The 144,179-nt window shown below is 46.4% G+C and overlaps 2 protein-coding genes across 4 annotated transcripts; one reads left to right on the top strand and one right to left on the bottom strand.

Moving 5' to 3' along the window:
• The first annotated feature begins 77,492 nt into the window (after nucleotides 1–77,492).
• On the top strand, nucleotides 77,493–118,126 carry PLAT (plasminogen activator, tissue type). 3 transcript variants are annotated; one of them, XM_083184882.1, is made up of 15 exons: nucleotides 77,493–77,587; nucleotides 89,570–89,642; nucleotides 95,539–95,622; nucleotides 95,861–95,903; nucleotides 97,891–98,022; nucleotides 98,144–98,254; nucleotides 99,398–99,572; nucleotides 100,400–100,491; nucleotides 102,378–102,549; nucleotides 107,214–107,299; nucleotides 107,388–107,604; nucleotides 107,684–107,820; nucleotides 109,244–109,384; nucleotides 114,662–114,810; nucleotides 115,407–118,126. In XM_083184882.1, the coding sequence occupies exons 2-15, from the start codon at nucleotides 89,634–89,636 to the stop codon at nucleotides 115,572–115,574; spliced, it is 1,716 nt and encodes a 571-aa protein (XP_083041008.1). In that variant the 5' UTR covers nucleotides 77,493–77,587; nucleotides 89,570–89,633; the 3' UTR covers nucleotides 115,575–118,126. The 3 variants fall into 3 exon arrangements, with proteins under 3 accessions (XP_083041008.1, XP_083041010.1, XP_083041009.1); XM_083184884.1 differs by having other exon boundaries at nucleotides 77,566–77,694; XM_083184883.1 differs by lacking the exon at nucleotides 77,493–77,587 and adding an exon at nucleotides 84,904–85,023.
• A 2,216-nt stretch (nucleotides 118,127–120,342) lies between these two features.
• AP3M2 (adaptor related protein complex 3 subunit mu 2) lies at nucleotides 120,343–140,533 on the bottom strand. Its single transcript, XM_083184885.1, has 9 exons — nucleotides 140,360–140,533; nucleotides 136,383–136,703; nucleotides 135,899–136,070; nucleotides 132,677–132,814; nucleotides 130,048–130,133; nucleotides 129,085–129,218; nucleotides 126,829–127,036; nucleotides 126,593–126,737; nucleotides 120,343–121,204 (listed from the first exon to the last, which is right to left on the bottom strand). Exons 2-9 carry the CDS (start codon nucleotides 136,653–136,655, stop codon nucleotides 121,104–121,106), a joined length of 1,257 nt encoding a protein of 418 aa, XP_083041011.1. The 5' UTR covers nucleotides 136,656–136,703; nucleotides 140,360–140,533; the 3' UTR covers nucleotides 120,343–121,103.
• Nucleotides 140,534–144,179: the final 3,646 nt, after the last annotated feature.

Genomic DNA, 144,179 nt, shown 5'->3' with positions numbered 1-144,179 from the left:
TTATTTCGGCCGCTCCCCTCTTCACGCCCCTATGCCGCCCCCAATACCCGTACACTCGCGTACAGGTTTTTTCGCACGTAGAGACCCGTCCGTAAGCGTTGGTGAGTGGTCGCGCCTGCGCATTAGCGAATGTACGCATGCGCAGATCATAAAAAAACCTGGGACGTACGCGTACGGCCCGGCCGCTCCAATCAGAATAAGGCCCAAGGTCTCTCCCAGGAAACCTTGTCAACATCTATATCAACATAGGTCTACATTGACAAAAGGTCAACACAAGCAAAATGTTGAAATGCCAACGGTTGACGCAAGTTTTAAAAAAATGGCTTCTTGTTACTTCACAATCCATGTCGGCATAGAGTGAGATTATTAGAGTGTGTCAAGCACAGCGAGGCACCGTGCCCGAAGCATGGCTCGCGAGCCACGCAACATAGCCACCAAGAAAAAAAAATTGTGTCGAGCAAAGCGAGCCATGCAACACAGACACCAAAAGAGCGCATTTCGACCTTTTTCATGTGTCAACCTACTGCCTATTGACCAATAGTGATCGGCCTATTGACTGTAAACCTAGACACTGTCAACCTTTTCATCCACACTGATTGGAAGTGCCTGTACAAATACTCTTACATTCATAAATGTAGTAAATCTGGCTGTCATGGCCATCCACGGACCAAGTCACTTTGCAACAGGCCCTGTGTGGGTGAGAAGTGGCATCCCATAGGATAAACCTTTATGTTCAAGAACCTGATACTCTAAAGGTGCCCACACACTTAAATTATTTTTTTGCAGATCGGCCAATTTCCGATCGATCGGCCGATATTTACCGGAAAATCGGCCGCACATCGGCCTCGATCGGATTCGCACTCCCACGGATCTTTTGCTAAATCTTCTGATCTTACATGCTGCATGAAAGATCAGAAGATTTAGAAAAATATCCATATGAATGTGTGAAATCCCAGGGGTGGTAGGTTCTTTTGGTCCAGGGGATTGGATGGCGGTAAAGGAATGCAACTTTGGGAGAACAAATTCAGTTAGACAAACATGGCTTTATTTTCTTCACTGTTTAGCAATAGGCATTATTAAAGCTTTAGACGAGCACATTACGGATATCTGAAGATCAGTGAGATAAGCTACAGGAAATAAACAGATGACGTTCAACTTATCATAAAATGCTTCTCACAATACTTTCTACAATACTAGTAACCCTAGCTCAGAATCTGAATATAAAACTTTACAGTTACTGCGCTATCAATAATATATCAATACTGATCCTAACGGATTTCACTTATACTCTAACGTGAGGCTAACTCTTACCGGTACCCCATTGTTGTCCAGAACCTGAGTTTACAATGCAGGACAAATGTACCACTTTCCAGGGCATGTGCCTACAATGGACAACTCGGCCTTCCTACGGATTAATAGGCGCAATTAGCAGGCATTAGGCCTTCCTACGGATCAATAGCCTGAGTTAGCATAAATTAGGCCTTCCTACGGATCAATAGCCTGAGTTATATGGGATGGGTCTCAACCTGGCTTGAGATTTCCCTTAAAGAGCTTTGGGCGGTGCGTCCTGATCTCCCTCAGAACTAGTAGCGCCAGTACTAGGAGGGTAGATGAGGTCTCCTCTCCACAGGGTTGCCTGCCCTGGTCTGTGGCGATCCAAGTGCCTTCTCTAGTGGCTACTCTACTGCTGTCTCCCTGAGTGTCACTTTAGCCTGCACCTGCTGTCTCTCACCCCTGGTGCTAACCCTCAGGGATCAAAGGGGTACTGAACTATAGGGTGTACCTCACCCCACACTATGGTCACTAGGACCAGACTCACGGTTTCTTCCGGGTGTCCGCAGGGCATGAGGAGGCTGCCCTCTGAAGGGTATTCAGCCTGGGGCCTTATGCTGTGCAGCCACTCTGTCCCTGTGCTGCTGGGGCTGTAGGTCCATGCCTCCCCTCCGTCCCTGTGCTGCTGGGGCTGCAGGTCCGTGCCTCCGCTCCGTTCCTGTGCTGCTGGGGATGTAGGTCCTTGGCTCCCCTCCGTCCCTGTGCTGCTGGGGCTGTAGGGCCGTGCCGCCGCTCTGTTCCTTGCATGCAGGGCAGGGAGCAGAGAGAGAGAGCGAGGCGCACTGCCTCCGGAGCCGCTGATGTCACTCCCGGCTGCCGGCTGTAGCCAGCGGCTCTATACACTGCCGCTCCTGCTGGATGAGACCGCGGGGCTCTACATACCCCTTCTCCGGTCTCAGCACGTCCCCATTCTCGCGTCGCACCGGATCTCCTCCTCCTCCTCACCCTGCCACCATTTCGCGCCACGCCGTGCCGGCCAATCCCCACCCGGCTTCCTCTGCGCTCCTCCCCTGGGTAAGAGGTCTTCCCGCCCGTCGGCGCCGTGAGAGGTATTAACCCCTTCTCTGCTGGAGGGTTAACCCTCACGGTTCTCCTTAGTGGAGTCCGCTGCAGGGTGCCACATTCATCCCCACTTTTCATGGCCATGTCCTCGCGCCCCAACACTGGGCTTAAGTACTCCTGGCTCCTACTTACGCCCTTTTCGCCAAATTCTGCAGCATCCTCTCCCTTTGGCCAGTAAAAGCGCCTGCGGACCCGACGTCTGTTGGGAGCAAACCAACTTCCTTTAAATGACACCCCCGGGGCCAGTCTCGTTTGCTGCCTCCGCACCCTTCTTTCCTTCTACCACATCAAATTCCACCGGCTCGCCATCTTCAATACCACACAAAATCTTCCGGGGGCTGTTTCTCTTTATGGTTGTCTGATGGACAAAGACATCATCTTTCGTGTCATTCCTGTTGATGAAGCCATACCTACTTCGGACATTAAACCACTTGACGGTTCCTTGCACCTGCGTAGCCAGCACTTTCTTCCCCGTCTGGCCCCTCAGGACGCAGATGGTGTGTTGCAGGGTTCGTTTCTCAGTCTAATTTTGGGTAGACAGTTCTTGTTTCAGTGTCGAGATTAGTTCTTCAGGACAATTCCTTAGGATGTTCATGCCTAGGATGATAGGGGACACCTTCCCTTCTCCACCGGTAGTCACTAAATACCCTTGTTTGGGTAAGTGCGTTTGTCCAATCTTTATGTCGGCCTCCCAGTACCCGATGCAGGTGATCTCCAGGCCATTGCTTGTGATCAGCTGTAGCCACGAGGGAGGGGGCGACAGCGGTGATTCTTTTCCCCAGTGTCTCTGGAGGGTAGTGAGCTGTATAGATGATATCTGTGACCCGGTATCAAGCATTGCGGGGGTCGTCACTCCGTTGATATCCACACTCATCATTGGGTATTGCCCTACATACTGGGGCCACCACGCCTCTGGATCAGGGTCTATTCCTGACGTTCTCCCCGGGGGTCGGCCCTTGGCCTCGGGGTGTTGGAGTTTAAATGCTCCAGCCGGTAACAGTCCCTTTCTATGTGTCTCACCTTCTGACACTGCCGGCAGATGGGGCGTCTCTGCCCGTCAAACTGGTCTGTCAGTTGCCTGTCCGACTCCCTCGGGGGGTCGCATTGGCTTCCCATTTCTCTATGCCGTTTGGTTCTCCACCCTGACTCTCTATCATGGCCGGTCGGTGATCTGTTTTTCTGATACATCTCCCTTCTCATGTCTGCCATACCTGCCATCAGCTGTTCCATTTGTCTGCTCAGCATCTGGAGTTTGTCTTCCTGGAGGTGCTGTCCGCCTTGTACAGCCATGTCTTTGCTTGTTCTGGTCCCGTCCTGGCTGTTGGTGGTGGGCCCATGCAGGTCCCGCTGTTCCTTCAAACCCAATAACTTGGGGTATTCATCTTCTCGCTCGACCTCAGTGCAAACTACCGCGATGGCGGCTTCTTTAAAGGCGATGAATAGTTTCCCAGGCATCTGTCGATGGAGTAACCTCAGTTGCACACTCATACTTTCCTTCTCCACCCCTTCTATAAGTTGGATGGTCATTGTCTCGTCTGAGTTTTTAGTTTCTTCTGGGTCGATGGCTTGTATTGCCCTCAGAGTCTCCTGCAAACTGAGGGCGTAGTCCCGTAGTGTTTCTCCAGGTTGCTGTTTCCTCCCATATAGTTTCATTTTCAGTTCCGGGAGGCTTCTTGTTTCAAACATGGTAAACAATCTCTTTAGGATCTGTTCCACTGTCTGTTTATGCTCTGGGGGCCATGACATCACCTCACGTAGGGCGGACCCAGTCAGCTGTCCTATCAATATTTCAACCATCTGTTGCTCCTGAAGAATGTGGAGCCGGGACATCGGTCCTATTTTGTATTCAAACTGTGCGAACGTCACCCCTGGCGATTTGTTTGCATCCCCGCTGTAGGTCGGCATCCACGGGGCCCCGAAGTAGTACGGCAGCGTGATGTGTGTGACCCCCAGTGATGCGGGCTGTTCTTGTTGGGGTTCCCCTCCTGGTGTTGCATTTGCATTCGGTGGCACTGGTGCCACTGGTTCTTCCATCCTTTATTGCTTCCCAATTGTACCCTGGATCCTGTTCGTATGATGCCAATTGTGAAATCCCAGGGGTGGTAGGTTCTTTTGGTCCAGGGGATTGGATGGCGGTAAAGGAATGCAACTTTGGGAGAACAAATTGAGTTAGACAAACATGGCTTTATTTTCTTCACTGTTTAGCAATAGGCATTACTAAAGCCTCAGACGAGCACATTACGGATATCAGAAGATCAGTGAGATAAGCTACAGGAAATAAACAAATGACGTTCAACTTATCATAAAACGCTTGTCACAATACTTTCTACAATAATAGTAACCCTAGCTCAGAATCTGAATATAAAACTTTACAGTTACTGCGCTATCAATCATATATCAATACTGATCCTAACGGATTTCACTTATACTCTAACGTGAGGCTAACTGGTACCGGTACCCCATTGTTGTCCAGAACCTGAGTTTACAATGCAGGACAAATGTACAACTTTCCAGGGCATGTGCCTACAATGGACAACTCGGCCTTCCTACGGATCAATAGCCGCAATTAGCAGGCATTAGGCCTTCCTACGGATCAATAGCCTGAGTTAGCATAAATTAGGCCTTCCTACGGATCAATAGCCTGAGTTATATAGGATGGGTCTCAAACTGGCTTGAGATTTCCCTTAAAGAGCTTTGGGCGGTGCGTCCTGATCTCCCTCAGAACTAGTAGCGCCAGTACTAGGGGGGTAGATGAGGTCTCCTCTCCACAGGGTTGCCTGCCCTGGTCTGTGGCGATCCAAGTGCCTTCTCTAGTGGCTACTCTACTGCTGTCTCCCTGAGTGTCACTTTAGCCTGCACCTGCTGTCTCTCACCCCTGGTGCTAACCCTCAGGGATCAAAGGGGTACTGAACTATAGGGTGTACCTCACCCCACACTATGGTCACTAGGACCAGACTCACGGTTTCTTCCGGGTGTCCGCAGGGCATGAGGAGGCTGCCCTCTGAAGGGTATTCAGCCTGGGGCCTTATGCTGTGCAGCCACTCTGTCCCTGTGCTGCTGGGGCTGTAGGTCCATGCCTCCCCTCCGTCCCTGTGCTGCTGGGGCTGCAGGTCCGTGCCTCCGCTCCGTTCCTGTGCTGCTGGGGATGTAGGTCCTTGGCTCCCCTCCGTCCCTGTGCTGCTGGGGCTGTAGGGCCGTGCCGCCGCTCTGTTCCTGTGCTGCTGGGGATGTAGGTCCTTGGCTCCCCTCCGTCCCTGTGCTGCTGGGGCTGCAGGTCCGTGCCTCCGCTCCGTTCCTGTGCTGCTGGGGATGTAGGTCCTTGGCTCCCCTCCGTCCCTGTGCTGCTGGGGCTGTAGGGCCGTGCCGCCGCTCTGTTCCTGTGCTGCTGGGGATGTAGGTCCTTGGCTCCCCTCCGTCCCTGTGCTGCTGGGGCTGTAGGGCCGTGCCGCCGCTCTGTTTCTTGCATGCAGGGCAGGGAGCAGAGAGAGAGCGAGGCGCACTGCCTCCGGAGCCGCTGATGTCACTCCCGGCCGCCGGCTGTAGCCAGCGGCTCTATACACTGCCGCTCTTGCTGGATGAGACCGCGGGGCTCTACATACCCCTTCTCCGGTCTCAGCACGTCCCCACTCCCGCGTCGCACTGGATCTCCTCCTCCTCACCCTGCCACCATTTCGCGCCACGCCGTGCCGGCCAATCCCAGCCCGGCTTCCTCTGCGCTCCTCCGCTGGGTAAGAGGTCTTCCCGCCCCTCAGCGTCGGCGCTGTAAGATGTATTAACCCCTTCTCTGCTGGGGGGTTAACCCTCACGGTTCTCCTTAGTGGAGTCCGCTGCAGGGTGCCACAAATGCACATCAGATCTTAAGATAAATCTTTGGTAAAGATGTGCGCTTGCCTGAAAGATTTCTCAGGCTAATTTATGTGCACATTTTAAGATTGCAGATCTTTCTAGTGCAGGGGTGGGGAACCTCAGGCCCAGGGGCCATATGTGGCCCCCGTAGCCAGTCTGAGTGGCCCTCCAACCTGCCCGAGGGGTTTTCCTGGGAGTCAAGTACAGGGGAATTCTCGCAAGAGGTCGGTAGTTCTCATGAGATTCCTCTTAATCAACAGCAGCCAGAGACTGTCAGTCCTGTTCAGCGGCAGCCGCCGGAGCGTGGGACGGCTGCAGCAGGACAATTTGTAAGAGACATTTTTACATATGGCCCCCGAAGGATTTTTTCCCCATACAAACGGCCATTGGCACAAAAAAGGTTCCCCGCCCCTGTTCTAGTGTATGGGAACCTTTAAATTGTACAAAGTACATAGAAAAATATTTAAGGCAGATACTGTTTACTGTTACAGATCTTGTGTAATCATCACAACTTGATCAGCATCCTAATCTAACATTGTCATCAAACAGAGATAACATAATAATGCGTCAACCATGGTCGTACAGTAATCCTTTTCTATTAATCTGAAATCAAATTGACCACAAAATGTTTACTCTTCCTGGTGATGTATGACCCAACATGATACTGTGCAGCAATCGTCCCAGATGGATATCTCACTGAGGGTTTGGCCAGACTTCAAGCAACAACAAATGATACAATACCTATGTGTAATATTACTGTTAAGCACTGGCGTAACTGGAGGCTTGGAGGTCCCTGGCAAACTCTCAGTGTAGGACAAAAAAAAGAGTGATTTTCAGGAGTTTAGCACGTTTCTTCATCTCACTACTACCAGAGGCTATTTTATGGGTGAGGCAGCCCCTAGGCACAACAGCATTCCCTCCAACTGTCCTTTTTTGGCAGGTACAGTACAATTTTTTTAAGGCCTGTACTTTTGGGTCTCCAACTGACCATTGTAGGAATAGAAAAGAGGACGTGGCCACACAGCCTTTACTCGTGACCACTCCCCCTTTTTCTAATTTGCACCGATTTTTGCTCTTTGGATGTTGGAGGGTATGCAAACGTCCTCCTTTGATGATAGCCAATTTAATAGAATAATAAAACTATTAACTATTATTTTATTTTTTATTATGTATACATTAGAGATGTGCAGGCTCTGATTTACTCTGATTTCAAAGCAGGATCTTATGGCTATCAACTGTCAACAACTGTCATGTGATTTGGGATAGCCAATAAGATCCTGCTTTGAAATCAGAGTAAATCAGAGCCTGCACATGTCTAGTATACATATTTACTGAGTAGGCCAGTTGGTACTTGTTTCCTAGAACGGCCACAATCGTTAGTAATCGTGTACCTTAAGTTAAGGTACACGACTAACGCGATGGACCCGATTACCTTTGAAATCAGGTCCATTTTGCCGGCAAAGGCAAAATCGCGTCGGTCGCGTGCACTAACATGGCACGCGATGCGACCGACGCGATCAACGCGATTTTGCCATAGGGTTCAATGTTAAAATATTTTTAACATTGTAATCGCGTTGATCGCGTTGGTCTTGTGCCATTATGGCACAAGATGCGATGGACGCGATTAACAACATTTTACATAGCAAACAATGGGAAATGGCCCAATATGGGCCATTTCTCATTGTATATGCCCCCGATTGCAATCTGTGCAGGGTTCTGGCTAATTCGCCCATCAGAACCTGGTCTGATTTTTGGGCGAATTATAGACACAGTTTATACAAATCGCATACCATAAAATATGCGATTTGTATACTTTTTCATGTGAAAACATCTGGATGCGATGTGCTGCGAAAAGCAGCCATCGCATTTCCAGTGTGTCCAACTTGTTGGCCAAAATCGCACTTTTTTCACATTTTCGCAGCTCATTAAATATGCGAAAATGGAAAAAAATGTGATTTCGGCCGTTTTTGCGGAAAAAATCGCCAAAGTCACACTATCTCAATCCATAGAATGTCACCCTTAATATCCTACATTTACAAAACTTTGCTGGTGTTGTTTATAAATGTGCTTTAGATTGTACCTCTTGTACTATTGTCCCATTAAAAACACAACTTTCAATGTTTTGGTGAATTGATTGAATTAGGATACGTTTTGAGGCCAACAACATAAACTCTAGGCTTGAAATATTATTATAATTATTTTTACTACCAGCATGGTTGGCGTAGTGGTTAGCATTATTGTATCAAAGGTGGTCAGGAGTTAAGTTCCTGTCCAAAGCACTCAGAGTGTGAAGTTTGTATGTTCTCCATTAATTTCACAGAAAGCTTACTGGTACTAATCCTACTGTGTTTGTGTTATAGGGAATATAGATTGTAAGCTCCACTGGGGCAAGCACTGATATGAATGGCTGAAATATTCTCTATTAAGTGCTGCTTAATAGGGGTTCTCTTTAACCCCTTCCCGACATTGCCTTTTATGCTAATTTTTTTTTTTTTTTTCCTCCTTGCGTTCAAATAAGCGTAACTTTTTTAATTTTCTGGCTATATAGACACATGAGGGCTTTTTTTTTGCGGGACAAGTTGTACTTTGTAATGGTACCATTTACTATACCGTATAATATTCTGGGGAATCAGGAAATAATTCAATGTGGGGTAAAAAAAACAAAAACGCCATTCCACAATTTTGCGCTGGTTACGGTTTTTTTGGAGTTCATAGTTCGTTTAAAATGATGGGTTATCTTTATTCTATGGGTCGTTACGATTCTGGTGATACCAAACTTATATAGTTTTCGTTATGTTTTACCACTAAAAAAAAAAATCGCAACTTTTACGGTTTTTCTAATTTGCGTTGCGTCGCCATGTTCTGCGGCTTATAACTTTTTTATTTTTCCACCTACGGACCTGGGTGAGGGCTCATTTTTTGCGGGCTGAAGTGTACTTTTTAATTAATTTAATTATGGGATATGGGCGACTTTCTGATCTCTTTTAGTTATTTTTTTTTGGGTACGCGATGCGACCAAAAAACGTAGTTTTGGCGTTTGGAATTATTTTCCGTTTACGCCTTTAACCGTGCGGGATAACTAATGTTATATTTTAATAGATCGGACTTTTAGGAACGCGGCGATACCAAATATGTTTATTTTTTTTATTTTTTATTTATTTTTATTTGTGAAATGGGGAAAGGGGGGTGATTTGAACTTTTAATATATTTTTTTTTTTTTTTTTTTTAAACTTTATTTTTTTTTTTTTTTTACTTTTACTACAAGGCCCCCTAGTGTACTTGAACACTAGGGGGCGCGATCGCCTGTACTAGGTTCAGCCATAGAGCTCTATGGCTGAACGTAGTGATTTTATGCACTTCCTATTACATCCTGCCTGAGGCAGGATGTAATAGGTATGCATACACGGCCAGCACAGGGGTCTACATTAGACCCCTGGCTACCATGGCAACCGATCGGCACCCTCCAATCTCGCTGCGGGGGGCCCCGATCGGCGCCGGAGGGGGGCGCCCCCCCTCCGATCAGCTATTTAAGCACTGCGGTCGCTTTGCCCGCGGTGCTTAAAGGGTTAAACGGCCACGATCGGCGAACTCGCCGCTCGTGGCCGTGAGAGCAGGGACCTGGCTGTAATATACAGCCATTACCTGCTCTCTTTCAAGCCAGCTCACTCCGTGAGCTGGCTTGATTCCCCCTCAACCGACATATGACGTAAATGTACGTCATATGTCGGGAAGGGGTTAAAGAAAACTTAATAAATAATGACCTGGGATTTCATAAAATGGTTTTGTTGTAACTTATGCAGGGTACACACAACCGTCAGTGTCTCGTCTGACCCGCTCACGGTGACGCGGGGGGAGCACGACCCGCTCACGATGTGCATCGTGAGCGGGTCCAATCCGATGGCGACCCGCACCCGGCTGTATGGTCGTTCTTCAGATCCTACCTGCAGCAGGTAGGATCTGAATAACGACCGACGACCCGCGGGGCTGCGCATCGGATCGGGATCGGACCAGAACAGGGAAAAAAAGGGCCCAATCTACCTACAATCTACATCCAATTGGTTGGAATTGGATCTAGATTGAGGGGATCGGGCCCTAGTCGTCCTGGTGTGTACCCAGCATAAAACTTTAAATAAGAAAAAAAAAATCTAGTTTAGTTTGCCAACATTTGCCTAATACTTAAACAGTGGCATAACTATAAGGCAACAGACCCCGCGGTGGCTGCCCCCCCCCAGAGCCAGCAGGGGACCGGGTATATTCAATGCTCCCGATCATGCATATGTAATGATCGGGTGCAGTGAATATATGAATATCTAATGAGCGGCTCGGCTCCCGGCCCCCTGCTGGCTGCTCTGTGTAAAAAAAATATATATATTTTTTTTAAATGAAAATATATATTCATGTGCTATAAGCACATGAATAAAAATAGCATGCCCCTTCACATAATAAAATTCCTGATTTTTTGACACCAAAATTAAAAAAAAAAAAACTTTTATTTTAATAGTTCACATTCCACTTCTCCATGAAAAGATGGAGAATTGCTACACGGACAGGGCCGGCGCCACCACTAGGCAAATCTAGGCATTTGCCTAGGGCGCCGGCCACTGGAGGGCGGCATTTTGCTCCCCCTCCCCCGTGCCGCGGGGGTAGCTGTCCTGCGGCGCTGTGTATTTAACCCCTTGAGTGGTTTGCCCAGAGATTTTCCGGGCTCAGCTGCGCTGCCGCAGCGGGCTGTCCCGGAAAATCTCCGGGCAAACCACTAACATACAATAGGTGCGCGCCAGTGGTGTCCAGGTGTGCACCACTGGCGCAGCACCTCTAGTGCCCACCCCCCGCCACAAACCTTGTGTCCCCCCCTGTCTCCAACATGACCTTTTGTCCGGCGGCAACGATCCCCTGCCGCCCGCTAGCCGCCCGCCGCCCGTCACTCATTTTACAGTGACGTCGGCGGCAGGCTCGGGTATGGTCGGCGCGGGAGGACTCGGGAGCGCTCAGGCACCCGAGTCCTTCCAAGCCACCGCGATCATCCCTCAGCCTGCCGCCGACGTCACTGCTAAAAGTGACAGGCGGCCGGGAGTCTGACAGCGCAGCGGCAGCACGGGAGCTCCGGCGTACTAACGCCGGAGCAGAGGTGAGGGGGGGGGGGGAGAGGCTTACAAATACACAGCGCCGCAGGACAGCTACCTTCCCCCCCCCCCCCCCCCCGGCACCGGGGCGCCCCCAGCCCGACTCGCCTGGGGCGCTCCGGTGCCTTGCACCGGCCCTGTACACGGAGACACGGCGAAAATCACTCAGAAAGACGGCGAGATGTGCACATTGAATAGGGTTGCTCGCTTTTTGAGAGCAAAAGTCTCCGTCCAACGCGAGAAAAGCACAAACTCGCCATAAAACACGGCAAATTTTTCTCATTGAATACTGCCCACTGTCTCTCTTTCTCTCTGACCCTCTTTGTCTCTCTTTCTCTCTCTCTGGGCATTACGGTGTGTGGCATATAGCGTTAGGGGCATTACAGTGTGTTATGTATAGTGTAAGGTGCATTACGTAAGTGTCACAATGTGACACAGGTGTGTGTTTCAGCAGGAGGAAGCCAGAGACTTTGTTGGCAGGGGTACTTAAAATATTTTCAGATATTTGCAAAACAGCTGCCAAGCTGGTGATCAGGAAGGTGCCTTTGAGAAGCCTATTTTTTATAATAGTCCATTTTATGGATGCATTAACTACAACTGATAATACACAGGGAGCTTAAACCTATATATTTCTTATTAATGAGAACCAACAGAGTTATCTGTCATCCCATAGTAATTCTGTGGTTGACCATAGTTGGAGCTCATCAATAACTATATTTATTGATTTATATTAACTAAAGGTCAAGTTAGGCTTATAGAAGCAAATTCGAATCCACATTGAATGGTTTTTAGGACACTTTCGATCTGCATTCGATTCGATGTGCTTTCCCGTTTTCTCAAAATCGAAAAGAAAAATAGACTGTGCAGCCAAGGAAATATCGAATTCGATGCAGTAAATTAAATGTGTGCAATGTACCATGAATGTAAATCGCATTCGATATCAAAATCAATATCTAATGCAGAAGTACAGATCTAATGCCAAATTGAATGGGAAGATCTAATGCCAGATCTAATAGAAAATCTAATCTAACATTGAATCTAAAGCAAAACGAAGTGCGTGTACATAACTTAAGGGGGGTATTCAATCTGTGCCAATATTTTCTGACGGGAAATATCAGCACTCGCCTATTCAATGCTATTACCGACAGTAAAGCTGCCATTAATGACAGCATTGAAGGCTTTCAGTTACAACTTTTTTTTAAAGTTGGATCTGTTTTGTCAGAAATGGCCATGGATTGTCCAATTAACGGCCAGTTTCTGACAAATCGCGGCAGGTTTCACCGACTTCAGGACTTTCCTACACATTTCAAAGGTCAAGGTTGAAAAAGCTGCCTATGAGCAGCGAAATGCGTCAGTTGTTTCTATCCATTTGGAAACCAGCCATTTTGGACACCAACCTATACACAGCTCTTCCCATTGGTGATTACGTATCTTGGTCTGCCAAACATTGTTAGCAGATGATTACCACCACCGTATACCTAAAGCGGACATACCATCTTGGATGAATCAGTCCGGATTCCTTCCTCCAGAGGTGACGTATCTTGCACTTACCAACATATAAGGTGTGTCCAAATAAAAAGGAGACTTTTGCTGTAGTGGAATTGTATAAAATGGCAGTGGGTTAATGTGTTTGCAGATAGATGGCGTGGCGTTTTTCTCCCCAGTTTTTTCATTCCTGCAAAGTTGTTTTGTGCGGTCGGATGTATGATGGATTCTTCTAGATCAGCACAAACAGCTATTGTCCGATTTCTTTCCAACATGTACAAATATATCAGGAGGGGTGTGGCCACGGCAAGGCGGGAGTGAGGAGTGAAGTAGAGAGCTCCCTGGACAACCATCCGTGATATGCATTAAGATCGGGAAAACTGCATGAGGTTCCCTGATTTAGAAGCTCCGTGACACCCATACCTGCCTCATACCTGATTCCCCTTTGTATTCCAGCGGGGGCCTGGTGGTCCCCGGCTTACCAACACAGAGACGCCCGGACGAGTTCTCCTGCGGCCGTGATCAGAGGAGGACGAAGGCTCCGGGTGCACGCCGAGCGGAAGCGCGTCATAGCAGGGCGACGCGTCCGGCAGGCGTGGCAGATGCCGGTGAGAGCGGGCCGCACGTGACGAGTAGCTCCTGCCGGAGTGGGAGTCTGCCGGGCTACAGGTGAACAGGACAGGCGCTACTGGAAGCGAGCGCCGGACGCAACAGGCAGCTGGCGGTGTGCGCTGCTCGTACCCTGCAGGCGAAGGATCCGGCTGGATCACCTGAACGGACGGGCGTAGAACTACTGTGCGGTGAGAAAAGGTGGTGTGTGCGGAGGGCCAGACTGTAAATTGCAAAGCCCTATCTTACTTGTTGGGGGCACGTGGAACCTATACACAGGCAGTGGTCTGTTGTAATCGCTGGGTATCCGATCGGCCTCACAGCTACTAGCATTGACTATACAGTATTGCAGCTGTTAATTTCCCAGGCTGGTGGCAACAGGCCTGGAAATTAGGGGTGCGGGGCACCGGCGATACAGTGCACCAGTCTGAGCCCTCCAAGACAAGTACTGAGTCGCTCCAGTCCTAATACACGGGTTGTGGAGTCCCATCTCCGGGATAAGGGACATAAGCGACGGTTAGGCACAGGGGAAGTGTGGCCTATGAGCCAGCAGAAAAGCATATGCTGCAATAGGAAGCTCCTAAAAAACGTGTCTACAGCGGCAGCACCATAAGCCATTTCTTTGTATCTCCTGAAAGCTACAGGTGGTGAACTACCTTTGCAGCAAAGCATTCTATCCTGCGGGGACTCCTGTAAATAGCCTCACTTGATTAATAGGATATTGCACCGCAGCCCCCGGGGCAGTCTTGGGGTGCCCTGGTTTAAAAATTGATACACTATCCAAATTACTTGGGCAATAGTGGAACGGAAACAGACAACAAGAGGGATATACCACAATGCCGAAAGGTAATGCTGCGGCGGCCGCCCGCTTAGAAAAATTTGCACGATCACAGGCAAATAGCAGAGGGCAAACCCCAGCCTCAACTCCCCAGAATACACCCACCAAGGGTATGAACCCGCTGGGATCTGACGAAAATGAAATCACGATGCAACAATTGCTAGAAGCTATAAATGGCAGTGAGCAACGGGTGTTAGAAAAAATGGGAACTATCCAAGCAGATATAAGCTCAATGAAACAAGACATCAAAGAGGTCAAAGAGCAAATTAAAGAGGCAGAAGTACGTGTCTCGAATCTTGAGGATAGCAACAACAAAATGTCGTCAAAAGTGAACAAACTGTCTGAGCAAATGCTTCAATGATCTTCCCAGCAAAGCTGAGAGTTGTGGCTGGGAATGAAACGGTCTTTTTTCAGACAGTGAATGAGGCCGCAGTATGGATTGACAAATGGGCCCCAGGGCCTCATCAATTGGCAACTAGTAAATAGAAATGCATAAAGTTATTAGGCATAAGAAGTATCTAATGTTGTCCAGGGGGCTCACCACCTTTTGGTGAGCTCTAAAGTATAACAGCCCCATAGATGTGGCGAGACAGCCTTCTCTTTTCTTCCTTTTTTTTTCTTTTTTTTTATCTGTGCTATTTTCTGTTTGTTTTTTTCTTTTTTTTTTACAGGGTACAAGTATGCCAAAGGGGGTATGGTATGCAGGGAGGGGGGAGGGTGGGGGGGATTGTTTATGTGTCAGATTGTTATGTGTAAATGTTTTGCCTGGCCAGGCAGTCCACAGTGTTTTTGCAACTCAAGTATGTGGTGGCTAAGGCCTTTCCCGCGTGATATTGATTCAGGTGTTTTATTATGGCATAATTCGCTAAGATTATCTGCTTCTTTATACTGGTATTCAATATTTATGTATGTGGTGATTAAATGAGTGTGAGGAGGACAATCAGCTGCGACAGAATAGTAAATAGTCTGAAACGGGGTAGTCCAATATGGTGGATAAAAACTTAGCAGTATGAGATAAAATGGTGGTGATCATATCTTGGAATATTAGGGGTATGAATAACAAGATTAAGGGGGGTATTCAATGTCAGGGTCATGGCAGTCGAGCTTGCTCGACCGCCGTGACCCAGTCCCGTTCTCGGTCAGCTCGACCGAGAACACGCAGGCGGGATTCAATGTCCCGCCTGCCGGGGTGCGAAAAGGGGGCGTGGCCGCAAGTTGCGGCCGGGAAGAGGCAAGCTGCAGCCGGCAGCTCGTGACTTCCTGGCTGTTCTCGGCAGAACGAGCCCGACAGCTAGTGATGTCGGGCTCGTTCTGCCGAGATACCCTGCTCAATGCTGTCGGGGAAGACAGCATTGAATAGGGCCCGGCGGGCATCTCCCCGATGGGAAGTGCTCGCCGGAGATTGAATATCCCCCTTTGAGATCCCTTGTGTTGAAGCAGGTTAAACAATATAATGCTGACATAACGTGCTTAGTTGAAACCCATTTAGTAGGGAATAAATTAATGTGTCTTAAAAAACCGTGGGTAGGTCTGACGTTTCATGCCCCCTTCTCTACATCCTCTAGGGGAGTATCCATCCTGGTCAAAAAGTCCCTTCCGTTCATATGCAATCGTAAGAAAATCGACCCAAACGGGCGATATATCTTTCTCGATTGTACCATCCATTCCAATCAGATGCTGCTGTTGGCGATGTATATTCCTCCTCCATTCTGGTTTGAAGCATTAAAGAAGGCAGCAGAGTTTGTGGCTGAGGCACCAGATCTTCCAGTTATATGTACTGGCGACTTTAACAACATTCTGGACACCCAGCGCGACAGGTGGAGTGGGTCGCCAACAGCAGGCATCAGGAATAACAAAGGGTTTGATGTATTTGTTAAAAATTTAGGTTCTGTTGATCCGTGGAGGGAAAAAAACCCTGAGGCAGCTCAGTTCTCGTGTTTCTCATCCAACTTCCATTCTTTCTCCAGGATCGATCTGATGTTTATATCGAAAAAGTTAATGCAAAATATGTTAAACGTAGAGTATAAATCCAGGGAGATATCAGATCATTCCCCGATATCCCTGGAATTAATGGACGGTAGTGGTAGAAGGAATCCCTTCTGGAGGTTCGATGCGAGGTGGATGGATAAACTGGAGGAGAAAATGAACTGTCAGGAGCAATGGAAGGAATACTGGGAGTTAAACAGAGGCACTGCCCCGGCAGACATTGTGTGGGACTGTTTTAAAGCATTCATGAGGGGGGGGATTGAAAAAAAGCATTAGTGAATTAAAGTGAGAAAGCAGAGCCAAAATACATAAGCTTGAAGTGGAGTGTGATGCCCGAGAAAAGTGTTACATAGAGAGCAATAATGCAGAATCAAAAAAGAAGTGGCTGGATGCACAGGAGAAATGGGTTAATTGCGTGAAGGAGGAAAATGCTAGAATGATGCTACACAGTTCCCAAATCAGATATGCAAAAACAGATAGAGCGGGCAGATTCCTGGCCCAAATTGCACAAGTAGACAGTCCCTCCAATACGATTGTAAAAATAACAGATTCAACCAGGAGAGCAACAGGTGATAGGAAAGAAATTAGCGATACTTTTAGAGATTACTTTAGGGCGATTTATGAATCTAGAGCAAAGTGCAGCCAGCTAGAGATAAGTGAATACCTGAGCAATATAGATTTGCCAAAATTATCATATGAAGATATGACAGATCTTGAGATCCCACTTAATATACAAGAAGTGAAGGATGCCATCGGTGCATTGCCAGGGGCAGGGCCGGCGCTACCCGCTCAGCAAAGGATGCAAAGCAGGTAGGCGCCGGGCAGGAGAGGCGCCCTCCCTGCTGTACATCCTCTGCTGACAGAGGCGGATTTATCGGCCGGCTCATAGGACACCAGAACCGGCCGCTATCCCTCCTGGCAGGTCCGCACGCACAACCTTCCCTCAGCCCGGCAGCAAATACTAAAACTACAACTCCCACAAACCCTTGCCAGGCACAGCACGGGGTGCATTTAGGAGTTAGCAGCTTGCCTATAGGCTGTTTGTGTAAGAGAGTAGGCGGTACTGAACTCAGCAGCAGTGGGAACTTCAAAGCAGCTGCCGGGCTGTGACTCGAGTACAGTGGTAGTGCTGAAAATGTAAGTGCAGTGGTAGCGTCAGGGGTTAATCCCCGGGTCAGACATTCCCTCTGCCCGTGAGTGGATGTCACATATGCATATCATCGTAGTCTTACAGGTGACTGAGGACGGGTGGTGGTGGCAGCAGCAGCAAGTATGTTTGTGTATGTGCTATGCTGCTGCTACTCAGGAGGTGACCACCCAGTCTTCTCTGCCCTGCAGGGAAGGGGTTACAGGGAAGCTAATTTTCTGAGCAGAGCATTATAGCTTCCCCCTGGCCACGGAGGGATCAGGTGCTCAGGACAGGACAAGAGGGTTGCTAGTGTGGAGCATCGAGTGAGGGGGATAATGATGGATGGAGGGAGGCTTTATTTACACACTGACCTTGCAAGGGTCACACAGTCCCCACTCTGCATTAACTGTTGTTTTGGAAATCACATTGTTCTAGCCCTCATTTTATAGTGCAATATATCAGCTGCTTATCTCCAGTCTAAATAAGTTGGTATCATTGCAGTGACTTTACCTGTTATTTTACTAATACTAGAGTCTAGGAATAGTAACCCATGAATTACCAGATCCTGGCTCATTTCCTAATAGTCACTACATAGCCCCTGTACTATACATACCCCCTGTACATAGCCCCTGTACTATACATACCCCTTGTACATAGCCCCTGTACTATACATACCCCTTGTACATAGCCCAGGGCTCGACAAATCCCGGGGGCCAGGTCGCCATGGCGACCAGATTCTGCTTCCTGGCGACCAGATTTTTATGCAGGGAGGTAGGAAGCAGAATCTGGTCGTGGGCGGTGCCCGATTACCCTTCTCCCTCACTAACCCGCGCCAGCGCTGCCCGACTTCCCCACCCCCCTGACTGAGCAGCGGCAGCGCTGCCCTCTCCCCCTTCTCCCTCGCGCGCCAGCGCCGCACGACTCCCCTTCTCTCTCCCCCCCTGACTGAGCAGCGGCAGCGCTGCCCTCTCCCCCTTCTCCTTCACTAACCAGCGCTGCCCGACTCCCCTTCCCCCCCCCCCCCCCCCCTGACTGAGCAGCGGCAGCGCTGCCCTCTCCCCCTTCTCCTTCACTAACCAGCGCTGCCCGACTCCCCCCCCCCCCCCTGACTGAGCAGCGGCAGCGCTGCCCTCTCCCCCTTCTCCTTCACTAACCAGCGCTGCCCGACTCCCCTTCCCCCCCCCCCCCCTGACTGAGCAGCGGCAGCGCTGCCTGTTCCCCCTCCATCCTCACTAACCAGCACTGCCCGACTCCCCTTCCTGCCTGAGCAGCGGCAGCGCTGCCCTCTCCCCCTTCTCCCTCACTAACCAGCAAAAGTACATATGAGACCTCTCAATCTCGAAGGCTGCAGGAACTTTAAGCAGTTTATTGGGGGCTGCATGGACGCTGCTCAGAGGAGGTCAGGGGACCACACGCTCCTGAGACTACAGAGGGACAACACGCTGGCACTGCCTCTGGGTCTTTGAGGCCAGCAATTTGCCAGTCTGGCCAGCCTTGGCGCTGCTTCTTTTCAGTGACTGCTGCTGGGTGAGTGAGGGGGAGGGATGGTTAGGCTGCTGCTGGGTGAGGAGTTTACAGTTAGAGGCTGCTGCTGGGTGAGGAGGTTACAGTTAGAGGCTGCTGCTGGGAGGGGGGTACAGTTAGAGGCTGCTGCTGGGTGAGGAGGTTACAGTTAGAGGCTGCTGCTGGGTGAGGAGGCTACAGTTAGGAGGCTGCTGCTGGGAGGGGGTACAGTTAGAGGCTGCTGCTAATTGAGGGGGGTACTGTTAGTAGGCTGTTAGGACCCTTCTGGGTGAGGGGGGTACAGTTAGGGGGCTGGTGAAGGGATTGGGCAGTTAGGAGGCTGCTTCTAGGTGGGGGAGGGGTAGAGCTAGGCAGTTAGGAGGCTGGGGGTGTGTGTTCCCCCACTGTCATATTTTTTCTTCTGGATCTGCCCCCTGTGTTTGGTATAATGTGGGCATTATGGTGTGTGGCATAATATGTAATGGGCATTATGGCGTGTGGCATAATGTGTAATTTTTTATTTTTGTTAGTTTGTCTGGCTCTTTCATCCTGGCTTTAAAAAAATTTGTCGAGCCCTGCATTACAAGGATGTCCTTTGCCATCCGACATGTCTCGTGTGTGTGTGTGTGTGACACTTGCACAGATTGCCCCCCCCCCCCCCCGACTGAGCAGCGGCAGCGCTGCCCTCTCCCCCTTCTCCTTCACTAACCAGCGCTGCCCGACTCCCCTTCCCCCCCCCCCTGACTGAGCAGCGGCAGCGCTGCCCTCTCCCCCTTCTCCTTCACTAACCAGCGCTGCCCGACTCCCCTTCCCCCCCCCCCCCGACTGAGCAGTGGCAGCGCTGCCCTCTCCCCCTTCTCCTTCGCTAACCAGCGCCAGCGCTGCCAGACTCCTCTTCTCCCCCCCCCCCCCCTGACTGAGCAGCGGCAGCGCTGCCCTCTCCCCCTTCTCCTTCGCTGACCAGCGCCAGCGCTGCCAGACTCCCCTTCTCCCCCCCCCCCCCCTGACTGAGCAGCGGCAGCGCTGCCTGTTCCCCCTCCATCCTCACTAACCAGCACTGCCTGTCTCCCCCTCCTGCCTGAGCAGCGGCAGCGCTGCCCTCTCCCCCTTCTCCCTCACTAACCAGCAAAAGTACATATGAGACCTCTCAATCTCGAAGGCTGCAGGAACTTTAAGCAGTTTATTGGCCAGCAGTAACCAGGTGATGGGACATAGGATTGTACCCAGCTTACTTGTAGCTGCTTAGGGGGGGGGGAGACACAAATTTACTTTGGCTCCCAAACTTTTGTCCTGGCTCCTAGATTTTAGAAAGATTTGTCAAGCCCTGACATAGCCCCTGTACTATACATAGCCCCTGTACTATACATAGCCCCTGTACTATACATAGCCCCTGTACTATACATAGCCCCTGTACTATACGTACCCCCTGTACATAGCCCCTGTACTATACATACCCCCTGTACATAGCCCCTGTACTATACATACCCCCTGTACTATACATACCCCCTGTACATAGCCCCTGTACTATACATACCCCCTGTACATAGCCCCTGTACTATACATACCCCCTGTACATAGCCCCTCTACTATACATAGCCCCTGTACTATACATAGCCCCTGTACTATACATACCCCCTGTAAATAGCCCCTGTACTATACATACCCCCTGTAAATAGCCCCTGTACTATACATACCCCCTGTACATAGCCCCTGTACTATACATACCCCCAGTACATAGCCCCTGTACTATACATAACCCTTGTACCTAGCCCCTGTACTATACATAGCCCCTGTACTATACATACCCCTTGTACATAGCCCCTGTACTATACATAACCCTTGTACATAGCCCCTGTACTATACATAACCCTTGTACATAGCCCCTGTACTATACATAACCCTTGTACATAGCCCCTGTACTATACATACCCCCTGTACATAGCCCCTGTACTATACATACCCCCAGTACATAGCCCCTGTACTATACATAACCTTTGTACCTAGCCCCTGTACTATACATAGCCCCTGTACTATACATACCCCTTGTACATAGCCCCTGTACTATACATAACCCTTGTACATAGCCCCTGTACTATACATAACCCTTGTACATAGCCCCTGTACTATACATACCCCTTGTACATAGCCCTTGTACTATACATACCCCCTGTACATAGCCCCTGTACTATACATAACCCTTGTACATAGCCCCTGTACTATACATACCCCTTGTACATAGCCCCTGTACTATACATAGCCCCTGTACTATACATAGCCCCTGTACATAGCCCCTGTACTGTACATAGCCCCTGTACTATACATAGCCCCTGTACTATACATAGCCCCTGTACATAGCCCCTGTACTATATGCTAATGTCGGCAACTGGTGTGGGCACGCATATAGGCAATGCTACTAATGTCGGCAGCTGATGTGGGCACATGTATAGGCAGCGCTACTAACGTCGGCAACTGGTGTGGGCACGTGTATAGGCAGCGCTACTAATGTCGGCAACTGGTGTGGGCACGTGTATAGGCAGCGCTACTAAGGTCGGCAACTGGTGTGGGCACGTCTATATGCATCGCTACTAATGTCGGCAACTGGTGTGGGCACGTGTGTAGGCAGCGGTACTACTGTCGGCAACTGGTGTGGGCACTATATGTAAGCAGAGCAACTACTTTTCGCAACTGGTGTGGGTGTTATGAATAAGCAATGCTACAAATGTGGGCATATGAAGGAGTACTCGGGGCAGTATGTGTAGCATAATGTGTGTCAATCATATGGGCATTATAGTGCATGGCATATTATTTAAGGGGAATTACAGTGTGTGGCATAATGTGTAATGGGCATTATGGTGTTCTGCCCATTGATGTGTGGCATTATGAATAATGTGAATTACTGTGTGTGGTTACTATAATATGTTATGGGCTTTGAGGTGTGAAGCATAATGTGTTATGGGGATTATGGTGTTATTGGTACTTTTATGTGACCACGCCAATTCCCCATGAAGCCACGCTTCTACAATTTTGCGCGCGCCTTCGGCGCGCACTGTCCCTGTTTTTTTTACACATGGCACCAAAATGGCTAGTTACGGCACTGGTGCTGTGTTAGGTGAATAAGATTGTGATACAGTGTGGTGTAATTTGGAGTGGGAGCATTATTGTGTGGCCACACCCTCCCTTTGTAAAGTTTGGGTGGGCGCAAATTTATAGTTTGCAGGAGGGCGCCGAACCCCCTAGCACCGGCCCTGGCCAGGGGGTAAATCCCCTGGACTCGATGGCATCCCAGCTGAGATATATAAAAAATACACAGAAATCCTGGCCCCCTTGCTACTGGAGACCTTTAACGCAAGTTACAACAAAAATAGCCTGCCTAAATCCATGCTTGATGCAAAAATAGTTGTATTATTAAAAGCGGAAAAAAAAACGCTACTGTTGGAGTCATACAGACCGATTTCTTTAATAGCCACGGAGGCGAAAATCCTGGCAAAGGTGTTGGCAACTAGGTTGTATAGGTATAGAGGTAGGCTGATCCACGCAGACCAAACCGGCTTTATTTCGGGGAAGTCGACGTCGGTCAACCTGCGAAAGCTGCATTTACATTTACAGGCCTCACACGCTGGCCGCCCCTTCCCGGTGGTGATGTCGCTCGTCGCGGTCAAGGCTTTTGACGCGGTTGAGTGGCTTTACCTCTGGGAGGTGATGGGGGCAATGGGAATTGGCCTAAGCTTTATAAAGTGGGTGAAACTATTGTACGCAGACCCAAGGGCTAGAATGGCTATAAACGGGCATATCTCAGAACCCTTTTCTTTGTACAGAGGTACAAGACAAGGATGTCCGTTATCGCCGGTACTATTCGCATTGGCCATAGAACCGTTGGCATGCATTATGCGACAGCACCCAGAAATAGAGGGATTTAGGATCGGCGACACGGAGGACGTGGTGGCGCTCTATGCTGACTATCTTCTAATATTCCTAGCGGATGGTAGTAAGGCAGCGTTGCCAGTTATGAGCGTCATCACGAAATTCGGTGGCTACTTTGGATTTAGTGTGAACTGGAACAAGTCCAGTATTTTTTCAATTAGAACAAGTGACTCGCATTCTCCCTTAGTAGACACCCCCCTTAGGTGGGTAGATTCTTTTAAATATCTTGGGGTATGGATATCTCGGGATCCCGGGGAATATAGGAAATTAAACCTAGAACCATTAGTAGGCAATTTATCTAAAAAAACTAAAGTGTGGGGTAAACTCCCTCTGACAACCGCGGGTAGAGAGAACCTGATAAAAATGGTGGTGCTCCCGAAATTCCTTTATATCCTACAGCAGTCGCCAGAATACGTCCTGGACTCCTTTTTTAGGAAAATAAATAGCATACTAGTCTCCTTTATATGGAACAATGCCTGTTCGAAGATCAGAATGCAAACCCTAACTAGGAAAAGAGACAAAGGGGGCTTAGCCCTGCCCAATCTTAAATGGTATTACATGGCAAGTCAGTTTACATTATTAATAGATTGGGTAGGGCCCGTATTTATGCAGCATGAGAAGGGGTCAACACCCTTGCAGAAATTATTGAAGGGACAGACTCATAAAAAAGATACACCCATAGTAGTCCAAGCAGTTAAGATTTGGAGAGTAATGAATAAGATGGTGGGATTTACTGAAATAGATGACCCCCAGGGTATAAAAGAAGTCAAGCTCCTCCAGGTAGCGGCAGTGTGGGAACCTTATGGGATAAATGCTCTTAGTCAGTTGTATTATAACAACATATTTAAATCCTTTAAGCAAATACAAGCAAATACAAGAGGAATACGCAATCCCCACAAGCCATTTTTTTAGATACCTGCAGCTAAGGGATGCACTGGGGGCACATTTTAGAAATAAGCCACCACTGTTTGGGATATCCCCACTTGAGAAACTACTTTGACTAGATAAGAAAAATAATCGAATCTCCATAATCTATAATCAACTACTACAGGGTGAAGGTGACAACCTAGGTGAACTGCGGGAGAAATGGGAAAGTGATCTAGGCTCGATAGAAACGGATGGCTGGATCAAGGCGATGTTATCAGTTCCTAAAGCGACAAACTCAGTCAGAGTACAGCAAGTCCAGCTGTTTATATTGCATAGGGCATACATGACAACGACTAGACTAATGAAATTTGGCGGCAGATCGTCGGATATCTGTCCGAAATGTAAATCCTCTCCGGGTTCATTCTACCATCTAGCCTGGGAATGCCCAATTGTACAAGGTTTTTGGGAGAAAGTCATACAAACATTGGTAGGACTGGGTGTGAATAGGGAGCTCCTGACAAATAGATGTTGTTTGCTGAATGTGTCAAGCAATGGGCATATGTTTAATGAGGACAAGGCCTTCATTAATAATGTATGCGCCTTGGCCAAAGTAATAATTGCAAGGACCTGGCTGCCGGATGCAGGTCCAGTGTATGAGGAGTGGAGAGCACTAGTGGACTATACCGTAAAACATGAAATATATATTCACATATGTAGGGGTACAGCGAGTACATTCTATAAAGTATGGGGATGCTGGCTGGACGAGAGGCCACAGATATAAGAGGGGAATGGTTTCATTCACCCCTGGTTCCTCTAGTCTCTCTGGGCTCTTGTTATCTGGTGTTCTCTTCCCCCCCCCCCCCGTCTCTCTGTTTTCTGTATCTGGCGCCAACTCTTGTGATTATTTATCCGAACGCCTATATGATTTATAAAGGAAGAAGCACCACTAGGCCAGGTTATTAGGTCAATAACAGATTAATAAGATTAGATATGGAAACATTTAGATATAAACTAATATGAAGGCAGCTCTAGAGGAAAGCTCCTGCTGAGAATGCGGTACAGGAGTAACAAAAGTAGAATGCGTTATGAGGGGAGCATGGTCTCACGATAGACGCCAGAGGAAGTGCGGGAGAATCATATAGGAATAAACCTGGGTTAAAATGTGGCAGGGCCGGGCAATAAATGTTTATCTGTTTTTTGTTTTTTTCTTTGTGTATGGTATATCTCTTATGTTTGGTACATATGTAAGGCGGAAACGGTTTCAAGAACTCTTAGAGACTATCCTGAAACTGCACAACTAGGATAAGGATAAATTAGCTGAGGAGGTGAATAGAATAAGCTAACTTCACTAAGGCCCATACACTGACACTAATGCACTTAACACAAACACACACACTATACACTTACACAACCACTAGGACCACACAGCATACATAAAAACCCCACTCTCTTTTTTTCCCCTTTTTCTCTTCCCCTCTCCCATGTATCTCATTTCCCACCACATGTATCATTAATATATATACACATTGAACACTCACAACACATCACTAAGACCAGGTTAATGGTCTATCTATAAAAATATAACAAGTTGTATTAATTTATGCACTAGAGAATAAGCTTCTCAGTCACACGAAGCACTATAGTCACGTTAAGCACACCAAGATAATAAAAAGACAATATATGGCACCTCGATTATGGATACTAGAGCTAGTGCAAGGATCCTCTCTATAATATTGAAACCGTTTCTAGCTAGCGGGAAAAAATATAAAATAGTTGTGAAACAAGTACCTTTTATTTTCATTTGTGTGTATGGTATTTGGTTTGATTGTTATAAATGTATGTTAATTATGAAAACAATAAAAAAAAAAAAAAATATATCAGGAGACAAGTGTCAGAAAGAGAGAGATAAACTGTCAGGAAACCCTATTTACTTTGAGGTCAGAGGCTAGAACACCCGGGCCTGCGCTCAGACTGGAGAAGAGAAGATTTCATACCCTCTGAAGGAAAGGCTTTTTACGGTCAGGGCAGTAAAATTATGAAACTCTCTTCCACAAGAAGTGTTGTCAGCAAACACAATAACTACATTGAAATTAAGGTTAGACAAGCATTTATTGGATACAAACATCCAGGGGTCCAATCCATAAACATAACACAAAGTGGAATTAAAGTATAAAATTCAAAGAGGGATTTAACATCTAGGCAACATCCTCTAAACGGGTCCTGTAAAAGGTTGAACTTGATGGACGTAAGTCTTCTTTCAACCTAAGCTACTATGTTACTATGTTTAACACAGATAAGATACAGGCATGATTTGCCCAAAGGATTATATGGGGGAGTGGAACAGATCATTTGTGGTCATTAGGTTGATAGATATTCGGTGTCATACACAAATGATTTTGCTTGTTCTCTATCCACAACAAGATGACCTAACCTGTTCTGTATCCTAGCTGCAGATGCTACAGGAAGTTTCAGAACTACAGATAATTCCTGGTTGGATGAGTTAATGCCTGGAATTTCAAGAATCTCTTAATGTCGTCGTTTCCCACACAGTGCCAGGCAGTGGCACCTAGCAACAGCAATCTGCTCAGTGCACTCAGTCGGGAGGCACCTGAGATAACTATGCTATACTTAGTGATCTCATCATTTTGAGTCACAGGCCATTGGCCAGTCTGACTTATGTCAATTAATGTGTCATTGCGTTTAGTATCTTCAAGTAATGCATCAGTAACCGCTAATTAATTCAGTAACAGTGACATTACTTGTTTTCTGTAATATGTTACTTAATTAAAAATTCCTCCAATATTACCCCGTTTCTGTTTTTCCAAGACAGTTTCCTATAAGTATTCATATAATTCCCGTCAGGGAAATTATGGACAGAAATTAGAATATGGGGACCAATGGAGAATTGGTAGCAGAGTTACCAAAAGTGCACATAAAAGTTGTATATGCCTGCACATAAGTAAATTCGTACACATCTCAAGATACAAAAGCCACTGCATTGGTTGCTTATATGCCTGGTATACTACCAGTCACCAGCTTCCAGTGCCTGACACAGCTCAATGCCTTTATTAGCGGGAGTAATTTTGGCCCCGCCCACTTCCTTGCCATCCCAAATTTGCAGCAATGAGGTGACAGGGCCGAATGGTACAATGTACTCCTCCTTCATCAAGAGCTGCTGCATTAAGTGACTATAAGAGCACGATACAGCTATACGGTTAGGTAAATATGTATTTGGACACTGACACAATTTAACTAATTTTAGCTCAGTACACCTCCATGATTGATTTGAAATGAAGGAGATGCAATTGAAATGCAAACTTTTAGCTTCAAATCAAGAAGTTGAACAAAAATATTTAATAAAACATTTAGAAATTGCAACTGTTGTTATACACAAAACACAAAAACAGAGTAAACCTATCTGGCGCTCTTCAAAGCAAATTATTTTGTGTGCTGTATAATCACAGCTGTTCCTTCCCCCTTAAGGGTAATTAGACCGTGTAAATTAGAGAAAAAAATGATCATGGTATAGTACAGCTTTTTAATAGACGACAAATATTAACATAACCAGATCACACACAATAACAAATAAAATCGGCATATAAGGTGTCCAACAAGGTGGAAGTGTTTGGTGATTACCAGAAGGTATTAGAACTGTGTCAAAACAGTTCTAAATGAGCATTGGGGTAAATGAAGGGTCCCGGACACTCCGTCACCTTCCGGCCTAATGCTGCTTAGTATTTGCTCACCAGTGGCATAACAATAGCACCGCAGCCCCCGCGGTCGCAGGGAGGCGCTGTGTATGTGCGGGCGCCAGGGGGCTGCAGTGCTATTGTAATTCAACCCCCCCCCCGCATCCACCGCAGCTTTACCTGTATTCGCTGCGGTGGTCCCGGCTCCCCTTCTGGCTTTATTCTGCTGCTATGGAGACGGACCATCATAAAATGTTCGCCCCCATATAGCAGACAGTTCTCTGAAAATGTCTGCTGTATGGGGGTGGACATTTTGTGATGGTCTTTTCTTCATAGCATCAGAATGAAGCCATGAGGGGAGCCGGGACCACCGCAGCGAACCCGCCTGCAGCACTGACAGGCATCCCAGCTCCCGCATCGATGACATCCCGGCTCCCGCCCGCAGAAACTTACATCAGGCCCGGCTCCCACCCGCATCGCTGACAGCCCAGCTCCTGAATATGTCAGTATATATGTGGCGGCGGGGGGGGGGGGGGGGGCGCAATATTTAGAGTTACGCCACTGTTGCTCACCCCTCCTACGTACGCTGCCTGTTCTGCCTTTCACAAAGCATTTCAAACCCGCTGGGGTCTTTTCAAGGTGGAATAGTCAGTGTCTTGATGCAATTGGAATGCAAACTGTCAACTTTAATTCAAGGAGTTGAATAAAAATATTAATAAACCATTTAGAAATTGCAGCCATTGTTATACACATACATCTGTTTTTAGGGTCTGAAATGAAATTGGACAAATAAACATCAGTTTTAATACTTTGTGCAGAATCCTTTGCAGACAATGGGGGTAATTCAGACCTGATCGCTGCTGAGTGAATTAGCAGCAGCCAGCAATCAGGTAGATGCTGCCCCGCTACAGTGATAACCCACCTTTTAAATTAATTTGTATACTGTGCAAATGGATATGTAAGCCTAGCGCAGAATTCACAGCCTAGCGAACATGCCAGAATGCTTCGTTACAGGCTCACCATGGGATGATTTTTCCACTGGGCACCAGTCATCCCAAGCCAGGAGTAGCCAGGGACTTACTTGGCGGCTGTGTTGAATACAGGCATATCAGGCCTGGAGCTGACATCACACACCCTCCCCTAAAATGCTTGAGGACGCCTTCATTTTCCTTGGCACACCTAGCGTTTTTTCTGGAGCACATTCAGTTTTCTTAGCACTCCCACATAACGGCTGGTTACCGTCCCCAGACGCCTACTTCCTGCCAATCACCCTATGAACGGCTAGCGAAGGACAAAAAGTAGCAGGATTTCTTTGCTAACAGGCATTGCGCATGTGTGGCATCCCAGAATTGGGGGTGCCCCCTTTTGCAAAGCCCCATCGGGGTCTGCTACCTTTTGACATTGGTGGCCAGCGCTGCCCTTAACTAAAATGGCGGCCGGACACTCAAGCCTGGGGTTGCCGGGCAACCAACCCCGCCGCAGTCACCTCTGCAGAAAAAGACTGACCTGTGACCCTGGCGAGCGGGAAGAAGGACGCCGCGGGGATTGGTGGAGAGAGAGCGGGAAAGGAAGAAGGAGGGGTCGGTCGGAGTGAGGAGACGGAGAGCCGAGCGGAGGGACGGGTGTTCGGGCGGTGATTGACAGCCGGCGTCTGACGGAGGAGAGCGGCGCCCGACATCCTGCAGACCCGGCGGGGACGTGAGGACGACGCCGAGGGGAGAAGAGAGGAGAAGCCACGGCCGGGGCCCCAAGAAGCCGCAGTGAGACCAGATCGCGAGAGAAGGCGCTGCTGCATCAGAGACACCAGCGGCGGAGCATCGCACTCAGAGGACAGCCCAGCCGTGATCCCTGACAGCCGGAGAGAAGGAAGAGGTGTGCGGCACCCAGAGCACGCAGCCCCGCAGCAGCAGTGATCGCTGACCAGCCGGAGCTGGCAACCAGTAAGAGAACACAGGTATTTGGTGCCTTCACAGTGCCTCCACAGCGCCTCCACAGTGCTTTCACAGTGCCTCACAGTGCCTCCACCGTGCCTCCACAGTGCCCCACAGTACCCCTCAGCACCTGGGCCACGTTCCCCTGGCAGCATACTGACCATCTCCCACTCTGCCCCAACAAAGGGCCTACACAGACAGCACAGGACCCCTTTATTCCCTTGTACTGCCTGGCCACCTCTTTTGCCTGCTACAGGAGTGATTCCCCTCAGTGAAAGAAGCCGTAACCACTGGCCTGGCTCACAGGCCGATTAGGCCAATTACTGAAGAACTTACCACCTGTCAGCATCATGGTCAGCCTAGCCTTGCTGTACCCTCCCTTTGTTGTGAAGTAATCTCAGTGTTGGTATTGTGCCAGAACTCAGGACATAAGCTACATGGGATTACAATTTCAAGTATTAGTTGTTACCACAATTCACGGTGCACCTAGGCCAAAGGGTACCCCATTTCTCTAGAGAACTGCGCAGTTTAGGGACTTATGTATAACTGGACACTTGCCGTATCGTTATAGAGCATCATTTGTTACACATGATTGTTCTTCCCTTGCAATAACATTCAGGTTTCTGGTTGCAGGTTGTAATTGTTTGTAAGGGGAAGCGGCATACCGTGCGAGTTGTGGCCCCCAGTCGTTCCGTGTGGCCCCATTGCGCACGATATCCGGTCACAGTGTGTTATTATTCATTTGCCTTTCCTATATTTATTTGTTTACTGCTAAGTAGCATTTGTCTGAGGCGTATTGTGCGAGGTGTGATCTATGATACTGCAGTGACCTCATCGCGCACAATATCCTCGGAAAGAAATCGTTTCATTCATAGGCTGTCAATTGTCATTATTGTATTGCATTGTTTAATCCTTTTCCTAACGGTGATTCACAGTCCTTTTTGCTACCAAGAAAATAAATCCTTTTTGATCACCGTCCTAATGTGTAGTGACCACTCTGTGGGGTGTTCTTGGGGTATTGTCTCCTTGGGGTGCCCTTGTCCCTCCGCCCTCTGAATTGCAGGCGAGTGAAGCAGGCAGGTCGCAGACGAGCAGTGCCGGAAAGAAGGCCAGGAACTTCAGGTATCGTACACATACAATTACACGTAGTCTGACAGCATCACACATGCGTACCACGAGGCAAGATAGTTGGCCATATACTAGTCCGATTTGTCAGTCATTCAATAATCGATATTATTGCGAATTGGCACAATAGGAATCAGGTCTGAATAACCCCCATGGTCTCTTTATTTCCATATGCTCACTAAAACACACTTCTGTTACTATATTGTTTTAGTAATGTAGAATAAACTGCCTTTTTAGTAATGCTGTTTTACATTGTACAATTTTTTTGATTAAAATATTAAAATAACTTATATAAAAGAAATGTCTATCTAGAGGTGAAGGGAGGCCCCTCTATCTACCTGCAGATGAGAGCTGAGATGGGAATGACAGAGACACCTTTAAATACCCATATAGTCCCCAAATCAATGTACCTTTTTAAAGGCACAGCTAAAGGTTTTCCCTTACCCAGCATGCACTTCCCCCATTGGTGCATATGCATGTGACTGTGGTTTATTAAATAATGGTTACGGATTATCTACCCACATACCTAATATCAGAATTCCACATGTCACAGAGGAATTTGTAGGAGGGGACAGACTGCATGTTGAGCAAGGGGAAACTCATGGTTTGGTTTTAGTGTATGTTAGCTTTATTTACAGACTCTGATGATGATTTCAGTGTCAGTTCTTTATCCTCTACACTGGTAGCAATCAGCAGTTTTCCTCCCACTCAGTGACATTTTGTCTGTGTCATTCACTTGTTGAATTCACCTAAACTCCCCTGTCCCTAATTCCATGTGATACTGAACAATTTTCTGCACAGCTGATGAACTCCTTACATTGGATGTACACAATGGCATATTTATAATGGGTGCAGTGTGTGCATTGCATATGGGCCCTTGCGTCCAGTGATGCCCATAGCACACATGCTGCACCCATTTTTACTTAGCCCTATAGAGTCCCGCAATGCCGACAGCAGTGCTTCAAAAATCCCCAACAATGAAATGTTTTATAAGTTGTGTCATAGGACCTACTGTACTCCACAGCGGCTTAATCTTATTTGGCCCTCGACGTCCAATCTTTGTTGGAGGAACTGTGGGTGCATTGGAACTATTTGACATATATTCTGGCACTGCTCAGTTTTGCGGCCGCTGTGGATCTGTGGCCGCTGTGTATTCTCCCTCATTAGTGACGTTCTTGGGATATCTGTCCCCATTGATCCCGTGGTTGCCATGTTTCACCATACCACACACCCTCTCTTAAGCTGTGATAATTATCGGCTGGGGCACATCCTGATTTCCACCAAGACAGCCATAGGACAACTATGGAAATCAAACTCTATACCCTGTATACAAACCATTATCAATAACACTCACTTCGTGTTTGAGACGGCTGGTTGTAAATATTCTTCCTCTCCCTCCTCAATTCATATAAAATGGTTTAAGTGAAGTGACTATCGGGAGAGGCGGGGTCATTCTACTATTTATAGTGTCCCAGTTGATATGTCTGTCTTAAGGCCCTCATACATTAGTCCGACTTGTCCTAAGTCGGACTTGATTTCTCCTGCAGCTCCCCGGGAGGGGGACACACGATTAGGCACTTGATGTGCCGAGTTTTGCATCTAATAAATCGCATGCGATTTATCATATGCAACTCCCAGGGAGCTGCAGGGGGAGAGCTGGGTGGGGGGCGCTGGGGAGCTGCAGGGAAGAGCCGGGCAGGGTGAGCTGACAAATAGTCAGCAGGTGGGGGACGCCGGTGAGCTGGGCATGGGGAGAGGCTGGCAGGGCAGCGGACACATAGGCAGCGGGCAGGGGGACACCGGTGAACCAGCGAGGGGAACAGGTCACGAGCTGGGCAGGAGGATCAGGCAGGTTTTTTCTTCCTTGCACCTGCGGCTGCCTGGTCCTCCTGCCCAGCTCGTGACCCATTCCCCTCGCCGGTTCACCGGTGTCCCCCCGCCCGCTGCCTATGTGTCCACTGCCCCTGTCAGCCTCTCCAGCTCACCGGCATCCCCCTGCAGTTCCCCGGCATCCCCCGCCCGCTGACCCTGCCCGGAGACTGCACATAAGATTTAGGACATCTTATGTGCAGCTGGTGCGACTGCCCGACTCCTATCCGATGCACACGGAACCGTGCATCGGGTCAGACAGGGTGTCAAAACATGCGATTTGGGCCGATTTCATGGCCCGAATCATCCGAATCGGGTAAAATTGGGCCCAAATCGCATAATGTATGGGGGCCTTTACATTCGCCTGAGCTTAGCAATTCATCTTAATTGGTTTAGATATGGTGTGTGGTCTTTGTATCCCCTTGTCTTGTCCTTTCTCCTCCTGTGTCTGTTGTTTTATTTTCCTTTCTTTTGTTTGGTCATCTTCCTTTTTGATTATAGTGTAAGCTTTGATTCTTGTGATATTATTCAAGCAGATATCAGTTAATAAGTTTTTGTATTTGATTCTTGCTTCTGATTGTTTCAAATATGTATGTTTTCACTACTGTATGTACATTCATACTTTAATACTTGTAACCAATAAAACATTTAATATTTAAAATAAAAAAAAATCCCCAACAATATGGCCGCTGCACCATTTCTCTAGAGATCTGCGCATTTTTCTATGATTATGTGTGGCTTCTGAAAAGAGACTTTAAACTGACCGCAAGGTGCTTTAGAGAGGAAGAACCATCCCAAAACACTGCGTTTGAGTGGTATTCTGAATTTCGGCATAAAGGCGGTTACTGGAAGAGGAGGAGTACTGGGGCCGACCTATTTCTGCTGTCAATGAGGACCACTTTGCTGCTGTGCGGGTATATATATGAGGTAGATATGCCATGGTGACTGTGGCCCAGTCAGAGAAAGAGACAGGAATCTCATCTGCTTGATACTCCATAAAAAGCTTGGCTTGAGCAAGGTTTCTACACAATAGGTATCCCATGAGCTGATTCAAGAGAAGAAGGAGGCTTGGTTAACTTGGTGGTGCTATATGCTGGCAAGGTTTGATGAATGTATCCACACTTATCATTGCTGCGATGCAAATGTATGGACATACACATTGTGGCATGCTGCATTGTTGAGACTTCTAGCTGCTGACTGAGCAAATGTGCCTGGTCTCCTGGGACCCAGCTCTCCATCAAACCCTTCAGGAGAGAGGCCCAAGGAGAGAGCCCACACTGCAGTGTATGGATCAACAACTGCCGCTCCCTGCACCCAGCTGCGCTGATCTGGGCTGCATTTCCCTACACCTGGCAGCACTGATCGGAGCCTGCCACTACTCATGGCTGTATGCCAGCAAAGCCCCTCACAGACCTCCATGCGCCATACCACTGCTAGAAGTCACCACCCATCGGCCTGCTGCTTCTCCTCTGGGCTCTCTGGCTTGTCTCTGACATGCTGTCCATCTTCTGCTGCTGGGAGCTGAGTACACCAGCACAGGTAATCTGCCACCTACCACAGGCTTCTCCCACCAAATCGGTCTGTAACCTGGAAGGAATGATTACAGAAGATCATCATATCTCTGCACTGCCTCCAAAGGAGTTATACAGAAAAAATGTACTATATAAATACAATTGGAATAAATACCGTGCACATGTGTATCATTAAATTGGCAAACTAGTCATGCCATCCATGCCCCAATGTGGATGGGCATTGCTAAATCTGTGGGCCAGTTTAACCATGACCTGAAGAATGATGGATCTAAAATACTGTAGTAGTAGTATTAGTATATATTAATGCCAGTGGTGTACCCAGTGCCATGGCTGTTTGTGCTGCATTACCTGTTCAATGCACTAGGTGGCAATAGAGAAAATAGTATTGCCCACTTATGAAGGAGTTGGTTCTTGACTGCCGCTGAAGGTCATTTAGTGGCTCCATGCTGATCTTTTGGGTTGTCATTGCTGCATTTACTACAGTGGTAAATGAGTAAAATAATATAAACCATTTCTGAAATTAATATTGTTTTGACATGTGCAAATGAAGATCGCGGATCAAATAAATGTAAAAATTGGTAGTACTGAAAAGGACACCACGGACCAGGTAAGGAGACAAAGTCAACAGCTTCTAGATAGATAGTAAGAAAAGTTAGACACAAGCCTTAGGTCGATGGGAACGTGCTTGACAGACACAAGGTCGACATGAGTTTTTCACATATTTTTGCTTTAGACCAGGCATGTCCAAAGTCAGGCCCGTGGGCCAATTGCGGCCCGTGATGTCACTTCAAGCAGCCCGCAGCCTCCAGCCAGAAGCAGGCGGCTGGAGGCTGACGTGGGACGCACAGCACAGGACTCTAGAGGTGGGACCCCGGCGAGCGCGCCTTTACCTTGCTGAGTTGCTGTCTGCATTGGTGAGGGGGTGCCGGCTGCCACTGAGTTGTGTTTGCCATCTTTCAGATGAGTGTGTGTCCAACTCCTGCAATTATATATCACCCTACACCGCAATCACAGTGCCAGCAGTGTGCACGGAGGGGGGAGCAGCAAAGGGGAAGCTTGCTCCCGTAATATGCGGAGCGGAGAAGGGCGGCGGCGGGAGCCCAAGCATGTCTCCTGCAGGGGAATATATACAGTGAAGGGAGGCAGTATGTGGTACATTCAGAGAAGGGTGGGCAGGCTGGGAGACATAGTGAATGGGGGCAGAGTGGGGGGCAATCCACTATATCATAACCAAATGTGTCAAGGGGTCTTACATCTGTCATGCTGATCCCATACACTTACCCTGGAGCATTTACAAATTTTACTCCCACTAAACGTCCGGTCCCCCCCCCCCAGAGGCCTACTTTCAGTCAATCACATTGCGAAGGACGTGCATATAGAAAAAGTTGCAAGATTTCATCCCAGGATGGCCTTGTACATGCATCATGCATACTATGGGCCATACACATGTCGTGCGATCAGGTCTGAATCAGGCCCATAGAGAGGCCAAACTAATTTTTTTTGCCAGAAATGCTATTAAAAGTGGTCGTTTTATTACACAGGTGAAAAAGATTATGCTTACTACTATCAAACCATGTAGAGATATAAGGTACCAACCGATAATCATCTAGCTGCCATTATTCAAAATGTGTTTGAAAAATAACAGTTAGGAGGAGATTGGTTGGTACTTTGTCTCTCTACACTGTATCACATTTCCTTTCCTTTCAGTGCATAACTGTTTTCTTTTACAGAATCTGTGACCATAGCATTACTCCACAGGCAATGTTCCCAAAGTCTGAACTGCACTTCAGTGGAAATCAGCCCTTGCGTTATTCTACACCAGGGGTGGCCAACCGGTCAGAGGTAAAGAGCCGAAAAATATCAGTTGTCAAGCCAAAGAGCCAACGTCATGCGCGCGCCGGAGGCGCACGCGCCAAAAGGGGCATGATCGGGGGAGTGGTCAGGGGCGTGGTCATATGACACAAGGAGAGTGGCCACATGACAAAACTTTATGCCCCCAGTGCCAGATATGCCCACCACAGTGCCAAACATCACATGCCCCCCACAGTGCCAAACATCACATGCCCCCCACAGTGCCAAACATCACATGCCCCTCAAAGTGCCAAACATCATATGCCCCTCAAAGTGCCAAACATCACATGCCCCGCAAAGTGCCAAACATCATATGCCCCCCACAGTGCCAAACATCACATGCCCCTCAAAGTGCCAAACATATGCCCCCCCACAGTGCCAAATATCATATGACCCCACAGTTAGGAAGCTGGGCCCTCCAGCACAGGTGTTGCCCACAGTGCAACACCTATGCTGGAGGGCCCAGCTTCCTAACTAAAGGGCCCACCTAGAGGGCCAGGAGGGCCCAACAAATAAATGAGCCACGGGCCAAGAGGGCCCGACTAATGCGCACACAGGCCAGAAGGGCCTGAATTTGCCCACGGGCCTAGTGCCCGACACCCGGTGGTCTAGGGTGGATGGAGGGTAGGAGGCCAAAGGCCCCTACCTGGTGTTGGGAGAGGCCGCTGGGGGGAGCTTCGTCAGCTCTTTTGCTTCCCACCCCCGCTGGCCTCTCCGGGAGCCATCTTCTTTTTTCTTGCAGAAGGCGCCGGAGATCTTCTGTCTTGATCCCGGCGTCTTCTGGCCTCTTCATCGGCGCCGGAACTCTTCTCCCCGCCGCCGTCTTCTGCGCCATCCTCCGGCGGCTTCTCGCGTCTTCAGGAGCGCTCCTGCGCTCCGCCGGCGTGGAGAAGACTTTTCGCCCTCCCGCTGGCGTCTGATGTCAGACGCCGGGGGCAGGGCGGAAACGGCGCGGCGAGCGCTGATGGCTCGCCGCGGTCGTTTCCTATTGGCCGCCGATGCGGCGTTTTGAATTTGGCAGCCGAATTGGCGCCAAATTCAAAACCCCGCTTTGCAGACGGGAGGCTGGAGCCGCAGTTTACAGCTCGGCGAGCCGCATGCGGCTCGCGAGCCGCGGGTTGGCCACCGCTGTTCTACACTATTTTGTAACTTTACATTCGTCAGCCCATGTTGGATAACAAACATTGATCTGAAGATTACATCATATATATATTTTCTTTATACTTCTCTGTTACTCAAGTACTGTACATGATTATTGCAGCAATTAGAGAAAAATGTTTAATCTAAGCTAAAGAAGCAGAGTTATCTGACCCCAGGGCAAGTCTCATGGTGTTTTTAGGGAATTTTCCACACACAAAAGTTTTATTTCTGTGCACTCAGAAAAATGTGCCTGGGGGCCCTGTGCCGTTTGGCACAATCACTGCTTCAGTTAAGCTTGATAAACAAATTATCATGGCCCATAGCAGGATTATCTGTATCCATTTGAGCCTATTGCTTGGCAGGATGTCTTACAGTAAGGATCTCATTCAGGTCCATTTGCACAGCCATGTGCGTTCGCACGGGGGCCAATGTTTTCTCTTTGCACATTTCACTGGGTGCACGCACCCAACCTTGCGGGGCGGCCCATTAGCAACCAGCATTTCATGGGCGTTCTCATGCTAATGAGCAGATGACGCGGGTGCGGGGTGCGGGAAGCTGACATCACACCCTATTCCCTCAGAATCTCCTCACAGTACCTCCTCACCCTACCCTCCTCACAGCACCCTCACCCATATGCTACTTACTGCACCTCCTCACCCTTATCCTCCTCACAGTACCCCCTAACTCTTACCCTCCGCACAGTACCTCCTCACAGTAAAACTCCTCTTACCCTCCTCACAGTACCCCCTCACCCTCCCCTCCTCACCGTAAAACTCACTAACTCTTGCCCCCCTCACCCTACCCATAAGCTCCTCACAGCACTGATAGAGTTCCTTGGCGTGTTCACAGTCTACCAATAAATTCTCAGCTGGTTGAAATTGACCAAGTGTACAAACCTGAATCAGGCACTAGGAAGTAGGCTTAATACTTACTAGTCACATTTAGAGTAAACTGACTGCCCACATACAGTGGATGAAACCATTCTGTGTGTCCAATTATTTTCCATCCTATCAAAGGGACTTTGGGTGTGTGGTTAGATCCATGTGATGTCATGACATCACGTAGTAGTTGTGCAATACTCCTCTGGGAACATTTTGGATGGCCAGGATATCTTTATGGGCACCCTAAGGACATGCTGGGCCCAATGGATCATTAGTTCTGCAACATTTCTGATATTGTTACAATATCAGCGGTGCCGCATATTGTATAGTGTGTACGGGGCATAAGATTGAAGCCCCAAGTAAGCCCCAAGTAAGGGAGAATTTAGGAAACAGGGAAAAGTCTGATGGGAAGTGCTCAATGGTTTGATGCAGTGGCAAGGATGTAATAAAATGTAATAAGAGCTGACTCATTTTGCAAAATGTCTGCTTTTTTGCAAAGTCGGCCAATGTAATAGTGTCCAAGTTCATTAAAAGTCAGTCAGGTTTTTGGCTCTGAATTAGAGAAAAGTCAGATTCAGATGTTTTGTCTACATTAAACATACAACTTGGGCAATGTAATGGGGTTAGAAACAAATCAGCTCTATAAAGTTGACAACATTAGAACAGTTTTTTTCTTGTGTGAGTTGTATTCAGCAATGTTCAAAATCAATGCCAAAATTATTTCTAATCATAAATCTCCCAAATATACTTTGTACTGTACATGTCAGTATTTCACTTATTTACATCGCTATGCGAATTGGATGATATCCAGCATGCCTATATTCTGTTTATAATTGTTTACAATTTGATTATTGAATGACAGCGCATGTGCATTGATCGTAGCATCAATGCACAAATAGCAAAATAGCGTCAAAGGCAAAAATAGAGTCAGAAATAGAGAAAATATCTAATCACAATCCCCTCACAATTTTGACTGAAGGGAAGTCGGCATTTGGGGGTAAACTCCTGCCATTTTCTGGGAGTGTCTGAAAGAAACGCAGCTGTGCCCTGGTGTTTTAAGTGGGGGAAGTATGCTTATCTCTATGTTAATAGACAACTATTATACATATGAATTTATTGTAATCTTAATCCTTAAACAGCAAACTTCCACACATGCAGAAGAATTTTTAGGATCTGGAAATTATTCTGCAGTAAATTTAAGAGGAACAGGATTGTTTTATCGAGTGTTGTTATTCCTGAATCTCTCCCGTCAAGTAGGAACTAACAGAGCAGCTGGGGTTGCAGCTGTTACTGTCACACTGGTACACTGTGCTACAGCAATTAGCGGCCTCTGATTATGCTCCCACAATTTCTGCCCTGCGCAGCAGTCCTTTAGCCTGCTGCAGCCAAAGACTTCGCCTATAGCAGCCGCCTTTCCCGGGCAGATTAGGTGTACCCGTACTCAGGTGCCCCCGGGTTTTCCAAAAGAAAGTGGCTATTGGAGGCTGGGCAGAGGAAATTGTGTACAATGAGACGTAGTCAGAGCCCCAGGGAATGGGAATGCAACAATGCACAGGTGTACTTAATACAATAACAATAGTTATTGCAACAATGCACAAGGTGTAGTAAGCAACTATGCCAAAGACTGTTTATAAAGACAGATGCAACAATGCATAGGGTGTTATAAGCAACAATGTGTATATAATGTATATGATGCAGCAATGCATAAGATGGAAAATCAAATAAATAACATAAGTTTGACCAGCCTGAATGGAGGCTTCACACCAGGAACTGGGCAACAGGAAGGCTGGGTCACAACTGGAGCAAATGGCAAGGTCTCTGACACGCAGGTACACCACATCTGACAGGTTCAGACAGGAGTAAAAACTATCATTAGGGAGGAGCATCTGCCTGTTGCTAGGTTCTGGGAGGGGACCAGTAGTCTTTGCGCATGGTGTCTTCCTGTTGCTAGGCATTGGGCGGGGACCATGAGGCTTTGCGTTCGGCGTCTTCCTGTTACCGGACAGTATTGACTACAGCTGTGCACCAGTTACAGTAGGTGATTTGGAAGATGTGGACCGTGGTTAGATCTTGAGAACCAGTTTGGCCACCCCTACTCTAGAAGATAATGTATAGAATATGTTTGTTTGCTATGGGAAACATCCCATCTTCAACAGAACTCCCATCTTAGCACAGTTTACTCTAAATGTGACAGGTATTAAGCCCACTGTATCCAAAATGTTGATTGACTATGTGTTTACCAGATATGGACTGCATTACCCTAAATTAGCTTTGCTGGAGGCTCATGTGTCAATGCAAGCAGAGCAGAAGGTAGCAGGTTGTGTATTGTACCCCTGCCTTAGTACCCATTTTCAGGAATGCATGCCATCTATTGTGAATATAAATCTTGAAGACACTTCATAGCATTGAGATCAAATCCAAATGTAAGTGACACCCAAAACAATCCTGATAAACTCTCCTTGATTACTTCATATTTTATTTCACTTGGGAATTTTTGGTATTAAATGTTCTGGATAGGATAGGTGACATCTCTTATAACCAGAGATAACACAACTGACACACCTACTGTAAATCAGCAGTGTCTGTATGATAAAAGGTTGGGAAATATTAGATGTCCAGGGAGGTGGGTCCTGGGATAAAATTCCATTTTGGAAAATCAACAGCATTCTGAGCAGTTAAAAAGATAGGTTCTTTCTTCCATAGCGGAGGCAAAAACATCTAGCAAATCCTAAAAATGCATGTAGTACCTTCGGATGAGTAACAGTACATCCAACACCTGTTCCCAAGTATTCACTTATTTTACTATAGTAGGGGGAGATTTTTTAAAGCTCAGGGAGATGTAAAGTTGAAAGAGATAAAGAACTAATGGTACTTGTTTAGTTTCACAGTGGCGGCTTATGCTATGTTTGAAGTTACGTTATTAGTGTAGCCCAACGGCTGCCTTTCTTGTGTAGTTTCATGGCAGCAGCCTAAGCTATGTTGTCTGCGTAGCCCAAGGCTGCCTAGTGTAGTAAGCGTAGTGTCCCTGCGGCATTCCTGCGTAGTTAGCGCAGTCACCGTACTGTCCATGGGAGCTGCAGCTCTGTCCCCGGCGTCCCTGGCAAGCCTACTGAGTGCCTCTCACACAGCACCGGCACCCGCATGATTCCCTCTCTGCCGGCGGAGAGGCGCACCATCTGTCTGAGACGCAGGAGCATCTCAGACGCTTGAGCATCTCAGTAAATATGGCGGCAGGGTATGGAACCATGCCAACAGGGTTAGGTGTTCAGTAGCGCGTGCGTCTCCTGCAAAATGGGGGGGGGGTGCGGACGCAAGTATGTCTCATGTACAATAAAGGAGGCATTTGTCAGTGCTCCATGTTACATACTGGCAAATGCCTCCTTTTCAATCCCCCACTATCCACGCCAGCCCGAAGCGTGGCGAGCAGAGAGCCCCGCAAGGGGTGCGTTCTGCATCCTCCCGACCTGTTCATACCCCCACTATCCACGTTGGTGTGGAGTTTATTTTATAAAGTGTGGCGAGCGCAGCAAGCCACTGCGCCCAAAGAGTGACGAGCGCAGCGAACCCCGCGAGGGGAGGCGGATTACTTCACATGTATTCTGCGTCCCCTCGCAGGGCTTGCTGCGCTCACCACACTTTATACTGACGTGGATAGTGGGGGTATGAACAGGTCAGGAGGACGCTTGATGCGTCCCCTTTGTGGGGCTCACTGCACTCGCCACGCTTCGGGCTGGCGTGGATAGTGGGGGTGTTTCAGGAAACACATTCACACCTGTCATGTCAGGCAGGTTAAAATGGTTACAATGTAATAAGCTACGCTAACTACGTAACTGCTGCTGTGACACTACACAAGTACCGAACTAACCCACCTGGTCCTAAGTGTCATTTTAGAGGCTGTGGGCAAGATGCACTAAGCTTCACAAAGTGATAAAATGAAGAGTGATAAACAACCAATCAATCAGCTCTCGTCTGACATTTTTCAAACCAGCCTGTGACATGGTAGGTAAGAGCTGATTGGCTGGTTGTTTATCACTCTCCATTTTATCACTTTTTGAAGCTTAGTGCATAGAAAAATGACAGGAGCTGATTGGTGGTTACTTTATCTCTCTTACTGGTTCGCCCATTGTTCTGTATTATGCATTAAAAGGTATAATTGTCAACCCATTTTTTGGGGGAAGCTGCTTTATGCCTCCAAAATCTAGATTACGGAGTATAATCATTTACTATTCTCTCTCAGCAAATTAATCTTAAATGGTCCTTCCCGACCAATGTACAGTTTTGATTCCAGTAAGAAGTAGCCAGGGCCGCCACTAGAAATGTTGGGGCCAGGGACTGACCTTAAGTCCAGGCCCCCAGCAGCACAACCCCCCCCCCCCCCCCTGCGCCCTCGCACCCCCCCCCCCCCCAATTACCATTACTTACCAGCAGCAACCAGCAGTGGCGGCACAGCATCTCCCTCCTTCACGGAAGGTCGCGAGCACACACTGCACAGTGCCGTCTGCAGAGCACCGAGCCCCTCTGTAGCGCTCTGCAGACTGCACTGTGTATTGTGCATGCCTGGCTGGGGGGCCGCCAGGTGGGGGAGGCGTTGTGCGGGTGCGGAGGGTGGCACCGGGGCCCGGTACAGGTGTACTCACGGTACCACCCTGTCGGCGGCCCTGGAAGTAGCACCACCTGCTCATCAGGAGAAAGAACCTTCATATGGGCAATGTGATTATACTATCTCTGCTGAGGCTGTTGGTCCAATGTCAAGTTTTTCTTGGCTAATATTCTCTTCAGTTTCAACTTGTTCATTACATGTAGCACAGTATGTATTATAGAACATTTTTACCGCAAACATTTTACAGTTTAAAATTCCATAGGTTTTCTCCCACCCACCAATCCAAATAGAGAAATGCGGTGTGGTTTGTAGAGTACCACAACCCAGCACAGAAGATGATTTATAATTCAGGTGTGTGGTCTCACGAGTGTCACGCAGGGTGATGGGTTTGATGGAGAGTGGTTCATCTCTGTGGGGTGTTGGTCTAAGTCTTACAATGGCAATGTATAACGTCTAGGGTGGTGAGGGCTGGGCCGGCACCACCACTAGGGAGCTTTAGGCATTTGCCTGGGGCGCCGGCAGTTGGGAGCAGCCCCCCTGTCGCCGCATCACCCGCCACCCCACCCCTCCGTGGAGCCACCCATGCCGCATCACCCGCCACATCACACACACCCCCTCCGGTGTAGTGGCTGAGCGCCGGGGCACCAGTGCTGGATGAGTGTTCTATGTTTTAGGGTTTGGGGGTAGGGCTGGAACAGGGCTATATTCTGCCCTGTGCCAGCCCCACTCTCTATACCTGTGACATGAAGATGTACATTAGACTGGGACATTTGCTTAAGAAAGTCAGGCACTGCTTGGAGCATGCTAAAGATAGTTTGGGCAGCTCCACAGGCTGCAGGATGCCTGTCCGAAGCATTCCTTGGGGTTTTTATGGAGCAAGCCCCTTACCTGGAACTGATACATGACTATGCCAGCAGATGCATGTGACAAAATTACCATTGAAGTGATAAGCATCATCACACAGACATAGTCATTAGAGAAGGAAACTGCTTCTGACGTGGTACTGGAAAGAGAATATATTTTGTTAGAAGGGAATCCACTATTCTCTAATGTTTTCCTTGGAAGTGTGAATGATGCATAGGGTGGTTCACTTTGTGACCCATGGCATAATTATTACAGCTCCCGGTGAGCACAGGAACCAGGGAATTGTCAGGATGTGTCCCCCTCCTGCGTCACTAGTGGGTGGTACGCAGATTAGGCCACTATGACCTTTTCTTCATGATGTCATCAGATCTAGTGAGTGAGCAGTCAGAGAGATGATAAGGGATAGAGCGAGTGGTGATGCAATGAAAGGAGAGATGTCAGACAGGAAGCAGGCATAGGAAGTGATGCTAAGGAAGGTCACAGGAAGAGAACGAATAACACATGGATTCACTTGCACTCAGTTAACAGATATGGTTCTTAAAATAGAATTCGGAAAAGCCCTGTCTAACCATATTTCTGCTTCCCTCTTAGGTCACAGACTGGCAGTATACCTTAGTATAATCTTAAAAAAACGTAATTCATAAAATACTGTATGATAGAAATATTCAGAAAAAATTGTCATTTTCAAATTGTAGTCTTTGTTCTCACTGGATAGCAGATGCATTATTTTGCATAAGGCACCTAGTGCTCTATGCAGCATTGCTGTGGCATATATACTGTATAATGTGTGCACACAGGCCCGTTGGGCACCCATTTCATCAGCACTTACCTCTCCACAGTCCCACATTCACTGCCAATCCTGTACCTGTTTTGAAACATACACACACGCGGGTGTGGTATGGGACTGCGACAGTCGGGATCCCGACAGTCATTATCCCGACGTCCGGATCCCGACTGGCCAGAGTCAGACAGCATGGCGAGTGCAAAAAAGTCCCTTGCGGGCACGGTGGCTCGCTACGCGAGCCACCTATTCTATTCTCCCTCTATGGGGGTCGTGGACCCCCACGAGGGAAAATAGCGGGTGGCCGTCGGGCACCCGACTGTCAGCGTTTTGACAGTTGGGATCCTGACGTCGGGTAAATGACTGTCGGGAACCCGTCCGGCACCCACAGACGTTTCCCCCAGCTGCCATAATCATAGCTGTTGTTATTACTCTGATTGAGACCACTCTTAGCAGGGATGCCGGAGGTAAAGGTGCCCATACACGGTACAATTGCTGGGTGCGATGAGATGTGCTCTCTCGTCACATATCTCATCACACAGCACAAAAGCATGTGCTGCACACACTCTTTGTACTAGATGTCATCTCATCTCAAAACCTATGCGATGTGGTGTGATCTAGTCAAAATTGTTTACAATAATTGTACCGTGTATGGGCACCATAAAAGAAGACACAGATCCCTCAGCTAAACAAACTGTAATTATCGGGTTCTATACGCCATTTCGGGATTTCCCATATGTCAAAGGTCTAGAAAATGGAACTTTTCCTAACGTGTATCTGTTAGGCACCTCCATTTTTAAATGGCATTGCCTAATAAAAGCCTCTAGAATTCTTTAATACATTGATCCCTTAGAGAAGGATTCAATTACATCCCTCTTATGCCCCTTTCAGACCGCACTTTAAAAACGGTATATTGCCGTTTTTTTACCGTTTTAAAACGGTAATGTGTGCGGTCTGAAAGGTGCAGGACCACTTAACCGGTTAGAAAAAAACGTTTTTTCTAACCGGTTAAAATGCAGGGTCCTACCCGTTTCAGAACCGGTATTTTAGGCTCAAAATCGGTTCTGAAACGGTATTTAGGACCCAGCCAATGAGCTGGGTCCTAAATTCAGCACAGTGAATACTTAATGAGCGCTCATTAAGTATTCACAGCACTGGAGCCCCCCCCGCGCGCGCGTTGACACCCCCCGCGCGCGTGTCGACGCCCCCCCCCCCCCCGTGTCGGCTTACCCCGTGCCGGTATCTCCGTTGTGGTTCCCGGCACTGCAGCTCAGTATGCTCGGAAAGCACTTATGAAAAAAGTGTCTTTCAGAAAATGGCTGCCCCCATACGAAAGACAGTTTTTTTAAACAGGGTTTCCTATGGGGCAGCCATTTTCTGGAAGACACTTTTTTCATAAGTGCTTTCCGAGCATACTGAGCTGCAGTGCCGGGATCCACAACGGAGGTACCGGCACGGGGTAAGTCGACACGGGGGGGGGGGGGGGCGCCGACACGCGGGGGGGTCGACACGCGCGGGGGCGTCGACATGCGCGGGGGCGTCGACACGCGCGAGGGGGGGGGAGGAGGGGGGAGCTGCACGGAGGGGAGGGCTGAAGGCTGCACTGGCTTTGACCCTGTATTTGGAAAGTTTCCAAAAACGGGTCTGCCAGTGTCAAAAAATCGGCACTTAAACGGTAATATACCGTTTAAGTGCTGCGGTGTGAAAGGGGTTTTATCTGGCAGACCCGTTTTTGGAAACGTTTCCAAATACAGGGTCAAAGCCAGAGATGCGGTCTGAAAGCAGCATTAGTATCCCTGTGGCTCATGCAGTATGACTGTGCATATTGGCAGAGCTGTCCACTGCAATTTTGTTTGCAAATCTACATACATATCAGCGCGATTTATGCCACTATGCATTTGGTAAGAGGGGGGAAGTATTAAAATGCTTATACCCCTTTCACACTGCAGCTCTTAACCGTTATATTGCCGTTTTTTTGCCTTTTAAATCGGTTAGAGCTGCAGTGTGAAAGCGCCAGTCTGCATTTACCGGTTACAAATACCCGGTACTTGCAAATGGGTAAAAAGCAGAGTCCTACACGGTTCAGAGCCGTTGTTTATGCAGTGTGACCGGTGAATCTGCTGAATCTGCTGAATCTCCCGAAAATACGGCAATTCGTATTCGTATTGATGTGCCATCAATACGAATTGCCGTATTTTCGGGATAGTAAGGGGGAATTTACTAAAGGAAATTTGTAAAAAATAGGTGTATTTGTATCCAGAAATACACTTATTTTTTACATTTACTATCCTGAAAATACGACAATTCGTATTCGTATTAATTGCACATCAATACGAATACGAATTTCCGTATTTTCGGTATAGTAAATGTAAAAAATAAGTATATTTCTGGATAAAAATACACCTATTTTGTTACAAATTTCCTTTAGTAAATTTCCCCCTAAATGTCAGGCAGACCAAAATATATTTTATCTGACAGCTTGAACCCATTACATGTCATGGATCCAACCTGAATCAGCCCCTTTGTGTATTATCTGTTCAATCCACTAGCCTGCAGATCAGGCTGATGATTGCATAGTGTATGCCCATCACTACATGGGCTGTCCTGTGAGTGGCAGGAACATAGGTATTTATCAAACAGGTGTAAAAATGAATTATAGAAAATATAATTCAGGCCTATTTACCAAGCATTTGAAGAAAAATGGGCTGCATGGTAGAGTCGCCAGAAGCCATTACTACGCAAATGCCACAAAGCATCCCGATTGCAATATTCCAAACAGCATAGAGACAAGCCTCAAAACTTCTGGATCAAAGTCATTTGGTGGGATGAGACCAACCAGGCCTATGATGAAAGGTACACCACTCCTACTGTGAAACACGGAGGTGGATCGCTGATGATTTAGGGAAGTGTGAGCTACAAAGGCACTGGAAACTTGGTCAAATTGATGGCAAGATGAATGCAGCATGTTATCAGAAAATACTGGAGGAAAATTTACACTCATCAGCCCGGAAGCTGCACATGGGACGTACTTGGACGTTCCAACATGCAGTGGCGTAGCTACAGGGGTCGCAGCGGTCGCAACTGCGACCGGGCCCCTGAGCCAGGGGGGCCCAACCCCCCGCCGCTGTCCTGGATGAGGGTAGCGAACAGCACCCGTTCCCAGTGGTGCTTTGCGGGCCCGGCCAGCGTGCGTCGCGCTGACGTCACGCGGCTCTGGCACGTACCCTCCCCGGGGGGGGTTCCCCTTCCTATTGGCTGCCTGCGGCTGGGGACGGGACACGGTGGCCGTATCGGAGCTGTGATTGGCTACAGCGACTCCGGTTCCCCCTGATGCTGCAGATAGAGCGGTGTTAGAGGAAGGACAGTCGCCGCTGCGTATTCGCGTGTGTCCCGGTGCTCACTGGCCGCCGCCGCCTACACGTAAGTCTCCTCTCCAAATATGAATACTTTTACTTATGAATGTCAGGAATTATGGAAGCTGTGCTATAGTATAAATAAATGATTATGATGGTGATAATTCTAAGGTAAGTAAAGTGGTATAAATTGCAACACTTCAAAGGACTTGATTCTAACACACTCTACACATTCTACAGACATCTTTCCTTGCCTTTGAAAAGAACACTTTTTTTTAAATCTGAGCTTTCCGTGCGCCCCAGCAGTAGGTAACATAAACAGGCTGCTGTAGGTCTTTGCTGCTACAGAGGAGGGGGGGGGGGGGGAAGAGTCAAAAGAGCTCTCTCCTTTATAGTCCATGGGAACACGACTGAAAGGCACTAATAATGAGGCACATTACATATCATCTTACTCGCTGGATAAACAACTTCTTAACATAAAAGTAATCACACCAGGTATTCACAAAATGTTTTAATTAAGTTAAAATTAAATATACATTTTCTGTTGTAGTATCGTCTCTCAGCCAGATAGCTGTTGGATCAATCAGGATTTGGAGTGGTGCCCAAAGCTGACAAATATTCTTTTAATATTTTATTTAAATAAACTGCTATCCTATGTTTAAATGTTAGTTCTATTATTAACATAATATACTTGATGTATTAAAATATAAACAGACCAAGATTTTAATTTTGTTGTATGTAGGGGGGCCCCAAGCTGACCTTTCGCACCAGGGCCCATGAACCCTTAGCTACGCCCCTGCTAACATGACAATGATCCAAAACACAAGGCCGAGTCGACCTGTCATTGGCTACAGCAGAATAAAGTGAAGGTTCTGGAGTGGCCATCTCAGTCTCCTGGCCTCAATATTATTGAGCCGCTCTGGGGAGATCTCAAACGTGCAGTTCATACAAGACAGCCCAAGAATTTACAGGAACTGGAGGCTTTCTGCCAAGAATGGGCAGCTTTACCATCTGAGAAAATAAAGAGCCTCATCCACAACTACCACAAAAGACTTCAAGCTGTCATTGATGTTAAAGGGGGCAACACACGGTATTAAGAACTGGGGTTTGTAAACTTTTGATCAGGGTCATTTGGGTAGTTTCTGTTGTCATTATGATTTAAAAAAAGTAAACACACTTTTTTTTAAAAAGAAATGGATTCACCCAACCACTAACCATGAGTGACATTCTCTGACAAATGGCCAGAAAAATCACAAATTCTGCTAGGGTATGTAAACTTACGAGCACAACTATATATATATATATACTGTATATATATTTGGTTCAACTACTGTAGCTGCCAAATAGAGAAGCTTTCACATAAGAATCTCCAATCTCCTGATATCTCCATCACTATTGACAACTCGACAATCTACCCTACACCACAAGCTCATTGCCTAGGGGTCATCCTCGACTCTGAACTGTCCTTTGTTCCCCATATTCAATCTGTCACCAAATCATGTCACATGCATCTAAAAAACATATCCAAAACACAAACTTATCTCACACAAGACACTACTAATACCCCTTTCACACCAAAAATCCCGGATCCGACCTGGCATTTAGAAGGATCCAAGCCAGGTCGGATCCGGGATTTACACCGTTTACACTGTGGTGCCCACCCACAGTGTAGACGGAGGCAGCGCTTGGAGATGACATCATCTCCAAGTGCCAGGACCGCGGTGATCCCTGCCGGAAACACTGATTGCCATGCTGGGGGCAGCCCAGCACCAAGGTAAGCTGCTGGGGCCCCCAGCCCCCGTACACCCCCCCCCCAGCCGTCGTCTGGGAGGTGAATGGGTGCCGCACACAGGCATCCATTCACCTACTCCACTGCCGCCACTGCTGTCTGCAGAGTATAGCAGACAGCAGCACAGGCTGTCTGTGCCCCCCCCCCCTCCAAGATCTGTGTCTCTCTTCTGCGCAGATCACTAGCTCCCATTCACTATTACAGGACTTTCATCTGGCTGCTCCCACCCTATGGAATGCCCTTCCATGCACAATAAGACTCTCCACTAGCCTCCAAACTTTCAAGCGTTCCCTGAAAACTCACCTCTTCAGGCAGGCACTTATGCATACCTCCCAACTGTCACGATTTCCGCGGGAACGTCCCGATATTCGGGGACGTTCCCGCGTCCCGCCCGGGGCCGCCATTGTCCCGCGGTGGGGGGGACATTTGGGAGCCCCCCCAGCTTGCCGAGAATAGACGCATGCGCACAGCATCTATTCAGCGCCGACGAGCGGCGAAAACGGGGGCGTGGCCGGAGTTCGCGTCACCCCGTGAGCCCCCCTTTTCTCGAGGCCACGCCCCCTTTTCGGGAGCGCGCACGGCTTCGCCGCGCGAACGTCCCGACCTCCCAACTTCAAAAGTTGGGAGGTATGCTTATGTATTATATAGCTTCCCTTCTGGACCTACAAGCTATGCTATTACTGGTGCCTGGCCTTGTGTTTCCCTCCTCTATCCCTATAGATTGTAAACTTGCAGCAGGGCTCTCCTACCTCCAAGTCTGTCTGTTGTTACCCAGTTTGTTTTATCTCTGTTTACAATTGTAAAGCGCAACGGAATCTGCTGCGCTATATAAGAAACTGTAAATAAATAAATAAGAATCCTAGAAAAGCTACTACTGGCTGCTGGGCTTGATAAATTGGGGAAGAAGCAGTACATCAGGCAAAAACTGATCAGTTTACAGATTAAATTTATCTTTTTCCATCAATAAATAGGCCCGTTCCCAGAGTCACCAGGAGACTTGTCTGCAGGGCGAATGGAACATGTTTCATGTGCAGCTACCCAGCAAAGCCTCTGTTTCAGTATCTGGTGTCATTGTTCATTGACGTATGCACATAGCTGTCTCTGGGATTTTCTGTGGGAGTAGCGCCTGATTCACTGGAAAAGTTACGCCTGGCTTCTTAGCCTGCATGGAAGAATAACAACGTCACAATACATAGTAATAATGTGCATGGGCCTGTATGCTATTATGGGTGTCCTTCATTTGGAATTATCCGTTTTTTTTCAAAAACGGATTCCTTCTAAAAACATTGCAAGGACTTCGGCCCCTTATTCAGGTTGGCTCTCTCTTGTACTTCTGGTTCTACAAGTACCAGCATGTGGGGCAGGTTTGCTGGGACCATACCTCCCAACTGTCCCACTGTTCGCTGCACCGTACCCTGCGTCCTCCCCTGTCACCCATGAATAGACGCTGTGTGCATGTGGACAGCGTTTATTCCTGCAGCCAGAGGGGCACAGCTGTGAAAATGGGGGCTTGGCCTCATGGGAGCATCGTGCATATAGGGCACACCCTTTCCCCCAAAAATTTTGGATGCACGCCCCTCCTTTCAGTGCAGTAAAGTTGGGAGGTATGTGGGACCTGTAGTCCTACTGTAAAGAACAATATGACATTTTATACACTAGTACATCAACACTGCTCCCACCGCCCAGGGATTCAGCTCAGGCCTGTAGTACCCTGGAGAAGGGGACCCCTTTTTTTAAGGCAGCTATATTTTTACACTGCAATATGGTCACACCCATCTCAAATCTAAATCTCTCTGAAAACCTTAAATCTGCCCCACCTGCAGTGCAGCATTGTTTTGCACAGGTGCACAGTTACTTGCTTATTCTTGCTTTATTCCCAAATTAGAATCAGGGCCAAAGTACCAACCCATCAGCTCCTAACTGCCATATTACAGACTGAGGGGAGATGCTCTAAAGCGAAAATGCAGTAAAAAGCCTGCATGCCGGAGCAGGGCTGCAAAGGGGATCATCAGCCTTCGGTGGTGATAACTTATAGAGGCCTATGGGCTTCTCTCCACAGCGCTGTCAGAGGCATCCGCCACGGATCCCTCTCAGCATGCCTTGCGGCCGGCACCGAGGCCACATGAGAAAAGGTACTCCGGGGTCTCATGCACGGAAGTCCAGGGAGGCGCCACATCGCAAAGGACAGCTCTTATCGCAAGAGCTGTCCTTTGTGTTACTAATCACATATGTAAGAGCACAGGTTCTCAAAGTTGGTCCTCAGGACCCCACACAGTGCATGTTTTGCAAGTCTCCTCACAGAATCAAGTGAAATAATTAGCTCCACCTGTGGATCTTTTAAAGTGTGTCAGTCGTAATGAGAGCACCTGCCGGGTGACCTGGAAAACGGGAACTGTGTGGGGTCCCGAGGACCGAGTTTGAGAACCATTGTGCGATTAGTACAAATGCGGTACCCGGCGGAGAGGGGCAAAAATGTTAGAACATCCCCCCTGTGTTTGAAAAAAATAATAGTAGCTGATTGGTTGGTACTTTATCTCCCTCCAAGGTTTGATACCTCTCTTTCTAGGAGTGAAATGTCCCCCTGAAACCTAGCTCTCTGAATGTAAGGAAACATGCTGTAACTGCTAACTGCAGAAATACAAAGCAAGATACAAGGGCACACTGCAGAGCTCCGCTGTTAATAACAGAAATACTGTACTGTTCATGGCATTAAATTGGATTTGGAGTGCCAAGAATAATCCTCATATATTAGGTGTATCGCTACCCCGTAATTTCTTTTCATTTTAAATAATTCCTGTAAAAGGAAATACCACTCATTCTAAAGAGGAAAATGCTACTGGGTGTGCCAGGTTAAGGTACAATATCTTTTGTCTACTCGTAATACAAAAACAAAAAACCCTAACATGGGTAATTTAAGCTATGAATGGGAGGAATGTTGTGCCTGAGAGCGGAGTGCAATGGGACCATCACAGGCATTAGTAACTCCACTCAATGTTATGTTTTCATTCTGTGTTCTATTATAAAGCTGGGTACACACTTGGCATTATATTGGCCGTTCAAGTGAACAGCGGTTACATCGCAAGCAAGTCAGGAGGGGTGTTCAACCGATATGCCTATAAACAAGATCCTTCACCTTCACAAACAAATCAAATTGGCTGTGCAGTATTATGTATAGCCGATGGCCGATATATCGTAATGTGTATATTGGCGTAATCGGCATTAGACACTCTGAAGTGTGATATTACTGTTAGGGGTCAATCATTATAACAATGTTTACTCATCTAAAGCTTTAAATAAGTGGGGGACAGGTTTATAAATGCACCCTACAAGGAGCCAGTGTCAGTAGGGATGGGTGACACCAAAGTGCCGACTACTCCTCAGTGACAGGAGCCAGCGCTGCAATGTAACATTAGGTGCAGAACCAGGCTCCTGTCAGTGTGTAGAAGCCAACACCTGCAGCCAAGGCATTATCTTGAGCTGCCCGATCTCCCGGACGCTCGCGATACCAAAATTGGTGGTCAAGGCTGATGCCACGCCGCCTACCCGGTGATGTCACAACTCTGCCCTAAGAAGACCACATCCCCTTTTTTGCCATTCTGAGTGTGCCATATTGAGTGCCTCTAAAGGTGAGCATGCCACTGCAAAGAGTACAAGTAACGGGGATGTATTAAAATCCCCCGACACACAGGATACATCCTGCGGATGTGCTGGATGGGTCCAGCATTCGCATCATAACTTTTCAAAATCCTCTGCCTGAGTGACAGGGGAGGGATGAGGATGAGGCAGCCCTGTATCTGGAAGCAGCAAGGCTGAGGACTGCACCACAAGGCGCCGTTTCTTTGACCTTGCAAGCTGTCCCGGGAGAGGCAGCATGGCTGTCCCAGAGGAGCATCGCCACCAATGGTCCTGATGTTCCTCTAGAACTGCAATGAAATTGCAGTTTTAAGCAATCACAAATGAGGCATGGGGTTGTGCACCTCCTCCTGAATTTGCATACCTATGGATCGCATATGAGAAGCTGCTGCGAGCCAAGCTGAACCTGGCCCCTACTGTGGAATACAGTGTTCTCCGTTGCTTCGTACGGAGAATAGAATTTACTTTTACAATTAAGAACATAAAGCTATTGGCTGGTATATTAATCCAGATAGATATGAACTTTGAATGAATGTGGCTATAATAACAGCTTATAGCACATGCACAAATAATAGGATTTTTTTTCTATCAAGTTCTTTTGATGAGATGGTCAGTTACCATTACACTGAAAGATTCATCCACCCCTAGCTGAGACTGGTAGCTGGCAGCTGCTGTATACATACCTCCCTTTTTTTTGGGACGTTCCCGTGTCCCGCCCGGGGCCGGATATGACCCGCGGGGGTAGGGGGGTGGGGGAGCTGTTGGGAGTCCCCCTGTCTCTCTCCCCAGCCCCACAGGCTGCAGAATAGACGCTGTGCCTGAGGGGCTGGGGACATAACCAGCAGCTCAGAGGGCCGCTAGCCATGCCCTCACAGTGGCGGAAATGGGAGTGTGGCCTCACAGCAATAGGCCACGCCCTATATTGCTAGGCCATGCCCCTCAAAATTGGGCGCGCGCCTTAGGTGCGCAAGTGGTCCCTTTTTGCATCTGTACAATGTTGGGAGATTACATATATATATATATATATATATATATATATATATATATATATATATATATATATATATATAGAGGGGATGGCGTAGCAGCACTCCACGGATTTTGATAAGAAGACTCCAGACACTGGTAACAGTCAACGTTTCGGAATTTACTTCCGTTCTCAAGACAAACCAAATGCATAATGAATATATATATATATATATATATATATATATATATATATATATATATAAATAAAACCTAACAGATTATTCTTAATTGGGACAAAATTAGCAATCCCTTAGGGGATTTTAAAAATGTCAACTGATTAATTTATTGGGCTAAACCAGGTTAAATGTAATATGTCACAATACAGCTGCCAGTTGGTTTGTTACCAGTGAGAATTGTGACCAGACCTAACCAGAAATACCACCAGATGAGCACCATTGGGCTTTTCCTTTATCATTTCTCCCCATTACTTGGTACTACAGTACTAGCATGATTACGTAATTCATACTTAGGAAAAATTAGAATTCAGGTTTGGTTCTGGGGTCAAAAGAGATTCCAGATCCTATTTAGTTTTCCTGTGCGAGTCCAGATTTGGTTCAGCTGTCCCCATAGCATAATTCTGCTACCCTGTAAACTACTTGGACAAGGACATATTGGACAGTATTCAATGAGAATTTTGACAATGTGCAGCGAATCCTGTTTAGGATTCGCTGCACATTCGCCACTGCCCGCCGCGTTCCGGAGCCTCGCCGGCTCCAGTATTCAACGAGTCAGGGGCTCACTGAGGACGGTGGCAGGCAGGGAGATGGAAGTCTCCCTGCCCCAGAACGTTTGTGGGGGGGAGGTGGGCTCCCCGGGAGCCAGGCAGCACAGGCTGCCCCCCGGGATAGCCAACAGGGGACCGGGTATTTACTACACCCGATCGTGCATATGGAATGCCCTCCCAAGCACAATAAGACTCTCCTCCAGTCTCCAAACCTATAAGCGTTCCCTAAAAACTCATCTCTTCAGGCAAGCTTATTAAATTCCAGAACCAGTCATAGAACCTTGCGTTCTGGTGGAATCGATGCAATAAAGAATACAGTATCTATCCTTATGTATCAATGCCTATTTCCCTATAAATTGTAAGCTTGCGAGCAGGGCCCTCCTACATTTTGACTGTCTGTAAATACCCTGTTTTGTTGTATCACTGTCTGCTATTGTAAAGCACAACGGAATATGCTGCGCTATCTAAGAAACTGTTAATAAATAAATAAATATATGAATATCTAATGAGCGGTTCGGCTCCCGGCCCCCTGCTGGCTGCTCTGTGTAAAAAAAAAAAAATATATATATATATATATATTATTTTTTTTATTAAATATATATATTCATGTGCTTACAGCAAATGAATAAAAATAGCATGCCCCTCCTCAGAATAAAATTCCTGATTTTTTTACACCAAATGTAAAAAACAAAACACTTTATTTTAAAAGTTCACATTCCACTTCACCATGAAAAGATAGCGATTGCTACTTGGTGAATCATGGCGATAAAAACCTTGAAATGTATTCGCCATCTGGTCACTGAATAGGGTGATTCACCGTTTTAGTAAAAAAAATCGCCTTACAGCACGAAAATAGCACAAAATCGCCATAAAACATGGCGAATCAGCCTCATTGAATACTGCCCATAGTAAGCACTGATTCAGGATAGCCACAGGAGAGCTGAAAGGTCTATGGAGAAAATCAGAACCCACTGAGTCTTTCCTCAAGTGCCCACCAGGAATTCAAACCAGCATTTATCTGCAAATGGGGCAGACGTACTAAGCCTTGTAGAGTAATAGTTTGCCTATTTGATGAGGACGATTGAACAGTTGTATTAGATGGCACCCAATGGAGAAATACAACTGTTGCTCCATCTGGGCACCATGAGCAACAGTGGTACACACAGAAATGTCTGAGTCACTATGGATAGGAGATCGTACACAATAAACAATTGTTGTAATTTAGTATAATATCCTTCCTTCAGGATATTATACTAATTATCCATTATGTTTAGTATAATAAGGAAGGGTACCTGGTACCTATAAATGATTCAAAGTCACTTAGGGCAGGATGTATTAACATACATCGCCAACCCTCCCCACGCCCCTGCCGCGATGCTAGCGCATATGTACTAACATATGCAGCTAGCATTGCGGTGCGGTGACGGAGACCCCCTATGATACCTGTGATGTGGTGTCACCTCATGGGCTCTGCGGCGGTCCCCGGCATCTCCTCCTCCCCCCTGCAGCCGGAAGCACATCCCGACTGTGACATGCTGCTGGGGGGTGGAGGAGCAGCACGGAGAACAGGGAGGGGGTAGGAGACTGCGGTGGACGGCAGTCAGTGATCGAAGCCCTTTGGGTGGCGATACCCTGCCCTGCAGTGACACGGCAGCTGGGGATTAGTACATTTGAAAATGCGGTAAAATAGGGGGTTTTACAGCATTTTCATCTTAATACATCCCTCCTTTAGTCAAATAGTTGAAGAGTACTTTATTCTCTATATATAATTTAAAAACCCACTGGTTAGTCAGAATGATACAGTACAAGTAACAGAGTTAATGGCTCACTGCCCAAAGAGCCTACTAAACATTCTAATCACAAGGGGCCATAGTCAGTGATTCCTTCGGCATGCTGTCTCTGTGCCAAGTTCTTCACTCCTCTATCAACTGTTAATAAATGCAGTCCATTGTCCTCCTGCTTTTGGCACAACTACAAAGAAGCAAGGCCAGAGGAGTCTCGTAAACCTGCAATCCTAGAGCACCAGTGCAACCAAAGCCGTAGGACACAAAGGTCAACGTGACGTCACCTTTTGTGCAATCCATGGGCAATCGTAGTGTCGGGAGTTAGAGGCAAGCGGTAGATCGACAGACACAAGGTCGACAGTCACCATGTCGACATGAGATTTTTATGTTTTTTTGGTACCGAATGTAACAGGGGTCCCCGTGGACACTGTATATGTGCACACTGTCCCCTCGCATGGCTCGCTACTCTTGGCACACTATTATAATCTAACTCTGTGTCCACTTGGACAGTAAAGTACGAATGAAGTTGGGCTGCGCCAAAAAACATGAAAAACTTGTGTCGACGTAGTGACTGTCAACCTCGTGTCCGTCAATCATTAGCTTGCGTCTAACACCCATCATTGTCAATCTAGATGCCCTTGGCTATCTTTAGGCGTCTAACTAAAGTTTTTGCACTAGAATGTACCCATTTTCTCAAACAATGCCACCTTTTGATGTATTTAATGTGGAAATGTGTGCTGTGCCACAAACAAATATTGTCAATAGGGGTCTAGGGACCGGATTCAGATGTGATTGGAGTTTCTGTCACTGCTGCAAGTAGCAATGAGAGCACTAATATGATCATGCAGCAGGAGGCACTTTTTGCTTGCCTTAGGGATGCATTACCTGTGGATTACCTGTGCCACTATTGCACAGGGAGGGATGCCCTGGGTGTGGTACCGGCCATATTTACCCTCCGCTGCAGATCACATCCTGCTCTCAGCGATGTTATGTCTTCTCCCCTAGTGCAGTTAGAGCAATGTGACCAGTGGCATTACTACTGTAAGGCAGACCCCGGTGCCCTGACATCCTGCCTACTGACTATGTCTCGCCCGCAGTCCTGCACTGCAGCTGACTCGTCCTCCACTGCCCGCTGGCTGAGCACCGGAGGACGAGTCAGCTTCGGTGCAAGTGCGGGCGTGACATAGACAGTCACAAATCCCCACTGATTCAATTGAACTGTACACAGAGCCGGCTATTGGCTACTGCGTACAGGATGGGTGGGCGGGAGCGACCTGGGACTTGTCGGAGAAGCAGCAGTCTGCTGGGCTCTCTTTCTGCCTCACTACTGCTTCTCCATAATGCGTGTGATGTCATCAAGTCACACGCTGGGGAAACACGTTCGAGAGGAGCTGGGAAGCCAGCAGAGAGGGAGCAGACAGACAGTCCCACCCAGTCCAGTCCTCACACTTGTTATTGTTATAATAGATGTGCACTTTTTATATCAATATTACCAAAATGCCATAGGGGGGCACCACAAATTTTTTGGCAGGGGGGAGCAAAATTTTTAGGTACGCCACTGAATGTAACTCACCCTGGTGCTTGATATGTGCAAACCCCTGACCATCGGGGACGGGGACGAATTCGGACCTGAACGAATCTGAATCTGGCCCAATATGTATAGAAAATAGAAATGTGCTCTGGGTCTCATTATATGGTCTCATTATATGGCACACACTCCCATTCCCATATAACTCTCTCATTCTGCATAACAATCCGATTTCCTCTCTTCACACTTTTTCTGCCCAATCGCTCTCTTCCTCTGTTTCAATTGTGTCACAAAATACCCATAAGCTGCCAGCCTCCCTTCCGTCCCTTGCTACTGCTAACCCTCAGGTTAATTTCTGTTATCTTCCTGTGCAGTCTACTACCAGGTTTCCGCCTATTCAGCAATAAAAGGGAAACAACCCAGCAGGGGGGGCACAAAGCTCATTAAAACAAACTCAAAGTCTAAAATATGAATTGACTTAAATAAAACAACCATAACAATGATAAATATACAGCATATATAAAAGTGTCTGAAATCTATAGGCGCTGAAGGAAAGCTGCTGTATGTAATAAACCAAAGTGCTGACAAAAATGATGTCATCGCATTTGGATGAAACAACAGTTGGTGTGAACTCTGACCTCACGCATTAATGTCAGAGATGTACCTGTCCCTGAGAGGGACAGACAGGTGACAGAGAGACATAGGGCCTTATTCTGGTTGGAGCGTCCGGGCCGTACGCGTACGTCCCGGGGTTTTTTACGATCTGCGCATGTGCAGATACGCTAATGCGCCGGCGCGAACACTCCACAACGCTTACGGCCGGTGTCTCAACGTGCGAAAAAACCTGTACGCGAGCGTACGGGTAATGGGGCGGCATAGGGGCGTGTTGATGGGAGCGGCCGAAATAATGAGGGAAAATGGGCGTAAATATGGGCGTACACGGGGGTGTGCACCAAAAATGAGTGGTGCTACTACCGCACGATCGACTAAGGCACCGTTCGTTTCGGACACCAAACAGGCGGCCGCCAACCGCCAGCTAAAACCACCCCTACAGATACCGCATGCCAGCGTGCGCCTGAGTTGGCTAATTAACGCTGATTACTACTCAAACACATACACCTGAATGTAATAAGCAATGCTGCAGTCTATTAACTCCAAACCATGATTTCACTGCCTGCAAGCCACACATGCAGCACGCAAACACATTGGAAGCTTATGTTTCTATACTTCTCCACATTTAAAGGTTTGTTTAATTTAAGGTAAGAATCTTTTTATACGCTAAGGTAGGTATTTGCTAAACAGACACATTCACTACGTGCTTTCATAGACTTTACGCAGTAGCACACTCAATCTACACAAGTCGACATGTGTCAACGTGTTCACTCTAATACTAACATAGGTTTTGTATTTAGGATACAATAACATAAACCACATCTAACACCTACAAAGGATGTTTCAGCAATGTTTGAAGCCCATGACCACTATTTTCCACACAATCTTTGTATAGTACCCAAAATTATGACCTGTACCACTATCTCATCTGCTATGATTTGGATTTCACTACACTCTGGATGTAAGATGCCACCAATCACATTATTGCACTCTCATCTCTCTAACAAAGGATTCCTACATCTGCTTATGACACTGTCAAATCATATATATTTTAAAAGTTATGCATGTTTGTTCACAAGCTAATTTATCATGTTTGGCCCATTCACACATCTTTTTTTAGGGAGGACACATATGCATTCCTACAGAAATTTACCTTTTCACCCTTGTTTGTCTGCCTCACCCACTCCATGAGGAAAGCATTGTTCTGGACCTGCTTTTACCTACTACTGTAGGAGCTACCTCACCTGCACACAAACTGCTTTCTCACCTATTAAGTTGCTCTGCACATGTGCTGACACAAACTAATTAGCAGGGAAAAGTTGGATAGGAACATGGGAATGGCCATGGAGAGGGTTACACATGGGAAACTTCCACCACACTTCAACAAATGTTCAAAAATACCCTGGTCAGTAAGTACACATAAATCTAGTATTTGTTTCACACAAGAAATTACACATACCACAATTTTGTTTTAATTTGTAAAATAAATTTATTTGCTGTTCAGCATCACAGCTTGACACTTTAATGTGAGAAATCAAATAAACAAATAAAATAGACACACAAATAATAAAACAGCCAGAACAAGAGGTTGCATATCTCCAAACATGTGTTACCCTGCAAATGCAATGGTGAAAGAAATGGGGACACCAGAATATGTACTGCAACAACCAGGGTGAATACTAAGCAAGATACACACCACCAAAAAAAAATATCCTGCATTTGTAGAGGTCAAAATACGAACTTTCATGCCCATGGCACGCAAATGGATCGATGGGCAACTCAGGAAGCGGATGTCCAGTGCAATTTAAACCTTTGGCCTCCAACCACAGAGGAAGTGAACCAGGTCTCATTTGGGCCCTTTTTTGCCCCTTTTAGATGGGGCCTTGGGGACAGGGGCCTTTGGCTCAGCTGGCTTTCGGCGTCTTCCCCTAGTCGACACAGGAGGGTCAGCCGAGGTGGAAGGTTGGGGAGCAGCTTGGGGTGGGGCAGCAGATGGGGGATTGTCCCTTAGGGACCTGGCGGCGGACAGCTGCTCCGCAATAAGTTCATTCTGGCGGCTGAGGTGTTGGCCAATGCTTAGCATGCCAGCCGCCAGAGTTTCATTAATGCGGTTCAACGCCTCAACCTGCAGCTGGTTTGTGGCCTTCCACTCCGCCAGAAAATCCGCCACCTGCTGCTGACGGATCGCAGCATCCACCCCTTGCTGCTCGATCCTGTCCAGCGTCACCAACAGGCTCTCACTCAATGTCTCCTGTGGCTGGGGCTGGGGGCGACGTCTTGGTGGAGGCTGGACCACCTGCTCCACCTGTGGCTCTGCAGAGGAAGATGCTGCCGGTACATCCTGACTTTCTGCTTCTGCTAGGATAAGAGCTGAAAACAATGTCACCATCACATACGCAATAAAAAATATCTTTCTAAATACAATGCATTACTGTGACTTACCATCAAAAGCAGCAGCAAAGACCTCCGCCGGGAGCTCACTGTCCATATTGGAGATCCCCCTGATCTCCCCCACATCGATGACGTCACAGGAGTCCAGCTCCAGGGGGGTATACTCCAAATGGTCAGGCATAGGACCGCTCCCGGTGGACATGCTGTGGTTGTACCGGTCAGTCATCTTCCTCTTCAGGGCACTTTTGAAGTCAGTCCACCTACAAGTTTAAAAATACAAATATCACCATGAGATATGTGCACCACTGTGCTACGTGTAGGGTTACCACCTAGTCCCTTTAATTCCGGACACATGTTACTTACACAGGTTCTGTGGCAGTTTAAAATTAGGTGAAGTGGAGTCTTGAAGTCAGCCAGCCACAGAACCTGTGTAATTAATATGTGTCCGGAATTAAAGGGACTATGTGGTACCCCTAGCTACGTGACATTTCCTAGTGTGGGTGATCTTATGTTTTTTTGCCATGTGTGGCCAAATATTTCTTTGATGGACAAAACCATGTGCACTGCAGGTGAGGCAGGTGTAAAACCCCACCCAAATCTGATTATCTCTGCACAAGTAACACCTGCCTCACCTGCAGTGCACATGGTTTTGTCCATCTAAGAAATATTTGGGCAGAAAGAGTGAACTAGAATAAGGGCCTCAGTTCCTGCTGGAGACTGCTGAAAAATTGACCTGACAAACACACTAACCTTTTCTTCACCGCGTCCCAAGTTCTGACCACTGGTGACACCTGGTTCACTTCCTCTGTGATCTTGTCCCAAAGGTTTCTCCTTGCACTGGCACCCGGCTTCCTGGTTGCCAATTCAATCCATTCGCGTGCCCTGGGCACTAGAATTCGCATTTCGGCCTCTACAAATGCAGGGTTTCTCCTTCTGGTGGTGGTATCCTGCTCAGTCATCACCCTAGATGTTGCAGCACGTTTTCTGGTGGCCCCAGTTCTCTCACCATGCACCTGCTGGGTCACACCTGTTTGGAGAGATGCAACCTCTTGTTCTGGCTGGTTGCTTGGCCCTTGTGGAGCTGGTGGAGGTTCACCAGGGCCTGTTACTGAGGGGCCCGCTTGATCTTGCAGGCGACTCCTCTCTTGGGCCCTCCTTCTCCGCTCCTGTTCCCTCTTGTTGAGTGCATCAAGCATCGATTGTGCTGTAGCTCTCTGCAGAGCGTCCTCTGCTGCAGAATCGTCTGAGTCAGACATGTTTGCAGCAATTGTGGGCTGCATCTGACTGAATATTTATATGTTAATCTCCCGCCATGAACAAGGGGGCGTATATTTTTTCCCGCAATGTAGATGCAAATTTACGCCGATATTTCCCGCCGATAATTGCCGCTTAAATTACGCAGGTCTCAATGCACCTGATCAATCACCAGTATATGTATATACACAGGTTGTGGAGCAATGTGGGCTACATCGTGAAATGTGTGCACCTGTCATTCCAATGATGAGTGTTGTCAGCTGGTATCTGTTGGAGTTCGTGTATGCTTTGTGAGTCACATTTCAAAACATCACGTTATAATGCTTGCCTTGCATATGTAATGTCTATGCAATTGTCATACAGCAACATGTTGCATTGTGGCCCTTTAAGCAGCGTAGTTCTAAGTAGACGGTTGCGTGTATTAATTTCCGCATACTATATATACAGTACTTTTCTCTTCATGGCAATCGGTGTATTGAGCCCCCTTTAAGCAGCGTAGTTATGAGTAGACGGGGTGCGTGTATTATTTTCCGCATACTATATATACAGTACTTTTCTCTTCATGGCAATCGGTGTATTGAGCCCCCTTTAAGCAGCGTAGTTATGAGTAGACGGGGTGCGTGTATTATTTTCCGCACACTGTATATATACAGTTCCTCTCTATACATTGAATGCATGCTGTTGGTTGTGGTGTGTATATCGGAACGGTCCGCGTAAGTTTCTATTCGCATCCAGTTTGTTAATGTAAGAGGGATTAATAAAGTTAATACCAAACAAACAATTTTTTCAACCAATCAGCAAGCACCAAAAGTGATATATGTACCTGCAATTAATAACTGCGCCATTGCCACCATGACAGCAAACAGAGCTAGGCCATTCTCGACCCCTGAGCTGTTGGCCCTGGTCCACGTCATGGACCGTCACCTGGGGCCCAGGGGCCCATATGTTTCGAATGCGGACAAGCGGCGGGCGTATAATGCTGCCCGCCGCCTGATATTTTCCACGACCGGCGTCCGCAGAAGCCTGGGGCAGGTTGAGCGGCGCTGGTCAGACCTGCGCCGGCGGCAGCCCGTTCTACTGTGCAGCCTTCGCCGCCATATTGCCCGATGTAAGTTTTGATTACTAGTATGTCTGCGTTTTTTAGCAATGTTGTGTGTACTTTTTAAAAATAGGTTGCTGAGTATGGGGGTGTATATGGGTGTATATGGGTGTATATGGGGTGTATATGGGGGTGTATATGGGGTGTATATAGGGGGTATAGGGGGGTGTATATGGGTGTATATGGGGTGTATATGGGGGGTATAGGGGGGTGTATATGGGTGTATATGGGTGTATATGGGTGTATATGGGTGTATATGGGGGGTATAGGGGGTGTATATGGGTGTATATGGGGTGTATATGGGTGTATATGGGGGGTATAGGGGGGTGTATATGGGTGTATATGGGTGTATATGGGGTGTATATGGGTGTATATGGGGGGTATAGGGGGGTGTATATGGGTGTATATGGGGTGTATATGGGTGTATATGGGGTGTATATGGGGTGTATATGGGTGTATATGGGGTGTATATGGGGGGTATAGGGGGGTGTATATGGGTGTATATGGGGTGTATATGGGGGTGTATATGGGTGTATATGGGGTGTATATGGGGGGTATAGGGGGTGTATATGGGTGTATATGGGTGTATATGGGTGTATATGGGGTGTATATGGGGGGTATAGGGGGGTGTATATGGGTGTATATGGGGTGTATATGGGGGTGTATATGGGTGTATATGGGGTGTATATGGGGTGTATATGGGGTGTATATGGGTGTATATGGGTGTATATGAGGGGTATAGGGGGGTGTATATGGGTGTATATGGGGTGTATATGGGTGTATATGGGGGGTATAGGGGGGTGTATATGGGGGGTATAGGGGGGGGTTTAAGTAGTTGCTCAGTTTTTTGGTGTAGGATATCAAATAGTTAGCATGATAAATGTCTGAAATATCACAGCAATGATCATTTGGAAGGTTATGAGCATGACTAATGTGAATTTTTCTTTCCCCCTTTTTTATGAATCCCAATCTTCGATTTCTATGCCATCAACATGAACATTGCAGCACGGGCAAGAGCCGCCAGAGAAGCCCGGGAGCAGGCACGCCGGGACCAGGCAGCCCCGGAGCAGCCAGAGGAGGAGGAAGAGGAAGAGGAAGAGGAGGAGGAGGAAGAGGAGGAGGAGGAAGAGGAAGAGGAGGAGAAGAAAGAGGAGGAGGAGGAAGAGGAGGAGGAGGAAGAGGAAGAGGAGGAGAAGAAAGAGGAGGAGGAGGAAGAGGAAGAGGAGGAGGAAGAAGAGGAGGAGGAGGAAGAAGAAGAGACACAGGGTGCTGTTTGGACCCACACAATTTCCCCATCCCCTTCCCCCTCCACAACCCCCACCCCCACCACCTCCCCAACCCCCACCCCCCACCCCCTCCCCACCCCATTTCCAACCCCCCTATACCTCTCCACCACCCACCCCCAAACCTCTCCACTCCCCAGTAACAGCCACTACCGTGGTCCAGACTCCGGGACCATCATTCTCGTTGCTCCAGACCCCCCCAACCACCGCACAGCCAACCAGCGGTGACGAGGATGGCTCAAGTAGCCGTAAGTAAATAATTTGTCTAATGTTTACCTACACATTTCTACACATCAACAATCACAACAACCACATATGTGTATCCAACATCAACATTAGTTGCAACATATCACTGCAGGGCGACCATGAGGTGTGTCCTGTCCTTCTCCAGGAACAAGGGTCCCCTTGGTGGTTTTTTTGAGTGTGGCCATGCCTCACCCCTTGAATAATTGACATAACAGTACATCCAATGAGATATCCGACATTAGTGGTGTGGTAGTTATGTGGCTCCAGGTGTTGGGTAACTCCAGTTCCCAGCATGATGTGCAACACAGGGCCGGATTATAATGGAGGCACAAGGGGTCAGTGCCCCTGGGCCCCCCTCTAGCTAGGGGCCCCCTGTGGTTGTCATGTATTTTTGACCAAAAAAATGTGTAAGTTGTTTTTTTTCTTTTTTAGCTAAATGTTTTGTGCATGGGTGGGGTAGTGCTGCAGCTTCACCTATCTGCCAATGTGACAATGATTTATGGTGCTGAGCATCGGGAGCCAAGGCACACTGATTGCACAAGTGTGCAGTGCATTTCTGGGAGTTGACTAAGTCCCATGACACTTTGCACCAGAGGACAGAGGCTGAGAAGTTTGTGCTGAGCTCTGATTGGTGGAGCTCATTACATGCTTCTCAGGTCCATGGAGAACAGCAGCAGCAGCTTAGTCATGGGAGGGATTTTAATCAGAGGCAGCACTAGGACTGTGAGGTCTCCACCAGAGTAAGGGGCAGAGGGACAAACACAGGCTTTTCATGTGGTGTGTGTGTGTGTGTATATATATATATATATATATAGGTACTTATGTAGTATCTGGGCTGCCGATTTCTAAATCGGGTCGGATCGGGAGATCGCATCGCATCGCATGCGACCATGCGATTCGATGCGATGCGATGCGATGCGATGACCCGATTTTTCCATAGGAATCAATGTTAAAATGGACTGAGTCCATTTTAACATGGAATTCAATGGGAAAAATGGGTCCTTTTCATACCCCTACTATCCAAGTGGGCATGGAGTTGGATATAAACCTGTGGCGAGCGTAGCGAGCCACCGAGCCCGAAGCGTGGCGAGCGAACGAATACCGTCCCCTCGCGGGGCTCGCTTCGCTCGCCACGCTTCGGGCTCGGTGGCTCGCTACGCTCGCCACAGGTTTATATCCAACTCCATGCCCACTTGGATAGTAGGGGTATGAAAAGGACCAATTTTTCCATAGGAATCATTTTAACATTGATTCCTATGGAAAAATCGGGTCATCGCATCCGATATCGGATGCGATGCGATGCGATGCGATATCGCATCGCATCGCATCTGATTGTATGCCTTAACTTAAGGCATACAATCAAAAAATCGGCAGCCCAGATACTACATAAGTACCTATATATATATATATATATATATATATATATATCCCCTGCAGTTAATTAAGTATATTATTTTGTAGTACTGTGTTTACAGCAGACCCATCTTCAATGTAGTTTAAAAATGTATGTGGCCTTCACACATAACTCTCAACTTATTTTTAGGTACAAATACAACAAACATTTGTGTATGTTATATATTAATTTTTTATTTTTATCCCTTCCCTACAGACACTGGACAGCAGCAGGAGGAGGTGGCAGCCCTAATGCGGGAGATTGTCCTCACCCTCCTGTACCTCCAGATCCTGTTTGGCCTTCTGGAGGCCCGAATTTAATTTTTTTTTATCCCCCCCCCCCCCCCCCCCTTATTATTTTTGTGCCAAATAAACGTTTATGTACAGTTCGAAATTGCCTTTGTTTTTAATCAGAAATATGTTAGAGGGCTTGTAAGGGTAGGTACATACAGATGTGTACTGTAAGTTATACTTGTAATTTGAGGTGAGGGGTAATGATTGATGTGTGAATGTGTGTGTTTTTGAATAAAATAACACATAGTAAAAATGCATGAATTTTTAATGTTGTTCGATTACAACATCACACATAACATCAGGGTAGGTATACATGTTACACATTGTGGACAAAGTAATTATGGACATAATTTAGTACATATACAGAAACACCAACATTACTTGATGTAAAAATAACAGCAATATGGGGACACATAGATAGTGATTAAAATGCCACATTAGAACATCACAAATATACATGTAATGTGGGTTAAAATGTAGTTTTATTAGGTCTTTATTAAGGTAGACAATTGAGTTAATAGAAAACAATAATTGAATAACAAATAGATTAATTAATCAATTGTCAGATTAGTAGTTGAGAGGCAAGATTTGCAGGTCCATATATGTGAAGGGTATGCCAGCGTGCACGGACGTACGCTCACTCTCACGAGCGGTGACATAAGCTGAGTTTTCCATTGAAAACAATAGGGACCCGTCCGTGCAAACTGGCGTACGCTCAGATCTCCGCAAGAAGTCGGTGGGGAGACGGAGGAAAGACGGCCGTAGATGGCGCCGTACGCTCAGTTGTACGCCAGTTGTCGGAGTGTAAGGGCTGGGCCGGCCGCGTACGTTGCCGTACGCTCATTTGTACGGCACTCCCCTTCTACGTTATTTCTGCCCGTACGTAAGCGGCTGATTTGTGGGTGGACTTAACCCTAACGGCCGCGTACGGCTAGCGTGCGGTAATGGCGAACGTACGCACGTTTGGCCGCTCCGAGCAGAATAATGCCCATAGTGTAGGAGGAAAAGGAAAGGTGAGTAAGCAATGTTTGGGTGGTAAAGCAACTGGCATCAGTGGGTTCACAGTTGATAATCACCATGGATGGTACCAGACTGGGGGGCTACAGTTAATGTTGTGTGCTGGGGGTATGTTTGGTTAAGGGAGGAGGGGAGGGAGCATACTTGCCTACTTTTGTAAACTAGTTTCAGGGACACCAAGTTGGTAATAGAATTTTGCAAGGCGCCCCTGACATGCTCTACCTAAAGGGCGTGTCTAGTTCCATATATAGAGAGATTGTGAAAAAGAGATTGTGAATGTTGCACCTAGAAGCGTGGCTGTGTACTGCTACATCTGAGAGGAATCTTTTAAAATGACTTGTATCCAAATGTAGATGAGCCCCAAAGCAGTTAGTAAGAGATACTATACTTGGTAATGTGCTGGGAAATGGTGCTGATGATTCAGTGTAAATGTATCTGTCTCTCATTCCTTTTTTCCTCAAAAATGTAATAGTGTAATGTGAGCTAGGTAAAATGAGGGAGATTGCTAGACTAATGAGGGAGAGAGGGAGATTGCTGCTATTTCAGGGAGTCTCCTGCAGAATGCAGCAGGGTAGGCAACTATGGGAGGGAGAAGTCAATGCATGTGCCAGCCCCCGAGTGATGTCAGGTGGGGGTGCAAGCAGGGGTGCTGACCCTGCTTGTTTATTGAATTAACCCCTTCCCGACATTTGACGTATATATACGTCATGGCCGGGAAGTACTTCCCGACACATGACGTATATATACGTCATGACTTCAAACTGTCACTGCGTCTAGAGACGCAGTGACAGAGGGACGATGTCTGCTGTCCCTGACAGCAGACATGTCCCTGCATGCCCAGGGGGGGCTGCGATGCCGCCCCCCCGTCGGCGATCGCTGTGATTGGCTGTTCAGTGTGAACAGCCATTCACAGCGTTTTCTGTGTCACCGGCGAATAACGTTCGCCGGTGACACGGGATCGGAGGTGATTGGTGCTGTAAAGTACAGCACCAATCACCGCGGGGTGTAAGGGTGACACTGGTGTCACCCCACCTCACCCCGCCCGCCCCCAAAGGCCGTGATTGGTTCGTCGGAACGACGGACCAATCACAGCCATGGAGGGGGGTTTAAACTAACGGTGACTGCACTGCAGACGCCATTCCGGTCTGGAATTGCGTGCAGTGCGGTCACCGTGCCCAGCTGCCGCCATATACTGACCAGAACCTTGCTAAATACTTACCTGATCACTGCCTGGATCTTGCTTCTTCTTGTGACATCCTGTGCTGTGTTGTGCTGCTGCGAGTTATTAGATAGAGAGAGAGAGATAGAGAGAGATAGAGAGGCCTAGTGACAGAGAGTGCTATATTTTGTGCTGCTGCAGTGTAATAGAGTTATAGATAGAGAGATAGAGAGAGATAGAGAGAGATAGAGAGATAGTGACAGATTGTGCTATATATTTTTTATATAACTGACTGCTGCCCCCCCTTTTGTGCTGATCAGTATAAATTAACTGATCAGCAACTTTTTGGGGGCGCAGGTTTTTTTTATATATATATATATATATACCTGTCAGTGCTGCTGCTGCAGTGTCATAGAGTGATAGATAGTGAGAGATAGAGAGATAGAGAGAGATAGTGACAGAGAGTGATAGAGACTGCTATATTTTGTGTCTGCTGCCCCCCTTTTGTGCACCCCCAGCAACTTTTTGGGGGTGCAGGGGTTATTTTTCATATATATAACTGTCAGTGCTGCTGCTGCAGTGTCATAGAGTGATAGATAGAGAGAGATAGAGAGATAGAGAGAGATAGTGACAGAGAGTGATAGAGAGTGCTAAATTTTGTGTCTGCTGCCCCCGCCTTTTGTGCTGATCACTATATCTGAGGTGATCAGCAACTTTTTGGGGGTGCAGAGGTTTTTTTTTTTTATATATATACCTGTCAGTTGCTGCCAGTTGCACTGTCAGTTGCACCAAAGGTTGTGCACCTGCTGCCCCTCACTGGTAATCAGTGTCGCATCACTGATCACCTTTTTTTTTTGTGTGGGTGCTGTGGGGTCTTTTTTTAATTTTTTTTTTACACACACTGTGATTTTGTGGGTGTCCTGTGGCCACTGTGCGCTGATCAGTGACGTACATCACTGATCAGCTTTTTCGGCACAGGGTTGATCTATTTTTTTTTTTTTTTTTATCAAATTCCTGTTGCCTTTGAGCGCTGTTCAGTGACGGACGTTACTGACCAACATCTGTGCTCAATTTTTGGCGCAGGACCTTTTTTTTTTTTTTTAACCCCTTCAATTTTATTTTTTTTAACCCCTTTAATTTTTTTTTTTTTTTTAACCCCTTCAATTTTTTTTTTTTGTATAAAGTATTTTTTTTTTCTGCACTACATACACACTACACACTACACACTACATACCCCCCGGGTTGAAATAAAGTTTGTACCCCCCCCCCCCCCCCTACACTATACACGTGTTGAAACATTTCACTACCAGTAACACAAAAATAAAAATGGCATCCCAAATGTCATCCCAGTCATCCAGAAGAATGTATTCAGCGGAGGAGGCATATGCCATGCTTGCCTCTGACTCTGACACAGCCAGTGATGCAAGCGGGGAATTTGAAGGATTCGTCTTAAGCTCCTCTTCCTCCTCTGGTGATGAGGGACCCCCTCAAAGACGCCCCCGTAGAGCAGCTGAGACCCCCCACCCCCCAATAATTGATCTCGTATGGACCCCACCACCAGACAATTTTGAGCCCCAGGTTCCTGAGTTTTTGGCCATGCCAGGAATCCAATTTGATTCCACAGGTCTCAGAGAAATTGACTTTTTCAAATTATTTTTCTCTGATGATTTTATAAATTTAATGGTGGACCAAACTAATTTATATGCCCAGCAGTTTATTGCTCAAAACCCCACGTCATCATTTGCTAGGTGGACCCCTGTAGATGCAGTAGAGATGATGACATTTTGGGGTCTGGTGTTTCATATGGGCATAGTAAAAAAGCCAGAAATTAGGCAATATTGGAGTACAGATGTTCTGTACAGCACCCCACTTTACCGTATGGCAATGCCCCGGGCTCGATTTGAGACGATCCTTAAATTTTTGCATTACAACGATAATGCACAGTGCCCACCCAGAGATGATCCCACCTTTGACCGGCTATTCAAAGTCAGGCCGGTCATTGATCATTTCAGTGCCAAATTTGAAGAGATGTACATCCCAGATAAATTCATTTGCATAGACGAGTCCCTTATACATTTTAAAGGAAGGGTTAAATTCCGCCAGTACCTTCCCAGTAAGAGGGCAAGGTATGGCATAAAAATGTATAAGCTGTGTGAAAGCACCTCAGGGTACACTCACAGGTTTAGGGTATATGAAGGGAAGGATTCAAGAATTGAACCGCCAGAATGCCCCCCCTCCCTCGTAGGTGTTAGTGGAAAAATTGTCTGGGATTTAGTGCACCCCTTCCTGGATAAAGGTTATCACCTCTATGTGGATAACTTTTACACTAGCATCCCCCTGTTTAAGGCCCTTGGTTCAAGAGGTACAGCAGCTTGCGGTACTGTGCGCAAGAACCAAAGAGGCCTCCCAAAAACGCACATTGCCCAAGTAATGAGAAGGGGTGAAAGCAGGGGAATATGCACCGAAAATATGTTGTTGGTCAAATATAAGGACAAGAGGGATGTCCTTATACTGACAACAATTCACGGAGACAGTACCACCTCCGTCCCTGTACGAGGTACCAGTACCCACACCTCAAAACCTAATTGTATCCTGGAATACAATAGGTACATGGGCGGAGTGGATCTTTCAGATCAGGTACTGAAGCCGTACAGTGCCCTGCGGAAAACAAAAATCTGGTACAAGAAGCTGGCCGTGTATATCATCCAGATGGCACTGTATAACGCTTACGTGCTATTCCGTTCTACCGGCCAGAGGGGGACATTTATGCACTTTCAAGAGGAAGTCATAAAGGGCCTAATATTTGGGAACCAGCAGGCAGAGGGCCCCAGTACTTCTAGTACTGGCCCCCGTATTGTACCAGGGCAGCATTTTCCGAACGAAATCCCCTCCACTGCAAGAAAGGGCAGGACACAAAAAAGGTGCAAAGTTTGCTATAAAAAGGGAATAAGAAAGGAAACTATTTTCCACTGTGAAACTTGCCCCGACAAACCCAGCCTATGTATAAAGGAGTGTTTTAAAATATACCACACATCTATGGATTATTAGGTTCATCATTTCACCGTGCTTCGGGGGTCTTGCTAATGCCACATAGCACCCACCAACATTCCACCAGAATCTGAGCTGCAAAATCCAAAAATCACTCCTTCCCTTCTGAGTCCTGCCATGCACCCAACTGGTATTTTTTGGTCACATATGAGGCATTGCCATACTCGGGAGAAATTGGGGCACAGATTTTGGGGTGCTTTTTCTCCTTCATACCTTCTGAAAATGAAAAATTTTGAGCCAGAACTGCATTTTTGTGTAAAAAAATTTAATTTTTCATTTTCACTGCCCAGTTGTACCACAATTGGTGAAACCCCTGGGGGTTTGAAATGTACACTATACCCCTAGATGAATTCCCTGAGGGGTGTAGTTTGCAAAATGGGGTCACTTGTGGGGGGGTTCCACTGTATTGGTGCTTTGGGGGTCTTGCTAATGCGACATAGCACCCACCAACATTCCACCAGAATTTGTGCTGCAAAATCCAAATATCACTCCTTCCCTTCTGAGTCCTGCCACTTTTTGGTCACACATGAGGCATTGCCGTACTCGGGAGAAATTGGGGCACAGATTTTGGGGTGCTTTTTCTCCTTCATACCTTCTGAAAATGAAAAATTTTGAGCCAGAACTGCATTTTTGTGTAAAAAAATGTAATTTTTCATTTTCACTGCCCAGTTGTACCACAATTGGTGAAACCCCTGGGGGTTTGAAATGTACACTATACCCCTAGATGAATTCCCTGAGGGGTGTAGTTTGCAAAATGGGGTCACTTGTGGGGGGGTTCCACTGTATTGGTGCTTGGGGGGTCTTGCTAATGCGACATAGCACCCACCAAAATTCCACCAGAATCTGAGCTGCAAAATCCAAAAATCACTCCTTCCCTTCTGAGTCCTGCCATGCACCCAAATGGTATTTTTTGGTCACATGTGAGGCATTGCCGTACTCGGGAGAAATTGGGGCACAGATTTTGGGGTGCTTTTTCTCCTTCATACCTTCTGAAAATGAAAAATTTTGAGCCAGAACTGCATTTTTGTGTAAAAAAATGTAATTTTTCATTTTCACTGCCCAGTTGTATCAAAATTGGTGAAACCCCTGGGGGTTTGAAATGTACACTATACCCCTAGATGAATTCCCTGAGGGGTGTAGTTTGCAAAATGGGGTCACTTGTGGGGGGGTTCCACTGTATTGGTGCTTGGGGGGTCTTGGTAATGCGACATAGCACCCACCAAAATTCCACCAGAATCTGAGCTGCAAAATCCAAAAATCACTCCTTCCCTTCTGAGTCCTGCCATGCACCCAAATGGTATTTTTTGGTCACATGTGAGGCATTGCCGTACTCGGGAGAAATTGGGGCACAGATTTTGGGGTGCTTTTTCTCCTTCATACCTTCTGAAAGAGAAAAATTTTGAGCCAGAACTGCATTTTTGTGTAAAAAATGTAATTTTGCATTTGCACAGCCCAGTTGTATCAAAATTGGTGAAACCCCTGGGGGTTTGAAATGTACACTATACCCCTAGATGAATTCCCTGAGGGGTGTAGTTTGCAAAATGGGGTCACTTGTGGGGGGGTTCCACTGTATTGGTGCTTGGGGGGTCTTGCTAATGCGACATAGCACCCACCAAAATTCCACCAGAATCTGAGCTGCAAAATCCAAAAATCACTCCTTCCCTTCTGAGTCCTGCCATGCACCCAAATGGTATTTTTTGGTCACATGTGAGGCATTGCCGTACTCGGGAGAAATTGGGGCACAGATTTTGGGGTGCTTTTTCTCCTTCATACCTTCTGAAAATGAAAAATTTTGAGCCAGAACTGCATTTTTGTGTAAAAAAATGTAATTTTTCATTTTCACTGCCCAGTTGTATCAAAATTGGTGAAACCCCTGGGGGTTTGAAATGTACACTATACCCCTAGATGAATTCCCTGAGGGGTGTAGTTTGCAAAATGGGGTCACTTGTGGGGGGGTTCCACTGTATTGGTGCTTGGGGGGTCTTGGTAATGCGACATAGCACCCACCAAAATTCCACCAGAATCTGAGCTGCAAAATCCAAAAATCACTCCTTCCCTTCTGAGTCCTGCCATGCACCCAAATGGTATTTTTTGGTCACATGTGAGGCATTGCCGTACTCGGGAGAAATTGGGGCACAGATTTTGGGGTGCTTTGTCTCCTTCATTCCTTGTGAAAATGAAAAATTTTGAGCCAGAACTGCATTTTTGTGTAAAAAATGTAATTTTGCATTTGCACAGCCCAGTTGTATCAAAATTGGTGAAACCCCTGGGGGTTTGAAATGTACACTATACCCCTAGATGAATTCCCTGAGGGGTGTAGTTTGCAAAATGGGGTCACTTGTGGGGGGGTTCCACTGTATTGGTGCTTGGGGGGTCTTGCTAATGCGACATAGCACCCACCAAAATTCCACCAGAATCTGAGCTGCAAAATCCAAAAATCACTCCTTCCCTTCTGAGTCCTGCCATGCACCCAAATGGAGTCCTCTTTTACATTACCCTGTCTGTGTATTCTTCTAAAGGCTCCTATCATGGCCCAAAACCTCTTACCCCTCTAACCCTGAGTTTATTGTGTAAGCTAAAATAATGTACTTTATCAAAGCTACCTGGAGTAGCGAAACCGGCCAGGAACTCATCACTCCCCACAGCTAAAGGCCTTGGATTGCAGACCTGACCATTTACAACTGGGCTCCCCTTCCATTTCCCATCTGGATACAAACCATTACACTTTCCATGGAACCAAGCATCCCGCTTCATTACATTCAATGGTAGGAGTTGGAAATTTGTGCCATCTTGGGCCACTCCTGGCTGTTCCATCTTGTCCTCCCTTTGGATTGTACAAATTGGGGACTGCCGTTGTTCCACACGGGACTCTCCTGGCCATACTTTAACACAATTGCCTGGTTTGGTGAGGACTTTTGTATTTACATTTTTAAACCTTTGCTATTCACACATTTTTAACATTGATGTTATAATACTGGCTTAGTACGTTATTTTAGCTTACACACTAAATTTTGTAATAGATTCACCAATCTGGTTTTATTTTTAAATAATTTTCATCAATAGCGCTGCTCACCACCCCCTTTTCTATTGTTTTCTGTACAGGAATGACTATCCTGTTCTTAGAGCAGCAGTTGGTAAACACAACTCCTGTCAGGCGCCCTAGGTCCATTACCACCCAGTGTGACTTGGGCCCCATCTTTGTTTTTTTCTTGCCTCTAACCCTGAGTGCCTGCTCCTTTCTCTCCAAGTCGTCTGTCTCTGTATTCCTTTCCTGTAACCTAGAGCTCTGCAGTACCAGGCAGATCCCCCCTCTGGACACAAAAGTGTCAGTGGAGGTGTGAGAATGTTGTCATGGCTGTTGGTATATATTTTTATTCCTGGGTGGGGTTTTAGTGCTGTTTGCTGTGGGAATAATTGTATATGTAAGTTTGTGCAAGGTGGTTACTTTCATATTATCAGTGTTATATGTGGATCAGTGATGTTCACTGATGGTCTCTGTATTATCTGGTGGTTACTATGATGTTATCCGCATTAATGGTCTTCTGCATTACATGACAGTCAGAGGCAGGGGTGGATCTAGAACTGAAAGTGGCCCTGGAAAAATTTGCAGTTGGAACCAACACCAAAATGGGTGGGATTAATACATCACTACACCTGTGTGAAAGCCGTTGGTTTTCAACATGCTTGACAGTCTAGTGGCCCTCAGACCTTTAAGATGCTGGGACAAACCACACATTTCAGATATCTCACCTCCATCCACTGAGACTAAACTCAGACCCCAAAACATCCATCAATCCGAAAAAAAAAAATCATTACCGTAATCCCCTGAATATCAAAAATAACTCCACTTCTCCCTCAGTGGAGCCCAGAAACACCTCAGAAATTGTGTTACACCCAAGGTAGCACCCCCTCCTGTCCCTTTATCAGATGTCACAATGGATATAGATGGAGACCCACCTTAGATGAGAATTTGTAGCATTGAACCGGCAAAGGTTGCTTGTGTGGGAGGCAGGAGGGGGATGGGGCCACTACTCTGGATGGAGGCAAATCTAAAACAAATTATCACTGGCTGACAGGTGGCCTCACTGATGGGCTGGCCTACCAGGAATCTTCCCTATAAGGTCTGTGGCCAATACACCCCTGGTCATAGTTATGCTCTGAACTGGTGGTCAATGTGACGTTCTATGCATTGTACGGCAGATTGTGCCATTCATTCTGAATTATTCAGCAGTCACTGTGATTCTCTCTAGATCCTATAGCAGTCACTGTGATGTTTTCTGAATTATTTGGAAGAAACCAGGGTTGTTTAGCTATTAAACCCAGGGAAGTCATTCATTTGGAGGATTAATAATAATTGGATTTTACATGCTTGTTGATTCAGTGTCTTTCTGCTTAGCCTGGCACAGCTGAAAGCATGTGAGTAATCAAAGCAGAGCAGCTATCGGGAGCTCATTTTTAAAGGAAGTTTGGAGTGTCATTGTCACTATCAATTTGGAGGGGAGAGTCAAGGGTATATAATGTCTGTGTGAGCCATTTGTCTGTATGACTGATGCTCAAATAGCTGGCCAGTGGTTACAAATAAGGTCTCTTAGTTAGAGACAAGGCCGTAAACATTTTACTGTGACTACTTGTCTGCTGGCATCCTGTTGAAATTAAACCATGGTGAAGAAGTCCAGACTCAGTGTGTGATCCACTACACAGCTTCGCTTCTATATAACATTATTATTACAACACCAAAAATAATCCCCCCTACCTACCCCCCTTACTCTACATACATTTCAGTCTATAAAATGTTGAAAGCTGTAACCACGCTAGTCAAAGGTGAGCATTATACAGAAGGAGGTGGCCCCATGCCACATCTGTGTCCTTGGGGACAAACAGCTTAGCTTCACCTGTGGTGTCATCAGTGCTTAACATTGATAGAATTCAATAATAGATGGGGAACAACTAATGGTTTGCACTGATTGATGGACATCCCTGTTGTGAAGAATGGCAGGCAGCAGGATCAGGAAAGGGGGCAGGGCATGGCATATGCCAGGAGTACTGTGCATTCTGATATGCGGCGATTGATTTGCTTCAGCTGTCGCAGTGAGCATGTGCAAATGTGTGGGAAGTAGTGGGGTAGCACGTTGCAAGCATTTACTGGGCATGTCCCGGCCAGCTTTTTTTCTGCAGTTGTACTTGCCCCAATAACTTAGTTGAGACAGACATCCTGAGCAACAATAAGGTTTTGTACAATTTCGATGTTGCAACTGATATTCCGATTGTTTTCAGGCATGCCCAGGTGATCACCGATTTGGTTTTAAGGTCTCAGGTCAATAGGCTTCTATAGGGTATCACCAGCAAAAGCTTGCAATTCCCTCCACGGTGCTGCCCCAGTGTGCGGGCCTTATAACAGGGATTTTACCGCATTTTTGCTTTAGAGCATCCAACCCTTAAGGCCCTCATACAATGAGCCGATTTCGGGTGAATGCGATCAATTGGGCCACTAAATCGGACCAAATTGGCTGTCTCTAACATGTCAGGTCCGATGCGCGGTTCCGTGAGCATCAGTCCCGAGCAGGTGGTTGGTCCGGCTGGCCGTCCGACCACCGTCCTGCGACCTCCCTCCTGGCGGGGAGCAGGGATGCTCGCGATCCATCACAACACATTGTGACGGATCACATGCGACCCTGCTCTCCGGGAAGGTCCCGGTCGGCACACAGGGTATCAGGTGTCCGTACACTACTGCGAGACATCGCAGCAGTGTATGGGCACCTTTAGTACATAGACCCCCATATCTCTGAATCGTATTAATAGTTTCTGTATGAAGCTAGCTGTTGTTTTTAGCCATACCGGCCCCTTTAAATTATCCTTTGAGAGGGTGGAGATCAGTGATGTCATTGAAAGCTCTTGCACTGACTCAAAACATTCCTGCCCCCTGCTACCAGCTTTTTAAAGAACACAGTTATGTTCAATCCTTCACATTTCTGAGGCACAATTACAGAGGTAAGTGACATCGCTCTGGTTACCGGAACTACAGCACCGATTACTGAGCGCTGCTGCGCAGGCTACAGCTAACCCTGTTTCACACACATATTGCTTTTCTTATCAAGGTAATTAATATTTACTGAGTACAGTTATGTGGTCTGTACACTATCTGTGGTGTATATAACTTTATAGCTCAATGGGAAATCATTGTTATCCCTTTTCATTGCACACAATATTTATAATTACAGTTGCCATAAGATATGTCAATGTTTATATCTCAGTTATGAAGTAGGATCTTCTGATCAGTATGGCAGTTTCTGTGACAGTGTCCGCTGTGTATATCTCATATTTATTTATTTACAGTTTCTTATATAGCGCAGCAGATTCCGTTGCGCTTTACAATAGTAGACAGTGATAAGACAAACTGGGTAACAACAGACAGACTCATATGCATCTCATTTATAGAGTAGGTCTCTTGGTACTTGTGTATTATCACGGCTCCCACGATTTCCATCTTATGGGATCTTATACAATTTAAAATTGTATACCATTGTATATGGCATACAATGGCATACGATGAGATGAGATGAGATTTTAAATTGTATAAGCAATACTTTACATGTATTACGCGTCCCCTCACGGGGCTCGCTGCGCTCGCCACATTATATAAAATCAACTCCACGCCGACATGGATAGTGGGGGTATGAAAAGGTCGGAGGACGCGTACCGCCGCCGCTCGCCACGCTTCGGGTTGGCGTTGATAGTGGGGGTGGCGTGGGGGTGCATTTAACATTATAAGCACCCATTAGGGTGCTTATACAATTAAAAATCTTATAGGGGGGCCAATTGACCTTGAAAGCACCCATTAGTGTGCTTATACAATTTAAAATCTCATCTCATCTCATCGTATGCCATATACAATGGTATACAATTTTTAATTGTATAAGATCGGGTCCCATCGCAGCACATCTCATCTCATTGCATACCATCTTAATGGAGCCCACACACGCACCGATCCCGGCGTGCGTTGTGGGCTTAACTAGAACACATAGCATCGCATCGTATGCCTTGTGCATACGATGTGCATGCGATGCTATGCTAGAAAAAGCTAGTACAAAAAGTATGTGCAACGGTGTGTGTGTGGGCTCCTTTAGCCTTATGGTATGCAATGAGATGGGATGAGATGGGAGCCGTGATAATACACAAGTACCGGTCTCTTTTCTGTAATATACATCATTTACTACAGTATACAATAGACCAGTGGTTCCTCATCTTTTTAAATAACGGCGCATCTGAGTATTATCATTTATTTCACGGCACCCCTAGGCCAAAACTTCAGAAAATCTAATAAATTATGTTTAAATCTCATCCTTAGGTTCAGTTATGTGGACAGGATTCACTTCCATTTGTCCATAATTTCCTATCACATTGGTTATAAATAATTTGAATTGTTCATTGACCACTAATCCAGAGCACCCCTGCAAGTCCCCCAAGGCACTGCAGGGTGCGTGGCACCCAATTTGGGAACCCCTGCAATAAACTGTTTATCTCGTATGCATCTGAGTATATATGCCATAGGACGTGTTTCTGGTCTGTATATCAGTATATAGGACACAGTCCCCAGTGTATATATCTCATTTATACCATAGGACGTGTCTATAGTCTGTATATCAGTATATAGAATGCAGTCCGCAGTGTATATATCTCATTTATACCATAGGATGTGTCTCTGGTCTGTATATCAGTATATAGGACGCAGTCCGCAGTGTATATATCTCATTTATAGCATAGGACGTGTCTCTGGTCTGTATATCAGTATATAGGACGCAGCCCCCAGTGTATATACTGTATCTCATTTATACCATAGGACGTGTCTCTGGTCTGTATATCAGTATATAGCATACTTGCCTACTTTTGAAAACCAGTTTCAGGGAGATTATAGTTGGTAATAGAATTTTGCGCATCGCCCCATTGAGGGGGCGTGTCACGCTCCACCCAAAGGGCGTGTCTAGTTCTATATATGGAGTGATCGTGAAAAGAGATTGTGAACATGGCACCTAGAAGCGTGAGTGTGCACTGCTACATCTGAGAGAAATCTTTTAAAATTACTTATATCCAAATGTAGATGAGCCCCAAAGCAGTTAGTAAGAGCTACTATACTTGGTAAATGATTCAATGTAAATGTATCTATCTCTCATTCCTTTTTTCCCCAAAAAATTTAAGTGTAATGTGGGCTAGGTGAAATGAGGGAGATTGCTAGACTAATGAGGGAGAGAGGGAGATTGCTGCTATTTCAGGGAGTCTCCTGCAGAATGCAGGAGGGTAGGCAACTATGGTATATAGGACGCAGCCCTCAGTGTATATATCTCATGTATACCATAGGACGTGTCTCTGGTATGCATATCAGTATATAGGATGCAGTCCCCAGTGTATATATCTCATTTATACCATAGGACGTGTCTCTGGTCTGTATATCAGTATATAGAACGCAGTCCGCAGTGTATATATCTCATTTATACCATAGGACGTGTCTCTGGTATGTATATCAGTATATAGAACGCAGTCCGTAGTGTATATATCTCATTTATACCATAGGACGTGTCTCTAGTCTGTATATCAGTATATAGGATGCAGTCTCCAGTGTATATATCTCATTTATACCATAGGACGTGTCTCTGGTCTGTATATCAGTATATAGGACGCAGTCCAAAGTGTATATATCTCATTTATACCATAGGAAGTGTCTCTGGTCTGTATATCAGTATATAGAACGCAGTCCGCAGTGTATATATCTCATTTATACCATAGGACGTGTCTCTGGTCTGTATATCAGTATATAGGATGCAGTCTCCAGTGTATATATCTCATTTATACCATAGGACGTGTCTCTGGTCTGTATATCAGTATATAGGACGCAGTCCAAAGTGTATATATCTCATTTATACCATAGGAAGTGTCTCTGGTCTGTATATCAGTATATAGAACGCAGTCCGCAGTGTATATATCTCATTTATACCATAGGACGTGTCTCTAGTCTGTATATCAGTATATAGGATGCAGTCTCCAGTGTATATATCTCATTTATACCATAGGACGTGTCTCTGTTCTGTATATCAGTATATAGAACGCAGTCCGCAGTGTATATATCTCATTTATACCACAGGACGTGTCTCTGGTCTGTATATCAGTATATAGGACGCAGTCCCCAGTGTATATATCTCATTTATATCATAGGACGTGTCTCTGGTCTGTATATCAGTATATAGGATGCACCCCCATTGTAAATACCTCATTTATACCATAGGACGTGTCTCTGGTCTGTATATCAGTATATAGGACGCAGTCCCCAATGTATATATCTCATTTATACCATAGGACGTGTCTCTAGTCTGTATATCAGTATATAGAACGCAGTCCGCAGTGTATATATCTCATTTATACCACAGGACGTGTCTCTGGTCTGTATATCAGTATATAGGACGCAGTCCCCAGTGTATATATCTCATTTATATCATAGGACGTGTCTCTGGTCTGTATATCAGTATATAGGACGCAGTCCCCATTGTAAATACCTCATTTATACCATAGGACGTGTCTCTGGTCTGTATATCAGTATATAGGACGCAGTCCCCAATGTATATATCTCATTTATACCATAGGACGTGTCTCTAGTCTGTATATCAGTATATAGAACGCAGTCCGCAGTGTATATATCTCATTTATAGCATAGGACGTGTCTCTGGTATGCATATCAGTATATAGGACGCAGTCCCCAGTGTATATATCTCATTTATACCATAGGAGGTGTCTCTGGTCTGTATATCAGTATATAGGACGCAGCCCCCAGTGTATATATCTCATTTATACCATAGGACGTGTCTCTAGTCTGTATATCAGTATATAGAACGCAGCCCGCAGTGTATATATCTCATTTATACCATAGGACGTGTCTCTGGTTTGTATATCAGTATATAGGATGCACCCCCATTGTATATATCTCATTTATACCATAGGAGGTGTCTCTGGTCTGTATATCAGTATATAGGACGCAGCCCCCAGTGTATATATCTCATTTATACCATAGGACGTGTCTCTAGTCTGTATATCAGTATATAGAACGCAGTCCGCAGTGTATATATCTCGGCACACTATTATATTCTCCCTTCACTTGGTAGTGGTTGGTAGGGTATGAAATACTGCCTGTCGGCACATGACTGCTCAAATTTTCGTAAAAAAAAACTCATATCAACTTTTTCCACGTCAACCTTTTGACCCTGTTGACCTTTTGACTATTGACTTATAGTGGTCGACCTTATGACTGTCAACCTAGACACTGTGGGTGAGATTTAATAGGATCAGAGATTCCAAAAGTGAGAGATTTGGGAAGAAATCTCCAGTTTTTTTAAAGCGGCAATCATTAACCAGTTTGATTTTGCAGTGTAAATGATTGCCGCTTTAAAAAAACTGGAGATTTCTTCCCAAATCTCTCACTTTCTGAATCTCTCATCCTATTAAATCTCACCCTGTAGGTCTCATGAAATTGGATACTTCCCAGAACCCTCTGCAGCCGCCGTGTCCTCGTTTGCATGCACAGAGGGACTCCCGGGGCCAAAACCCAAAAATGCACTGCTCTTATCAGGAGAACTGTCCTTTGTGATACTAACTGCATATGCTTGTACATATGTGATCAGTATAGTTGTGGTAAGTGTCGGAATAAATTGATAGTGTGACAATTTGCATAGTTACAAAGACAATATTTAAAAATAGTTTCCAGGGACACATTGCTGCTAAAACTGTGGCTATATTACACAGTACTACACATGTTTAGTCACATGGAGAAAAAGAAGACTCCTTGTGGGGGCACTCTTAGAAAATGTACATGTATATATGTACATATGGATACCTATATTTACTGCCAAAAAGTGTGGAAAGAAAGTTATCAAAAAAGTGATACTATTTTAAAACTTAACTTTTAATATTCTTATTTAATATAGGTGGTAATAAGCACAAAAAATGTACATATAAATCACACAATTAAAGATCCTCATAGACATCATTGATTTTTTGATAGGCAGACTTGGTGGCGCCCCCCCAGATCCCAGCGCCCTAGGCAGCTGCCTAAAGCTGCCTAATGGTAGAGCCGGCCCTGAATAGACCTCCCATCTTAGTAAATTTACCCCTAAAGTTGGGACTGTCCCAGAAATTAGGGACAGTTGTCACATGTGTATTTGTGTTTTATTTTAGCTTAGTATTATTGGGAATATGTCCTGTGTGTGACAAGTTTGGATATATTTAGTATCTTTCTATATCCTTTTTATGGAGTATAAACAAAAGGGGCGGATTAAGGTCTGTGGACACAACAAAATTGTGTGGGGGGGCCCACAGACACCCCCCCTCCCCAGGGGTGGCTGGTACCTGGGCAGCGCAGGCGGGCAAGGGAACCCTGCAGCGGTCTGGGCAGTCGGTGCCGGGGTCCCTGCAGCATATTAGAAATCAACGGCGGGGTCCCTGCAGCAAATGGGAACTAGTAGCGGTGTTGGCGGCGGGGGCCCCGGGGCGACCGCCCTGTTTCTCCTTTAGTGTAAATAGAAAATACATCTAGAAGGTCAAAACCATATCTCCCTATTGGGGGAGGGGGACATTTTAAAGTTTGTCAGATTAATACTTTGGAGGTGCCACATCCTTGCTGGGATCACAATGTTATTTATTACAAGTTCCCTTGATTTCTGTGCTTCATGCAAATATAGGCCGGGTGAGACTATAGTCATTTTTTATCCTTTCTACCCCTTTGTCCATCAGGGAACCCCTCTTTTCTTGAGTGGCCTTTTTTGAATGTACAAGGACCCAGTGTTCTACCCGGGAATAACATCAGCATATGCCAACACTTAGTAGTACAGTTCAATTACCTCGAGCAAAGGGTCTGGTGGTTCTCCTTCTCAAAGTAAAACTGTGATTAGAAGGAAATATTTCATGTGAGTGTCTGTATGGTTTTTTTATTGAATTTTCTTATTATTGATTTTTTATTTTTAAATTATCCTCTTGGTTTGAAAATGTTCACGGTTTTTTTAAGTAAAGTTTTTTCTTTGTTTTGTATTGTGAATGAAATAAAATTTGTTGTACTTTTTCATGGACCACTTTGAAATTGCATGAAAGGTCAGTGTCCCAGGAAATTTCAGTGTGTGGACTCTCTCTTTGATAGTTCTCAAAAAAAGCCAAGAATTAGACCAGCGCTGTGGTATGTCCTCAACTTTTGGACTGTATTTGTACTTTTCGTAGTTGGAAGTTGAACTACTATTTAGAGGACTCAGCAGCAGCAGGCCTAAAGTTTAGAGCTTGAATAAGTGTCCAGGTTTCTATTTTTTGCTGTGAAATATAGTTGTTCCATGCAAAAATTCTAGTTGCATCACAATATAGAACAAGGGTCGTATGGGCTCAAGTGAATTTAAGAGCCTGTGAATTTGTGATTGTTAAATAAATCGAAAGATAGGATAAGGCCATAGGAAATCTCAGGTGAGTGGCATTTAGATCTGCCAATCAGGTAGCATTGGGGAGGTAGCTTAGAGAGGGGTAGATATAGGCAAGTTGGATAGGAAGGACTTCCTCTTTGAGTCCGGATCCCCACCCTCCCTTCCCTTTCTCTGTGCTACCTGGCTCACGGGCCTTTCACCAAATTTATTTGATAGCTTTAATTATTAATCGGCGAGAAGGCACTCTCGACCAGCATTTAGGTGGGGTGTCAGGTGGTCTCTGTGCGGTGTGCCCCTCCCCCCCCCTCTACCAGGATGGCGGGCGAGTCCCAACTCAACGTGGTGGGGCATTGGTCACTTCCTTGAAGTGTCCGCATCAGGCCATAGGAGGGGTGTGGCATATCCATCACAGCGCAGGCTGTACCCACAATGGAGAGATGTTATCGGTTTGGGGCGCCCTGGGCGCTGCCATGAGTTACATCCGCGGGGGTGCTGGTCTCAAGTGCTTTTCTTTGCCATCCCTTAACAAATAGGGTTTCACCAGTTACAATAAATATTCCATGACCTTTAAACTTACGCAGTTTGTGTCCGTGTCTTATTTTTAGGATAAGGTGTTTCAGTGTGAGTTATTTCTTGGCTTAAGAGTTAAGTAAAGGTATAGGCCAAGCAGCATAATTCACTAGGCGCCTTACAGGGATCATCCAATGTATAGATTCCCATGTGTAGATTCCCATCCCTGCTTTGCTCCTACCTCTAAATGAAGCCACATGTTGATGCTGAGGCCAGAAGTCTGGGCTGTTCCTGGCAGAGCAGTCTGTGCGTACAGTATGTGAGGGAGTAATGTGAGGCCTGCTCCGATAACCCCTGTGGGAGGGTGAGATTACCCTTATCAGCTGTGGTGGAGGATCACACACTATATTCACTGTAAACAGCGTAGGGGTAACTATCAGGGTAAGCAATGGCTGGGACTGTGGCTGCAGGGAAGAGGTAAGTGCCTTAGCAGAGGACATCATCAACACAGGAGGGAATAATGTAATGTGTAATACCCCCATTTATAGCAATATGCTCATAGTAATTATATCAATGCTTACAATATAGCACAGCGATTTGGAATATCTATGTATACACATACATATGTACATACATACATGCATACACTCACACAACTCACAGCAATTTGTACCAAAAGAAAAAAAAAGTCTGTGCATTTATCAGGTCTGAGGATTTTTCTGTTCTCAGATGTGACTGTAGTGGGCCAGTGGTGGGTGCAGGGTAGTGGAAGTAGGGTGGTGTAAGGTAGCATCTGCGCATGGACTGGCACAGGAGAATTCACGTGGAATATGTCAGTGGTATTGCTGGATACACTGCTAAGTAGCAGGGAGTTGGAGGATACCCAAGGTAGAGTCTAATCCAACCTGCAGAGGTCTTCTCCATGGACCCCTGCAAGGAGATATGGGTTTTGCTGCATGTAGGTCATGGACCTTTAGTAAGCAGAAAAGCAAATCTGAAAGCTCAAACAAGGCATACCGCACAATGGGGGTGATTCAGCATGGATCGCCCGTTAAAGAATTTGCAAATGGAGCGATTATCAAATTACTGCGCATGCATACAGTTTGAGTGACAGGAAGCCAGTGTTTGGAGGCGGAAGCCATTTTCTTGTTGGTGTGTATGGAAAAATGCATGCCTGCCCTGGCATTTTTAGAATGGGCCTATGATGTCACCACTGACCACTTCCAGCCTGTCTCAGTCGCAGATTGGTGGAAGCCTCAGGCTTGTGCACATTTTAATAGGTGCAGAGGCTCTTCGATGTTCTAGGAATTGCAAATGGGATTGTGAATGTTTAGCAGTTAGCTAAAGTTCCAAATTTGCAAATGGAGTTTTCTCTTTCAGTCCAGGCAAAAAGTTTCTGCTTGAAGTCCACTGTTTTCTGATAAATGATCAATGAATTAGGCCCAATGTGTCCAAGTAATGGAGCCAGGAACAAAGCTAGGTCACTTACATTGTTCAAGGTAATTGTAGGTTGCTGATTCAAGAACTACTGTAAGTCATGTGTACAATGCAAGGACAACAATTGGTGGATACAAGCTTAGCAGGCAATTGGTAGCAGGAATCAGCTGAACACACAGTAGTGTTCATTAGTCACATCACACCATACAGTGGTGTATGCTATTGACATTACACCACACAGTGGTGTCCATTATTCACATTACACCACATAGTTGTTTCCTTTATTTACATTACACCACACAGTAGTGTCCGTCATTCACATTACACAACACAGTAGTGTCCATTATTCACACAACATCACACAATAGTGTCCATTATTCACATTGTACCTCACAATATTGGCAGTAATTCACATTACACAACACAGTAGTGCCCATTATACATGTTATGTTGCACAGGAGAGCAGTGGCGTAAGTTTGTCCCAGTTGCCCGGAGGCAAGATGAATATTGGTGCCCCCCCACACACACACACACACACACACACACAAAACATTGTTCAAAATATATATAGTCAGTTATGAAATATACATTATATACTGTATGTCTATACAGAAAGAGAGGGAGAAAACATATATTTCAGAACTCAGTCACAGAAGCGATTTTGATGGCTTTTAATTAATGGATTTAAACTGGCAGTGGTGGAGAGGTGCCCCCTTGAGAGCAGGAGCCCGGCGGCAGATGACTCCGTTGCCTCCCAGAGTTCTGCCTCTGCAGGAGAGCCTCTTATACACTATACGCCAAAAAGTAGAGCCTCTTATACAACATACAGTAAAGCAACTTATACATTTTATGCTACGATAGAGCCATTTATACACATTAAAACACAATACAGCACTTAAACATGTTACGCCACAGTAGGGCACTTATGAATATTGTGCCATGGTAGAGCCCCTTATACATGTTAAACTCCACAGGACAGCTGCTTATACACATTACATGTACAATGCGATATGGGCGGAATCTTATTACCCGGCATCACATTGTAATATGCAATCACATCAGAGGGATGTATGTCCATGCAAACACAGGGACAGGAGCTCTGAAGGGAGCCCCTCCATGCGATTCGCTCAGCCAGGTTACAGGAGGTCTGCGCATGCGCGATTAGGGCTGAACCCCAGCTTACCACACTGCTGGCCAGGTGTGTAGCCCATAAGCTATAATGGGTTACCGCCATTCTAAATTGGGCAGCATCGCATCCCCTATAGAAACCTATGGGGGATGCGGCTGCTGTGATACCTTCTACTTACATGCCAGCTGTACTTAATACTTGAGGCTAAACTCATAAAACTGGTGTTTTCAGGGAATTGGCCGCAAATATTAATGATAATATAGATGTTACCCAAAGGAGTAATTCAAGTGTTGCTCGGTTTAGGTGCACACAGTCCCAGGCGCTGACAGTACTGTAATGTTGTCCCATCATTGTGATGGGCTGGGAACTAGTGTCATTCATACTTGTACACTGTCTCGGAATGTTTGACTTACAAAATTTGGGAAACTCCAATGGATTTCCAAGAGAAATCGCTATGTTGTGACTCCACCCTCACTGCACAGTGATGTAACTAGCTGCATTGTACATGATGCAATTCACGGCACCACACTCCCCGCAACTCCAACTTAGGTCTCTATGGGGTCCATTTATCGTACAATATTTGCAGCTAAATCTCCCAAAACACCAGTTTTTGTGAGTTAGCCGCAAATATTAAGTATCAATGTAAAATATATCAGGAGGGACAACAGCAGGAATCACCGCTCCCTCCTGCACCCCTGCCGGCCACTTCCCTCATAGATTACTATGGGGGATGCAAAGCTGCCCAATGTCTTAACATCGGGCCAGTGCGGTCACCGGGGTCAGCGGGGCAGCACTAACCGCGCATGTGCAGACCCCCAAGCGCCCGGCTCAGCGCATAGCAGGGCTGGGCTCTGTCCCTGCACGTCATGGATGATACATCCCTGTTATAGGATCGCATGTGCAATGCGATCCTGGGCGATAACAATCCGCCCAGATCGTATTGTAAATACGATCCGTGATAAATGGGCCCCTAACTCTTCTACTTGAGAAGTCGGTTTGTTAGGTTATTGTTGGCTATATTCCATTATTGCTTAAAGGGACAGATGAATTTTTTTTTTTTTTATGTGAAAATTATCACTTTTTATCTTGATGATAATGATACATAAATAAATAATGGGGTTTTGACTATTGAATTTATCAATGCATTCAGGCTTGTAGCCCAACGTCAAGGGACCCCATTTCACCTCAAGTCCTACTCTATCACCAGGAGCCCCAACAGCTCTGCGTGGCCCCGATAATGGGGGGCATCGCCCATGTGGGAGGTGTAGCCACACCCCTTACTTAGAAAATACAAAAAAAATATTGAATATGTACAGCCACACATAAGGCACAAACTATGGCAGGGTGGCACCACTGACAGTTACAGTAAATGGTACCTGCCCCCCCTCCTCCCATCTAGGATAGCCTTCGCTGGCTGCTCACAGGGTGATTGACACCCTGCAGGTGTTCGGGGGCAGTAACGCAGTGTTTTCTGGGAGTGACCCAGAAAGCTCAGGCGTTCCCTGGCTGTTGGTCCGCTGAAATCTTCAGTGGTCTCCTTCTCCCCACAACCTTCGCATTACTGAATACTCGGCACTGCAAGCAGGGGTAATCATTCGATGGTGAATGATTTTCCCTTTGTGTGCACGGCTACAAATGTGTTCACAGCCGTGCGGTGCAAACTCGGCGGGTGGCCCATTTGTAGGATTTTTTTTTTGTTTTTCATATGTTTTGACAAGTGAATAAAATATTTGAATTCTTTTTGTGCAACCAAGACATGTTCCCTGCTTAGGGACACAGTGGGTTTATTTACTAAGATGGGGGTTGTATTCCAGATGGGATGTTCCTATGAGCAACCAATCACATCCTATCTATCTAGATTCTAGAAGGTGCTAAATAAATAAGATGATTCTGATTGGTTGCCTATCATTATCCCATCTTCAATAGAACTCCCACCTTAGTAAATAAACCCCGGAGAGTCTGGAGAGGGATGGGAAAAGATGCATCTCAATACATTTCTAAAAAACATGGCAAAACCAAAGCTATCAAATCATAAAATAACGTAATAAAAAAGGTCACGTTTCAAACAAAACTGCAAAAACTGGCAATAACTGGCAACTAGAATATAACATATTCTGATAACTGCATTAGAAAACCAGTAAAGTGTTGTTTCCAATAAATGTTCACATCTGCCCCAAAGTTGTAATTTCTAGCCTCTTCCCTGCTATAATGTTACTGGTGTCCCTCCACCCATCTCTGCCTGCTTCAGATGCATTGCTCCCTGCCTGGTATGCTGTGCACACTCATCCTCTCTTCTTTATGTCTGTATAACTTCCTTTATCAGCTGTCTTTGTATTCTTCCCTCAGTCCTGTTGGGGTCCTCTCTCCTCCCCCAGCACAAGTCCTGCTCTCTATCTTGTTCCTTTCTCTCGGCTGACTAATACTTTAGTAATGTTGTCCTCTCTCATCTCTCTGCAGCTGCGTCAAGTCTGCTGGGAGAATATAAAGCCATTGCCTGAGAGCTGCCAGCACATCTACAACAATGCAGGAGGTAAGTGGACAAACTGCCACATACTGTACTCTAATATAAATAACTTATCTGTGCTGTGATCTGGGAAAGTGTTGGGATTATACTGTAACTACAGCCTAGTGATCAACATCATCACACATATATACTGTACTGTATATTGTGTCCAGTGAGCTGACTGCAGAGTAGCAACCTGAATAATACTGTCACAGTGCAGGGATGTCCTGACTGCAGACTGTCAGGACAGGGTCGCACAGTGCTGGGTATATATGTAATATCCGGTGATGTCCTGACTGTGGACTGTCAGGACAGGGTCGCATAGTGCTGTGTATATACTGTATATGTAATGTCCAGTGATGTCCTGATTGCGGACCACCAGGACAGGGTTGCACAGTTCTGGCTATATATGTAATGTCCTGCGATGTCCTGACTGCAGACTGTCAGGACAGGGTCACACAGTGCTGAGATTATATGTAATGTCCACTGATGTCCTGACTGCGGACTATCAGGACAGGGTCGCACAGTGCTGGGTATATATGTAATGTCCTGCGATGTCCTGACTGCGGACTATCAGGACAGGGTCGCACAGTGCTGGGTATATATGTAAAGTCCTGCGATGTCCTGGCTGCAGACTATCAGAACAGGATCGCACAGTGCTGGGTATATATATAATGTCTATTGATGTCCTGACTGCAGACTATAAGGACAGGGTCGCACAGTGCTGGGTATATATATAATGTCTATTGATGTCCTGATTGCAGACTATAAGGACAGGGTCGCAGAGTGCTGGGTATATATATATATATATATATATATATATATATATATATTGTCCAATAATGTGCTGACTGCAGGCTATTAGGACAGAAAATGTGTCTGCTCTTTTCTCTATAGTGTCCATGATATGCACTGTATGTACTGTTATCCATGTTGTTATTATCCGTGGCATGTATATGGCATGTTCATACTCTGCGTGGCATCTACAGGTGTTAGCTTAGTGCAGGCATGTCCAAACTATGGACCTCCAGCTGTTGTGAAACTACAAGTCCCATCATGCCTTGCCACAATTTTGCTATTAGGGAATTCTAAAACTATTGCAAAGTATGTATATAATATATATCTATATCTATATATATATATATATATATATAGATATAGATATATATATATATATATATATATATATTGGAAGAAAGAACAAGAGGGGCGCTCCATAGTGCATAAAAGATGATTTTTATTACAGGTAAAAGGCAATACCAGGTATGACCATTAAATTCCACACTGTGGGCTGGGTACCACAAGATATAGTCAGTATAGAAAGCCAGGCATAACTCCTACCACCACGCCAGGGCACCGTCGGAGACCACGAACCCCCGCTGGAATCACCAAGGCTCAGGCAGCGTGTCAGGAGACCGGATGGAAACAGCAGTTGGGGAGAGAGCCGGGCAGCAGTGCTGAGCGGACGTCACAGGCCCCGTCTAACGCGTTTCGTAGTAAAACTTTGTCAGAGCACACCCTCTGAGGAAGTTTTACTATACTGATTACAGTATATCTTGTGGTACCCAGCCCACAGTGTGGAATTTAATGGTACGGGTACCTTATTGCTCATACCTGGTATTGCCTTTTACCTGTAATAAAAATCATCTTTTATGCACTATGGAGCGCCCCTCTTGTTCTTTCTTCCAATTGATACCTTGTTCCTCTCGTGAGTCCCGGGAGTATATTGAGGAGGCTGCAGTCCATATAGGACTTAGTGCTACAAGCTACAGTGTGGACCCTGTCTAGCCGTTCCAGCTGGTGTGGAAACTTTTAATCAGCGCCGCAAGTCCATCAGCTGCCCTTGGTTTTCCATATATATATATATATATATATATATCCAAACCAATAGTGTTATGTAACGCCCTGTGCAATTCTCAGGGTACTTCCCGTCTTTCCTTTGCTTTATAGTACCATAATCAGCATAAAACGTTTTCAAATATAAAACATTTATTTAAAACATTTAAAACAAATAAATTAAATTTTTTCTTGACAAAGGTGTGTTCTTTAGATTATGGATCACAATGGTTATCAACGGTTACCCGACGCGTTTCGTCTCTTTGTGAGACTTCATCAGGGGTGAATAGTTTTATAATGGATCTTTAAGGATCCATAGCTCTGATTCTTCTGATTTTATAAGTACCATTAGTGGAACGACTGTAATCTTGTCTCCTAATTTAGTTTTTTAAGGTGCATTACACCTAAACAACATTAGGGAGTGAACTATATAACTGATTAGAATAGAAAATCTCCTTGTGGATCACAGGAGTGAAGATACGGTCCAGTATATGACCTTACTAGCTCCTGAAGGTGTGTGCTCTCCTGTGTCCAAACACCAAGTAAGTCACTTATTGATATTGATATCGTATTTCCGAAAAGGATACAATGTCCAGATGTGGTCCTTGAAACATAAATAAAGCATTCTGGTTTTAGGATTATACATTGTATTGGGTTATTGTACTGTATATGACTACAACTGGTGGAAGTTCCATTAGGTGGTAAAAGCGCTCTCTATATTTCTTGTTTTCCATGTTCATTGTTGCCTCCCACTAACAGGGGGGGGGGGTCTTAGAGTAGCTGCTTACACTATTAGGGTGCACGTGGGGTCATTCTTTGGATATATATATATAGTTTCACAACAGCTGGAGGGCCATAGTTTGGACATGCCTGGTTTAGTGTATTTGTTTTGTCCAGAGCTGGATTTTTCTGAAAAAAAAAGTACCATTATAGGGTGTAATGCACAGGGAAATGTATTATTGTATTTATTTATTACCAGTTATTTATATAGCGCACACAGATTCCGCAGCGCTTTACAGAGAGAATATTTGAACATTGACATCAGTCCCTGCCCCAGTGAAGCTTACAGACTACGGGGGTGATTCTAATCCCCTTGGAACGGGGTGAATTTGGCCCGTTCCGATGGTTTGGGGACTGCGCATGGTCTTTTATGCGCATGTGCAGATCCCCCTTGAGAACGGCTTCCAGGGTCAGGTATCGCCCATGGGAATGTCCAGCGCTTCATGGGCATACATCTTAATCGCAAATGTGACTCATTGTGAATGGACCCCAGACACATGCGCAGAGCAACTTTAATGCATGGAGAGAAGAACAAAATCACTCAACCGCATCCAGCAGTCAGTGCATCCAGCAGTCAGTGCATCCAGCAGTCAGTGCATCCAGCAGTCAGTGCATCCAGCAGTCAGTGCATCCAGCAGTCAGTGCATCCTACCCAGCATCAGACCCTACAACAGATGCTAATACATGATTACTTCCTTGCTGATCAGTTACATAAGAGTACGGTGTAGTGTTCTGACCACAGACAGGGCCGGATTATAATGAAGGCACAAGGGGTCAGTGCCCCTGGACCCCCCTCTAGCTAGGGGCCCCCTATGGTTGGCATGTATTTTTTAAAAAAAAACAAATTTTTTTTTTTTAGCTAAAGGTTTTGTGCATGGGAGTGGGGTAGTGCTTCAGCTTCACCTATCTGCCAATGTGACAATGAATAATGGTGCTGAGCATTGGGAGCCAAGCATGCAGTGCATTACTGGGAGTTGACCAAGTCCCATGACACCTTGCACCAGAGGGCAGAGGCTGAGAGGTTTGTGCTGAGCTCTGATTGGTGGAGCTCATTACATGCTTCTCAGGCCCATGGAGAACAGCAGCAGCAGCTTAGTCATGGGAGGGTTTTTAATCAGAGGCAGCACTAGGACTGTGAGTTTTCCTACAGAGTAAAGTGCAGAGGGACAAACACAGGCTTTTCATGTGGTGTGTGTGTGTGTGTGTGTGTGTGTGTGTGTGTGTGTGTGTGTGTGTGTATATATATATATATATATATATATATATATATATATATATATATATATATATATATCTCCCCTGCAGTTACCGATTGACCAAGTTTATTCTGCCTTTACTCTGTGTTTTGACAGTGTAATATTCTCCCATGCAGTTTGCGGCCAGTAATGACAAGTGCAAGGGGGCCCCCCGGTCTAAAGTACCCCGGGCCCCCCGAAGGCTTAATCTGGCTGACCACAGAGCACTACACAGATCACTACACAACATGCACCGGCCTTGCACAGCTGTTAGCAATGTCAGTTCTACATAGATGTCATTTTGTTACCAGGCCTACATGATGATAGGACATGACCTTTCTGAGGACATGTCTTGCCATTACCGCCACTTTGGTGCCCCATCTGCAGTGTAGCATGACTTTGTCCATCTGCAAAAATTGCTGCCTTGCTAACAGGTCTGAATCAGGCCCTTTAACACTCCAGGCCTGCAGCCTAACCCGAATGTCATCATTTATCACAATGTCAACACTTCAAATGCCAATATTCTGACAATGCCGACATGTGACTGTCAATGTTTAAAGAATGTCAACATTACAACTGTGGTGTGAACATTATGAATGTTGACGTTGTCAAGGATTACATCCCGAGTCGTGTTCAACATTTTTCCTTTAAAGTTTATATAAAATATTGTACAAAGGTCCCCGTAGTCATATCCTGGGCAGGCGCACTCGGCTGTCGGCCCCCCCGCGGCCCCAGCATTGCTGTTACACAAAGCCGGCAATTTGGAAACAAATAATAGAGATCAGAATGTAGCAGTTCTCCTTTAGAACATGAAATAGTTAAAGTCAGTCTAAGGACACTTAAAGTTGTGTCATGTGTCTGGTCGATAAGTGTAAGGTAAACAATGATGAAAAAAATATTTCCCTGAATTAAAGAGAAAATCTACTCCAGATAGTTCATGTAAACGTCATCTACTGGGAAAGCGATTATGTTAACGATAACAATTGGTGCATGAGATATATTGGTGGCAGGACTGGAGATCAGACATGAAGAAGAAAATACATAATATCACATCATTTTTCTTCCGAGTAACTCAGGCTCTGAGCCAACTGGAGGAGTCTCTAGTAATCTGTTTTACAGCAGAAGTTTATGAGTCATCTGATTACCCATCAAGATTCATGGTCCCAGAGCTGTAATTACACCCATCCCAACAACACTTTGCTCTTACTGCAGTGAGTAGTAGTAAGGTATGGGAAGAGGCATGGATAGGGTAGGGATACCGCACCCTCCAAGGTGCCGCCTGCCACATTGTAACGGACTCTACTGCCACCTTATAACATATCATGTTCAGGCAGGCAGTACAGTGCAGTACAGGGCAGTACAGGGTCGCAGAAACAAGAGATCCGTCACAGCTCTTTTGAAGGGAAAGACAGAAGCCTCTTATTTTTATGCGCATGTGCAGCCGTTGTGTGTGTGTGAGCGCCAACATCGCTCGCACACAGAAGTCTGGGCGGGAGGGGGGGGGGGTGGAGGGGAGTGGAGTGGCGGGCCGGGGAATTTGCCTATGGAAGCGTCCAGCATTTCATGGGCATTCCCATTGTAATTCCCTGATGACGCGGGTGAGGGGCGGTGGGCAGCTGAAGTCAGCGGATGTCAGCTGCCCGCCTGCTTCCTGCACAGGGCGCTCGCAGATCAGAGACACCATATAGGTGTCGCAGATCTGCGAGCGCTGAAGAAATCATTTGATGGTCGCAACCAATGGAGAGGGGGGGGGGGGCGGGTGACTTGCAAGGCTGCGAAATTGACAGACTTGCGAGTCAACCAGAATAAGGACCTTGGTGATTTCCTCATCCTCAGGCAATAATCAGATGTGGCAGCTATTTTGGATACTAGGAGTGTGTTATTGTACAGAATACAAGCAATATATATATATATATATATATATATATATATATATATATATATATATATATATATATATATATATATATATAAATATATATATATAGTAATTAGCTCTTGGGATTTATGTCCATTATTTTTGTCTTTTTTTTTCTCCTTAATTTTCATTTTCCTCTTTTTCATCCAATCAGGTACAAATGTTTCCTCTTGGCCACAATACCATGAAGATCATCTTGCTACTCATCCTGGCAGAGGTCTTGTCTTCTGTGCAAGAGGTGAGAGGGTCGGGTGAGGACTGTAGTACTGAGGGGTATGGGGGTGATTCAACACCGCTCACTAAGCAGCGGTCGGTCGCAGAGCCACACCATCAGTCCCCAGTGCGGATACCCTGGGGACCAATACTATTGATTTGGGCCCTATGTTTGCCAGTACACATCTCCTTATTTGTCCCCTATGTGTAGTAGCTGCTTCATTACCAAAGGCTTCTTAACACCTGCATCGTTTCCTTCCTAGGTTCTACATCATCGAGAGAAGCGAGGAGCCAGGACAAATAAATGTGATTATCTGCATGTCTTTACCTTGGCAGGGGGATAAACTTATACATACGCAATGGCTGTCTGGGGAAGGTGTCAGTGCTGTAACTCCCACTGGCTGCCACGCTCTAGCTGTCAGAGCGGCACCAAGATAGAAAGGGGTTTATCAAAGCTTGGAAAGAGATAAATTTGTGAGTGATAATGTACCAGTCAATCTGCCCATAACTGCCATATTTAAAACACAGCCTTAAAATGTAAGGGAAAAGCTGACTGGTTGTTACTTTATCTCTCACATATTTATCTCTCTCCGAGAGCTCTATTTCTTATCATCTGCAGCCAGCACCCGAAAATAAAGATTCCTTATAACCACAATTAGCAGCAACAAGGAAGGTGTTATACGTGTACACCACGATCCCTGCTTAACACTGCATAGCGGTCGCGGCTGACGATCTCCCACTGAGCGGCAGGTGATCAGCATCGGAAACACAGTCCGTATGCTGCACCTGACTGACTCGGGGAAGTAGTCTGAGCCGGTACACATCCCTCGCCCACAAATTGGGGCTGTGGAACAGTACACACCACCAGATATTGTACCAATCCATTGTGCCTGCTCACGTCACTGCAAACCCCTCATTAAATCTCCACTGATGATAAACCACAAATCATTATTGTTCATGAGGAGGCTGCAGCCAAAATACATATATATATGTTTTAGAGACTTTGGGGGGTATTCAATGCTGCAGCAAGCGGTCGGCGAGGGGGTTAAACAGCGAGGATTGCAGAAAACCAGCGATCCTCGCTGTTTAACCCCCGCGCCGGCCGCTCGCTCTATTCAACGTTCGGCGAGAATTCCCCAAAACAGCGAGACCCGCGGCTACTGCAGAAAACTCGCAGTTTTTAGCCGCGAGTCTCGCTGCTTCTGGAGCCGCATCCGCCAATTCTCCCTCGCTCAAAAAAAGTGGGAATTGGCGGATGCGGAGGCTGTGTTGAATGCTGTCAGGGTGAGTGGTGACAGCGAGCAGGAAGACCTGCTCGCTGTCACCACTCACAAACAGCATTGAATACCTGCCTTTGAGTAGCGTGTGCTGTTTAAGAAGAACCAACTTATTTCAGGGAGATAGTGCAGCGGGGGAACCCCTGTGTGAGGATCGAGTATCCTTTTTAATACATTTGTCCGTGTCAATTTGTGTATATTTTATGTCAATATTTCGCAACATTTTATAAAGAAATCAATAAAGGTTACATTTTATGTGAAATTCACCACACAGTGACACCCTTTCCTTTTTCTCTTTAATTGGCACAATGCTCTAGAAATCTGTCCACTCGGCTGGTAAAACAGCCCAGCGGATGGCGATGATGTAGGAGTGTGAATCAGCGCTCACCGCTTATCGCCGGGGCATACACACTGGGCGGCTTTTGATTTGAAAGATATAGGCCTGCCAAAAATACAAGTCTCTGACTCAACATGAGTGTAACCTAAGAACCACTTTCACACTATAGCACATAGTCTGTCTTTTCCCTGTTAGACCACTTTTACACAAAAGCTATGTCTGTGATGGGATTCAGGGGCAGATTTATTAAGATCGGTGAAGTGGTAAAGGGTCTGGTTTTTATCACCGGCCAATCAGCTCCTACCTGTCATTTTTCAAACCAGGCCTATAACTTCATGTTTAGGAGCTGATTGGCCGGTGATAAAAACCAGACCCTTTACCACTTCACCGAGCTTAATAAATCTGCCCCTGAGTGTGAAGTGATTTTCTAGGGAACGCCTTAATGCCATCCATTGTTATCTGTCAGGTTGCAGGCCCGAGACTGTCAACCCAGTTCATCCTTTTGAACTTTAGCAGGACTCTGGGAAAATACCCAGGTTTATGGCGATGTCTGAGGGGTATTGTGCGATTGATCCTGTGATTGGTTGCATTGTGCTTTTGGTGATAGAGGTAAATGCACACAAGGATATAATGATGAGCAGCCTACTTATAGGGTTATACTTTGTTTTCTGTCTTTCAGACTTGTGCATGGACCAACCCTCAGGAAGGATATTCACGGGTGGGGACACCTGGATGCGCCCTGCTGGACGGAGGGTGGAGTTCTGTCGCTGTGAGAAGGGGAGGAGCAGATGTCACAGTGTACCGGTTATAGGTAAGAAGTGAGAACTGGGAGGCATTAGTAGGACACGTATGATATGAGATGTGGCTTCCTATGGCTGAGGCAGACTGAGCAGATGAATAGATCATTTACTCACCAGCACCTCTCTCCACAGATTGTATGGAACAGCACTGCTACAATGGAGGGCGCTGTCTGCAGGCGCTGTATTCCTCACATTACCTGTGCCGCTGTCTACGGGGATTCACCGGAGAGCTCTGTGAAATAGGTATGGAACCAGAGCAAATGTATTTATTTATTTACAGTTTCTTATATAGCGCAGCATATTCTGTTGGGTTCTACAATTGGAAACAACAGGGATAAAACAAACCGGGTAGAAACAAACCGACATAGAGGTAGGAGGGCCCTGCTCACAAGCTTACAAGCAAATGAGGAGGCCCAAGTGAAGCAGCCTACCCACGTGTCCCTTCCTCCAGATCTGCTACTTGCAGTGACAACTTTCCAGACAGTGCCATCTCCTTTGCTCACTCCATCTCTCCAAAGGCATTGCTAGTGTAGGTCAGTAGGTGCGAGGAGCAGAGCACCAAAGCCCCGTACACACAGGGGAGACATATTGCTCAGTTTCTCCTATTCATCAGTGACCAGAGATGGTCGCTGATGAAAAAGAAACTGCCGGGGGAGCCCGGTAGTGGAAATCAGCTGGTCGCAGGAGCATGTTCCTGCGACCAGCGATCACTACAGGGGTAAAAACGGGAGCGCGCACACGGCTATATATCGCCGGTGCACACTCCCATCGTGGGCAATATGGTCGCTTAGCGACCATATTTCCCGCGATATTACACAAAATCACCCCCGTGTGTACGCACCTTTAGACATAAGGAAAGAGTCTGCCCTGGGCACTGGATGGGAGGTTTCAGGGTTCCTTTGACTCATGGGCCTGTGCACTGTACAGCGATTATAAGGATCTCTTTACTAATAAGGATAGTGCATAGACAAACATGGGGGGTCCCCTTTCCTGGCATGTTTGGCAGCTCATATCATCACTACAATAGCAAATAAGAAGAATTTAGTAGTGCTGTGGCCACAACATACAGAATAAGGTATGGAATTTGATGGCTGGCCCAGTAGATGTGATGTCTGATGTATTACATACACTACACTTGTATGAGGCTGTAGATTATTAAGAGCTAATTTTGCCCCTTTCATGGCCTGGCCACACTCGCTCGTAAATAATGTATTTGGAAATTCCTACCATTTGTCCCTGTAGTGTTGCTCTGTATAGTGATGCAGAGTGCCTATTTACACTCATTATGAACATATCTTTCCATGAAATGATTGTATGTCAGTACAGATAGCCAGTACACTGATAAAACAGTAGACTAATTCATATTGTCTCGTTATTCCTCGACAGACACTCTTGATACGTGTTATACGGGCTCAGGACAGACATACAGAGGGAACCACAGCCGGACGCTGAGTGGTGGGGTCTGTATGAACTGGAAATCCCCAGCTCTCAGTCAGAAGAGATACAATGCAAAGCACAGAGAGGCGCAACAACTTGGACTGGGCAACCACAACTACTGCAGGTAGTCAGATGGCTCCAGACGCGTGTAGCAGTTTTCATGTGTATATCGCCCCGTAGTGGTAAGAAAAGGAAGCACAGCATCCATTCATCTCATGATAGCATCAGAAACATAACCAGAACTGAGCCCGTATGCTACAGCCAATCATCCTGTTACAGTTTTACAGTCAGCAAAAGATCGGCATGGCAATGGTCCACACATGAAAAGGTCAACGTGAGCCTTTCAGGATTTTTTTACAATCCACATAGAATACAATTGGGAACGATAAAGTGTGCGGAGCAGAGGTATGGGCGTGAGGCACCATGCAAGGGTATGCAGTACACTAATTGGTGGTCCATGTCGAAAGGGGTCGACATTGAAAAAAAAAACTGTGAAAAACTCATGTCCACTTTTTCATGCGTCAGCATTTTGTTTGTGCCAATTTTTTGTCAATGTCAACTTTTTGGTGTCGACCTAGACACTGTAGACCTTTCCATCCACACCCTGCGGAAGGAAGCCTGGAGTATAAAACTAGGTAGGGGCATGGTGAAAGTGGTGGGAGGGCATGTTTACACCAACAAAATATGAGAGTAAAAGAAAACCATTTAAACCAATCAGACCTGTCCTAATATGCCAAGATCGCCACCTGTAGGCCAGCCCATGACATCTTACTGCACGCCTTTTAAGTTCCAGCAACAGAAAATATATTCATGCTTGTATTGCACACACAGTTGGCAAGGCCACACATTATAACTGGCAATGGCCAGCATGGATTTGTTCCTATAACCCTGATAAAGCTGCCTAAACTAGATAGTACTGTATGTAAAATAAGGGGATTTACCATTTCACAGGAACCCTGATGATGACATCACTCCCTGGTGCCACGTTTTTAAGGATGGAAAGTACAGCTGGGAGTACTGCAGCGTGCCAGCCTGCAAAGTGGGTAAGTGCCACCAGACTGAGTTCCAGTCAGATACTCTAGAACTGGGGTAGCCAACCCTAGTCCTCGAGAGCTACCAACAGTGCATGTTTTGCAGGTCTCCACACAGAATCACAAGTGAGCTAATTAGCTCCATCTGTGGATCTTTTATAATGTGTCAGTGATTAATGAGTGCAGCTGTGCAGCAGCTAGGTTGTCTGGAAAATGTGAACTGTTGGTAGCTCTCGAGGGCTAGGGTTGGCTACCACTGCTCTAGAACAATGTTCTCATAGAAACTGCAGACATGGAGAAAGTTTGGGATATAATGGGGACATTTACTAATATCGGTTATCATGGCCAGTTCCACGTAAGAATGGGTACGAACGGGATCAGCCGGGAAATTTAGCCCTGAACTCGTATTTCCTGGTGCCGATGTCATTCGTATTTGGCTGCAGAGTTTTCCGGCATCCTAATATGCACATCCCTGAAGCATTGCATGGATCAGTCAGATCTGTGCCCCGGGCTCTTTGAGCCGGTGCGGGTTGCAGTAATACGAGGGACAAAATTAATAAGGGTACCCTATATTTCTATAACCAGCACCGGGCCCTTGAATATTGGTCCCCCATAGGCCTGTTCTCGGTACTTATATGTTAGTTCTCAGTGTAGCCATTGCCGGGCACCCGGCTAATATATATGGGATTCAGCGGATGGGCAGAGAGCGGGCGGGCTGGGGGCTGCAGGCAACAGGCGGAGGGGGGGGAGCATTATACTTACCATCCACGATATCCCCTCCGGCACAGTTGTCCCTGGGTATGCTATTAGGGTAGTCACCGCTGGGGGAGCATCACATGGTTTCCCGGGGAGAATTGTCATGGAGGCCGCGATGCGGGGAGCCGAGTGCCGGAGGCGCCGGGGACATCGTGGATGGTAAGTATAATACACACACACACACAACACCCACTAACACAATCATATGGCGAGCGCAGCTAACCACCGAGCCAGAAGCGTGGCGAGCCCTGCGAGGGGACACGTATCTGTGTCCGCTCGCCATGCTTCGGGTGGCTCACTGCGCTCGCCACACTTTCTAAAATTAACTCCACGCCCACGTGGACACTGGGGGTATGACGTGGATAGTGACCATATGATCGATTATGTATTAGCTGCGCTCCAGTTACGTAATTTGCGTAACTTACGTCATTTGTGTAAGTTACGTAGTTTACGTAGCCAGCATAGTGGTGTATTGGTATTCCTAATACACCACTACGCAAACTACGGGCGCCCATCTAACAAATAAGTACCCTGTTCTCTTCTCCAGTAGAGATCTAAATGGGTACCTGTGAAAAAAATTGTACACACAACCCCTCCGGCGTAGGTCGCATCCTTTTCGGTCCAAGGTAGATGGGGATCCAAATGGACTGAGGAGAATGAGAGAATTCCCAGTGACATTTAAGTGAACTGTTTATATCCACTGCCTTGGCTGGTGATGACTTATCACTACCAGTACCACTTCTGCCATGGATTGAGCTGCAAGCCTGATCTGTGCACACAGATTTTCCTGTAGAAAGCTTTCTTTCTGGCAGGAAAATTACTTTGAAGCCAACCGCACACCCAACATATGGAATATATGCTGCATAGCATTGAGGTCCTCCAAAAAGTATTTTCCGGTCATTAGAAGAAAACAAGGAAGGATTTTACCCTCAGAACCAGATTGTAGCAGTTTCCATTGTGGTACCCTGTACAGCGGCTGCGTCAGAGGGAAGCGTCCTACAATCTCACATACAGTAAATGGCAGCCCACCTGCAGAATGTGCAGAAGTTCTGCTCACATCTTGCTCCTGATGAAGAGATCTTATAGTGCATCAGTTGAACTGTGATTAATAACAACATTTACTGTATATTTATTCCAATCAGCCCCATCAAAGTGTTATTCGGACAGAGGGACAACATATCGGGGTTCTCAGAGTTTCACCATCTCTAATACACGCTGCTTGCGCTGGGACTCGCCTTTGCTAAAAAGCAGAGCATTTACTGCCTGGAGTGACAATGCCCATAGTCACGGACTGGGAAGCCACAATTACTGCAGGTAAGTGTTACCAGAACTATATTTCACTACCTTCTGTGCTACTGTTGGACCACATCGGCAAGGACACCAGCAGAAATTTGGCAATGCAAGTTGGTCTATCACAAAGATCTAGTGGTGTTGCTCACCTGTCTTATAGCATCAGGCCACCGGTAACTTGTAGTAAGACAGTCAAACAATGGTACACAGCCTTGAGAATATCAGCAGGCAAGGACATAGCAAGTGAAGTCCAAATTGCTGAGTCCGATGCAAGGCAATGGAAACAAGCAGCATCCTGACAGAAACGTGATCCAAAGCTAAGTCTTAAGGTGCCCACACACTAGAAAGATCTGCGATCTTAAGATGTGCGCATAAATTAGCCTTCAAATCTTTTCTGTCCTGGACTTCAGAGATTTCTGGACTTCAAAGATTTCAGGCAGGCGCACATCTTTATACAAAAAAAAGGGGGGAAGGGATAGTGGAGAAACAATGTGTGCACACTGCAGATAGCTTTATTTGGTGTCCAACTGATACTTAAACGTTTAAAATGTAGCTTTTATTATACACGATAATTAAAAAAAGAAGTGTACTGATTACACCTTCTTGTTAGAACGATAGTATAGAAGTGCAAAAAAGTTCAGAAAAGTTGTTAAAATAAAGGGGGATGTGGATGCTCTTCTGTGTCTGTGTCCCACTGACTCCTTGGTAGACTCTCCTTGTCACTTTGAGGAGAGGGTGCTGCTTTATATATGCTTATTTGCTCTTTCTCTGACCTTAGTGTATTAACTGTCTGTTCCTGCTATATTTCCTATTCCCAGCAGATTGCTTGGTACTATTGTGTAAGCAGTATCCTACTACAATGTTGCCTTTTTATCTTCAAGGCAACCTTGTTGAGGATAATTAGATACAGTTATGTTTCACTTTTGGTCTGATGTGAGCTATCTTTCTATTGTCCTCACCTTGCACTGTCTGTTCTTTTATTGCTGTCTTTTAGTGTATCGCAGCTTCTTTATTCTAGTACGGTAATTATACTGATTCTGGGATTAGAGCCTGCATGCTGCCCTCCTATTTAATAGTGTTTCAGCAATATTTATTATACTGGGTCACCTAACACATGATTTGCTGCTTCTAATACTGCTTTCACATTGCAGAAATGGGTAATGACACGGTATTCTTAAATGGGACTTTAAAAAGGGTCTGAGCCTTGAGACCTTTCACATTGCAGGTGAAAACCCTTTTAAAAATCATTTAATACCATTCAAAATTCAACCCGTTTAACCCCCAAGGGACACGTTTCAAGCCATTGAAATAGAGCCATTCAAACTGCCTAAAAAATGGCTTTAAAACGTGTAGGACTCTGCTTTTTAACCGTGTTGAAATACCGGTTATCTTTAACCGGTAAATCAACTTTGGCACTTTCACATTGCAGCCTTAAACGTTTTAAAATGGGAAAAAAACAGCAATATACCGGTTTAAAAGTGCAATGTGAAAGGGGTATTATTGTTTCACAGTTACTGTAGCTATCAATGTATGCTACTTAACTGTCCCACAGCAACGTCTCCGTAGTTATTAGGGAGAGTAGGTTGTTTTATTATTTATAAGATTTTTCTTAAGATCCCATGTGCGTTCCTATTGATCTTTTGTTAAATCTGATCTCTCATGCAGCATGTAAGATCAGAAGATTTAAAAAAAGATCCACGGGAGCGCGCATCCGACCGATATCTTCCGATTTCGACCGATTAAACAGTAAAATAGTTATCGGAAATCGGCCGATCTGTAAAAAATCTTTCTAGTGTGTGGGTACCTGTATAGTCAGTATACAACAATTGCTAGCAAGCAGAAAGGGAATTGCAATGCTGGGTCAGTGAGCTGGTCAGGCTGGTAAGCAGTAATCCAATATGGGAGCAGATAGCAGAGTAGCCCAAACAAAAGCCAAAGGTCAGAAGCTGATATCTCATTCTAATGTATGTATTGCTTGTACAGGAGCAGGATCAAACAACAATCACCTAGTATTGATTGCTAGTTAAAAATCTCTTTATCACGCCGTGATTTATTCAAGTGTACAGTGTAAATAAATGACTTTATGCTTGGGAAGAGTGGCAACATGCATCATAAGCACAATGCAATGCTTGATACATCTAACTCTATGTGTTAAGGCCCCCATACACTATCCGATTTTGGGCCGATTTAATCCGATTTCGGCACTTTGTGCCGATAATCGGGTGAAATCGGCCCAAAATCGCAGGTGTGTGATATCTGATCCGATCCGATGCGCGGTCCCGTGCGCATCGGACCGGATCAGGGAGGTCGGATGGTCAGTACATACGATCACGTCCGACCTCCCTGTATGCATATGCCTGCCCACCTGACAGGCATATGCATGCAGACACCGGGGGAGCAGTGGGGCGGGCAGCGGGTCCCTTAACGCCGGGGAGTGTTGAGCGAGAGAGCTCTCAGCCAATCAGAGAACGGCCGGTCATTTGACAGGTATTTTAAAAATCTAATAGCCGCCACTTCGCGTCCCGTCCCCGCTGCTGCTATTTGTTATCACATGCCCAGCCAGGTCAGCCAGCAGCACTCGCCGCACCCGGCACCACGTCCCCTCCCGACTCCCGCAGCGCTGCTGATATATATGAACATCACTGCCCGGCCAGGTCAGCACTCCCCGGCGCTCAGGGACCCGCTGCCCGCCCCACTGCTCCCCCTGATGAGAGCACCGCCGCCCCCTGCCCCTCACCGCCCGCGCCCGCCCCCTGCGCCCCGACATGTGATAAATCGCAAGCGATTTATCACATGTCAAATTTGGCTCATCAAGTGCCAAATTGTGCCCGGGCGGCTCACAGTAGAATTGGGTCCGACTTGTCTTAAGGACAAGTCGGCCTAATGTATGGGGGCCTTTAGGGGCTGTGGCCTCAATGACCAGTGCATGTGTAGATACTTCTACTAGCTAGAAGCCTACAGGAGGTAATAAACCAGAATCTGAGACTCCTCGCGCAGCCGATTTGTCTACATAAGTACTAAAAATGTTTGTATTAAAAAATCTCTAGTTGACTGTGGCACAACTAAAGTGCCAGGGGGTATAAGACAATCCTACTTCATGTTCTCGTAAACATTTCATCTATGTGACAATTTGAACACTTCTGAATACTAGTGCTGAATAACTACTGTCACATTAGCTTTCGGCAAAGCAGTGATAATGGTTCAATACATCATCTAGATCGGGTGTGGCCAAACATGTCCTTAAGATCTACCAACAATTCATATTTGTCAGGCAACCTGTGGATCTAAAGTAGGAGTGAATGCTGCATGTTTGAAAATGTGACAGTTAGTAATGACCACACCTGTGCACCAGCTAGGTCAGTGGTCAGGGAACTCGGTCCTCATTACCCCACACAGTGCATGTTTTGCTGGTAACCCAGCAGCAGTAGCGCACGCAGGGGGGGTTTCCGAGTACCCAGAAACCCCCCCAGGAGTCTAAGGGCCCTAATCTGAAAGCTGAGGGTCCCCTCTTTCCATGAGTACAAGAATTTTTAAAATTGGACCTTGGGAACCGGAGATATCTGACTTCAAAGAAGTGGTCCCCATCCAAGCCTTTTAATTGCTCTTCCCAGTCAGATATTTCAGGTTCTGTCTGAATTAGAGTTTATCTGAGGGTATATTACAAAAGCTGGGACTCTCCCCCTTTAATGGACACTAGAAGCTTGTCTCTCCTTTTCCCAGAACCAGAGATATCAGCCTTCCAGCAGCTGGTTACTGCTCCAGCTCCATACACCTGGTGTGTCGTTTTATATACTCGTTGGCAGATTGCTCTGCCTCCTGAAGTCTGATCTCCTAGTCCCCAATGCCATTTGGTAGATGGGATTCTCTAGTTTTTAATTACATTAAAATCTAAGAAATCTATTTCCGGGAACTGGAGATATCTGCAGTCAAGCAAGTTGTCCTCCCACCAGAAAATTATGATTAATAAGCCCACTCCACTATACACCCTTCCTCTGCGTATTAAACATCTTCTACCACCCCGGAAGTTATGTATCAGGGCCCCTTCATTCAGCCCAATGCCCCCTTCTCCCACCTCATTTCCCACCATCTGTGCAGTAAAGGATAATTAGTGAGAATTACTGATCCAGGCCCTACATGCTGAGCGGTTGATATAATACCCCCTACCACCCGCGGGACATCAAAGCATATACTGGGTCACCTAAGTGTCCATCTCCGTGCTTTGCTCCGCCCCTCTGGAAACCCCCTTCTGAAAATCCTGCGTTTGCCCCTGCCCAGCAGGTACACAGGTGCACTAATTACACAGACACATTTTATAAGGTCCGCAGGTGGAGTTAATTATTTCACTTGTGATTCTGTGAGGAGACCTGCAAAACATAGTGCATGTTTTGCATGTGCGTGGGGTAATGAGGACAGAGTTCCCTGACCAATGAGCTAGGTGATGTGGAAAACGCCAACTGTTGGTAGATTGCGAGGACCGGTTTGTCTATTCCTGATCTAGACAAATCTTTGTTAGCGATAATTACAACTAAACTGAAGCTGGAGGACCATAACTAATAGAAATCGTATAGATGCACAGATAGCGCCATCAATAAAACCACTGATTTGTGCAGCTGTTTCGGAGCAACACACATCACTGTGATTGTACCCTCCATGCTGACAGACAGCATTGTCTCTTATGCACTTTGCAGGAATCCAGATAATGATGTCCGTCCTTGGTGTCACGTTAGGAACGGGACAGAAACGGCCTGGGAATTTTGTGATGTCCCCCGATGCTGTAAGTGACAATGAACTGGGGAAGAGCCATTCTATCCAGAACTAATTGAATCTAGTATTGACATTTGCCTTGTGTTTCTTTTTGCCAGCCACCTGTGGCATTCGGAAGCCTGGAAGCCAGCCTCAACAACAGACACAATTAAAACCTCAGTTCCGGATCATTGGAGGCCATGGTGCACAGATAACCTCTCACCCATGGATGGCAGCCATCTTTATAAAAGGGCGACGTTCTGAGTTCTTTCTCTGTGGGGGGACACTCATAGATCGCTGCTGGGTGTTGACCGCAGCCCATTGCTTTATTGAGGAGTAAGTATTTTGTATTGATTGACAGGTGACAGCAGATGTCTGTATATCATGTCACACCCCTGACATATTTTATTTGCAGGGCCTCCCCTGAGAAGTTCAATGTGAAACTGGGCCGGACATTCCGAGTTGTGACTGGGGAAGAGGAACAAAGATTTGAAGTGGAAACAATTTACAGACATCCTCAGTTTGAAGAAAAGACCTATGATAATGACATTGGTGAGCAAATAGTGGCAGGACTCCAAGGGGTAAAATTACGAAAAACATCTAAAAATGAAAAGAGGTGATGTTGCCCATAGCAACCAATCAGATTCTGTCTAACATTTTCTAGGATGCAATAGAGAAAAAGATACCGACTCTCATTGGTTGCTATGAGCAACCACCTCTTTTCCTTTTCAGGAGTTTTAGTAAACCCCTAAAGGAGTTCAATTGGGTTAGCTGAAAAAAAAAACAGACTTTACCTATTCTATTGTGGCCGTTTTCTGATGCATTTTCCCTTCTGTTAGAAGTCAAAACTGCATTGGCGGCAAATTGTTGAAAACGGCCACAGTTTCGATTAAAACACGTGGACAGGCAAGTAACTCGCTGATCCACGTGTTTTTCAACTGCAACGTTTTTTTTCAACAGTTATAAAATTGGCACTTTCATTGAATAGGTCAAAAATGTAACTGAAAATTGTTGAAAAGTTGAGATTTTTTAACTACTAATTGAATAACCCCCTAAATGTACTAGGCAACATTTCAGTAATGCTGTTTATTTATACAATTTTTATGTTTTCCTACGCTCACTGAAATCGTCTGAGTACAGTTGCGTTTATCATTGCCTAGCCTTAGACACTTAACTGGTCACAAACGTCAGGAAATAAAACATTAGATGCTATGGACACAACTATATTTTGTTCATGGTCACCTCTACAAGGGTTTTTACATGTCCCCGATTGCTAAACTTACGCCTGAACTCCAGCCTTCGACAACCCCCTATAAACCTCTCAAAGATCTATGATTTAAGGATATCGGTGTTCAGTTAGAAGGAACCTATACAGTGTCTCAAACCCCTTTTACACCAAAAATCCCGGATCCGACCCAGCATTTGGAAGAAGGATCCAATCCGGGTTGGATCCGGGATTTACACCGTTTACAGTGCGGTGCCCACCCGCAGTATAGACGGAGGCGGCGCTTGGAGATTACATCATCCGTCCAGGAGGTGAATGGATGCTGCACACAGGCATCCATTCACCTCCTCCACTGCCAGAGTATAGCAGACAGCAGCGCAGGCTGTCTGTGCTCCCCCATCCAACCTGCGGACGCTGCGGTCACATCACCATTGATGTAAATGGGAGCCGGGTCGGACGGCCCGGCGTACCCATTTACACTGCCCTCTACCCAGGTCCTAGCCATGTTCTACCCAGGTCAGGACCTGGGTAGAAGTCCCGTGTAAAGGGACATGGCGTGTCCCATTTACACCGCCGCTGACCCGGGTCTGACCCGCCGAAGACGGCGGTGTAAAAGGGGAATCAGTCACATGGTTGCAAATCTCTACTCAGAACAGTTCCTATAATATTGCATTGCTCTTGGCTGTCATTGTACCATTAAGATCCGCTCCAACATCTTTCTCTTGCATCACAATTATTCATGTTTTACAGCTCTTCTGAAGCTGAAGACTCCTTCTGGGTCCTGTGCGATGGAGACAGACAGCGCCAGGCCTGCATGTATGCCAGAGAGAGGACAGACACTGCCAGACTGGACAGAGTGTGAGATATCTGGATACGGGAAGCTTGAGCAGTGTAAGAGAGCAATCTTTTATGTATTTTCATCATATTGTTTATACCAGTCCTTGTAACTGTGAATGCAAAAGCAAAAATTCCGGTGTTATTAGGAACGTTTACCTTGCAGAAAACCCCATGGCTGACACAGGCAAGAAAGTTACAGACCGTTAAAAACAAAATTACCTGATAGTAAGCAAAAACATAAATAAATGAAAAAACAACAACATATGGCTAATGCCGCCCATGCACACCATGCGTTTTGAACTAGATCACATCATATCTAGTTCAAAATGCATCCAATGCGCTAAAGCAGCAATACGATGCAATCTAGTTCAAAAAGTACCTGCAGCTTATACTTTTTGGACTGTATGATGTGATGTGCCCGAGAGATCGCATGGGCAGCCCAAAATGCACCGTGTATGGGCGGCATATTTCTGATATTACTAAATATTGTGTTTTAGGGTAGGTCATAGGTAGAAAATGGTGGGAACTGTTGACCATCTCCTAAGGAGTAAACTCAAATAAAGCAATCAGCCCTACAAACAACTGGAAGGAGGCGCTCCACAGGGATGTATCACTGGAGAAGGGAGGTGCTCAGCAGGGCTTTATCACCGGAGAATGGAGGCGCTCAGCGGGACTGTATCACCAGAGAAGGGAGATGCTTAGCAGGGCTGTACCACTGGATAAAGGAAGCGCTCAGCAGGGCTGTATCACCGGAGAAGGGAGGGGCTCAACAGGGCTGTATCACCGGAGAAGGGAGGCGCTCAGCTGAGCTGTTTCACTGGATAAGGGAGATGCTCAGCAGAGCTGTATCACCAAAGAAGGGAGATGCTCAGCAGGGCTATATCAATTGAGAAAGAAGCACTCAGCAGAGCTGTATCATCGGAGAAGGGAGACGCTCAGCAGAGCTGTATCATCGGAGAAGGGAGACGCTCAGCAGAGCTGTATCATCGGAGAAGGGAGACGCTCAGCAGGGCTGTATCACCGGAGAAGGGAGGGGCTCAGCAGAGCTGTATCACCGGATAAGGGAGATGCTCAGCAGAGCTGTATCACCGGATAAGTGAGATGCTCAGCAGGGCTGTATCACTGGCGAAAGGAAGCACTCAGCAGAGCTGTATCATCGGAGAAGGGAGACACTCAGCAGGGCTGTATCCCTGGAGAAGGGAGGTGCTCAGCAGGGATGTATCACCGGAGAAGGGATGTGCTCAGCAGGGCTGTATCACCGGATAAGGGAGATGCTCAGCAGGGCTGTATCACCGGATAAGGGAGATGCTCAGCAGGGCTGTATCACCAGAGAAGGGAGATGCTCAGCAGGGCTGTACCACCGAATAAAGGAGGCGCTCAGCAGGGCTGTACCACCGGATAAAGGAGGCGCTCAGCAGGGCTGTATCACCGGAGAAGGGAGGGGCTCAGCAGGGCTGTATCACCAAAGAAGGGAGATGCTCAGCAGGGCTATATCAATTGAGAAAGAAGCACTCAGCAGAGCTGTATCATCGGAGAAGGGAGACGCTCAGCAGAGCTGTATCATCGGAGAAGGGAGACGCTCAGCAGAGCTGTATCATCGGAGAAGGGAGACGCTCAGCAGGGCTGTATCACCGGAGAAGGGAGGGGCTCAGCAGAGCTGTATCACCGGATAAGTGAGATGCTCAGCAGGGCTGTATCACTGGCGAAAGGAAGCACTCAGCAGAGCTGTATCATCGGAGAAGGGAGACACTCAGCAGGGCTGTATCCCTGGAGAAGGGAGGTGCTCAGCAGGGATGTATCACCGGAGAAGGGAGGTGCTCAGCAGGGCTGTATCACCGGATAAGGGAGATGCTCAGCAGGGCTGTATCACCGGATAAGGGAGATGCTCAGCAGGGCTGTATCACCAGAGAAGGGAGATGCTCAGCAGGGCTGTACCACCGGATAAAGGAGGCGCTCAGCAGGGCTGTATCACCGGAGAAGGGAGGGGCTCAGCAGGGCTGTATCACCAGAGAAGGGAGGCGCTCATCAGAGCTGTATCACCGGAGAAGGGAGGCGCTCAGCAGAGCTGTATCACCGGATAAGGGAGATGCTCAGCAGGGCTGTATCACTGGCGAAAGGAAGCACTCAGCGGAGCTGTATCATCGGAGAAGGGAGACGCTCAGCAGGGCTGTATCACCGGAGAAGGGAGGCGCTCAGCAGGGCTGTATCACCGGATAAGGGAGATGCTCAGCAGGGCTGTATCACCAGAGAAGGGAGATGCTCAGCAGGGCTGTACCACTGGATAAAGGAGGCGCTCAGCAGGGCTGTATCACCAGAGAAGGAAGGGGCTCAGCAGGGCTGTATCACCGGAGAAGGGAGGGGTTCAGCAGGTCTGTATCACTGGAGAAGGGAGGCACTCAGCAGAGCTATTTCACCGGATAAGGGAGGCGCTCAGCAGAGCTGTATCACCGGATAAGGGAGATGCTCAGCAGAGCTGTATCATCGGAGAAGGGAGACGCTCAGCAGGGCTGTATCACCGAAGAAGGGAGGCGCTCAGCAGGGCTGTATCACCGGATACGGGAGATGCTCAGCAGGGCTGTATCACCGCATAAGGGAGATGCTCAACAGAGCTGTATCACCGGATAAGGGAGATGCTCAGCAGGGCTATATCACAAGAGAAGGGAGATGCTTAGCAGGACTGCATTTCCAAGCAGCTGCTGAAAACAGGATAGTTAGTCTTGTACAAAACCAAGAAATACTGAAGAAAGCAGCACTAAAGGGTGGTATTCATTGAATAATATAGTAATACATAAAGGCATAAAAGTGATACCCTTTTTACACCAAAAATCCCGGATCTGACCCAGCATTTGGAAGAAGGATCCAAGCTGGGTCGGATCCGGGATTTACTCCATTTACACTTCGGTGCCCACCCACAGTGTAGACGGAGGCGGTGCTTGGAGATTACATCATCTCCAAGCGCCGGGACCGCGGTGATCCCCGCCAGCACCAAGGTAAGCTGCTGGGCTACCCCCAGCCCCCGTGCACCCCCCAGGCCGTCGTCCGGGAGGTGAATGGATGCCGCACACAGGCATCCATTCACCTCCTCCGCTGCCGCCACTGCTGTCTGCAGAGTACAGCAGACAGCAGCGCAGGCTGTGTGTGCCCCCCCGTCCAACCTGTGGATGCTGCGGTCTGCAGGTTGGACGTCCCCCATTTATGTAAATGGGACCCGGCGTACCCATTTACAACGCCCTCTACCCAGGTCAGGACCTGGGTAGAAGTCCAGTGTAAAGGGACACAGCGTGACACCTTTACACCGCCTCTGACCCGGGGTTTTGAGGCGGTGTAAAAGGGGTATTAGTAACACTTTGGTAATTGCTCCTTCTTGGCTCAAATACACTACTCAGCAGCATGCACACCCTCTAGTGGTCACTGTGTTATCCCTCTACCAGCCACGCTGCTTAGCGAACCATCTAACGCCACCCGCTGGGCAAGCGAATGCCCGCCGCCAAGCGTACATTCACGTCACATTACAAATGGATGTTTAGCATAAACATCCATTCACAAAGGAGCATATGGGAAAAAAATATTTGATGGTCGTTGACCATCAAATGATTGTGCCACCATTTGCAAATATAAGTCAGTCTATACTGACTTATATTTGCGAGTGACAGGGACGCAGATGGGGCAGGCACTGACTATGTGACATGAGCCACCTGCAACCGGCAGGCATCAGCCTACCGTTTTTGTGGGAATGCTTAGGAAACACTGGGTGTCCCCATGCGCCAACCCCCTGTCTGCCTCCATCCCGCCCCCTCCACCTTTGTGAATGCCTCAACACCTGTGCAAGTCACTGAAGGCGTCCACACAGCGTCCATGTGCATGAGTATATACGGCGGTGCAGAGTGCAAACATTGGTCCCCGGTGCGAATATGCCGGGGACTGAGTGGTGCTGAATCGGGCCCCATTTGAGGTACAGAGTAGCTGGATGGACATTCCTCTGCCAGTTGATATTAATTATAATACTCCCTACTCCATGGGTAGTGGGAATTACTGTCTGGACTATATAGGAACAGACTTTATTTGTGCCACGGAACAGTTATTAGCAAAGTGCTACTAACTTTTATGGTTTTATGCATTTTTATAGGGTTAGGATCATTTGGTCTATAGCATGATGGTCGACATGGGAAAAGGTCGACATGGGAAAAGGTTGAAATGTCATTAGTTCGACAGGTCATTAGTTCGACAATGTCTAGGTCGACAGTCAAAAGGTCGACATGGGTTTTTTCACTGTTTTTTTTTTTTAACCTGAATGTCAACGCAGTCGACATTGACACAGTTTAAAGTGCTCCGCATCCCCTCGCTGCAGTCGCTATGCGTCGGGCACGGTGCCTCGCTACGCTCGGCACACTACTTTATTCTCCCACTATGCCCTAGTGGATGGTAGGGCATGAAATACCGCCTGTCAGCGCGTCGGCTCAAAAAACAGTGAAAAACCCCAAGTCGACCTTTTGACTGTCGACCTAGACACTGTCGACCTAGACACTGTCGAACTAATGACCTGTCAACCTAGAAACATGTCGACCTAATGACTGTCTACCATCATGCTGTAAACCAAATGACCGCATCCCATTTTTATATCATTCAGTGCGCACAGTTGATGATGTGATTTTATAATAAATGTTTTATTGTGAAGACAATCCAATAGTTTAGAATACTATCCGTACCGCTGCTTACTTCTGTATTTCAAAATAGTCCCACAGCTGTTAAATAAAACATGGTACAAGTCTTGTGTGATCAAGAGGGTCCCAGAGAATATATGGACCAATCATAGATCTGTATGCTAAGACAAGTGGTATGGCTACCCACCAATCAGCATTCTCCCAAAGCCTTCGTAAACCAATGCTGGATGTAATTATCACATGCATACGGTACAAGATGACAGCTTATTAGCTAAATAGGACACAGACTATTATTATATTATAATTACCCGGGCATATTGTTATAGATTTCACATTTGATACATCAAATCACGGTATACCCAGTATATGCACCCCCCAATTTATCCTCCTGTGGGAGCAGTTTGGGTATGCACCCCACCTTCCACAGTCTTAACTTTGAGAAGACAGGAGATCTTATGATATTATCATACATTAGTATATTGGACCTAGCATATATAACTCATATACAATGTATATAATGTTGGGGTATATGTAATAGTGTTTTATGGGCAGAGGAGAATAAGCAGATGGGAATCAGGGGGAGTGTTTGTACCATAGTCTCTTATTTCTGATTCTGTTGTCTTTAATGTTTATATGTCCTATATCTTACCTCACTGTCTTCTCTCCTCAGTTTCTCCATTCTTTTCTGAACAGCTTAAAGAAGGTCATGTAAGACTTTACCCTGACACCATGTGCACCCCCAAGCAGTTATCTGGGCGCACTGTCACTGCTAACATGCTGTGTGCGGGTGACACGCGGAACCAATACGATGCCTGCCAGGTGAGCACGTCTTACATCTCATACACAGCTGGACACAACACAGAGATATGGTGGTTTAGACAGTTGCCGTACAGTAAATGAATCATTCTGCCTATCCCTATGAAGGCAGATTTCCCCTATTGAGGCTCTGTTTCCTGATGACTGAACCCAATGATGGTAACAGAAGGTCTTCCCGGAAACACTATTCCATTAACGCTATGTAGAAGTGGGGATTGGTGGCTTAGACCATTGGTTCCCAACCCTGGTCCTCAAGTACCCCCAACAGTGCGCGTTTTCCAGGTCTCTACACAGAATCACAAGTGACATAATTAGCTCCACCTGTGAATCTTTTAAAATGTGTCTGAATAATGAGTGCACCTGCCGGGTGACCTGGAAAACGTGCACTGTTGGGGTTACTTGAGGACCAGGGTTGGGAACCACTGGCTTAGACTCACGTTACAGAAATCCAGGCTGAATCGCTGATCTGCCCCATTTTGTGGTATATAGAACTACCTGGTATATAAATGTTACCCGCACCTGTCTCATTGTTTTTAGAATGTATATTGTAATTCTATGGGACAGCAAATAATGGTATTCTCTATCTTCTTCCCTTGCAGGGTGACTCAGGGGGTCCTCTCGTTTGCCTCGTGAATGGACGCATGCACCTAATGGGCGTCATCAGCTGGGGCGATGGTTGTGGTCAGAAGGATAAGCCCGGTGTTTATACGCGGGTGACGCGCTACATAGACTGGATACAGGCAAATTCAGGCCTCCGGATGAACTGAGGCTACACCTAAATCACTATGGCATTGCTGGACATGTCAGACCAAAGGACGTATCTTGTCACTACCAAGGGAGAATGTATTTAAATTGTTTAATAGAAATATAGGATATTTATTACTTTTTATATCTGTCCTTACAAAGGCCAAAGAACAGCACTGCATCAGCCGCACCAGCTGGCATCAGAGGACTACTGAATCCAAATACCCATTGCTGGCAAAGTCGAGTTCTGTAAGGCAATAAAAGCTTTCCCTGCCTGTGGAATCATTATGGAAGGACTGGAAGAAACTCGTGCAAGGACAAAGTCTTTGGAATGTGCAGAAATGTTCCCATGGCAATAACGCATTTGTGTTTGTGTTAAAGCTTCATTTGTGGCACTTAAACCCAGCGGAATCTCCTTTCATCCAATGTATCACAGCCCTCAGTGCCAGCGCATCATGTGCCCACCAAGTGCCTATTATGGCAATGTTATAAAACTGCTTAAGGTTGTAGCTATTCAAATAACAAAGACAATGGTCTGGGGATGACACAAAAGGACAGATGGAGCTGAAGGGGGCAGAACATGGACAAATAAGCACTTAATATGATAAACACCAGAAGATGAGTAGATAGAGAACATTATATGGATGGAAACCACTGTACAGGATAGACACAAGGTGCTGAAATCAAGGGGAACACGAAGCAGAAGAATAACAGGAGAAGACAACAACAAGAATCAATGATAGATTACACTAAAGGGCTGCCGAGGTGGAAGAAGACCGGGGCAAAAGCTACAGGGGAGGACTGAGACCAGGAAATGAGAAAAGGCAAATGAAAGAAGAAGAAGCAACCAATGGAGATGCTAGACATGTGTGGACAACACTGGAGGACAGATACCTAGAGATGAGATAAGGGCATGGGCTTAAATCTATTGGGAAGTTTAGACAAAAAAGAAAAGGGGCCACCTAGCTCAGAGTATTGGCAGCACTGCGTTTTTACAACCACTGCTGGGAACATTCATCGGGAGAGACAAAGAGTCAGATGAACAGAAGTTGACAACAAAAAAACGCACGGTCAATGTGTTTGACCTGTTGTAACAGTAGATTAGCTGTATCAATGTATGGACAAGAAGATTTGTATACCTATACATCTGGAACATGTTTAGGTATATAATCACAAGGTGGAACGTGTGATGAATTTTTATTACTGAATCAGATTGATTTTGATGTATTACTTTACATAAACATGGCGTGTTACAATGTGGCTGATTCAGGATATTTATTACTTTTTATATCTGTCCCTACAAAGGCCAAAGAACAGCACTGCATCAGCCCCACCAGCTGGCATCAGAGGACTACTGAATTTAAATACCCATTGCTGGCAAACTAGAGTTCTGTAAGGGAATAAAAGCTTTCCTTGCCTGTGGAATCATTACGGAAGGACTGGAAGAAACTCGTGCAAGGACAAAGTCTTTGGAATGTGCAGAAATGTTCCCATGGCAATAACGCATTTGTGTTTGTGTTAAAGCTTCATTTGTTGAGTGGCACTTACATTGGATGAAAGGAGATTCGGCTGGGTGTATCACAGCCCTCAGTGCCAGCGCATCATATGCCCACCAAGTGCCTATTATGGCAATGTAATAAAACTGCTTAAGGTTGTAGCTATTCAAATAACAAAGACAATGGTCTGGGGATGACACAAAAGGACAGATGGAGCAGAAGGGGGCAGAACATGGACAAATAAGCACTTAATATGATAAACACCAGAAGATGAGCAGATAGAGAACATTATATGGATGGAAACCACTGTACAGGATAGACACAAGGTGCTGAAATCAAGGGGAACACGGAGCAGAAGAATAACAGGAGAAGACAACAACAAGGATCAATGATAGATTACACCTGGGGTAGCCAACCCTAGTCCTCGAGAGCTACCAACAGTGTATGTTTTGCAGGTCTCCTCACAGAATCACAAGTGAAGTAATTAGCTACATCTGTGTATCTTTTAAAATGTGTCAGTGATTAATGAGTGCAGCTGTGCAGCAGCTAGGTTGTCTGGAAAATGTGAACTGTTGGTAGCTCTCGAGGGCTAGGGTTGGCTACCACTGGATTACATTAAAGGGCTGTCGAGCTGGAAGAAGACCGGGGCAAAAGCTACAGGGGAGGACTGAGACCAGGAAATAAGAAAAGGCCAATGAAAGAAGAAGAAGCAACCAATGGAGATGGCTAGACATGTGTGGACAACACTGGAGGACAGATACCTAGAGATGAGATAAGGGCATGGGCTTAAATCTATTGGGAAGGTTAGATAAAAAAGAAAAGGGGCCACCCGGCTCAGAGTATTGGCAGCACAACGATTGGACAACCACTGCTGGGAACATTCATCAAGAGAGACAAAGAGCTGACAACACAAACAGTAGATTAGCTGTATCAATGTATGTACATGAAGATTTGTATACCTATACATCTGGAACATGTGTTTAGGTATATAATCACAAGGTGGAACGTGTGATGAATTTTATTACTGAATCAGATTGATTTCGATGTATTACTTTACATAAACATGGCGTGTTACAATGTGCCTGATTCAGATGTGGTTGGAGGTGCGAACACTGCTGCGTCCTTCAGATGTGGTTGGAGGTGCGAACACTGCTGCGTCCTTGGAAGTATGGTGATGCGGCAGGAGGCTTCTATCAGAAGCAGATGACTCCTGCTGCATTAGTGATCTAACTACCGTCCTAGGAGCCAGCATCACATCACTGACTTACCATCGGGCGGCTTGTGACCAGTAGCATCAGTGTGTAAATGACATCATCTGACGGACGCATAGACACGGAACTGCTCTCAGCGCCCTCTAATCTATGGTGACCCGTGTATGTGCCCCTCTAACCCCACCTGTGGAGGCCGCCACTACCCTCCTCCTGCCAAGCAGGCAGCAGCGGGCTTCCAATTACTGACCGGCTGCTGCCCTCCAGTATCGCAGGCACAAAAGGGGCCCTGAGCAGAGTACGGATGATCTGCACTTTGCTGCACAGGGCGCACATCTGAACTAGTCACAACATTAGCTGATATTGCAGTGGACGATGAATTTGATAACCAAACCAGTTAAACTGTTTTTAAAAGTAAAACTACTTAGTGTCGCTCTGATTTTTCCATGCATCATTTTTAAACCATGACATAAAATGTTGCATTTCCTAAACATGTCAGTACAATCACAAACCCTATCTCTCACAGCACTTAAGGCAATGGTCAAAATACTGCTAATGTCAGAAATACGCTGCACAGTAATCGCTTATTTCAAGGGAATAACTGACAGCGTATGTATCCTGGCTAGGGATGTGACAGCCTATACTGGCAACGAGGATGCCAGCAACCCTGGCATCCCGATAGTGAAAATGCCTACAGGCTAGCCCCCCCCTTCCCACTAGTGCTGGGGTAGCCAACCCTAGTCCTCGAGAGCTACCAACAGTGCATGTTTTGCAGGTCTCTTCACAGAATCACAAGTGAGCTAATTAGCTCCAGCTGTGTATCTTTTAAAAAGTGTCCGTGATTAATGAGTGCAGCAGCTAGGTTGTCTGGAAAATGTGAACTGTTGGTAGCTCTCGAGGGCTAGGGTTGGCTACCACTGCACTAGTGCCTAACCCAGGCACCCTGTTGCATAAAACTAACCCCCCAACTCCCCGCACCCTAACCTTTTTTACCTAGATTGTAAGCACCTAAACCACAGCCTGACCTTCTCCTTCCCCTCCCTGCAGCCAAACCCTAAGTCCCTCTTGGGGGTGCCCAACACGTCGATCACTGTCTTGTCATCCTTTTGAACATCTCAACCTTAAACACTATCGACATAATGTGCATAGACCTAAATTTCTGTCGATCTATCGTCTGGATACCATCAATATTGGGACGGATGCATGCTTGGTGCCACTCAGACGCTCGCGCAGATGAAGAACTTTGCTCCGCTATGACCCATATTTCTGCTGCGCCTGACTCAGTCCCGTTTGGAATATGAAGTCACTGTTCCTTACCTCTCACATCCATGCATGTTAAAGCAATTCAATTAAAATGTTCCTGGCCTGCACTTCTGTGTTGATAGATTTCTGTGATGTTCAGTAAGTGACTACAGTACAGCAGCATGAGTCATTACAGCAGTGTGACAGTGTTCTGCTGCCCCTCCCCCACAATGCAGAACAGCAGCAAGATGGCATAAAAGACAAATACATATTACGCAAGAACTGACTTTCTTCATAGCTACAGTCTATATGTGGTACTATATGCTGTTACTTTATATAGAAATGTCGGCAGCCAGCACGGAACTTGCAGTGTATGTTCAATATGCGCATATACCATAAATCAGAGGTTCCCAATCTTTTTTGATTCACGGCACCCTACAGTATCAGAATTTTTTTCACGGCACCCCTAGGCCCCCAAATAAATAATTAGATTGAGTTTATATGTGATTCTTAGGGTCAGTTATGTGGTAAAGGGCAGGATTTGCTTCTGTTTGTCCACATTTTATGATTGGCAGCCACCAGCACCGGTTTTGCTCATAAATAATTAACCATTAATAATTTGAATTGGTCCTGGACCACCAACCCAGGGCACACCTGCATGTGTCCCGAGGCACCCCAGGGAGCCACGGCACACAGTTTGGGAACCACTGCCATAAATGATGATTACAGTATCTACAAAACATATCCAGGCAGGTGAGTGTTGCCCCCCTGTAGGGTCCTGATAAGGAACGGGTAAGAGGTACCGGGGAGACACAGCCCATAGAATCATGACAACCAGAAATCCATCCCAGCAATAATAAATTTAATGCACAAATAGTTGGGGCACTTGTAGTACACATTATCTCACCAGTGGACCAAACTGCTCCAAATATCCATACAAATCACCATGTACTCTGCTCACACAGTTCTACAGTTTATCATACAATCAGCACCTCAGGGAGTGTCAGAAATAAGTGGTTATCTATTCACAATGCAAATTCTGTTGCCGTCCTGCAATAGTGCACATTCATCCAGTGCATGCTGGGTACTATTAGTGCAAACTGGGCTCCTGTATTCTCCTCTAGAAAGTAGTCCCTAAGGACATATACTTCAGTAGTCAGATGACCACAGCAGAGCTGCGTAAAGTAGACACGCAAAGTAGAACAATGGACCACAACACACACATTCCCGTCTCAAATACTGCTAACTGTGCAGGGTTTCCGGATCTCCCTGTTTGACTAGTGGTAGACAGAGTGTGTTTTATTCTGCTGCACCTTTCCGACACAATCCTAAAGTTGTTGATGCATAAAGATTGGATACAGAAACATTCCCCTCAAGATCTTTGAATGCACATGAAATATCCCAACTCACCACTGATGTTTCCTGGAAACCCATCTCACAACATACCTACCACACAACAAGACACCTATCACTCTCACACACTGCACATCACACCTTCTACATGCTCCATACATTTACAGAGAACAATGCCGTTGGAGCATCAGGAATGATTGACACCTCCCAGGTGGTAAGGGAGATTTGGTGTCCTAGAAAGCACAGCTGCTGGCTATGTCCGGACTTGAAACTTGCCAGCCTTGGTCATGTATTTGATTCCTTTAAAGGGCTTGTACTTCTCACCATACATGTCCAGTCTGTTCACCTTCAGCCCTGCAGGAGACATAATAAAGATGAAAAGGAATTGTACAACAGTAAGATCAGCTTTACAAAGCAGGGGAGCTTGGTTACTACCATACGTATTGTACTGGATGTGCATAATTTATATGAAACCATAGCAGTCAGGCACTTGCTTTCATAGTCTGCACCTTAATTCAACAAGGCTCTTTTACATAAGCGTGATATAGATGCATTGTGCAACAGAATTGTGGTTTCAGGAGGAGGTGGGCAAAGGTGGCATTCCTTGCTAAGTGCAGATTAGATGTGCAACCCATACATCAACACAATTTGTAATCATAGTAACCTAGTTACATAGTGTGTGACATTACTTAATATTAGCTTCAGGAGTAGGATACCGGGATAACATCATATTTCATACAGAATCAACCTTACTTCAAAATTAATTTTCATCAGGCACTGTAGCAAAGGTGCCGTTATTTAAAAAGGGAAGTAAAACACATCCAAGATATTAGAGACCTGCAAGTCTGACATCAATACTGGGGAAATTACTGGAGGGCATATTAAGGGATATCATTTAGGAGCACTGTACTCGGTGAGCAATAACATTATTACTGGGAACCAGCGTGGGTCCCTGAGGTATAGGTCATGTCAAACTAACTTAATTAGCATCTATGAGGTAGTGAGTGGGAACTTAGACTATGGCAACCAGTGGTAGTTTTTACCTATGGGCTGCAGGGCTGCAGCCCCCCCAGGTAAAATCCGCCACCGTCTCTGCCTAAAGTGAAGCCAGATGCAGTCTGTGAGACTGCACTGGCTTCACTGTGACTGGCAGTGACTTCCTATTGGAAGACTGACCTGCCAGATACTCAAGGCATCCCATAGGGAGGTGTTTCAGGTGTTCCCTCCCTCTGGGATGCCTCTCCCTGCGCAAATGCGCGCACACACCAAAACGTGTTTTACCGCGGACCATACTGTGCATGCGCCAGAACCCGGGAACCCCATCAAGCCTCCGGGGGCTGCTACAAAGGCATGAAATTACTGCGCATGCGCTGGCCCCGTGAAGGAGACCGGGGTGTTCATGCACGGCTTCCGGGGACGGCGGCAGTGGCCGGGGACAACAGCAGAGGCGGCCGGGACAAAAGCGGTAGCGGAGGGGGGGGCCCACACTGTGGCAGCCCCCCCCCCATAATGGTAAGAGCCGCTACTGATTGCAACACAGTAGATGTTGTCTACTTAGATTTTGCTAAGACCTTTGACACAGTGGCTCACATGATGCTGATCTACAAAATTTGGGAGCTGGGTCTAGGAAACAATATTTGCAATTGGGTCAGAAATGATCTGGGAAGATATAATAGGGAAGAGCGAGTTTTGGTAAATGGAACATTTTCAAAATGGTTATCTTTGTTGGGGCCACTTCTTTTTGTTATATTTATTAATGACCTAGGTCAGTGGTTCCCAAACTTTTTTAAATCATGGCACCCTAGAGAATCAGAATTTTTTTCACGGCACCCCTAGGCAAAAAATTTCTTATTCTGTAAATTGTTTTGTATGTCATACATAGGTTTATTTATGGGTGAGGGACGGGATTAGCTTCTGTTTGTCCACATATTTTATTATTGGCAGCCCATCAGCAATGCTTTTGCCTTTTACATTGATCACAAATAATTTAAATTGGCATTGGACCACCAATCCAAGGCACCCCTGTAAGTGTCCTGAGGCACCCCAGGGAGCCACGGCGCACAGTTTGGGAACCACTGACCTAGGTGATGGTTTAGTAAGAAAAGTATCCATTATTGCAGAGGACACGGTTTAATTTTATAAATTCAGATCAGGATGCTGCCTCTGCAGAGCGAGTTAAATAAACTGGAGGTTTGGGCAGCAATATGGTTTAATATAGATACATGTAGGGTTATGCATTTTAGGACCAGAAACAAGCATGCAATCTACAACTTAAATGGGGTTAATGTATGGGAATTATTATTGGAGGAGGATTTGGGGGTGCTCATTGACAGTAGACTTAGCTACAGTGCTCATTGTCAAGGAGCAACAGCAAAGGCCTATGAAGGTATTAGCTTGCATAAAAAGAGGCACAGAGACAAGGGATGGCAGTATAATCATGACACTAGAATACAGTGTACAGTTCTGGGCACCACTCCATAAAAAACACATCTTGGAACTTGAAAAGGTTCAAAGAAGAGCAACAAAAATGATTGAGGGTTTTAGAGTAACTGGATTATGGGGAAATGCTAGCCAGGTTATGTATGTTTACATTGCAGAAGAGGTGTCTAAGAGGGGATATGATTAATATATACAAATACATCAAGGGTCATACATAAATACAGAGAAGTGTCAGGTGAATGGTTTGCCAAGATGCCTGTACACAGGACATGTGGTCACATCCTAAGGTTAGAGGAGAGGAATGTTCACCCCCAGCGAAGTAAGTGTTTCTCTACAGTAAGGGAAGGTAAGATCTGGAATACTCTGCCAGAGCAGGGTGTGATGGCTGAATCAATTGATACATAAAAAAAAAAATGTATCCATTTATATAATGTATAATAGTGGTCTCAGAGAGAAATGTCAGCCATTTTGGGTAATCAGGGATTCCGTTTTAAAACAGATAGGTAGTCATTTCATTTGGGTGATTTACAAATTTACACATTTATAAATAAAATCTGTGCACTGCAGGATATGAAATGTAGGTTGAACTTGATGGCATAATGTCTTTTTTCAACCTCATCAACTAAGTTACTAACATAATATTTTCTATGTCTTAAATAACCTTATACTGTACCTCTGCCATATGTAAGAGCAGTGATAGATAAAGTGTGGCACTCCAGATTTTGTGGAACTATACATCCCATCATGCCCTGCCACAGTATGCTGTTGGGCTAAAACTGTGTACAATAAAGGGCTATAAAATGTAAAGCAGAGTATTAACAATTTGGAGAAGGGGGGTAAAGTCTGATATGGAGAATCTGTCCATGTTAAACTCAAGTAATAGAATACATGGAAAGCATTGTGGATGTGCTGTTCTTATGTATTTTAGTTCTGTTGGCATACAATTGCATTAATACAATAAAGCATAAAAGCACATACAACTAATACAGCTTTCACACTGCCAAAACTTTTAAAAAAAAAACGATATTTTGAAACGGTATTTAAAACGGGTCTGATCCTTCACATTGCAGTACATTGCCGTATTAAATACCGTTTAAGTACCATTCACATCAGTCAACCCGTTTAATCCCCTTAACACGTTTCAAGGCAGAACGCAGGGGACAGCCTATCACAGGTCTGTAGTCTTGTTTTTACTAAATACCGTTTCAGAGCCATTCTCGCTGCATAAAAATGGCTCTGAAACGCGTAGGCCTCTGCTTTTTGAACATTTTGAAATACCGGTTATCTTTAACCAGTAAATGAACTCTGGCGCTTTCCCACTGCAGCCTTAAACGTTTTGAAATGGAAAAAAAAGTAAATATACCGTTTAACAAGTGTAGTGCAAAAGGGGTATGAGAATATAACAATGTTCACTTAAGCAGAAGCAGATGTGTTGTCCAATAAACAGAAGTATGAGTAATGCTTAAAAAATTTAGTGAGTGTGATCTAACAATCAGCTCAGCATTCACACCAGAAAGGAAGCATAAGACACAATAGGGCTACTGTGGTAGACAGCTGGACATGAGACATAGGGCCAGCATACATGAGACATAGGCCAGTGATGGACACTTCTGAGCGGCCATAGCTTCAGTTGGCCAGTGCAATAATGTGCTAGTACTAGTGTAATCCTTTTCCCTGAGCACTAGTGTGCAATGACAGTGTAAGCCCTGAGACACCCATTTTCTGCATCCCTGTATGCAGTAGCACCGCATGTGGTTCAGGAACGTCCGCCACTGTAGCCACCATCGACACTGAACATGACTTCTGTGAAAGCAGCTCTGAGTCTAAAAATGCTGTTATCACCAACACGTCCCTGAGGCATCCATTACACGCCCATGAGATGGTCTATCTTGATGCTTGCTTCAGGCTATGTTCCGTGCACAGCCCTCTGCCAGACTACTGGATTATTGAGGTCAGCGCCTTCCTATGCAGCAGCTCATTGTATGCACAGTCAAGGTGACACATGCACCATAGGGATTTATAGAATACTTTGTACATTAGCAAATGGTCGCTGAACTGCGCAAACATCAGCACTGCCCTCAGCATCCACCACTAAATCCGGCCTAAACTGTATGGTAGAGAGAATCCTGCTTGTGAGGGAAGTGACAGACTGTAGGCACAATAGGGACACCAGTAAATATGTGATGGACGGAAGCAGGGACGTGCATGGGGGAGTGGACATACAAACAAACATGTGAGTTTTGAGGGCCTAATCCAGACCTGTGCACAAGGCTGCAATTTTTACAGATTGCCAAAACCATGCTGCACTGCAGATGGGGCAGATGTAGCATGTGCAGCCAAAGATGGCCACAATGCTCTTTGTATAAGTTGAATAACAAAGACCTGCCCAGATTACTGTAAAGGCCCCCACCTGCTTGTACGATTTGGTCCCTTTTCATCAGATTCCTAGGCATGGGGCGGAGAAATCGGATGAAAAGGGCCCAATTTACATATGTGTCTAACCTCAGATGCACGGCCCATGCGCGTCGGACAGGAGTCAGAGATTGTCACTGCTTCACTAAGAATCCATCGGATCCCGCCGCAGGGAATGGCATCACATGCAATATGTTGCATTGAAGTGGACCGCATGCGATCCTGCCTCACAGGACCTATCCAGGCAGCACAAGGGGGATCGGCTGTGACTTCTCTGCCTTTATAACACCTTATCTGTCTATAGCAGACACTACCCTGCCAAACACAATCTAATAATGTTCTGTATTTGTGATCTTAATGGATTTACATATCAGGCTTTGTTGTTATAACGCTACATTTAAGTCAGATAATTGATAAGTAAACAACTATTCTGATTAAATTAAATTACATTTGATATTGTATTTTGAGAATAGGGAAGGAATAGTTGAAGACTTCTTTAGTGTCAGCTTTGAAAACAAATCTGAAAACAGGTTGCGTATCCTGTATCCGAATAACCAAAAACCGAAATATTCCAAAAACTGTGGTTTTTCAGAATATTTACATTTTTTCCCCCCTGCCCCTTTTTTGATACTTACCACGTCCCCCGGCGTCCACGGCGGGTTTCAGGATCCTCTTCAGCAGCATCTCTGGTCCCAGGGGTGCATTTCGCCTACAAACTCGTGCAATGCACCCCTGAAACGCTGAAGAAGATCCTGAAGGCCGCCATGGGATACTCGACCTGTACATGCAGAACCAGCTGATTATAGTTGTAAGAGACTTTAGGATTATTAGGGGTATTTCAATAAATTGAATAGAACGGATGGGTCTGTATGTAAAGCGTTATGTACACACCGGAGATGGCCAGCTGCTGGATCTTGAAGTGCAGGTTTAGGGTGGGGTTCTCATCCGGCTTGGAACACCCAGCTTGGAGGATCATGGTTCCCTTCAAGTTTGGTAATTTTTGAGGATTAATCTTTCCTACATCCCAAGACAACAACTGGAAAAGCAAAAAATAAAACATTGGATAAGAATGTACATTTAATACGATTATATGACTATAGATTAACTGACAGTAGGACATAACATACCTTAGTCACCGGATCGAAGACATATGTCCCTTGGGATGAGGTTAGTGTCATATTCAGGACACCCTTTGGCATCTGTCCAGTAACAGTCACCCCCTCCACGGTCTTGCCCATACTCTGCTTGGGTCCCAATGTCACTTCAAATCTCCCAGAGCTGCTTCCCTCCCGAAAACTGATCCCATGCTTCACGTACACTGGAATGGCCACCAAGCTGCAAGGCATAACCAATCAAGTACCACACTACAGACATGTGGAGCAGATATGGCATAACTAATGAGCACTGAATAATGAATAAGCTGTAAAGCACAAGTAACCAGCAATGGGACAGGTGCCACTCTCTGCTATTCTGGTTTCAAAAGTGAAACAAATAATCCGCCATCTACAGGCATCAATAAACTACTATTCATGTGACATTCATTCCAGAACTAAACGTTTTCTATTCAGTGAGATCAGAATGTGCTTTAGTGATATTTTTTGTTACTTTGCTCAATGACAGGGTATAAATAGGCTTTATCAACAGCAGTATGCTTACCGAGCAGTTGTTGCATTACTGTATTCCCTCACAACCACACGAGGGGGATGGGATATGAACACACATCCCCTCGCATGTGCCCCGCTGCTGGAGAAATCATTTGATGGTCGCTGACCATCTAAATATTTGTGAGCCCTGGAGAAATCAAAGTCAGTGGAGACCGACTTATATTTGCAGGCACCAGCCGAAGACATCAGCCGCCCGCTGCTGGCACCCCACTTCACACCGCCATTTACATGGGAGGCTGGGTGATCCCATGTAGGAGCGCCGCAACCGCCCCCGTCCATCCCTTGCGAGCGCCATGAAATCAGTGCAGGTCGGCGAGGGTGCTCGCACAGAATCCATGCACATGGACATAACTAGTTATGAGAACGCACGTGGGACCGAATGGATCAGAATGAGGGCCTATGATCAACATGCCATCAAGTGTCATATATTTAACATTACATTAATATACAGCACCATCTACTGCTCAAAAAGAGTGTTGCAGCTTTTCCATCTATTTACAATCGAAGGTCAAGTAGTTGTGTGGTAACGGGTTCTATTGATCATTCTTATGGGACCACTACACATGCAGAAATGCTAGTTTCCCATGTTTTCAGTAACAGACCCCTTTATTATTGGTGGCCCGATGAGGCTGCCTACTATTCAGCAGACATTCAGTATTCTAAGTTCTCCTGTGGGAACTGCTGCCATTTTCAGAGGCGGTGAATAGATGGAGGAGCGGTTTTGAAGTTGCAGATGAGAGGTAAAAGTATTTATTCCAGCATTTTGCTAACTTGTATAACAACTCTAAAAGACAATGTTGGGGACTTTAATTTGATGGTAAAAATGCTTTCTACAGATGTGTAGGCACACAGCTAGCCTCCTTGCACATTAACCAGCCCTTATAGTCGTGCCATGCCATGGCGTGACTCGGTAGTGCATAGAGTTTTGCGTGTGAATTCTTCCATTTTGTATGTTGGATCTGCATATGAAATGCTACGTTAGGAATTTCCAGGAAAATTGTAACGTATCATTTCGTATGCAAATACAGCTGCAGTCACACACAGAATATAGCCGCATATCAGCAGAAGCTGCTTGTGCGCCCGATTCCCTCTGTTGTGCAAATAAGATGCATTGTGGGGTAAATTTACTAAGATGGGAGTTGTGTTTCACATAGGATGTTGCTATGGGCAACCAGATACTATCTATTATCTTCAAGAAGATGCTAAATAGATAAAAGTAGATTCTGACTGGTTGCCCACAGCAACATCCCATGTGAATTACAACTCCCATCTTAGTAAATTTCCCCCTGTAACTGACAAAGTTGCAGGCAAAGATGCTTGGCGCTACAGAGTCACAGGGATCTTGCCTGTTATGTGTAATGGGACTAGTAGATCACGGAGGATAGATGTATGTGAACACATCTGTAGAATTCATGATGCATTAATAAAACACTATGGGGGAAATTTACTAGTAAATGCACATCTTAGTAAATGTCCCCCTATGTTTTAATGTAACTACTGCAATCTTAGTTCATGTCAGTGTATGGTAACATATATATCTCAATGTTTCATACACTACAATCATGTATCGTTATTAGGTTGACCGTATGGGCTGGATCCAATAAGCCATTGTGCATTTATCCGCCTATTACTGTAGGAGATTCTGCTCACACCTCCATAGGCTGCCTGCAGAATCTCCCTTCAGCAGTTTTCCCTCTATTATCCTTCTCCCATTCTTACTTCTGAGCACTGACGTGGTAGGACAGCAGTCGGAAGTTACCATCCGGTGGGATAAAAGACAAGATCCTTTCCGATTCCCAACGTTTAAAGCGCACACAGGGGTGGAAACTGACGTCATCAAGGAGACGAGGATTCTGGGAAAACAAGGAAGGCAGGATACAGACATCTTCTTGTAGGAACAGATACAAAATAACATGATAATATTATAACTTGCAGTTTTCACAAACAGAAATCCGTATTAAACGTATTTTAAAATGGGAATATTAAATATAGGTAATTTTAAAAATATCACTGGATCTTAAGTTTGAGCATTTTTACATTTTACAATGTATCACTTTTAGTTTGTATAAAAGATATACAGACTATATATGGGGACTATATAGATAGTCCCTATCTATAACCAGTATGGGAGGTATTGCTGTTTAGAAAAAGAGAGTGATAGAATTGTAATCTCCAAGCACCACCTGCAGGCTATGACAGGTACTACAACAACTATATCAATAAGAAACATGCAGACATATGTTTAAGAGAATTTGGACTTGTAGGCTGATGCCCACGAGACTGCAGGTATATATGCAAGTGCAGACTTACTGGCTTCTGGCATCTATGCCCATCTGTGCTTTGGGAAACAGAACGTGGACGGAAGTTGAGTATTCATGTAGCAATGCAGAGTTGCACAACTGAGAAAAGATCCAGCTTAGCACTTGAATGCATATATACCTCGTTCTTTATGTTACAAAGACCTATTATGTGAATGTCAAAAAGCGTAGGTGCAAATACCAGAGAAAAATGATGCAGATCCATTTGTAACCGACTGCAAATGCACAACTGATTCCGACAGGGGCTTTCTCCATTGAACCCACACCTATATAATGCCGCTGTGTATTTTCCATGGGTTGTTTATCATTTTATAAAGAGCTTTTTGAAGTTTTATAGACTCCCAAGTGCGGATATCTAACTTACCATAAAGGACAGTGTTAAGTCAGGCATGCCACTAAGCTTCACGCAGGCATCGATCACGCCCTGAATCTCAGCTGTAACGGTGCATCCTACAAGAAGGGAGGGAAAATTATCATCACTGAGGAAAATGGAAACACAAGTCCGTTCTGTAGTGGAACTTGATGGATGCCAAATGCAATGTTTCATATTGTGCATATGTCCTATCCGAACACACTCACACACAACTAAGAGGAACTATGGGCGAGTCCTCCGCATCTCCACTGGTAGCTGAATGGATGTAACTGGGCAGCAACCACCCACCCACTGGCATGTAGACAGAGGGAGTTTCTTAGGCGTTTAGAAGGAATTGTGGGCTGCATGGAATTTAGGGGTACATGTGAATTATCCGGGCTGCCGATTTTGTCCTTAAGTTTAGTTAACTTAAGGACACCCGACCGACGCGATGCCCGCGATTTACCCCCAAATCGCGGGCATCGTGTCGGTCGTTATAAGGGGCCGCGACGCGACCGACGCGATGCCCGCGATTTCCCATAGACAGTAATGTTAAAATTACTGGACCCGATTTCCCATGTTAAATGTATGACAGTAATGTTAAATGATGTGCAAAATAAAATGACAATGTGAAATGGGCCAATATGGCCATTTCACATTGGATATGTTTTTAAAAAAAAATGTTTCATGGCCCCCCACCACCGTTAACGCCACCCCGCTATTGACGCCAACCCGAAGCGTGGCGAGCGCAGCGAGCCCGCGAGGGGCGGCGGTATGCGTCCTCCGACCTTTTCATACCCCTACTATCCACGTCGGCGTGGAGTCGAGAATAGAAAGTGTGGCGAGCGCAGCGAGCCACCGTGCCCGAAGCGTGGCGAGCGCAGCGAGCCCTGCGAGGGGACGCGGATACCTTCACAGGTATCCGCGTCCCCTCGCGGGCTTCACAGGTGTCCGCGTCCCCTCGCCACACTTTCTATTCTCAACTCCCACGCCGACGTGGATAGTAGGGGTATGAAAAGGTCGGAGGACGCGTACCGCCGCCCCTCGCGGGCTCGCCACGCTTCGGGCTGGCGTCAATAGCGGGGTGGCGTTAACGGGGCCATGAAACATTTTTTTTTAAAACATATCCAATGTGAAATGGCCATATTGGCCCATTTCACATTGTCATTTTATTTTGCACATCATTTAACATTACTGTAATAATTTTAACATTACTGTCTATGGGAAATCGCGGGCATCGCGGCCCCTTATAATGGATGAAAAAAATCGTCAGCCCGGATAACTCACAAGTACCAATTTAGGCCCTGATTCTCTTTTGGAAAATTCTCTCTTTAACCCCTTTGAGTGGTGAGTTTTGCTGGGGCAGGACAAACCTACCAGGTCAGGTTTGTCCTGCCCCAGCAAAACTGACCACAGAGCTGATATCAAACTGATATCTATATTGCTGTGTAAAAATAAAGCAGCCAGTATTTACCCTGCACAGAAACAAAATAAGACCAAAATCTAACTCTCTCTGCACCTGCAGTGCACATGGTTTTGCCCATTAGAGAGAGAATTTGCTTTTGCGAGTGTACCAGAATCAGGGCCTTAGTGTACACAATGATGAGTTTAAATGGATCTCTTGCACCAGGTTTAGGGCTGGTGAGCAGTGGCGTAACTAGCAATTTTGCTCCCCCCTGCCCCCCCAAAAATCTGCCCCCCCCCCCCCCTAAATGCCAACAGGCACCTTAGATCGAGCGGAGTGGCGGCAGCGCCGTACGGGGATCAGGGGAAGCTGGAAGCTGACACAGCGGGGGATGATAGCCGGCGGAGGTGAGCACTGGGGCTTGGTGATCTCTCATCTGCCCTCTTCTCCTCCTTTCCCCCCCTGCTTACCGCGTCCTGTCATCTCCGACCCCCGCTTTCCACCAGCCGCTCCACACGGGGATCAGGGGAAGCTGGTAGCTGACACGGCGGGGGATGATAGCCGGCGGAGGTGAGCACTGGGGCTTGGTGCTCTCTCATCTGCCCTCTTCTCCTCCTCTCCGCCCTGCGTCCTGTCATCTCCGACCCCCGCTTTCCACCAGCCGCGCTGTTCCTGGCCACAGTGATCAGACAGCCTATCTGATCACTGTGGCCAGGAGCAGCGAGGCAGGCAGAAAAACGGTCTCAGCGCTGTCCTGCTAACTGCCATCCCCGCGTCCGCTGTACATAGCTGAGTACATTCGCCGCCAGGGAGCCCAGCCCAGAAATACACATTAGCAGCGTGCATTGCAAGCCGAAAGGGTAGCGGGCATGGAGGAAGGGGGAGCCTGTCACTGCGTTCTCACACAGACAGCCAGAGAGCGCTCCCCCTTCCACCATGCCCACTGCCCTTGGGTTACATCAGAACACTGTAAACCTGCGCCCCGGTGGCACAGGCTCCCCCCCGCCACCGCCGGGGCTGCGGACCCCAAATTACGCCACTGCTGGTGAGATTACACTTGATAGTGATGACAGTTATGTGACGATTATTTCCAAACATGATATGTTATTTCTCACACAACTGTATTTTCTTTTAGGAAAAGAACAAATGAATAGTTTAATCTCAGCATTGGTCACTTGCTTTATGAGAACAGTAACCTCTGCTACATAGGATGCTCTATGTATATAAGCCAGCCACCTGATTTATCAATAATAACATCTATCTCTTCTATGACATCAAAGTAGGCCTCGTTGTTGGTATACTTCACTCCAGTTCTTCTCCATGGCACCACCGAGAGTTGCCCTGTGGGGAGCTGGTCGCCCACATTGGAGCTGCCTGCAAAACAAATATCTTAAGTTAAATCAAACATAAAAGGATTAATTCCACTCTCATGAAGGTCGGTGAATTGCGCAACAACTTCCCCGAATTTACTTTCCACATTGAGTTGAAAGTCAATAAAGGCTGCTGAATTGAGAAGATAATATTGTACATGTTACAAGAACAGGAAAGGGGGGGGGGGGGGGGGGTGTACTAAACTGGACACAGCTAGGAAACTGCCAAAAACAAAGCAACTTTGAAAGCATGCCACATACTAAATATGACCGTGAGGATATAAAACAATGACAATGTAATCATGAAGTCCAGTTAGATTGCAAATTGGAAAAACTTGGGGTGTAGTTGCAAACCATTTTTCAAGCATTTGAAAAAGTCTCAACTGATTTATTTTTTCGGTACTCTTTACTTAGAAGGGCGCCCATCTCGGCCATCGAATGCACTAAAAAATCAGGTGCGATGCGACAGACGAGATGCCCGAGATTTCCCATAGGGAACAATGTTAAATGTCTCAATTGACCCGATTTTCCTGTTCAATGCCTCAATTGACCCAATTTTTCCATAGGAAACAATGTTAAATGGGCCACAGAGGCCAAATAGGCACCCTGAAGTGAATAATGGCCACCCGAATTGTTAACGCCACCCCACGATCAACGTCAACCCGAAGCGTGGCGAGCGCAGCGAGCCCGCGAGGGGCGGCGGTACGCGTCCTACGACCTTTTCATACCCCCACTATCCACGTCGGCGTGGAGTTGAGAATAGAAAGTGTGGCGAGCGCAGCGAGCCACTGAGCCCGAAGCGTGGCGAGCGCAGCGAGCCCCGCGAGGGGACGCGGATACCTTCACAGGTATCCGCGTCCCCTCGCGGGCTTCACAGCTGTCCGCGTACCCTCGCCACACTTTCTATTCTCAACTCCACGCCGACGTGGATAGTGGGGGTATGAAAAGATCGTAGGACGCGTACCGCCGCCCCTCGCGGGCTCGCTGCGCTCGCCACGCATCGGGTTGACGTTGATCGTGGGGTGGCGTTAACAATTCGGGTGGCCATTATACACTTCAGGGTGCCTATTTGGCCTCTGTGGCCCATTTAACATTGTTTCCTATGGAAAAATCGGGTCAATTGAGGCATTGAACAGGAAAATTGGGTCAATTGAGACATTTAACATTGTTCCCTATGGGAAATCTCGGGCATCTCGTCGGTTGATTGCACCCGATTTTTTAGTGCATTCAATGCCCGAGATTTTTTACTAACGATGCCCACGATCAAAATCGTGGGCGCCCTTCTAAGTAAAGAGTACCATTTTTTCTTTGCTGTATGCTGAAGAGGGGGCAGGCGCTGACGTCCTGTGATGTCAGGCATCCGCCCCTGGCAGGCATTGGCCCCCATTTGCACTCCCATGGGGACACCCATAAAACATTGGGCGATCCCATGGTCCAGCACCATTTCCGCCCCGGCCCACCCTCCCCGCAACGAGCAGCACAGCGAGGGTGTAACTCGCCAAAGCCATTCGATGCCAGGGTCTGCACATGTGCAAAAAATGTGCACGTGCAGACCCCAACCATCAAAACGAGGCCGAATTTGGCCCGCGTACGATCGTTAAAGAATCGCCCCCATAGTACACACTAAAGAGGAGAAGTCCCAGCTTAAGAGAAAAGAGTAAGCGCATCAGCAGAAAATACAAAGGACCGTTATCAATTAACTAAAAGATATGCTAAAGTGATTAACAACGGCCCTGGATTATGCCTGTTTCAGGATGAGATGTACTAAGCCTTTTAAAAGTGATGGAGAGTGCTAAACCACCAACCAATCAGCTCCTACCTGACATTTTTCAAACCCAGCATGTAACATGGCAGGTTGGAGCTGATTGGCTGGTGGTTTATCACACTCCATTTTATCACTTTTCAAGCTTAGTACATCTGGCCCACCATCTTTTTATGAATGTCATTGTAGAGGGGCCAGAAAGTAAGGTGTCTGTTTTTCCTTTTTGCTGAGGACACTCAGCTACACGGGACCAACAGTGTAGTAACTAACAAAAGTTATACAAGAGAGAGATTGGGCCATGGGAAGTCAGCTGACATTATTGTAGATATAGGGTGTGCATCAAAGCCATGGCCAAGTACTATGCTACATACACAAACTAGAATACAAAAATGAAGGTTGGAGGACAGCAGCTGAGATGAAAAGTGTCTCCTAGAAGTTGAGCATATCAGAAATGGAAGAAGTACATACAGCACCAGTATAGTGAAGAAGATTCAGACCACACAGACGGCAGAGAGGACGTTGCTCATGGGAGCTTACAATCTACCGCCAACAATTCTATTATTGGTGGAAAGGAGGACTACATATTGCTTATTTTGATTCAGTCGGTCCTCCGTGCGTTCGCATGCGTGTTCCAGCGCATGTGCAGAAACAGGGCGCGTGAACCCACGGCATACTTTCGGTTCGCCTGGTGCACTCACCTTACACGCCGAGGGAGGGGCGGAGAAGGGCGCCAGGCAACTCCCATAGGCGCTCCCATGAGAAGCTGGGCATTCCCAGGCTAATGAGGCTGTGACGGACATGCAGGGGGCGGGCGGCTGACATTACCGGATGTCAGCTGCCTGCCCTGAACTGCGTGCACGGGAGAAATCATTCGATGGTCGGCGACCATCAAATGATTTCTCCCTGCCTGCGAATGGGTCATTATGTAAATCATCCATTCGCAGCCATGCGGGGGGCACGGCGTGCAAGGAGGGGGGTGGGGGGCGGCCGGCACTGCGGGCGGAGGGCGTTGTCTGATGGACTTGCAAGGCTGCGAATTTTGCAGCCTTGCGAGTCAATCAGAATAAGGCCCAATATTTGTAGTTACTATTCCCATCCAGTGTAGTCGCTTTATGTCACTTATATGTGATTTTACAGTTTTATATTAGCAGTCCCTCCTCCATGCTATTTGCTGAATTCTGCACATGACACATTTCTGTTACATGGTAGGTTAGCGCTTTGGAGTCTGCACCCCATTGCCCGTAAGGTTGTAGTATGGATCATACCTACATCAGCCTGCTGTAATGAGTTACTGTACGTAGTAGATAAATCTCCAGTGGATCTTACCTGTAATGGTGTTTACCACACTGCGGAGGATAGTCGGGGGCTTGATCAACTCCTTCAGGATGTTGGACTCAGTTGCCAGAGGGAAACCATTATCCAACATCTCCTCAAGAACCTCATAGACCACCACAACGTTCTCCTTGATGACCGCTTCTGAGCAGGAGCCAAAGTAATCCTTAAAGTGCAAGAAGAAGAGTAATTACATAGAGGACACAAAAGTAAAGAGGAGATTATCAAATATGGAGCAAGTGGAGTAGGTGCCAATAGCAGATTTTAGCAAGTACATTCTATTTGTATGTAATAGATAGATAGATAGATAGATAGATAGATATATAGATAGATAGATATATAGATAGATAGATAGATAGATAGATAGATAGATAGATAGATAGATAGATAGATAGATAGATAGATAGATTCTAGTTTTGAGAGCTTTCCTCTACAGGGGACAGAAAGACCATAAGGACATCATGTAAATGAAGGTCACCTGAAATGTGTCCACCACACGGTGAAGAAACTCAATGGCGAACAGCGGGGGCACCTCTGTCTGGATGACGGCCACAAAGAAGATGGCGTGTCTGTAAACACTCAGGAGGTAATGGTGAGGTGTAGAGATGATCGGGGGCACATTCTCTGCCTCAGATGCCCTTTCTTGAGCCTCAAAAAAGTAATCACAGACCGAGCGGGACACCACACTTTTCCAGTGTTTTTCCAAGAAGATGTCCCCTGAAGGGTTAATGAGGAACAGGCTGTGGATCATGGCTGACGATAGAGAACTGCACCGCAGATGACACCTGTGCACTTTCCCCTGGAAAAGAAAAACATACTATTCCTACCATCTGACAGAAAGGCTGTGAGTAACCGGCATTATGCAGCCATTGATACATACTGTGCACCCAGCAGGGTCAGGGTATGGGTCATAGGGTCGACATTAAGAAGGTCGACACTATTGGTCAACGTGTCTTAGGTCAACAGGATCGACACAAACAATAGGTGGATATGGAAAAGTTGACCTGAAAAAGGTCGACATGAGGTTTACACGTTTTTTTGAGTGTCTATGTTGACATACGTCAACATGGACACCGTAAAAGTGTACCGTGTTTCCTCAAATGGCGAGCGAATGCTCAGCACACTATTATAATCTAACACTGTCCACTTAGATAGCAAAGTACGAAAAATATTTGGAAAATGCATGTTGACCTTTCCCACGTCAATTTTTTGACCATGTCAACCTAATGTATGTTGACCTTTTTCATGTGTCGACCAATAGTGGTCAACCCATTAACTGTAGATCTTTATATTGTTGACCTGCTAACCACACCCCCAGAGTCTGAGGTACTTTTTATAACAATGATCAACAAAGGATTACGGAACCTGCCGAGTGTTCTAATCAGATGTAATGCTATCTATGTCTGATCAGCAAACCTCATCTACCTACAGCAATGTACAGGTTTTAAAAAAGAATCAAAAGTATTCACGAAAGAAAATCTGGAAACCAACAGAATAGGTCATCTATAGTATGGAAAGGCAGCGGTAGGTTCAAGAGCCATATTCCCTTCTAGGGGTATTTATTGTGCTGCTCTGCAGTGGGAAGTCCAGGTAGCCTTCAACATAGGGATACAGTTTTAAAAGCTTATTAAAATGAAAAGAGGTGATGTTGCCCATAGCAACCAATCATATTCGGTCTATCATTTTCTAGGATGCAATAGAGAAATGATAGGCAGAACCTAATTGGTTGCTATTGGTAACATCATCTATTTTAATTTTCAGAAGCTTTAGTTCATTTACATCATAGTATCTGAGCATCACTTGTTATGGAATATTAGAATTTCTTTTTTTAAGGTGCAGTTGATCAGACTTTTCACACGCTCTGTATACAGGATATCGGCTAGATCAGAGCAGCCCACAGCTAAGCAGATCATCACTCTTTGTTATTAAATAAATGTTTTATTAAATAAATGTTTTTATAGAAAGCAATGACCCGTACATTTGTGTCATTCTGTTAGGGGCACTAAGAAGGAACTTGTCATAATGAGTGAACCAAAATAACCCCCTTGGTCCGGATACACAGAATAACAGATCAATAAATATTATAAAAAGAGTCATATATACATTTGCCCGGTACACACTAGATGACACAATTTTTCTCTTGAACTCCTGGACAAACTATATTGTGTGCACACACTGAGCGATTTAGCAAACGACCAAATAAATAAATGTGAGTCAGTGGATTTCTGCCTAATTTAAATATGCATTAGCATACAATAGGCAGCTAGCAATATTCTGTAGCACATCAAACAAGTGACTGAGGGCATCAGCATATGAAGAATACACACTAACCGATATGCGCTGAATTGAGCCATGTCATCTGGCCCGTTGGTTAAAGTTTGTGAAGTTGGGTCCTAAGCTGGCGCTTGGAGATGACATCATCTCCAAGCACCAGGAAACACGCTAGCCGGGACCCCCTGTAATGCCGACCGACATGCTAGGGGCAAGCCTAGCACCCAGGAAAGCTGATGGGCTGCCCCCAGCCTCTGTGCGCCGACAGCCTCTGTCCATGAGGTGAATGGATGCTGCACACAGGCATCCATTCACCTCCTCCCAGCCTCCGCTTAGTACTGCACAGTACCGCAGACAGCAGCAAACACAGCAGACACCCCTGCCCAACCACTGGACTGACCGCAGAACACTGCGGTCTGAAGGTTGGGACTCCCATATTGGTGGAAATGGGTCCCTGGGTCTCATGACCCCTTTACAACAAGGCTCGGCCCAGACTGGAGCGGCAATACCCCAGGTCGAGGCTTTGGGGTAAAAAGGGGTATTCAGCTTTACTTTTTGCATGTATTTGCAAATATTGTATCTATTAATCCTGGAAGTGTATCAGGAACAATCCTGCACTAAGGAATTGTAAGCTCCCTGATGATGTACAATGGTGACTTTACATGTAGGAAACATTGAACACATGCCACAATCATATTGCGGTAACACTCATCAGAGTTATCGGACGATCGCAGATGCGCAAGTTTTGTAGTGCGCATGCTCAATATCATCTTACGATGAAATCCAGCAGCGGCTTTTCACCACTGGCCATTCGCAAGATGATTGACAGCCGGCCAGCATTTGAGGGCTACATCTGGCTGTTTTCAGGGAGTGTCGCACAAAACAGACAGATATCAGCTTTGCCAAGGAGGACCACTGAGGTCAGTACTGGCACCAACTCCCCAGGATCATTGCAGCGCCGAGTAAGTATTCAGCTGCACATATGGGGGAGGGGGGGTTCCATTCGATGGTGAGTGATTGCGAATAGATTTCTCCATATTCGCATGGCTGTTATCGCATTTACATCTGTGCACAGGGGCGGACTTACACTCTGCGGCAGCTAACTGGTCGCTGGGCTCCAAAGATTAGCAGCCTAGCGATCAGGTCTGTATCAGGCACCCATGTTCCACTGATAAAGAATTGCCACATTGCAGCTCCATGCCCTGGCAATCGATAAACATTTCTTTGTATGGCTCCCGATGTTCTTACCACTCAAAGTGATACCAGTAATGCACTGTAATGGCCAGAGTCTGGCCTACAGGACCTGTAGTATGGAACCCCTTATTATTTTAACTAAACTGTAACAAAATTAAGCCACATGTGGCAAGATGTACTAAGCCTTGACAAGTGATAAAGCGGGGAGTAATAATCCACAACCCACTCCTAACTGCCATCTTTCAAACACTGACTGTATCATGACAGTTAGGAGCTGGTTAGAGGGTGGTTTATCTCCACGTTATCCCTTTTCAAGCTTAGTACATCTGGCATATTATTTGTTGCTGCACAATGAATAAAAGGAGGCTTGCCATAATGACTGAGTCTAAATTCTACCAGGTTAAAGGACCCCTAAAGTCACAAGCACATTACACATGACAAAAGGGTCAGAACATGGTAAATGGGACCAAATGGACCCTCGGGGGGGTCAAATCGCTCGCCTTGCTCTGGACACAGCGGCTCGCTCTGCTTCACTTGGTTACTAAAGAAGTAATGGCAATGTATGGGGATGTGGCAGTGTGGTGCCACGGCCTTACTCATCCCTCAGCCACTGCATGTCAAATGGTTGTGATGTCAGAGGTCCTTTAGCCTGCCAGGATCTAGCAATTACTGTACATTGCCATAATATGAATACTTTAATCCAGGACACCTATGATTTGTACAGGTTCTGTGGGTGATTAAAACCAGTGAAAATACAGGTTTAACTCAGCCACAGAACCTGTGCAAATCACAGGTGCCTGGGCTATAGGGATGTTATAGTTAGGATCTATCCACAACGGGGTTATTCGTGAGCACATCCTTTACTCACAATGTATGTACCCAGCGTATATTCGACCTCGGTGATCACCGTGTGTCTCAGGGCCCCTGTTTTGCAGTAATGATGCCCGGGGAAGGGCTAAGTGCTGTGTGCGGGGTAATGAGGGTCCCTACCTTGCAGGACCCGAGGAGGATGCGCTGTCACTCACAGGCTCACACTTCGGCTCCGTCCTCTGTATCATATGATGCTGCCTCCTGCTGCTGCTGCTGCTGCTGCTGCTGCCTCCAGCTCTCAGCTGACTCCCAGCTTCCGGAGCATCAGGCCGGCAGTGCTGTGTGTGTGCCCGGGGAGGCGGGGACTGGGCGGCGCTGTACCAGCAATGTTTATGTGTGAGTGAGTGTGTAATGTATGGGTGCGTGTGTGTGTGTGCCTGGCAGCTGCTGCTGTAATTGGGGGCACCCTGTCACTGAGCATCTGCCGCTGACACTGCTTACTGTTTAATTGTCTGGAAAAAGGGAATAATAAGGCAGGTACACTAGTGTTAGTAGTATGGTGGTCATATTAATGTTAATGCTGCTATCATAGTAAAAGTTACAATAGGATGGATGCCCATGTGAGCTGACCTTTTTTTAAGCCATAACATCCCCCATGGGGTATGGGTCATAGGGATGACAGCACTAAGGTTGACATGCATTTGGTCGACCACTGAAGGTCAGCATGGACCTAGGTCAAGTATTGAAAAGGTCGACATGGGCTTGGGTCAACATGGTCATTTGGTCGACACAAGCATTACGTCAACATGGGGATGGTCGACAGTCAAAATTATTATTCTCCCACGGTGCCCTAGTGGATGGTAGGGCATGAGATACCGCCTCTCGGCACATGTAGGCTTAAAAAAAAAGTTAAAGCCCCCATGTTCACCCTTTGACTGTTGACCTTCTCTATATCAAAGCGTCCACTGCTGCAACCTCAGCAGCAGACCCGCTGGTATGCTCAAACAATCCAGAGCCTGGGTAATTAGTCTTTTCAGATGCGGGATGGCCACCTGCATTTATGGAAGAAGATCAGGAAACAATATCAGTATTCTTTAAGCACGATATTATTTGTCGCATACTCGGTCAGAGCAATAAGGAAGGTGGTACAGTAAAATCACACATGAGCAGTGAAAGATTTTAAAAAATCAACAACTGAGGAGACACCAGGGAGGAGACACCAGGGACTGGGCAGAACAATGATTTGTCAACATCGTGAATTCTGGATCAATTTAAAAACATTATGGCCCAGTTCCAGGGGTGGATGCTGATGCGACAGCTCTAGTGTCTGGTGCCGGCAGGACCTGAATAAAGATTCTAGGTGCCCTAAGCATGTAGCTTCCCATGTAATGCTGCTAAACACGTGTAATGGGCACTCAGCGACAGGTCATTCATAGTGCCCATGTGCAGGTAGGATCTAATGCTTGTGGCGTGTGAAGAAGACCCTGGCTTTAGGCTGCCCAGCTGGTGCTGTAGCACATTGTACATAAAGTAATGGTTCAATCAGTAAGTTACATTGGCACAGCCATCTGGCAATCACCTTAAAAACTTTACCCCCACCCCCCTCACGGTACAGCAGTGCTTCCTGCGCCTCTGCCCAGCAAATAGCGCTACTCAGTTCCCATCCGCCGCACAAACCTGCTGACTTAATGCCCAGCACCGCAGGGACCCCCCGCGCCACACGGATGCCGCTTCCCAGCCGTCGCTGCCTGGACCCTGCTGCCCGCCACCACCACCAAGCTAGCCGGACCCCACAGCCCGCCCCCCTGCTGCACGGGAAGGAGGTCCCAGGACGGGTGGTTGGACGGCCAGCAGGTCCGACCATGCGCATGGGACCGCACACCGGACCTGAGGGGACATCAAACCGAGCCAATTTGGGCCGAATTTTTACCCCCATTTGTCGCAAATCGCCCCGAATTGGCGCAGTGTATGGGCACCTTAAGCCTTGCAGCTGGTTTAAACCAGCTGATGGCTATTCACCATTAATGAGCGAGTGACAATGATTCCATCAATGCAATCCTCCATGGCAACTCCTTCGATTTTCAAGCCTAGTTCAAAGATCTTTACCAAAACTCAATGGCTCCCTCTGTTGGCATTAGCTATTAATACAATTAACACTAGTAAACTGGGATCTTTTTTTTTTGCAAACTAATTTTTATTGGTTTTAAACAAAAATGAGCATACAAATACATATCAGTGATTGCAATGCATAGTACAAATCTGAAGTGTTTACAAACTAGGATCTTAATGGTAATACAACAAAATTGTGTGATTTACTGCCCGAACAACCTTATTTATTATTAGAATTTCGACCACTATGGCAAGCTACATTTTGTTCACTGAACAGCAACAAAAATAATGGGCCAGATGCGAGAGATTAAGTGGATTGAGAGAAAGTATTAACCAACCAGCTCGCGACTGTCATGTTGGGTACACACCATGCTATCTGGTATAAGGCTCAAACATTGATGTGATAGCTATGTGTATTGTAGCCATTTTCAGCGATAGTGTTAGGACCTGCAGAAAAGTCTGGTCCCGTGAAGGGGGCTTCAGGCTTAAATGCATTGATCAATTCATGAACCAAATCTCCACTATTTATTATCAGTTAATTTAGTGTGTGCAGAGCTCCTACAATGTCTATATATTCCTGGCCCGTATGGCCAGGAAGCCGTGCAGCACACAGTAGATTATCATGGAGGGGATGGCCACAGCCCGGCAGCCGTCCCTTCCAGCACGGCTGCAACCGTGCGGCCGGGCCGTGGCCGTCCCGTGTGAACGGACACAATAGTGTCCATTCACAACTAATGAGTGTGGCACGGCTCCCTAGCCATGCGGGATTTCACCATCCGTCCAGTGTGTGAAACCGGCCTTAGTGTAGGACTTGCAGTGAAATGGGGTCCCATGGCGATGGGCTGCAAGCTTAAATGCATTGATCGATTCATGAACTAAAACCTCATTATTTATTTATTGATTATTTGAATGTTAAGGTGAGTTAGTTTGTTGTAGTGAGTGCTGGGCCCCGGGATGCAGTTAAAATCCCGGCGGTCGGGATCCCGGCGTTCAGAATCCCGACGCCGGAATCCCGACCGCCGAAATGCCGACACATTCTCCCTCCTGGGGTGTCCACAACACCCCTGGAGGGAGAATAAATTAGTGTGCCAAGCGTAGCGAGGCACCGGGCCCGCTGCGTGGCGAGTGCAGCGAGCCCGCAAGGGGGGGCGATCCACGTCCCCCCCTTGTCGGCATTTCGGCTGTCGGGATTCCGGCGTCGGGATTCTGAACGCCGGGATCCCGACCGCCGGGATTCAATACTGAATCCCTGGGCCCCCTGTGTTTGTATTTACTAGAGTGTGTGGTCACAGGCCACCGCACCCCACCCTTACTAGATTGTAAACTCCTCCGAGTCTTCATTCAATTTACATTCTATCAGATCATTTGCCCTTGCGGCAAGTCATATATTGGCAAGACTGAGTGCTCCTTTAAGGAGAGAATGGCGGCCCATAGGTTGGCCATTAAAAAAGCGTTATCCACTGGCCATAGCGACCAGCCTGTCTCTCGCCACTTCGTGTCCCTTAAGCACAATCTGCCGACCATCAAGTATAGAATGACCAATCACATTCCCCCCTCAGTCAGAGGAGATGATCGTGGTGCCGCACTTTTGCAATGTGAAGCGAGATGGATAGCAAGATTGAGCACCCTAGCACCGTTTGGACTGAATGAGCAGTCCGGACTATCGGCACTGCTATGATCTTTACTGCTATGATCTCTGCTGTTTAAGCTCTCCTAGAGGGCCTTATTCTGGTTGGAGCAGCCGGGCCGTACGCGTACGTCCCGGTGTTTTTCATGATCTGCGCATGTGCAGATACGCTAATGCGCCGGCGCGAACACTCCACAACGCTTACGGCCGGGGTCTCAACGTGCGAAAAAACCTGTACGCGAGTGTACGGGTAATGGGGCGGCA

This window comes from Crinia signifera, chromosome 4 (assembly GCF_055691185.1).
Source record: "Crinia signifera chromosome 4, ASM5569118v1, whole genome shotgun sequence".
Taxonomy (NCBI): Eukaryota; Metazoa; Chordata; class Amphibia; order Anura; family Myobatrachidae; genus Crinia; species Crinia signifera.
Note: the sequence above shows the minus strand (reverse complement) of the source record. Positions and strands in the feature narration are given on the sequence as shown.

What these genes read in the sequence shown, in the direction of transcription:
- PLAT (XM_083184882.1), top strand. An exon ending in ATACGGGAAGCTTGAGCAGT is followed by an intron (nt 109,385 to 114,661) that starts GTAAGAGAGCAA and finishes TTCTCTCCTCAG; the next exon opens with TTTCTCCATTCTTTTCTGAA. An exon ending in ACCAATACGATGCCTGCCAG is followed by an intron (nt 114,811 to 115,406) that starts GTGAGCACGTCT and finishes CTTCCCTTGCAG; the next exon opens with GGTGACTCAGGGGGTCCTCT.
- AP3M2 (XM_083184885.1), bottom strand. Translation starts at nt 136,655, where the DNA reads ATGATCCACAGCCTGTTCCTCATTAACCCTTCAGGGGACATCTTCTTG. An exon ending in ACTTAACACTGTCCTTTATG is followed by an intron (nt 129,219 to 130,047) that starts GTAAGTTAGATA and finishes TTGTTTTCCCAG; the next exon opens with AATCCTCGTCTCCTTGATGA. An exon ending in TACCACGTCAGTGCTCAGAA is followed by an intron (nt 127,037 to 129,084) that starts GTAAGAATGGGA and finishes TATGCCTTGCAG; the next exon opens with CTTGGTGGCCATTCCAGTGT.